The sequence below is a fragment of the Canis lupus genome, chromosome 34 (genome assembly GCF_011100685.1).
Source record: "Canis lupus familiaris isolate Mischka breed German Shepherd chromosome 34, alternate assembly UU_Cfam_GSD_1.0, whole genome shotgun sequence".
Lineage (NCBI taxonomy): Eukaryota > Metazoa > Chordata > Mammalia > Carnivora > Canidae > Canis > Canis lupus.
Genome location: NC_049255.1, coordinates 12,120,873 through 12,261,520, shown reverse-complemented (window position 1 = coordinate 12,261,520; position 140,648 = coordinate 12,120,873). Strand labels below are relative to the sequence as shown.

Here is a 140,648-nt window from a genome sequence, read left to right as displayed (position 1 = left end):
GCAGATATGGCCTGGTGGCACGGATAGGTCCCCACCTGCAGGGCCCCTCTGTTTCAGGCAGACCAAGTAGGGTCTCTGTGGTACCCTTGGGATGATGCTGACCTGTCACTGTGGAATGTCATGGACTGTCAGAGCTTTCTGCAGTGAGTTCCACGGCACCCCGGCAACCATCTGAGGATGGGGGTTGTATTTCCAGCAACGTCTATCTGGAGGCTGGCCCATCCCCCCCGGGTCAGGAGCAAGTGAAGGTCCATCCTGGATTCTAGTCTTCAGTAGCCGATGAGCCCACGTGGGGATCATAGGCACCAGGTTCTGATGAGGCCCAGGTGGTGAGCATGCTGAGGTATGTAGGAGCAGGTATGGCCCAAATGGTATCATAAGCAGCACAGCAATTATGTCCCATGTGAGGATCATAGCAGAGTCCAGCCATTGAGACCCAAGTGGGTGTTGTTGCCAGTATGAACAGGTAAGGCCAATGGGGATCATAGTTCCTCAGGTGCACCAGATGTCCAGATGGTGTGTCAGCCAGTAGGTAGAGGTGAGACCCAATCAGGGATCCAAATCTAAGCTGAGCAGGGAGGGCCCAGGCAGAGATGAAAATCAGAGGAGAAGAGCATGAGGAAAAGGCTGGAGTCATCAAGCCAAGGATGAGCCAGGTTAGTGCAGTCAAGGACGATAGTCACCAGGAACAAGTGAGACCCTGGGGACAGTCCCAGGCATCAGTAGAAGTGAGGTTCCATCTTGGCACCTAGTGATCAGTAGCCAATGAGCCCAGGTGGGGACCAAGGTCACCAGGTCCAGGTGAGGCTCAGGTGGGGACCAAAGTCACCAGGTCAGGCCAGGCCCAGCTTGGGATCATCGCTGATAGAAACAGGTAAGACTGTCAGGCTGCTCCCATTGGGCAGAGGGGCCCTTCCTCTCATGCCCGGGCCATCTCAGAGGGTCCTGATCTCCCTCAGGATTCAGGGGAGAGGAGCCATTCTGCTCCCTCCTTTCCCCATGTCCCTGGTGCTGATCGGTCCCCACCACTGGGCCCCTCTGTTTCAGGCATGCCAAGTATGGTCTCCACAGGACCTTGGGATGATCTGACCCACACTGTGGAAGGTCACAGACAATCAGAGCTTTCTGCAGTGAGTTCCCCGGACACTGCTTCATGCATCTCAGGAGGCGATTTGCATTTGCAGGAATTTGTCTCTGGAGGCTGGCCCATCCCCCTGGGTCAGGATCGTCCCCTGGTGCCCTTTGAGGGCCATGCCTGCCCTGGGCTAGAGCTGAGAGCCTCAGGAGGCAAACCCGGGAAGTGGGTAGGAAGGGAGCTGGACCTGGGGGCCGGCCCATGGGCACTCAGAGGAGTGGCCTCCACTCCTGCTTTGGGAAGGGCATTGTCTGCCTCCAGCATCGGGGTGGGGGATGTCCTGTCCTTCAGCAAGGGCTCCAGAGGTGAGGGTCTTTGGGAAAATGGCCTGCTTTCTATAGGAGGATGGTCTGGACTGGAGCGAATCAGAATGGGGGGTGCTCCTCCCTCACAACCCCAGGCCAGGGCCTCCACAGTCCTGAAGGCTTCTGCAGGGCTGCAGATAGATGCTGGGGACAAAGGAAGGTCAGGGTGGGTGGGTGAGCAGCAGAGGAAGGGGCTGACCAGCATTAGTAGGAAGAGAGAAGAGGAGGATGAGGAGGCCACTCTGAGACAGGAACAAGGGAAGGGGGACAGTCCAGTGGCCTTGGTAGGAGGGGAGGAGGCTGCTGGGTCGTGGGCCCCACAGGAACCTGGGGGCCTCAGGGGAGCCCCAAGGGCTTCTGGGTAAGGAACACGGGGTGTCTGAGGCCAGGTGGAACTGCAGCAGCAAACAAAACACTGCCGTGTGATAAAGTGCTCAGGATGACCCACATGCCCCACCTCCCGGGGTCCCTGGGATGGGGAGGCCACCAGGTCGGGGCCTCAAGGTGTCACTGTGTGAGCTGAACCCCAAGAAGATGTGGAGCTGCCCCATGAAGAGCAGGGTGCAGGGGTGGGGACCATGGGGGGCAGTAAGAGGACCTGGGGGACATGCAGCACGGCCGACACTGGACCAGGACACACATGGACCCAATGAGGGTCGGACAGATCAAAGTGACACCCACCCTCAGTGTTTTTATGTATTTCTGAATGTTGTGCATTTAATTTTCGAGTATATGCACTGCTTGTAAACATACATAGTATGATGAGCCCCCAGCTGCCGTCCCCTGTCCAGCCAGGATCCTGTGCTGACAACAAGGGCACAGCAGCAAGTATGTCACAGCAAACCCCAGACCTAGGGTCGAATTTATCTATAGCTCTTCTGAGTAGCCCTCCACCCTGGCCTCCACACCCTCTGGGAGCCTGGGCTGTGAGGAAGCCATTGGAGCCTGACGCCTAAGCTGGGCGAGCTCAAAGGGGCATCGGGGGTGGACACCCTCCATCGGGCTCTGGCTTGGCAGGAGGTGGGCCACTTCCAGGGCACAAGCCAGATCGTGGCCATTTTGCTGATGTTCTTGACTGAGGAGGATGCCTTCTGTGTGCTGGCCCACCTGGTGACCTAGGGGAGGCATGCCATGCACGTTAGGGGCTGGATGGGCCGCTGGACGGGCCTGGAGCTCAGAAGAGTCTCCCTGCAGGGCTACTCCAGCCATGGGGCAAGCGGGGATCCTCACCCAGCCTGCCTCCCCACTGACAAGGGCACTGCCTCCCCAGGTGGCCCTTGGGTTCCTGGAGCAACGGCCACCTGCAACCACCATTTGCAGACTAGTCTTGCACTCCCGCTGCTCCCTCAGCCCTGTCTTTGGTTGCCTTCTTGCCCCTCAGGCCCCCCTCCAGCCCACAGCAGAAGCAGCCCCGGGGCAGCATCTCCCTGCTCCCCGGTGCCCCTATCCTCACTCCAAAGCCCCAGAGATGGCCAGGCACACCCATTAGTATCTGCGTGGCCTACACTCGAGGCCCCCTGGTGCTGGGGACCCCAGGGCCCTCCCCACGCCAACTACCACACACAGGCAGCTCCAGAGCTCCCTCCAATGGGCAGCTTCCTCCTCAGGAGCTTCCCAACCAGGCCGCCCCTACATGTGGCTCCCGGCTTGAGAGGCATCGAGGAAGGAGAATCAGCCGGTGCTCAGCTGGGACCCACTGCCACACATGTGAATGTGGCCCAATTGGACCTTGAAATTCAGCTGAACTTCCAACTGAAAGTCCCTGCATAAAAAGACCAGGGTTGACCAGGAGAACCCAACTATCTACCCAACGCCAGCACCTACAGTGATAAAGATTGTGGTTTCAAGCCAGGTAGGTGTTAGGATGACACAGCCCAGGTCACATACTTACACAGCAAGAGAGACCCACACACCCCAAAACAAACAAATGTCCGAATCCCCCTCAACGTTGTCAAAGGGCAGATTTATAAATCTCCAAAATATATGTATATACACATAAGGACGTAGTTTTTTTTTAAAGTGTATACTTTGCGGTCCCCTTAGGTTTAGAACCCTTGGCCTGCCAATCTGGATAGGTCAGCCTCTCAGTCTGGTCTGGAGGCAGCCTCTGGATCTGGGGAAGCAGTTTCCAATGACACCTGGGCGGCTCCCAGGTAGCTCCTGTGAAGCCGCACTTGCCAGCCAGGCAGGAACTGGAAAGCAGACCCCTTAGATAGGAGGCCTGTGAAGGACATTGAGCACCAGCTGTCGCCCTCCGTGTGGGGATGGGTGGAACCACGATGGATTGCCTGTGGGCACGAGGGACCAACAGCCTTGAAGAAAAGAACAAAGAGCACCCGGATCATGGACAATTCGGGGCACGTGCGCATCTTACCACGTCCTGGGGCCCCGGAGGCAATGCCCTCTGCAGGCTCATAGGGATTCAGGCCTCCCCGGGAGAGAAGAGTGTGGGCTGCGTCAGAGCCCATCGTGTAGTGGTCAGACAGGCTCCAGCTGCTCCTCCTCACTCTTGACTGTTCTCTGCTGGGCATGTCCGCAGGGACACGAGGTGTCCAAGGAGATCGCGGCTTACGGACCTGGGAGACCTGGGAAGACTCGTCCATTCACCTGCAAAGCATATGAAGAAAATCAGATCCCTCTTCAAATCTCTACTTTTGTATCCTTCTGATAAATACCTAACTGTGAATTTCTGGTCATTGGGTAGTTCTCTTTTTAACCTGAGGAACCTCCATACTGCTTTCCACAGTGGCTGCACCTGTTTGCCTTCCCCACCAGCAGTATAAGAGTCTTCCCCTTTTCTCCCCATCCTCACCAATACCTGTTGTCTCCTGTGTTCTTAATTTTAGGCATTATGACAAGTGTCAGGTGATTTCTCATTGTGGTTTTGAGTTGCATTTCCCTGATGATGGGTGATGTTGAGTGTCTTTCCTTGTGTCTGGCGGCCATCTGGATATTACAGAAAATGTGCATTCATGTCTTCTGCCCATTTTCAATTGGATGATTCATGTTTTGAATGTTGAGATTTATATTTTGGATATTATGTCTTTACTGGATCTGTCGCTTAGAAATATCTCGTCTCATTTTCTAAGTTGCCTTTTAGCTTTGGTTGTTTCCTTCACTGTGCAGAGCTTTTTATCTTGATGAAGTCCCAATAAGTTTATTTTTGGTTTTGTTTCCCTTGTCTCAGAGCATATGTAGAAAAAAGATCCTATGGCCAAGTCAAAGACGTTACTGCCTATCTTTTCTTCTTTTTATGGTTTCAGGTCTCACATTTAGGTCTTCAAGTCCCTTTTGAATTTTTATACATGGTGTAGGAAAGTGTTCCAATTCCATTCTTCTGCATGTGGCTGTCTAGTTTTCGCAACGTTATTTGCTGAAGAGAGTGTCTTTTATTTCTTTATTTTAAAGATTCTCTTTATTTATCATGAGAGACACAGAGAGAGAGAGAGAGAGAGGCAGAGACACAGGCAGAGGGAGAAGCAGGCTCCTTGCGGGTAGCCTGATGCGGGACTCGATCCCAGGTCTCCAGGATCACACCCCAGGCTGCAGAGGGTGCTAAACCACTATGCCACCAGGGCTGCCTGAGACTGTCTTTTAACCATTGGGTATGCTTTCCTGCTTTGTCAAGGATTAATTCAGCCTAGAATTTCGGGTTTGTGTCTGGTTTCGGTATTCCATTCTGTTCTATTGAGCTATGTGTCTTTTTGTTGTGCCCGCACTATCCTCTTTGGATCGCTAGAAATCTGTAATATAACTTGGAGTCTGAAATTGTGGTGCCCACAGCTGGATTTTGTTTTTAATACAGCTTTGTCTATTTTCAATCTTTTGTGGTTCCATACAAATTTTAGGGTTATTTTTTCCAGCTCTGTGAAAAATGTTAGTGCTATGTTGATAGGGATTGCATTGAATGTACAGATAGCTTTGAGAGGTATAATCTTATTTGCAATATTTGTTCTTCCAGTCCTTGGGCATGAAATATTTTTGTATTTTGTATCATCTTCAATTTCTTTCATCAATATTTTATAGTATTTCCAGTACAGGGCATTCACCTCTTTGGTTAGCCTGAATCCTACATATCTTTTTGGTTTTGTTGCAACTTATAAATGGGATTGAGTCCTCAATGTCTCTTTCTGCTGCCTTATTATTGTTGCATAGAAATACAACACATTTCCACATATTAATTTTATATCCTGCAACTATTTCCAATTCATGTTTGATTTGTAGCAATTTTTTATTTGTGATGTCTTTTGGCTTTTCTACATAGAGTATCATGTTCTGCAAATAATGAAAGGTGGACTTCATCCTTCACAATTTGGAACCATTTTATATTTTGTTGTTGTTGTTGTCTGATTACTGAGGCCCAGACTTCCAGTACTATGTAAATAGGAATGGTGAGGGTGGACATCCTTGTCTCATTTCTGAGTGTAGGGGAAAGACTCTCAGTTTTTCTCCCCTGAGCATGATATTAGCTGTGGATCTTTGGTATATGGCTTTATGATGCTGAGGTATGTCCCTTCTATCCCTACCTTGCTGAGATTTTTTTTTTAAGAAAAAATGCTGTATTTTCTCGAATGTTTTATCCACATTTATTGACAGATCAATAGGATAAGGTTCTTATCCTTTATTAATGTAGTGTATCATGTTGATTGATTTATGAATATTGTACCACCCTTGCAACCCAGGAATAAATCCCACTAGAGTGCGGTGAATGATTCTTTTAATATACTTCTGAATATGATTTGCTAGTATTTTACTGAGAATTTTGGCTTCCATGTTTCTTTAGGCGTATTGGTTGCTAAATCTCCTTTTTCAGTGGGTCTTTTTCTGGTTTTGGTATCAAGGTAATGCTGGCCTCATAGAAAGAGTTTGGAAGTTTTCCTTCCATTTCTATGTGTTGGAAACGTTTGAGAAGAATAGGTATTAACTCTTTTTTAAATGTCCAGTAGAGGAGGATCCCTGGGTGGCTCAGTGGTTTAGTGCCTGCCTTTGGCCCAGGGTGCAATCCTGGAGTCCTGGGATCAAGTCCCACGTCGTGCTCCCGGCATGGAGCCTGTTTCTCCCTCTTCCTGTGTCTCTGCCTCTCTCCCTCTCTCTCTCTGTCTGTGTGTCTATCATAAATAAATAAATAATTAATTAATTAAATAAATAAAAATCTTTTAAAAAAATAAATGTCTAGTAGAGTTGCTATGGGCAAACATCCAGTCCTGGACCTCCCTTTAGGGAGGGTTTTTTTGTTAAAGACTTTATTTAGGGATCCCTGGGTGGCGCAGCGGTTTAGCGCCTGCCTTTGGCCCAGGGCGCGATCCTGGAGACCCGGGATCGAATCCCACGTCGGGCTCCCGGTGCATGGAGCCTGCTTCTCCCTCTGCCTATGTCTCTGCCTCTCTCTCTCTCTCTCTCTCTCTGTGACTATCATAAATAAATAAAATTTAAAAAAAATAAAGGCTTTATTTACTTATTCATGAGAGACACACAGAGAGAGGCAGAGACAGAGAGAGAGGCACACTCCATGTGGGGAGCCCGATGTGGGACTCAATCCTAGGTGCCCGGGATCATGACTTGTGCTGAATGCAGACGCTCAACTGCTGAGCCACCCTGGTGTCCTGTTGGGAGGGGGTGATTGCTAATTGAACTTATTGGCTGGTTCTGCGTTTGTTCGCATTTTCTTTGTCTTCCTGTTTTAGTTTTGGTAGTTTGTAGGTTTCTTGAGGTCTGTCCATTTCTTTCAGGTCTCCCAGGTTGTCGGCATAGAATTTTTCATAGTATTCTCTTGTACTTGTTTTATTTTTGTAGCGCTGTATGTGATCTCTCCCCTTTCATTTGTGATTTTATTTATTTGGGTCCTTTCTCTTTTTGATAAGTCTGGGTAGAGGTTGATGAATTTTATTAACTATATTTTAGAACTAGCTCTGAGTTTCATTATTCTACTGTTTTCTTGTTGTTGTTGTTTCTGTATCATTTATTTCTGCTCTAATCTTTATTATTTCCCTTCTTCTGCAGGCTTTACGCTTTGTTTCCTGTTCCTTTTGTAGCTCCTTTAGGTGGAAACTTAGGTTGGGTATTTGATGCTTCTCTTGCGTCTTGAGCGCATTTCTATGTACTTCCCTCCTAGGGCTGCCTTTGCTACATGCCAGAGGTTTGGACAAACATGTTTCCATTTTCATTTCCTTCCCTATATTTTTATAATTTCTTTAATTTCCTGGTTGCCCTATTCATTCTCTAGTAGGGTGTTCTTTAATCTCCACGAATGTGTGGTGTTTCCAAAGTTTTTTCTTGTAGTTGACTTCAAGTTTCAGTGTCATGGTCTGAAAATATACGTGGTTCTTGTGCTTGTTGAAGGCTGATTTGTGGCTCATCATGTAAGCTGTTCTGGAGAATGTCCCATGTGCATTTGAAAGGAATGTGTATTCTGCTGGTGTGGGATGAAATATTCTGAATATGTCCTTCTGGTCCAGAGTGTCAATCAAAGCCATTGTTCCCTGTTGATTTTCTGCTTAGATGATCTGTCCTGTGTTGTGGGCATGAAAATCCCCTGTCATTGTATTAGTATCAGTGAGTTTCTGTATCTTTGTTGTTCATTCGTTTCTATATTTAGCTACACCGGGATTGGGTGCATAAATATTTACCATTGTTTGATTTTCTTGATGGATAGCCTCTAATCATGAAATAATGTCCTTGTTCATCTCTTATTACTCTCTTTGTTTTCAAATCTAGTTTGTCTAAGAATGGCTCTTCCAGCTTTTCTTGATATCCATTAGCATGATAGATGATTGTAAATCCCCTTTCAATATACAGGTGTCTGTAGGTCTAAAGTTAGGCACTATGAGAAATGACAAATACCCACCATTTGCTTCGACGTGGATGGAACTGGAGGGTATTATGCTGAGTGAAATAAGTCAATCGGAGAAGGACAAACAGTATATGTTCTCATTCATTGGGGAATATAAATAATAGTGAAAGGGAATAGAAGGGAAGGGAGAAGAAATGGGTAGGAAATATCAGAAAGGGAGACAGAACATGAAGACTCCTAACTCTGGGAAACGAACTAGGGGTGGTGGAAGGGGAGGAGGGCGGGCGGTGGTTGAATGGGTGATGGGCACTGAGGGGCGCACTTGACGGGATGAGCACTGGGTGTTATTCTCTATGTTGGCAAATTGAACACCAATAAAAAATATGTTATTATTAAGAAGAATAAAAATAAAGTTAGGCACTTGTAGGCAGCATATCGATGGATTTTTAAAATATTTATTTATTCATGGGAGGGGGAGAGAGAGAGAGAGAGAGAGAGAGGCAGAGACATAGGCAGACGGAGAAGCAGGCTCCACACAAGGAGCCCGATGTGGGACTAGGTCCCTGACGCTGGCATCATGCCCTGAACTAAAGGCAGACACTCCATGTTCTGGCCTGTTCTACTTTCTGGCCTGCAAAGTGTGTGTGGGCAGATCTGTTGTCTGGATTTGTCTTCCCTTGTAGGTTAAGGACTGTCACCACCCCCACCGCTTTCAGGATTCTAACCTTGCGTGTGTATTTTGTGAATTTGACTCTGATGTGCCTTGGCGATGGTCCGCTTTTGTTGAATTTAGTGGGAGTTCTCTGTGCTCCTGGTTTCAGTGTCTGGGTCCTTCCTCACATTAGAAAAGTTTATATAATTTGTTCAAATAAAACTTGTGCCCCCTTTTATCTCTCTTCATCTTCTGAGTCTCCTGTGATATGAACGTTATTGTTTTAATAAGTGACTGTGTTCCCTAAGTCTGCCTCTGTGGTCCATTACCTTTCTTTTTTTTAGGGTTTCCGCTTGGAACTGCATCTCAGTTATAGCATTTTTAATGTCGGCCTGACTAGATGTTAGGCCTTTTATCTCTAGAGTAAGGGATTGTGTAGTGTCTTCTAAGCTCTTTTCCAACCCACCTACTATCTTTATCGTCATTGTTTTAAATTCTAGTTCAAACATCTTACTTATATCTGAATTGATTAAGTCCCTGGAAGTGAGTAATACCTCCTCTTCTTTTTGGAGTCAAATTTCGCCATATCACTATGTTTCCCAGAATACGTGGAAAAAAAAAAAGAAAAACAGGAAAAACAACAATAACCACAATCCCCCAAAAAATCTTATATCTTGTGTGTGTTTTAGGCTGCTTCTCAATTATTAATTAATTATTAAGAGAATCTAGATCGCAAAATAATAAAGAAAATTTAAGTACAAAGAAATTAATAAAAATAAATATGTCTTTAACAAATAAAATTAACACTTAATAAAAAAAATTGACCAAAATCAATGAAACATAGTTATACAGAATAAAGTACAAAGGAAGCTAGATCCTACTTTCCCCGTAGAGCTGAAGCCTTGCAGACCTCTGTGATCAGTACTCTTGGTGGGAGCCAGTGGTCTGTGCAGGTCGTCTGGGGGAGGGGCCGTCCCCCTAATTGTCAGGTGCCACTTGCCTTAGTGGGGATGCACCTGCAGGGCTCAGAGGCAGGGCTAGGTGAAAGCGCCTCTGGCCTCCACCAGGCGGCGCTGCTGCTCCCTGAGCTCCCTAAGTGCTGATGGGCGGGAAGAGGGTGGGGGCCCTGGGTTCCCTGGCCCTGGAGCTGAACATCCCACACCCCAGTCTGCAGTGAGCCTTCTCAGAAGAGCCATCGAGCCTTCTTGACTCCACAGTTTGTGTCAGGACCCTGCCTGTGTCCGAGCTTGCATGGCATGCCACCTATAGGTCATCAGCTGGGCCAGCACCCAGAAGGCATCCTCCTCATTTTGGGACACCAGCAGGATGGCCACCATCTGGCTCGTGCCCTGGCAGTGGCCCACCTCCTTCAAGAGCCAGAGACCAACAGAGGGTGTCCACCGCCGATGCCCCCCTGAGCCCTCCCCGCTTGGACATCAGGCTCCCAGGCTCCCTCACAGCCGAGGTTCCCAGAGGGTGCTCCCAGAGGGCGAGGAGAGCAGGGTGGAGGGTCACCCGGATGAGCTATAGATCAATTCAGCCCCAGGTCTGGGGTTTGCTGTGACACACTTGCTACTGAGCCCGTGTGGTTAGGGCAGGACCCTCGCTGGACAGGGGACGGCATTTGGGGGCTCATCATACTGTGTATGTTAACAAGCAATGCAAATTGTCTCAAATTAAATGCATGACATTCAGAAATACATAAAAACACTGAGGCTCAGTGTCAGTTTGACCCATCCGACTCTCATTGGGTCCATGTGTGTCCTGGTCCAGCGGTGGCAGTGCTGGCCAGCCCCCAGATCACTTTCCTGCCCCCCACGGCCCCCACCCCTGCGCCCTGCCCTTCACGGGGCAGCTCCACGTCTTCTTGGGGTTCAGCTCACACAGTGACACCTGAAGGCCCAGTCCTGGTGGCCTCCCCATTCCAGGGACCCCGGGGGGAAAGGGGGACCCCGGGGGGGAAGTTATGTGGGTCATCCCGAGCACTTTACCATGCAACAGTGTTTTGTTTGCTGCCAACAGTGTTTTGTTTCACCTGGCCTCAGACACCCTGTGTAACTTATCCAGGAGCCCCCGGGCCTCCCCTGGGGCCCCCAGTCCCCACTTGCCCAGCAGCCTACCCAACCCCAAAGCAATCCCATAACATGAACATGTTGTTGCAGAAGCTTCTGTTGATATCTAGATCTATCTGTTTGATGTCCCAGGAGGAGACCTGGGTCTCCTCCTTCATTTCCTGTGGGGAGACAGGGGAGAAGGAGCCAGCATCAGGGACACAGATCACTAACTGTCACCAACTGCCATCTTAAGCAGGAGCACTGCTGATCACCATGTGAGCGTGTCCAGCAGAAACCTCCTTCCTTCCCCTGTGAGGCCAGGGACAGCACAGGTGCCCACCATGCCTGTCGGCCTATGTGAGGCTTGTGCTTAGTTGTCATGGATGGGGGGGATCCCTGGGTGGTGCAGCGGTTTGGCGCCTGCCTTTGGCCTAGGGCACGATCCTGGAGACCCAGGATCGAATCCCACATCAGGCTCCCGGTGCATGGAGCCTGCTTCTCCCTCTGCCTATGTCTCTGCCTCTCTCTCTCTCTCTCTCTCTCTATCATAAGTAAATTAAAAAAAAAAAAAAAAAGTTGTCATGGATGGGGAGGGGACACCGGGGGTCAACCCTGTGCAGACAGAGGACATTGGCGTTCAGCCCTGGTGGTGAGAGGACATTGGGGTTCAGCATGGTCTGGGGTCCCTCGGTTCCCTGTGCTCCAGACACCCAGGCTGAGCCCCACTCTCCCCCAGGCCCTACCCGCTAGGGCGTGGAGGATCCTTCCACATGCTGGTGCAGGAGACGCGGCAGCACAAGGTGTGCCAGCTGAGCCCGCCTGCTGAGGGGGCCCAGGTACATGAGCTGCAAGTGCCTGCTGTCCTGACGTCCCTTCCAGGGCCACACTGACCGCCCTGCTGGCCCTCTATACCCCATGAGCACAGGTTCGGGGTGAAGAAGGTTGGAAGCGCCCCCAGAGCCCGGCCAGTCCAGGCTCCCTGGACAGAGGCAGCGCAGATCTCCCAGGGCACTTTGCACAGACCATCGTGAACTGAGGCCACCGGTCCCTGGCTGTCACTCTCTCCCAGCCCCGTCCTAGCCCACGGGGAATGGGCTGAGTCCCAGTAAGTCTGTGAGGGTCCTGACCTGGAATTGGCTTATCTTGGAAGTCACAGAGGCAGGTAAGCTTTGTGTACCTGTGCAGGGGCTGGTAGGGGCTGGGTAGGGCTCCCTCCTCCTTTCTGGGGGTCTGTCCCCACTGCTTGCACAGAGCTCTGGGAGACGCAGAAATGGGCTGGCCATGCATTTTAACTCTCAAGACTTTATTGAACTTTCAACAACAAACAGGGGCTCCGACCTTAGGGTGTGCACCTTCCCTGGCGGAGTGGGACCATCCTGTCCTTTAGGGAAACCCGAAGTCACATGGGGGTGCGGGTGCTACAGTCCCCCAACTTGGAGCCTGGGCAGACTCTGAGTGTGGGCACATTTCCTGAAGTTGGAGCCTGAGAGGCAGTATTGTGGACAGCAGACCTGACCTGTACCTGCAGCTTAGGGGTCCCTGCTCTGGGCCCCTACAGCTTAGGGGTCCCTGTGCTGGTCCCTGCATATCAGCTGGACCCCGGCTTCTGGACCACTGTTTCCAGGGGACTGACTACCAGAGACCCAGCATGTGGAGGAGCCTGCCTCCTAGTGTGGGTGAGGACGTGGCCCAGCGGCCTGCCCCTGCTGCCCCTGCCCTGGGGTGTCCTGAAATTTCCAGTGTTGTCCTAGGTCAGCGACCTGGATCTGTGGGGCCCACCCAGGATGCCACATCCTGCTCTGAGAGGGTCGCTGAGCCTTGGGGCAGAATCCAGAACTGGTCAGGGCCACGGGGGGGCTCAACCCATCAATCTGCATTCTGACCCTGGGAGGGCTTATGTCGAACCTGCCTCCCCAGCACCCTGGGAGAGGCCAGCCCAGGTCCCTCTGGGTCAGGGACTCTTTTCCTGTTGTGGGGGCGCCCTTTATGAAGGTATGTGAGATGAAGCAGGGCATGGTGTCTGCTGGCCAGAGCCTCAGGGCCCACATCCTCCCCAACACGCTCTGCTCCAGAGGCCCAGGTGCATGAAGCTTCCCTGTGGATGCAGAGGTCAAATGGTCCCAGGACTGTGAGGGGCCTTGGGGTGGCAGGTTCAGTGCTTCCCTCGCTCTGGCCTGGCCCTGCCTATCACTCCCCAGCGAGTGGCTTGAGCTCCTGTGGCCCCAGGGAAGGAAGGGTATCTGGATCCCTACAGTGTCATCTCAGTGGGCTGGGTGGACCCCGTGACAGGAGTCCCGGGGGGAATCTATTGTCTGGTTTGCTGTGTGGCCCATGATGTGGCCCAGGCAGGTGCCAAAGGGAAGGGGACCCAATGTTCTGACATCAGGTCCTTGTTCGGGTGCCACCTGCCTGCACTCTCCTGGTTCCCTGGGAGCATGAGGAGGGAGTTCCTTGTGGGCCATCCGGGCCAGTGAGGGGTCCTGGGTTGTGGGCAGCTGGGCAGAAGCACATAACCCACTGATCCTGGACACAGGTGTGCAGCCATGGGCTCTGGGAGCTTCCCTCCTGCAGTAGCTGACCAAGCCACCCTGGGAGCTGAAGGAGAGACATCCCACTCCCTGGAACCTCCTCCAGGGACCTGCTGGACTTCTCCAAATGGGTATGGGCTGTGAGCCTCAGACTTAGGGCCCCAGGTTTGGGCCTGGCTTGTCTGGAGGGTGGGGCTGAGCTCGGCCCTCCCCAGAGTCAGGGGGCAGGATGAGGGAACAAGGGTCCTGGGGTGGCCTTACCTGACTGAGGAAACACTGAAGGAATCACTTGGGGGTGTAAATACCAGTGAACATCTGTTCCTCCTCCTGGCAGATGGGCAGGAGGTGCTCAGGCCCCAGGGTGCGTCCCCGTGGAGCCAGGTGGACACACTCCCCATGGCCCCGCCCAGCCTTGAGGGCGCCCCAGGCCCCCAGGAGGAGGAACTTGACAGGAAACTTGGGGCAGCTCAGAAGGGCTGTGCTGGCACCCCTTGCCCCAGGGCCAAAGGGGCGGAGCCTCTGCGGAGCGTCTACTTACCATGTGCTTCTTAAGCTTGGGGTGAGCTCTGTCTAGAATGCGCTCGTGATGGGCCTAGAACCTCAGCAGTTTGGGGAACCCTGGAATGAAGAACACTGAGATGGCCCCAGACCCCCAAAGATCAGGGTCTCCTCATGCACCAGGTGAACGAGTGGGTCATCCTGGCAGGGGCCTCTTCCCCAAGCCCTGACCCCAGTGTGCCAACAACCTTCTTTTTTTTTTTAATTTATTTTTTATTGGTGTTCAATTTGCCCACAAGCTTCTAAGCCCTGAATGGACCCGGTCTTTCCAGACAGCAGGACTGTCGTTCTGGCTAGGTGTGGCAGGGTCCAAGGACCCTCATACTCACAGAGACCCCGCAGGGTGGGAGCCCAGGGCTGAGGACCAGGTCCCCCTGACCCAGCACCCTTTTCCCTGCAATGGCCAACGAAGGGGAAGGCGGGTCCCCAGCACCGAGGGGCAGCGAGTATTGGCCACGAGGAGGGTGATGGGTGTGCATGGCCATTGCTGGGGTTTTGGAGTCAGGATGCGGGCACCCGGGAGTGGGGAGATGCTGCACAGGGACTGTTCAGCAGAGGCCCCCTGGCTTCCCAGGGCCTGACTGCCCGGCATCCAGATGGCCTCCCCCTGCACCCTGGGCGTCCTCCCTGATGTCCCCTGACTCCAACCCTCTTGCTGTCATATCTGCGACTCTGGCACATTGTACCTCGTGTCAGAGCCCCTGAGCATGACCCACCCCTGACCCATCCAAGCAGCCACTGGGCAGTGAGCAGAGCTGAGGGGGCCTGGAGAAGCCCCATTGGCCCCTATGCAGTCTCCAGCCTCCGTGAGGTTCCTGTGGGTCCCACGACCCAGCAGCCTCCTCCAATCTGACCAAGGCCACTGGGCTGTCCCCCTTCCCTCATTCCCATCCCAGGGTGGCCACCTCCTCCTCCTCTTCCCTCTTCCTGCCCAAGGTAGTCAGCCACTTCCTCTGCTGCTCACCCTCCCTCCCTGAACTTGCTTTGTCCCCAGCATCTATCTGCAGCCCCACAGAAGCCTTCAGAACTGTGGAGGCCCTGGCCTGGGGGTGTGAGTGAAGAGCAATCCCCCTCATTTGCCCCAGACCACACAATCCTCCTATAGAAAGCAGGCCATTATCCCAGAGCCCCTTACCTCTCAAGCTCATGCTGAAGGACAGGACACCCCACATCCCGATGCTGGAGGCAGACACCTGGTCCTCCCCAAAGCAGGAGTGGAGGCCACTCCTCTGAGTGCCCATGGGCCAGCCCGCAGGCCCAAGTCACTTCCTACCCACTTCCCGGGTTTGTCTCCTGAGTCTCTCAGCTCCACCCCAGGGCAGACATGGCCCTCAGAGGGCACAAGGGGACGAGGTCCTGTCCCGGGGGGATGGGCCAGCCTCCAGAGAGGCTTTCCTGCAAAAGCAAACCGCCTCCTGAAATGGATGAAGTGGTGTCCAGGGTACTTACTGCAGAAAGCTCTGACGGCCCTGTGACCTTCCAGAGTGATGAGTCAGCATCATCCCAGGTCCCGTGAACCCCATACTTGGCATGCTGAAACAAGTGCCCCGTGGTGGGAACCGATCAGCGCCAGGGACATGGGGAAAGAAGGGAGAAGAATGGCTCCTCTCCCCTGAATCCTGAGACAGACCAGGACCCTCTGAGACTGGCCGGGCATGAGAGGAAGGGCCCCTCTGCCCAATGGGAGCAGCCTGACAGTCTTACCTGCTCCTACCAGCGATGATCCCAACCTGGGCCTGACCTGACCTGGTGACTCTGGTCCCACCTGAGCCTCACCTGGACCTGGTGACTTGGTCCCCACCTGGGCTCATTGGCTACCGATCACTACGAGCCAAGATGGACCCTCACTTCTACTAATGCCTGGGAATGTCCCCAGGGTCTCACTTGTTCCTGGTGACTATGGTCCTTGTCTGTGTTGATCTGGCTCATCCTTGGCCTCACCAAGGCCCCTCCTGGACCTCACCTGGCTCTGATGCCTCCATCCTTTGACTCGTGCTCTGCTCCTCTGATTTTCATGTCCTGGGCCCTCCCTGCTCAGCTTAGATTCAGATCCATGTTTTTTTTGTTGTTGTTGTTGTTTTTTTTTTTTTTTTTTTTTTTTTCAGATCCATGAATAGGTCTCACCTCTACTTCCTGGCTAACACACTATCTGCAAATCTGGTGCACCAGAGGACAATGATCCCCGCCTGTCCTTACCTGCTTGTCCTGGCAACAACACCCACTTGGGTCTCATTAGCTGGAATCTGCTATGATCCTCACCCGGGACATAATTGTTCTTGCTGCTTATGATATCAAATGGGCCACACCTGTTCCTCCTTACCTGAGTATGCTCACCACCTGGGCCTCATCAGGACCTGGTGACTATGATCCCCTACTGGGCTCATCGGCTACTGAGGACTAGGATCCCGGATCGACCCTCACTTGCTACTGATGCCCGTGTCTGTCCCCAGAGTCTCACTAGTTCTTGGTGACTATGGTCCTTGTCTGGACTGACCTGGCTCATGCTAGGCTCTGATCCATGCCTGGGCCTCACCTGGCTCTATGCCTCCAGCCTTTTCCTCATGCTCTGCTCCTCTCATTTTCATCTCTGCCTGGGCCCTCCTTCTCAGCTTAGATTCAGATCCCTGATTGGGTCCCACCTCTACATGTTGGCTAACAAATCTGGACATCTGGTGCACTTGAGGACTATGATCCTCACCTGGACTTACCTGCTCGTTCTGGTAACAACACCCATTTGGGTGTCACTGGCTGGACGCTGCTCTGATCCTCACCTGGTACATAATTGGTCTTGCTGCTTATCATACCACTTGGGCCATACCCACTCCTACATACTTGGGTATGGTCACCAACTGGGCTTCATCTGGACCAGGTGACTATGATTCCCTCCTGGGCTCATCAGCTACTGATAACTAGGATCCAGGATAGACCCTCATTTGCTCCTGATGCCAGGGTCCATCCCCAGGGTCTCACTTGTTCCTGGTGACTATGGTCCTTGTCTGGGCTGACCTGGCTCATGCTGGCTTTGAGCCCCTCCTGGGCTGCACCTGCTCTTGCAGATGTGGTCCCCTACCTCTAGGGGGTGCTCTAGTGCTATGGTACTTATCTGGGCCTCAGCTGATGGTATTCGGCTATGATATCAGCCCTTTCCAAGGCCAGCAGGGTCTCCAGGTCCTCTTGCCTCGTGCTGTAAAACAAACACATCCAAGGATGACACTGAATGAAAACCTTCAGAAGATTCATGCGTCTGTGTGCTCCCTGTGGGCAGGCCCCAGTCTGTCTGACCGGAGTGTGGAGACAACACTATAGCTCCAAGGGGGACATGCTGGGTTGGAGGATCACTCACAGGAAGTCACTGTCTTTGGCTCGCCCACCTACAGTCCACCTTCCCAGCCACTGTCCCAGGACATGCTGTCATTAGAGGACACAGCTCTCCACATGTTTATCAGGAACACAAGGGGGCCCAGGGGGCTGCAGGGAACTGCTGACTGATGCTTGGGGTAACGTCTCCCAGCCAAGGACTGGAGTCGGCATGGCGTTGGATGGGACTGACAGAGAGTGTTCCTGCCGGCCGGGGGCAGACAGGAGGTTCGGTTTCTCTTATGTTCCACAAGCACAACAACCAAAGGGAAAAAGCAATGAATTGGACATCATCAAAATTAAAAACTTAGAGCAGCAAACTGTGATCAAACTCCCCATCCTGAATACAATGATTTGTGAATAGCCTGAATGGGGCTCTGGGGGAGCACGAGGGCCTCAATAATCCAGTTCATGAAGAGCAAGCCTGCTCAAGGGCCAGGAGGACCCAGAAGCCCTGACCGTCTACCCCGGACCACAGTGTGGGTGGTTGGTCATCACATGTCGGGGTCCATGCACCTAGGACACGCTGGAATGTCATGGCTTGGGTCTGCCCTGTACAGAACAGGGTTTACAAGGGAGCGCGGGTCCAGTTGAGCTACCGGAGGCCTACCACAGCCTCCTTCCCTGGCTGGGGCCGGAGGGAGGCAACCCTTACCCCGTGGAGCTGTGGAAGGGCTACAGGAGCTGCCTCATGGGTATCACATGGGGGTTGGTATGTTTTCACCCAACCCAGGAAGCCAAAGCCCCCACCAGGCCCCACAGGGCCCATTGTGGCAAGGAGCAGGGAGCAGCTCCCACTCACCTATGACCTGCTGCTGTGTGAGCACCTACTCTTTATACACTGGGGTACTGGTGAGAGTCAGATAGTTCGGGCTCTGTGAGCCAGATCAGGAGCACGAGTGCCTCCAACTGCCTGTGGACACAGACTAGTGCCAGGCAACGGTGGAAACCTGGGGCGCCACAGTTCCACCCACAATGGGGCCCCGTGACATCACTGTGGTCGGCAGGGTCCAGTCAGCCCTTAGCCCTTCAGCCTGAAGGCCAAGGGTGTGAGAGGAGTTCCTGTCACCACACTGGATGGGAAGGTATGCAGGCACTGTCTGTCCAACGTCCTTAGTTCCCACCCTCAGGCTCTCCAGGCCACCCACCCTAATCAGTAGACTGGTGTCTCAGCTGTCCTCCCATCTCCAGGGGTTCACAGCATGGATTTTGCACTTAAGCTCCGGGTGGTTCAGTTGGTTAAACGTTGACAAGATATTGGCTCAGGTCAGGATCTCAAGGTTGTGGTGTGGACCCTCACGTGGGGCCTGGGCCCAGGTGTGTGAGAAGTGTACTTGAGAGTCTCCCTTTCCCTCTGCCCCTCTCAATGCAAGCTCTGTCAAATCTTTTAATAATCAATATTGAAGATATTTGAGAAATCTTTATCATCTCTGCAGAGGTGCCTTCATATGTGTAACGGCTGTGCAAATGCCTTTCAGGGATCCACCGTGATTTCTAGCAGAAGCCCCTATTAATAGCTATTGAAGTATAGTCAACATGTAATGTTACACTAGTTTTAGGGCTACAACTTAGTGGCTCCATTCTGTAGATTACTCAGCTCTCCCCACGAGAAGTGTAGTCAGCATCAGTCCTTGTACAAAGTTAGTACAATAGTACTGACTCCATTGCCTAGGCTGTACTTTCTAAATTTCTGTGGTTTATATATTTTAGAACCAGATGTTTATACCTCTTAGTATTCATCTGTTTTGCCCATCTCCAACCTACTTCCTTTCTGGCAAGCAGTCAACGTGATCCACCACATTAACGAGAGAAAGGACAAAAACCCTACGGTCATCTCAATAGTTGCAGAAAAAGCATTTGACAAAGTACAACCTAATCATAGTGGGTTAATGAACAAGGGGTGGTGGAAAGGGAGGTGGGCGGGGGTGGGGGTGACTGGGAGACGGGCACTGAGAGGGGCACTTGATGGGATGAGCACTGGGTGTTATGCTATATGTTGGCAAATTGAACTCCAATTAAAAAATATGTAAAAAAAAAAGGGGGGGGAGGTGGGTGGGGAGATAGGGTAACAGTGATGGGCAGCGAGTGGTCACTTGATGGGATGAGCATTGGGGGTTATACTATGTGTTGGAAAATCTAACTTAAAAACAAATGTAAAAAAATCATAGTGGGTTTTGAGGATATTTCCATCAACAGAATAAAGGCCGTGCAGTTAGGCCCCTAGCTGACATCATACTTATGATGAAGACCTGAAATCGTCTCCCCTAAGAGCAGGAACAAGACAAGGAAGTCCCCTCTTAGCCCTGGCAGTCCTACCATAGGAAAGACACACGGAGAAGAAAAGTCATCCACACCTATAAGGGGAAGTCAAACTTCCCTATTGACAGAAGACATGGTACTAGAATCAGGAAACCCTAGAAGCTCCACCAGAACTGTTAGTCCTAATGAGTGATTTCACTTGGGAGACACAAAATGAACATAGAAAAGTTGGTAGCCTTTCTGTACCAACAATGAACACTCAGAAAGGAAATTAAGAAAAGGACTCCATTCTCAGTTGCAACAAAAAGAACAAAATATTAGATTGAACCAAGGAAGTGAAAGACTTCTACACTGAAACCTGGAAGGATTTGGGAAGACATCCTGGGCTCATGGGTGGGAGCCTTCAACCTGTTAAAATGTCGATAGTACCTGGAGCGACCCTCACTTTCAATAGAATTCCTATCAAAATCATGGTGACAGATTATAGAAATAGGAAAAAGAACCCTAACTTTCGTCTACCCCTGCAAATGACTCAGGACAGCAAAAACAGTACTGAGAAGCAAAACAGAGCTGGATGCAGCACTTTCCTATTTCAAACTATGTCACAGAGCCACAGAATTAAAACAGTGTGGCTCTAGGGCACCTGTCTGGCTCAGTCGGTAAAGCATAGGACTCTCGGTCTCACCTGAGGTATTAATCTCAGGGTCATGATTTCAAGCCCTTATCTGGGCTATGAATGAGGCATGGAGCCTACTTAAAAGCAATCACACCCACAATGGTGTGGTCCTGGCATAAGCTGATAAAGCAGAATAGAGAACCAAGAAGGAAAAGCACTCTGATACGGTCACTCATGTTTGTTTGTTTGTTTGTTTGTTTGTTTTCGGGTTTTATTTTTTTTATTTTTTATTTATTTTTTTAATAAATTTATTTTTCATTGGTGTTCAATTTACCAACATACAGAATAACACCCAGTGCTCATCCCGTCAAGTGCCCCCCTCAGTGCCCGTCACCCATTCACCCCCACCCCCCGCCCTCCTCCCCTTCCACCACCCCTAGTTCGTTTCCCAGAGTTAGGAGTCTTCATGTTCTGTCTCCCTTTCTGATATTTCCCACACATTTCTTCTCCCTTCCCTTATATTCCCTTTCACTATTATTTATATTCCCCAAATGAATGAGAACATACAATGTTTGTCCTTCTCCAATTGACTTACTTCACTCAGCATAATACCTTCCAGTTCCATCCACGTTGAAGCAAATGATGGGTATTTGTTGTTTCTAATGGCTGAGTAATATTCCATTGTATACATAGACCACATCTTCTTTATCCATTCATCTTTCGATGGACACCGAGGCTCCTTCCACAGTTTGGCTATTGTGGACATTGCTGCTAGAAACTTCGGGGTGCAGGTGTCCCAGCGTTTCATTGCATCTGCATTTTTGGGGTAAATCCCCAGCAGTGCAATTGCTGGGTCATAGGGCAGGTCTATTTTTAACCCTTTGAGGAACCTCCACACAGTTTTCCAGAGTGGCTGCACCAGTTCACATTCCCACCAACAGTGTAAGAGGGTTCCCTTTTCTCCTGCATCCTCTCCAACATTTGTGGTTTCCTGCCTTGTTAATTTTCTCCATTCTCACTGGTGTGAGGTGATATCTTATTGTGGTTGTGATTTGTATTTCCCTGATGGCAAGTGATGCAGAGCATTTTCTCATGTGCGTGTTGGCCATGTCTATGTCTTCCTCTGTGAGATTTTTGTTCATGTTTTTTGCCCATTTCATGATTGGATTGTTTGTTTCTTTGCTGTTGAGTTTAATTAGTTCTTTATAGATCTTGGAAACTAGCCCTTTATCTGATACGTCATTTGCAAATATCTTCTCCCATTCTGTAGTTTGTCTTTTAGTTTTGTTATTTCATTGAGTTTTACTCAAATCTTTATTATCTCTCTTCTGCTTGGTATAGGTTTGTAGGTTTTACTTGCTGTTCTTTCTCCAATTCCTTTAGGTGAGAGGTTAGCTATGTGTATTTGAGATTTTTCCCATTTTTTGAGGGAGGCTTGTATTGCGATGTTTTTTCCTCTTATGACCACTTTTGCTGTATCCCAAAGATTTTGAATGATTCTATCTTCATTTTCATTAGTTTCCATGAATCTTTTTAATTTTTCTCTAGTTTCCAGGTTGACTTATTCATCTTTTAGTAGGATGCTCTTTAACCTCCAAGTGTCTCAGTTTCTTCCAAATTTCTTCTTGGGATTGAGTTCTACCTTGAAAGCATTGTGGTCTGAAAATATGCAGGGGACAATCCTAATCTTTTGGCATTGGTTGAGACCTGATTTTTGACCAAGAATGTGGTCTATTCTGGAGAAAGTTCCATGTGCCCTTGTGAAGAATGTGTATTCAGTTGTGTTCAGACGGAAAGTTCTGTATATGTATCTGTGAAATCTACTTGGTCCAGTGTATCATTTAAGGCCCTTGTTTCTTTACTGATGTTCTGTTTAGAATATCTGTCCTTTGCTGAGAGTGCTGTGTTGAAGTCTCCTACTAATAGTGTATTGGATAGCCCCTTTAAGTATGATATAGTGCCTATTTATCTCTTACTACAGTCTTTGGTATAAACTCTAATTTATCTGATATGAGGATTGCTACCCCAGCTTTGTTTTGAGGATCATTTGAATCATAAATGTTTCTCTACCCTTTCATTTTGAGGCTGGAGGCGTCCTTAGGTCTAAAATGAGTCTCTTGTATGGGATGCCTGGGTGGCTCAGTGGTTGAGTGTCTGCCTTCAGCTCAGGGCATGATTCTGGAATCCAGATCAAGTCCCACATCGGGCACCTTGCAGAGAGCCTGCTTCTCCCTCTGCCTGTGTCTCTCATAAATAAATAAATATTTTTTAAATTTAAAAAATAAAATGAATCTCTTGTAGAGAGCATATACGTGGGTTTGCTTTTTCATCTAGTTCAATACCCTGTGTCTTTTGACGGGATCATTTAGCCCATTCACATTCAGAGTAACTATTGAATGATAGGAATTTAGTGTCATCCTATTACCTACTCAGTCCCTGTTCTTATGGATTGTTTTTCTGGGCATCCTCTTTCTTTACAAGGTCCCCCCTTAATATTTCTTGCAGAGCTGGTTTGCTGGCCACATATTCCTTCAGTTTCTACCTATCCTGGAAGCTCTTTATCTCTCCTATTCTGAATGAAAGCCTTGCTGGATAAAGTATTCTTGGCTGCATGTTCTTCTCATTTAGTACCCTGGATATATCATGCCAGCTTTTTCTGGCCTGCCTGGTCTCTGTGGAAAGGTCTGCTGTTAATCTGATATTTCTCCCCAAATAAGTTAAGAATCTTTTGTCTCTTGCTGCTTTAAGGATTTTCTCTTTATCTTTAAAATTTGCAAGTTTTGGGATCCCTGGCTGGCTTAGCGGTTTAGTGCCTGCCTTCAACCCAGTGTGTGATCCCAGAGTCCCGGAATCGAGTCCCATGTCAGGCTCCTTGCATGGGGTCTGCTTCTCACTCTGCCTGTGTCTCTGCATCTCTTTCTGTGTCTCTCATTAATAAGTAAAATCTTAAAAAAAAAAAAAAAGAATTTGCAAATTTCACTATTAAATGTCAAGATGTTGAACAGTTTTTATTGATTTTTGGGGTGTCCTCTCTATCTCTTGGATCTGAATGCCTGTTTCTTTCCCCAGATTAGGGAAGTTCTCACCTATGATCAAATATACTTTGTGGTCCCCTTTCTCACTCAGCCTCTTCTGGAATCCCAATTATATATAAATTCTTCCTCCTAAGGTTCTCATTTATTTCTCTAAGCCTTTCCTCATGGTCTCTTAATTGTTTTTCTCCTTTTTTCTCAGATTTCCTCCTTACCATCAACTTGTCTTCTATGTTACTCACTCTCTCTTCCACCTCATTAACCCTAGCAGTTAGAACATCCAGTTTGGATTGCATCTCATTTAATCTATTTTTAATTTTGTCCTGATTAGATCTCATTCTGTAGTAACGAAGCCTCTAGAGTCCTTTATGTTTTTTTTCAGAGCTGCCAGTAGCTTTATAATTTGCTTCTGAATTGACTTTCTGACATCATATTGAAATCCATATTCTCTAACTCTATGGCAGAAAATTCTGTTTCCAGTTCTTTCTTTGGGGTGAATTCTTCCTTTTAGTCATTTTTTCTGGTGCAGAGTGGCTGTATGACCAGGCTGAGTCAAAAATATCAACCATGACCTAAGTAAAATACACCCTAGATGATTCCAAAGAGGTCAGAGACCAGAAAATTGAGAAGAACAGAACAAAATAAAGCAAAAGGACCACTAAAGTGAAAAACACGTTTTAAAACAGTGTAGTAAAATTAAAAGGCCAAAAACCACAAAGAAGAAGAAAAAAGAAAAAGAAAAAAGAAAAAAGTAAAGAAAAGAGGAAGAAGAAACAGAAAAAAGGAGGGGTCCTGGGGGATGGCGGTGGTGAAGTTGTAGTGGAGAGAGAATGTAGTCTACCTGAGGGATCCTAGAGTGTGATTCTCTTGGTTCAGAATGTATTTTGTTCTGTATGTTAGAAGATGCTCAATCCCAAATTTATATAAACCAGCAATACTTAATAGAAATGCCCATAACTGACCACCAAAACATAAATGAGATAAAAGAGGGGGGCAGAATGGGAAGGAAGAGAGAATATAATATCACAGAATGAACCAGCACAGTATTCCACTTGGTTCTGGGTGTATATTGCTCATGTTTTAGAAGGTATTAACTTCCATCATTGTAAAACAAAACGAGGCAAAAAGAAAAAAAGAAAAAAGAAAACACACACACATATACACACACACACACAAACCCATACCTCATCTATCTACCAAAATTAAATTGAATACTTTGAAGGGAATCCAGAAGTGAAAAATATATCTAAGACATGTAATTGTAGAAATATGAACGTCAAAAAGGAAAAAAATTTTAAATGAAGAGCTGGTAAAATATGGCAGTTAAGGTGGGAAAGGAGAAAAAATATTGGAAATTTTTATCTGATATAAAAATGAGTTGTAATGGAAAAGGGAAGAAAAGGGACCCTCTAGTTCTATATACTATTTTCCCTTGGTCCTGGAGCTTTCCAGCGCTGCTCGTTCAGTAAACTTGCTCTTCTCTTGTTCTCCCAAGTGGTCTTCTGGGGGAGGAGCCTGCTGCCTTGATTCTCAGGTGTGTGTGCCTGGGCAGAGATGTCCTGCCCCCTGCCAAGTGCTGGGCTCAGTGTGTGCTGTCAATCCTGGGAGGCCTTTGTTCCCTAGAGGCCCTGCCTTAGCCAGGCACAAGTGAAACAAGGAGGAAATACAATGGTGGCGGCCAGATTTCAGTTCTGGGGTCCAGCTCCCTGTGAGTAACTAACCATAGGTCCCAGTCCACACTGGCCTAGATGCTCCTGGGGCTGGCGCGGGTGCACTGATCTGCACAGCTTGTGGGGCGCCCAGTGGCAGGAGAGTTCTCGCTGTCCTGTGCCCTCCCCGCTTCCACCTGTCTCAGGGAGAATGCAGGGTTGCTGGCTTTGTCCACTTAGGCACCCTGGGATCCAGGGACATGTGCCAGTGGACCCCGCTCCCGGGGGCCGCCTCTCCTGAAGGGAATGGGGCAGAGCCACCTCCATCCGGAGCAACCTGCCTAACATACTGGCTTCTCCCAAATGCCCCAGAGAGCTGCAGTGTTCTAGCCCTTTATTGAGATAGGACCTCGGTTTGTGGTGAGGTTTCCCTCCGGTCACCCTTTCTCTTACAGTGACACAGGGAATCTTGAGGCTTCACTGACCCTCCTGTGATTCTGCTCAATTTCCCTGCTAAGCATTTTTCCATTCAGGAAAACTCTGGTGAGGATTTTTAATGTTCCAGTTTCTCCCAGCTGGGCTTTCCTGTCCCATAGGCTTTCGCCACTCCACTTTAGCTGGATCCTCCCGGTTTCCCTCCCATACTTTATTTTATTTATTTATTTATTTATTTATTTATTTATTTATTTATTTATTTATTTATTTATTTAATGCCTTCCTACCTTGTTAGAAGTGAAAACTTTTCTCACTATAGCATTCCAGTTGTTCTCTCTTTAAATCTCAGGTCAAATTTGTAGGTGTTCAGGATGTTTTGAACATTATCTAGTTAAGTTTCAGTTATTGTTGTGTTTTTTGGTTTTTGTTTTTCCTTCTTTCTTTTCTGAAGAAAAATAATGACAGAGAAATTCACCTCCATAAAAGAACATGAGGTAATACTCACAGCTAGGAAGTTAATCAAAACAGATATAAGTAAGAAGTCTGAACTAGAATTTAAAACAATGATTATAAATATGGTAGCTGGGCTGGAAGAGAGCACAAAAGAAAACAGAAAATCCCTTTCTGTAGAGATAAAAGAACTAAAATCTAGTCAGGCCAACATTCAAAATACTTCAGCTGAGATGCAGTCCTAAGCAGAAGCCCTACAAACAAGAAAGGTAATGGACCACAGAGGCCAACTTAGGGAACTCAGTCACTTATTAAAACAATAATATTTATATCATAGGAGACTCAGAAGATAGAAAGAAAAAGAGGCACAAGTTTTATTTGAACAAATTATGTAAACTTCTCTAATGTGAGGAAGGACACAGACACTTAAACCAAGAGCACAGAGAACTCCCACTAAATTCAACAAAAGCTGACCATCGCCAAGGCACATCAGAGTCAAATTCACAAAATAGACAAGGAAAGAATCCTGAAAGTACCGGGGGGGAGGGGAAAGGGTTGAGTCCTTAAACTACAAGGGAAGACGAATCAAGTTCACAGCAGATCTGTCCACAAAAACTTGGAAGGCCAGAAAGCAGTGGAAGGAAATATTCAGTATACCGAATGGGAAAAGTATGCAGCCAAAAGTTCTTTATTCAGCAAGCCTGTCATTCAGGATAGAAGGAGAGATAAAGAGTTTCCCAGACAGATAAAAATAATGGGGTTCATAACCACTACACCAGTAAGAAAATTTAAGGGAGATTCTTCTAGTGGGGGAAAAAGAGACCAAAAGCAACAAAGATTGGAAAGGACCAGTGAACATCACCAGAAACACCACTCTACTGGTAACACCAAGGCACTCAATTCATATCTTTCAATAATCGCTCTGAATGTAGATGGACTAAATGCTCCAATCAAAAGCTTTAGGGTATCGGAATAGATTAAAACATGAGATCCATCTATATGCTGCCTATAAAATGCTCACTTTAGACCTATAGACACCAGCAGATTGAAAGTCAGGGGATGGAAAATCATCTATAATGCTAATGGACAGCAAAAGAAATCTGGAGGACCCATACTTCTATCAAACAAGCTACATATGTAACCAAACACTGGGGACACCTGGTGACTCAGTGGTTGAGCATCTGCCTTTGGGTGTGATCCTGAGGTCCTGATAGAGTTTCCACATCAGGAGTCCCCTGCTTCTCTGCTTCTCCCTCTACCTACGTTTCTGCCTCTGCTTCTCTCTGTGTATCTCTCATGAATAAATAAGCAAAATCTTTAAATGGAAGGAAGAAAGAAAGAACAAATACTGTAAGAAGAGATGTAGAAGGGCATTATTTCATAATTAAGAAGACTATCCATCAAGAAGATCAAACAATTGTAAATACTTATGCCCCCAATGTGGGCATAAGTAAATATATAAACCAATTAACAACAAACATACAGAAACTCACTGATACTAACACTGATACTAACACAATTACAGGGGATTTTAACACCCACTTATGGCAATGGACAGATCATCTAAGCAGAAAATCAACAGGGAACAATGGCTTTGATACACTGGACCAGAGGAACTCAACAGATACATTCAGAACATTTCATCCTACACCAGCAGAATACACATTCCTTTCAAATGCACATGGGGCATTCTCCAGAACAGATCACATCATGGGTCACAAATCAGCCCTCAACAGGTACAAGAAGATTGAGATCAAACCAATAACATTTTCACACCACGACACTATGAAACTTGAAGTCAACCGCAAGAAAAAATTTTGGAAAGACCACAAATATGTGGAGATTAAAGAACATCCTACAGCAAAGGCAGTCCTAAGAGAGAGGTAAATAGCAAAACAGGCTTACCTCAAGACACAAGTCTCAAATACACAGCCTAAGTTTACACCTAAAGGAGCTAGAAAAGGAACAATAAAACAAATGTAAATCCTGCAGAAGAAGGGAAATAATAATGATTAGAGCAGAAATAAATGATACAGAAACAACAACAACAAGAAAATAGTGGAATGGAATAATGAAACTAAGAGGTGGTTCTAAAAAATAATTAATAAAATTGATCAACTTCTATCCAGACTTATCAGAAAGAGAAAGGATGCAAATAAATAAAATCACAAAGGAAAGAGGAGAGATCACCTACAATGCTACAAAAACAAAACAAGTATAAGAGAATACTATGAAAAATTATATGCCGACAACCTGGGAGACCTGAAAGAAATGGAGAAACCTCAAGAAACGTACAAACTACCAAAACTGAAACAGGAAGAAATAGAAAATGTGAATGACCCATAACTAGCAAAGACATTGAATCAACAATCAAAATCCTCCCAAAAGGTATACCTGGGTGACTCAGTGGTTGAGCATCTGCCTTTGGCTAGGTTCACGGTCCTGGGGTCCTGGGATTGAGTCCCACATCAGGCTCCCTGAGGGAGCCTGCTTTTCCTTCTGCTTATGTCTCTGCCTGTCTCTGTGCCTCTCATGAATAAATAAATAAAATCTCTAAAAAACACAAAAACAAACAAAAAAAACTCTCCCAACAAATCTAAGTCCAGGGCTGGATGGCTTCCCAAGGCAATTCTCCCAAACATTTGAAGAAGAGTTAGTACCTATTCTACTCAAACTTTTCCAAAAAATGAAATGGAAGGAATACCAAACTAGCTCTATGAGGCCAGTTCTGTGGATCTTCCTTGATGCCAAAACTAGACAAAGATCCCACTAAAAAGGAGAATTACAGACCAATAACCCTAAATGAAACATGGATATGAAAATTCTCAGTAAAATACTAGCAAATCAAATTCAGCAGTACATTAAAATATTATTCACCACAATTAAGTGGGATTTATTCCTGAGCTGCAAGGGTGGTTCAACATTCACAAATCAATCAACATGATACAGCACATTAATAAAACAAAAAAACAGACCATATCATAAAACCATATGATCTGTCAATAGATGTAGAAAAAGCTTTTGACAAAATACAGCAACCTTTCTTTATTAAAAACAAAACAAAACAAAAAAGAAAAACCTCTCAGGAAGGTAGGGATAGAAGGAACATATCTCAGCATCATAAAGGCCATATTCCACAGACCCACAGCTAATGTCATGCTCAATGAGGAAAAATTGAGCGTGTTTCCCATATAATCAGGAACAAGACAAGGATGTCCACTCTCACCATTCCTGTTTAACATAGTACTGAAAGTCTCGGCCTCAGTAATCAGGCAACAAAAAGAAATAAAAGGCATCCAAATTGTCAAGAAAGACAGTGTCAAACTTTCATTATTTGAAAACATGATACTCTATGTAGAAAACCCAGAAGACTCTACCAAAAAATTGCTAGAAGTCAAATATGAATTTGGAAAAGTTGCAGGATATCAAATCAATGTGCAGAAATCTGTTGCATTTCTATACACCAATAACAAAGCACCAGAAAAAGAAATAAAGGAGTTGATCCCATTTGCAATCACATCAAAAACTGGAAGATACCTAGAAATAATCCTAATTATAGAGATAAAAGATCTGTACTCTGAAAACTACAGAACGCTTATGAAAGAATGTGAAGAGGACACAAGGAAATGGAAAAGAATTTAAAAAAAAAAAGAAAGAAATGGAAAAGAATTCCATGCTCATTGATTGGAAAAATAAACATTGTTAAAATATCTATACTATCTAAAACAATCTATACATTTAATAAAATACCTATCAAAATACCACTGGCATTTTTCAAAAAGCTGGAACAAATGATCCTAAAATTTATACAGAACAAAAAAGACCCTAAATAGTCAAAGGAATGTTGAAAAGGAAAACCAAAGCTGGAGGCATAACAATTCTGGACTTCAGGTTATAGTACAAAGGTGTAGTCATCAAGACAGTATGGTACTGGCACAAAAACAGACACATAGATCAATGGTACAGAATAGAGAACCCAGAACTCAACTTAACTCAACAATCAACTAATCTTCAACAGAGCAGAAAACACATGCAATGGAAAAAATAGTCTCTGCAACAAATGATGTTGGGAAAATTGAACAGCCACATGCAGAAAAATGAAACTTGACCAGTCTCTTACACCATACACACAAACAAATTTAAAATGGATGAAAGACCTAAATGTGATACAAGAGGAGAACACAGGCTGAAACCCCTTGACTTTGGCCACAGCAACTTCTTATTAGACATGTCACTAGAGGTATGAGAATCAAATGCAGAAATGAACTATTGGACTTCATCAAGGGAAAAATCTTCTGTATACTTTAGGAAACAATCACCAAAACTAAAAGGCAGCCTATGGAATCTGAGAAGATATTTGCAAATGAGTACCTGATAAAGGGTTAGTATCCAAAATCTATAAAGACCTTATCAAACCTAACACCCCCCAAAAAAACAAATAATCCAGTTAAGAAATGGGAAGAAGACATGAATAGACACTTTTCCAAAGAAGATAACCAGATGGCTAACTGACAAATAAATAGACCCATCATCAGGGAAATACAAATCAAAACCACAATGATATCCCACCTCACACCAGTCAGAATGGCTAAAATTAACAACATAAGAAACACTAGATGTTGGCGAGGATGTGGAGAAGGGGAAGCCCTCTTATACTGTGGGTAGGAATGCAAACTGATGCAGCCACTCTAGAAAACAGTTTGGAGGTTCCTCAAAAAGTCAAAAATAAAGCTACCCTAGGACACAGCAATTGCACAACTAGGTATTTAAAAGGATACAAAAATACAGATTCAAAGGGGTACATGCACCCCAATGCTTATAGCAGGATTATCAACAGTAGCCAAACTATGGGAGAGCCCAAATATCCATTGACTGATGAATGAATAAAGAAGATGCAGTGGTGTATTCAACAGAATATTACTCAGCCATCGAAAAGAATGAAATCTTGCCATTTGCAATGACATGGATGGAGCTAGAAGGTACTATGTAAAGTGAAATACATCAGTCAGAGAAAGACAAATACCATGTGATTTCACTCATATATGGAATTTAAGAAAGGAAACAGATGAACATATGGGTAAGGGGAAAAGAAAGAAAGGAGAGAGGGAAACTAGCCACAAGTGACTTAACAATAGAGAACAAACTGAGGGTTGATGAAGGGAGGTGGGTGAGGGATGGGTGAGATGGGTGACAAGTATTAAGGACACTCTTGTTATGATGAGCACTGGGTGTTGTATTTAAGTGATGAATCACTGAATTCTACTCCAGAAATCAATATTACACTGTATGTTAATTAACAAAATGTTTTTTTTTTTTTAAAGAATCAATTCAGGGAACAGAGGGACTCTTCAAACACAATAATTCTTATTATAGGAGTTCCAGGAGAAGAAGAGAGAGAAAAAGGGGCAGCAAATTTATTTGAAAAATAATAGCTGAAAACTTCCCTAATCTGGAGAAGGAAATGTATATCCAGATCTTGAAGGTACAGAGAACTCTCAACAAACCCAACAAAAATAGACCCAAAGCAAGACATATAGTATTTAATTTGGCAAAATACAGTGATTAAAAAGTTTTTTAAACCAGCAAGACAAAAAAAGAAGTTAGTAACATACAAGAGAAAAGCTGTAAGGCTAGCAGGAGATTTTTCAACAGATATTTGTAACACAAAAGGGAGCAGCATTTTTTTTTTCAAAGTACTGAATGGGAAAAATCTGCAGCCAAGAATATTCTATCTCCAGCAAGGGCATCATTCAGAATAGAAGGAAGATAGAGTTTCCCAGACAAACAAATCTAAAGCAGTTCACGACCACTAAACCAGGTGTAACTCACGTTACACTTAAAAAGATCTGTGGATGGAAAATGAGGGGATGGAGAAACAGTTATTACACAAAAGGATGTCGAAAGAAAGCCAGAGTGAGACACCTGGGGGGCTCAGTCAGTTAAGTGTCTGACTCTTGGTTTTGGCTCTGGTCATGACCTCATGGTTGTGGGATCAAGCCCTGCATCAGGCTCTGTGCTTAACAAGGAGTCTGCTTGAGATCCTCTCTCCTCTCCCTTTGCCCCTCCCACTTCTCTAAAGTAAATCTTAAAAAAAAAAAAGCTGGAATACCAACACTTATATCAGACAGACTAGACCTTAAAACAAAGACTTCACAAGAGATAGAGAAGGACACTATATAATTATTAAGGGTACAATCCAACAAGAAAATCTAACAATTGTAAATAGTTATACCCTCAAAATGGGAGCACACAAATATATAAAAAATAATTAATAACAAATATAACAGAATTCATTAATAATAATACAATAATACTAGGAGATTTTTAAAAGATTTTATTTATCTACTCATGAGAGACACACGGAGGCAGAGGGAGAAGCAGGCTTCCTGCAGGGAGCCTGATGCAGGACTCTACCCCAGGACTCCCAGGATCACGACCTGAGCCATATGTAGATTATCAACCACTGAGCCACCCAGGTGCCCAGCAAGGGACATTAACAGCCCACTTACAGTCAGATCATCTAAACAGAAAATCAAAAAGGAAACAGTGGCTTTGAATGACACACTGGACCAGATGGACATAACAGGTATATTCAGAACATTCCATCCTAAAGCAGCAGAATACATGTTTTCTGCTGGCACATGGACACATGGGACATTCTACAGAATTATTCACATATTAGGTCACAAAACAGGCCTAATCAAATACAAAAGATTGAAGTCGTACCATGCACCTTTTCTGACCACAATACTATGAAACTAGAAGTCAACAGCAAGAAAAAATTTAGGGCCACTAATACATGGAGGTTAAGCAACGTGCGACTAAAAAATGAGTGGTTAACCCAGTAAACAAAGAAGAATAAAAAAATAGATATATATGGAAACAAATGAAACTAAAAACAAAACTGAACCTTTGGGATGCAGCAAAAGTGGTTCTAGGAGAGAAGTACATAGCAGTAGAGGTCTACCTCAGGAAGCAAGAAAATTTTCAAATAAATATCCTAACCATACACCTAAAGGATCTAGAAAAAGAACAACAAAATGGAATCTAAAGCCAGCAGAAGGAAGGAAATATTAAAGACTAGAGCAGAAACAAATTATATAGAAACTAAAAAACAAAAACAAAGCAGTAGAACAAATCAATGAAACAAGGAGCTGGTTCTTTAAAAATTCATAAACCAAGAGAAGCACTGACAATATACAGCATCCAGTCAGGATGAAAATCCTCAACAAAGTAAGTTTAGAGGGAACGTAACTCAACGTAATAAAAGCCTTAGATGAAAAACTCAGAATATCATCCTCAATAGGGAAAAACCAAGAACTTTTCCTCTACAGTCAGGACCAAGACAGGGATGTCTGCACTCACCAGTCTTATTCAAAATAGTCTGGAAGTCCTAGCCACAGCAATCAGACAACAAAAAAGAAATAAAAGGCATCCAAATCAGCTAAGAAGATATCAAACCTTCACTATTTGATGATAACATGATTTTCTGCATAGAAAACCCAAAAAATCTCTGTCAAAAAACTACTAAAACCGATAAACAAATTCAGTAAAATCACAGGACACAAAATCAACTTGCAGAAATCTTTCAATTCCTGTGCAACAATGAGGTAGCAGAAAGAGAAATTGAGGACTCAATCCCATTTATACTAGCACCAAAACCAGTAAGATGTGTAGGATTAAACCTAACCAAAGAGGTGAATGCCCTGTACTGTAAATACTATAAAACGCTGATGAAAGAAATTGAAGATGACACAAAATAGAAAGGCATTTCATGCTCATGGATTGAAAGAATAAATATTGTTAATAAGGTTATACTACGCAAAGCAATCTGTACATTCAATGCAATCCCTATCAACATAGCAATAGCATTTTTCACAGAACTGGAACAAATAACCCTAAAATTTGTATGGAACCACAAAAGATTGAAAATATCAAAGCAGTGTTGAAAAAGAAAATCAAAGCTGGGGGCACCATAATTTCAGACTCCAAGTTATATTACAGATTTCTAGTGATCCAAAGAGTATAGTGTGGGCACAACAAGAAGACACATAGATCAATAGAACAGAATGGAAAACTGAAATAAGATACAAATCTCTAACTCTATGCTCAATTAATCTTCAACAAAGCAGGAAAAAATATTCAATGGTTAAAAGGACAGTCTTTTCAAGAGACTCTCAGCATGAAAGATGCCTGCCATGTCTATTCTCACCCCAGCAGAAGCCTGGAGTTTGATTCTCTGGGGAGGCCTCTGAATGGATGGATGCCAAGCACAGACCCTAACCCAAAACCTAAGTATAGCGCTTATAACGAACCCATTGAGGATACTGGGAATCCCAGATGCCGGGCACATCCCCAGGACCAAGCTTTACACAAACAATAACCCTAAACCTAATCTTAACCCTAATCTTAACCTAGCCTAACACTAGACCTAACCAAAAACCAAACACTAACCCATAAAACCTAAACCTAACCCAAACGCTAACCCTAAGGAGGCAGGGCTCCTGTCAGTGTGGACACGGGCTCACCTCCTCCACGACGGGTCCTGAGGAGGACAGGCTCCTGTCAGTGTGGATGCAGACCCTACATCTTCCAAAGCCTCCAAAGCCAGTGGCGACGAGGTCTTCTGTTAGAAGCGACGTGCATGCCCACCTTGGGCCCGGAGGCTGGGCTGGGGCACCCCCGTGCAGGATGAGGTGCGCTCGATTCAGCGGAGGCACCTGTCCCCTCCCCAGGTCTAGCTGAATCCATTACATTTTGAAAACTCAAACTGAAATGGAGCCCAGTATCCCCCGATATCTCCAGAAAAAGGAACAATTAACATGGAGTTAAACGAAATACAGATGGAGATGCAAACTTTACAACTTATAACAAAATTCATTAAAAATTGTGGATAAATTTAAAATGCAAAACTATCAAAATATCAAAAAGAAAATATAAAGAGAAACCTACATGGCCTTGGGTTGGTTTGGTGAGGAGTTTTAACACACAACACCAAAAGCCGATCCACAAAAGAAATAAAATGGTAACATGAACTTCCTATAATTAAAACTTGCACTTTGTGAAAGACCTTGCTCAGAAAACAAAAAGACAAGCCACACAGTGGGAGACAATACTTGCAAAACACATATCTGATAAAGGATTTGTATTCAAAACATACAGAAAACTCTCCACTCAAAAAAAGGAAATAACGTAATCGATAATGGGTAAATATCAGAATAGATGCCTGGACAAGGAAGATGTACAAATAATAAATAAGCACTCAAAATATGCTGAACACCCACTATTATTTGGAAATTACAAATTTAAACAACAGTGAGATAATGCTGCACTCCTATTAGAAATGCTAAACTACAAAAACAAAAGAATACCAATTGCTGGAAGGTGAGAAATGACAGCAACTGTCCTCCATGCTGGGGGAATGCATGTACTGCCACTTTGGAAGAAAATTTGGCAGGTTTTTGCATAGCTAATTATGTCTCACCTTAGGATCCAACAATAGTGCTTCTGGTATTTAGACAACTGCTTTGGAAAGCTATTTCCAAACAAAAACTCTCATGCTGTTATGCACAGCAGCTCTATATCTAGTGGTTAAATTCTTGTGGAAATCAGGATTATTTCAATAAATAAATCTCTAAGCAAACTGGGGTGCATCCATGTGAAGGAAAAACAATATGCTGCCCCAATTATCCCTCTTTGGTACAAGGATTATTTGGGACTGATTAATTTTAAGGAACAGCAGACACAGGAGAATCTCTGAAAACTGAGCAGAGGTCACCATTTGGTGAGTGAAATGTACACTTATAAAGGAAAGCTCCGTTTCTAAGCGTGTCTCCCTCTCTGTACCAGGAACAGAAGAATGAATCTCAGACACTCTTACCAAAAGAGAAGGCACAGACTTAAATCTACATAATAACCACACCCTCCTTTACTGTGCTTGGCCTGATAATGTCCTTCCTACCACTCCAAATCTTTTGGTCTTTAGCTGAAGATGGCATTTTATTAACCTTCTGTTTTTCTCTTATTTATTCAGCAATACAGAGGAATGAAGCACTGCTCTATATATGGATGAATCTTACATACATTTGGCTAAGTGAAAGCATCCAGACTGAAGAGGTTAAATACTTCATGACCCCATTTACAGGACATTTTAGAAAAGGCAAAACCACAGAGATGATAAAAGGATCAGGAGTTAGGTGTTTGAAGCATTCCACACGATACTTCAGTGCTGGGTACCTACCACTGGGCGTTTGTCAAAAATCCCAAACATTTTCACATTCCAAAGAGTAAATCATAATCTACTCAAGTTATTTAGAATGTGAGAGTGTCACAAGCAGGCTGCCCCAAATGTGCTACTTTGCCATACTGATCTTTTGGAATAAAAGTTACTTAAGAGAGTCTCTGCAATGAGGGCACTTAGACCCTCCTCGGTCCCCCTGCAAGGAGAAAAATCAATTCCCATGTGAAGATCTCTGTATCAGGAGGTAAAAAGAATTCATTATCACCACAAAAGAAAAATTTAGAGCAGAGCAGGCTGCATAAACAATCCTTCTTACTTCTTACTAATTTACCACCCCAGCCCAATTTCTGTTTAGAATTCCTTATAAACTGAAGCCCCAAGATTGTTTTCTTTCTCCTGTGAATTCCTCACAGGTTTATCTTCTCTTTGTCCACAAAATAGAAAAATTGCCTGTCTTGAGTCATTTCTTTGGGTCTCTATTTCACGGCTCCATGGGCACATGATTAGACTTTGGTTTTTCTTCTCCTTTTAATCTATCTCAGGTCTATCTAATTCTTAGTCCAGCTGTAAGAACCCTGGACTGAGGAAAATCTCTTTGTCCACTTCAGTGGAATACAGAGTGACCCATAATCTAACTGGATTTGAAATATTAAAAAAAAAAAACAACTCGCTGTAAGTTGTGTGGCAAAAGATGCTGACCCCAGTAAGTTTGGAAGTCAGTGGAATCTGTAGACTAAAGGAAAAATGTACTGTACATAAACAGTGGATTTTACAAAGTTCTTTCCCATCAGGGTGATAGCTAGCAGTTCTAAAAACACCACATCTGTAATCTAGTAAATTAAATCAATGACAGGTGGTGGGAACCAGATTTCTCACTGCTAGAGGGGGAGTTACAGATCAGCAAAGGGACAGGATCATAATATCCATGAGATGATGGGCCAGGTTAGAGACATCAGTGTACACTCATCTTTAGCTTAATATGGATACAGACAGTCCACATAGAAACCTTTACAATTAGGTGTGTTTACACAGGCTGGAATACATGCATGTATTTCCTTGTATTGTCTGCTGAGCACATTTACCTCCCCTGTAAGACTTTAATACTTTTCTCTAATAAAAGGAACCAGGGCTCTTTGAAGAAATTGCTGACACCAGGACTGAGACAGGAAATATAGAAGCCAGAACAATCTTGAAGTAACAGAAAGTAAGGAAGTTCCAAGAAAAAAACCCACAAAGATGGAATGATATCAAAGGGAAATGGGGGCCAATGGGAAGCAGGAACGAACCAGTAACCAAACACAGTAGAGCTGGAGTCTAACCAACAGCCTAAAGTGACCAACCTGGTGTCCACACTAGTCAAAGTATATGATTAGTTAAAAAGGAAATCACAGGCTCCAAAGTAGAGTCCCTTATGTTATGAGACCCAGGTCAGCAAACCAGGACTTAATACCTAACTTAACTGCAGTTTCACACACACACATACTCCATGTAACCTTATAACCACTCAACCTGGAAAATGCTTCCTCCTCATCCCCTCAGGATGGTGACCGTGCCTAAAACCATGCATCCTTAGCTAATAATATCCTTTTTTTTTTTTTTTAATTCCCTCTCTGCCTTTAAAAATCTTTGCTTCCCAGGGTGCCTGGGTGGCTCAGTCAGTTAAGCATCCTGGTTTTGACTCAGGTCATGGTCTCAAGGTCATGAGATTGAGCTCCACGGTCAGTACAGAGTCTGCTTGAGATTCTGTCTCTCCCTCTTCCTCTGTACCTCCCCGCTCTCACGGGCACGCTCTCTCTCTAAAGATAAACAAATATTTAAAAACCTTCCCTTCCCTGTAGCTCAAAGTAGATCCTTTCTGTTTGCTAGATGGGATACTGTCTGATTCATCAATTGTTCAATGAGGCCAGTGGAATTAGGATCTTTTAAATTAATTCAGTTATTAACAGATTACATAGGTTTTAAAAAATTTTTATTTGTTTATTCATGAGAGTCACAGAGAGGCAGAGGGAGAAGCAGGCTCCCTGTGGGGACCCCATCGCAGGACTCGAACCCAGGACCCCATGGTCATGCCCTGAGCCAAAGGCAGACACTCAACCACTGAGCCACCCAGGTGCCCCATTACATAGGTTTTTTACAAATGGGTTGAAAAGACCTTGCCTAATAGAATTCCAAATAACAGATGTAGATACTCAGCCATCTATCAAGGGGGAGGAGCTAACTCCCTCTCCTACAACGTGAGCTTCACATGGCATGTTGCTGCTCAAGACGACACACTGTTCGCCCATCGGAAAGAGTAAGTCACGGTGGGGACACCTGACTAACACTACCTTAGCCAGGTGATCAGCGTTAACATGGATGGTAACAAGCAGCCTCCAGAGCATTTTCCCTTGGTATCAAGTGATGACAGAGGACTTTACCTCTGTGATCTACTTCTTCAAAATCCACAACCACAGTCTAATAATGATGAGGAAAACACCATAAATCCCAATGCAGACCTCTCTATCAAATACCTGATCAGGTCTCCTAAACACTGACAAGGCCATCAAAACAAGACCAGTCTGAGGGACTATCCCAGCCAGGAAGAGCCTAAAGAGACACCATGACCACATGTCATGTGGTGCCCTACATGTGACACTAGAGCAGTGGGAACCTGAATAAAGTATGGACTTTAGTAAATAATAACATATCCATATTTGTTCATTGATTGTGACAATTCTGTAGAAAAACGGAGTAGAAATTAAAGGTCAAATAAGAGAAATCTATTGCATCAGACTGGAAACCTAGAGGAGATGAGTGGTTTCCTAGTAAAAATACACTTTAACAAAATGGATCCTGAAATAAGGAAAATACAAACAGACCAATTAACCATCCAGGGACCTCCTCCTCCTGCCAGTTCTCCTCTCACTGTTCTGGTTTTCCTCTCCAAGGACAGAGAAAGAACAGGTCCTCTGAGACCTGACCACCAGCCCCCCTACCCATTCTGTCTCCACCTGTGCTCCCCCCACCCCCAGCCACGGCCCACCCAGTGAGGACACCATGCACCAGGAGCCTCAGAGAAAGTTGATCCTGATGTGTGTGCTGGCACGTTCTAGATAGCAAAGGACTAGGCACACTCACAGAAGTAAAGTAAATTAATACTTTTTAAATGGTAAAAATACATTAATACTTGCAAGAGGCAAATTAAGAGTAGTTTTGGACCTGGCAGGTCCAGGGGCTCACATTTTCACAATGTGACCTGGATGTCTCCAACCCTCCATCCTGCTAAGTGCTCTGGGGTGGCCCCATTCACAGGTACAGTCTTTCTCACTGCATCTGGGGCCTCCCACAACTCCAGGCTGACGTTGACTCATCATCCATTCTACTGGGAAGGGTTTCTCTTTTCCTTGGGTTCCATGGAAAGTCATGGCTTTCAGTGTCTTTGGCCTGACTTGGGTCACATTCTCATCCTTGAAGCCATCAGAGCACCCAGAGGATGGAGCCTGGAGTTGGGTGCACTTGGATCATATGCACATCTTTGAGGTGGGTGGTCTGCCCTCTGGAACTGTTTGGATGGGAGGCAGGTGAGATGTGGTTCCCCAAGGCAAGCTGAGGTGCTGGATGTGGACATGAGAACAGATGCCGGGCTGAGAAAGCAACAGATTCCACATCACTGGTGCTTGACTGCACAGCTGTGGAAGCTGAAGTTCAAGGAAGGAAGAAAGGAGTTCCCTCAGGGTCCAGGGCTGCAGCACCCTAGCTAGTGTTCTTGCTGTTCTCCCATGATGGCAAGATGCTCTTCCACTTGCTAAAAAACAACTTTGCTGTGGATGGGAAACTCAAGGCTCCTGCCTCGGGTTTTGGGGTCTTGTGTCTCAGAGACTAAGAGCCACACAGACCTCACTTGTGTCCCTGGGAGGAGGGAGCCCAGGAGTCACACCTGCACTCTTAATTAATCACCAATCACCAAAGAACAAACTGGCTCCTTTCCCAGTCTCTCCTCTCTGCTTCACAAAGAGCAGACACAAAATGCAAGGATGATTAGGAAATCATTGCTGACTAATGTGACAGTCCAGGTCACATTGTGAGAGCGTGAGCCCTTGGGCCTGCCAGCCTCTTGCAAGTGTTAATTTATTTCTACCATTTAAAAAATCTTAATTATATTTTACTTCAGGGAAACAGTGGGAAGCTCAAGGATTGTTCCATGGCACAGAATCCACACTTGGCAGGCCACAGGCCCTGGGTCATCTTGGGGCTCTCTGCAACCATACAACCTCAGCGAGGAGCTGCCTGCTGGGAGACACACTTGCTACCACATCCTGCTTATTTATTTATTTATTTATTTATTTATTTATTTATTTATTTATTTATAATTTAAATTCAATTTGCCAACATATTGTATAACACCCAGTGCTCAGTCCATCAAGTGTCCTCCTCGGTGCCTATCACCCAGTTACCCCATCCCCCCACTGCTTCTTTTTTCTTTTAATAATAAATTTATTTTTTATTGGTGTTCAATTTGTCAACATACAGAGTAACACCCAGTGCTCATCCAGTCAAGTGCCCCCCTCGGTGCCCATCACCCATTCACCCCCACCCCCCGCCCTCCTCCCCTTCCACCACCCTAGTTCGTTTCCCAGAGTTAGGAGTCTTCATGTTCTGTCTCCCTTTCTGATATTTCCTACCCATTTCTTCTCCCTTCTCTTCTATTCCCTTTCACTATTATTTATATACCCCAAGTGAATGAGACCATATAATGTTTGTCCTCTGATTGACTTACTTCACTAAGCATAATACCCTCCAGTTCCATCCACGTTGAAGCAAATGGTGGGTATTTGTCATTTCTAACGGCTGAGTAATATTCCATTGTATACATAGACCACATCTTCTTTATCCATTGATCTTTCGATGGACACCGAGGCTCCTTCCACAGTTTGGCTATTGTGGACATTGCTGCTATAAACATCGGGGTGCAGGTGTCCCTGGCGTTTCATTGCATCTGAATCTCTGGGGTAAATCCCCAACAGTGCAATTGCTGGGTCATAGGGCAGGTCTACTTTTAACTCTTTGAGGAACCTCCACACAGTTTTCCAGAGTGGCTGCACCAGTTCACATTCCCACCAAAAGTGTAAGAGGGTTCCCTTTTCTCCGCATCCTCTCCAACATTTGTGGTTTCCTGCCTTGTTAATTTTCCCCATTCTCACTGCTGTGAGGTGGTATCTCATTGTGGTACTAGCACAAAAACAGACACATAGATCAATGGAACAGAATAGAGAATCCAGAAGTGGACCCTCAACTTTATGGTCAACTAATATTCGATAAAGGAGGAAAGACTATCCATTGGAAGAAAGACAGTCTCTTCAATAAATGGTGCTGGGAAAATTGGACATCCACATGCAGAAGAATGAAACTAGACCACTCTCTTTCACCATACACAAAGATAAACTCAAAATGGATGAAAGATCTAAATGTGAGACAAGATTCCATCAAATTCCTAGAGGAGAACACAGGCAACACCCTTTTTGAACTCGGCCACAGGAACTTCTTGCAAGATACATCCACAAAGGCAAAAGAAACAAAGCAAAAGTGAGCTATTGGGACTTCATCAAGATAAGAAGCTTCTGCACAGCAAAGGATACAGTCAACAAAACTCAAAGACAACCTACAGAATGGGAGAAGATATTTGAAAATGACGTATCAGATAAAGGGCTGGTTTCCAAGATCTATAAAGAACTTATTAAACTCAACAGCAAAGAACAAACAATCCAATCATGAAATGGGCAAAAGACATGAACAGAAATCTCACAGAGGAAGACATAGACATGGCCAACACGCACATGAGAAAATGCTCTGCATCACTTGCCATCAGGGAAATACAAATCAAAACCACAATGAGATACCACCTCACACCAGTGAGAATGGGGGAAATTAACAACAGCAGGAAACAACAAATGTTGGAGAGGATGTGGAGAAAGGGAACCCTCTTAGCACTGTTGGTGGGAATGTGAACTGGTGCAGCCACTCTGGAAAACTGTGTGGAGGTTCCTCAAACAGTTAAAAATAGACCTGCCCTACGACCCAGCAATTGCACTGTTGGGGATTTACCCCAAAGATGCAGATGCAATGAAACGCCGGGACACCTGCACCCCGATGTTTCTAGCAGCAATGTCCACAATAGCCAAACTGTGGAAGGAGCCTCGGTGTCCATCGAAAGATGAATGGATAAAGAAGATGTGGTTTATGTATACAATGGAATATTACTCAGCCATTAGAAATGACAAATACCCACCATTTGCTTCAACGTGGATGGAACTGGAGGGTATTATGCTGAGTGAAGTAAGTCAATCGGAGAAGGACAAACAGTGTATGTTCTCATTCATTTGGGGAATATAAATAATAGTGAAAGGGAATATAAGGGAAGAGAGAAGAAATGTGTGGGAAATATCAGAAAGGGAGACAGAACATAAAGACTTCCTAACTCTGGGAAACGAACTAGGGGTGGTGGAATGGGAGGAGGGCGGGGGGTGGGGGTGAGTGGGTGACGGGCACTGAAGGGGACACTTGACAGGATGAGCACTGGGTGTTATTCTGTATGTTGGTAAATTGAACACCAATAAAAAATTAATTTATTAAAAAAAAAAGGCCTATTAGACACTCGGTGCATTAACCTGAGTGAGGCCAACAGAGGAGCAATGCATTCATCTATATTTTCTTTGATGGTGTGACATGTCACAATAGAAGAGAAACAATAAGAGGAGCCAGAAGGGGGCCCTCCACATGGACCCAGGGAGCTGAGCCTGCAGAGCTGGGACCTGAGCTCTCGCTGTGTTTCTGCCCCATAGGATCCACTCTCTCTGATGCAGAGGCCTCCTGTCCCCTGGTCCTGCTTCTGGAGAAGGCAAAGTCTGCGGTCAGAGATGAGGCCCAGGGAACATGAAGGGTTGTGGCTCCTGTTGGGGCCAGGCGGGAAGGGAAACTCCTCAAGATGGCGGATACGCCAAAATGGCTGAAGTTCCTGTCACCACCTCCACTTGGGATGACAGCTTGAGCAGACCCTTACACCTCTCCTTTGGACTTCCTCAACCGAACCCAATGCCCTTCAAACCCCAGAGGAGGAAGTCACCTTTGACTGGTCGAATTGCAATCCTTCCTATGCATAGTGAGGGTCACTCTGACTGGTTGGATTGCAATCCTTCCTTTGCATATGAGCCAACCAATAGGAAACCGTTCTGCCTTACAACGTTATGTAAACCCCCTACCACCTTGTCTTGGGGCGACTTCCTGGACTCACTCTCTTTCCCCCGTGAGTCGTGGAACCTCGCCCGAGGGTGCCTGCAATAAAATCTGTTCTTGGACCCTCGCTTGCCTTGGCGGTCTCATTTCCGTCTAGTTACTAAAAAAACTTAACAGCTCCTACCCAGTACAGGGCCCAATCTGGGAGGCAGCTACCTGGACCTTGTTTCACCTGGTCAGGTCCCTCTGTCAGAGATGGTGTCCACTGACCTCCTTCCAAGCTGGGCTCAGCAGACCCTGTATATTGGTCACACTTAACTGAGGGAATGCCTGAATGCACGGCAAAGATTCCATTTCTGCCACACCTCCCTCACTGGGGGTGCCTGTAGGAGACAGAGAGTGGGGTGCAGTCCTCCTGGAGCCAGAGCCTCAGTAGGGAAGACAGACGTTGTTGTGACAGCCGCAGAAACAACATGCCCCATCGCACCAGACAAAGGCTGACCGAGGCTGCAGGGAGAGCCTTTGCAAGGGCCCCAGACTGCCTAGAGACGTGGGTGTGGGCGCCTGGCCAAGCGGGTCTCAGCAGGGATCAGCAGAGGAGCAGGAGTGGGTGAGGGCCGGGCAGAAACAGTGGGAAGTATCTGCGGACACAGAGTAGGACTGATCTGTGGCTCTAGGAGTCTTCCCGTATGATTCCTGCCCCCATAGCCCCCTCAAGGCAGCCAAACCTGGCTCAGACCTGACTTAAGGGTAAACAACTTCTATAGGAGGGGAAGACTGGTCATCCACAGTCCCTCCTGCTCTTCAGAGCCCTGACATAGTTCTTGAAGCCCAGACCTGGCTGACCTCTGGTCCCAAGGCCTAGGACTGTGGTTTGTCAGCTCACCCCAGGCTTTCTTTTACCAGGGCTCTGTATCCTCAGGGGAGCACCCCCCCCAACCCCCCAGGGTGCTGCAACACACAGGAGGCCCTGCTCTGAAATAACTCACATTCCAAGGCTGGTTGGATGTTTGCCTCTGTGGGAAGGGAGGGCCTGAGTCTCTTTGTCAGAGTAAAATCCTGAGTACAATGGAAGGAGTGTGAGCTCCCTGGAGGGAGCAAAGGGTTTGCAGGCTTAGAACAGGTGGATTCTCAATCCTCTCATTTTTCATGATTTCTGAACTGAAAACAATATTAATTCATGTGCCCCCATGATTGTCCTGCTGAGATAGGGAGGTAGAGGCCCTTTGTTTCTCAGAAGACCTAGCAAATTAACATAGTAGAAACTTTCTACATGTTAAAGATTTTTATCTTGATGGCATTTATGTAAATATGAAATGCTGATTGAGAAAAAAACATTTCAATATTACAAGCAAAACCTTCAACAGAAGTGGGCTCTTTAGTAAAACTTTACTTGCTTCAAACAGATATTTGCTGGTCATCTTTGTTTTCCTATTTTGTCCTCAATGAGCGAGCAAATGTTTGAGTTATTCTAAAAGCGTACTGCAGGGCAGCCCGGGTGGCTCAGCGGTTTAGTGCCGCCTTCGGCCCAGGGCCTGATCCTGGAGACCCGGGATCAAGTCCCGCTTTGGGCTCCCTCCATGGAGCCTGCTTCTCCCTCTGCCTGCGTCTCTGCCTCTCTCTCTGTGTGTCTCTCATTACTAAATAAATAAAATCTTAAAATAAAATAAAATAAATAAAAGCGTACTGCGGAGGCCCAGGACAGAGGCTTCATGCTCTGGGTTCTGTGGGACTGGTGACAGGGGCTGTCTGGGACACCAGCCCTCTCACCTAACAGCCAGCACCCAGAGTGCCCCGTGACCTGTGATTGGGCTCGGCCAGCCAGCACCTGGAGAATGAGCACAAACTCAAAGCAGATGTCCTGCTTGGGGGGCGGGACACAACGCCAGCAGCTCACAACCATTCGGTCTGATGTTTCCCAACAATGGAAACATTCGCTTGGAAAGTTAGTATTTTCCATTACTATAGTCCTTTACTACAACTTATCAGACTAACGAGCAGTTGAAATAAAATGAAATGAACTAGCCAAATGTTGAATTTAAGCAGTGTCTATGAAATCTAAAATATGAAAAGTTAAAACATTCTATAAACAAGTAAATAAGGGGCAGAATTCATAAACAATCTTGGTCTTAGAGTGTGCTCAAAATATCTCTTTATTTAAGGCTTCTAAATCTTCAAACAACAGAACCTAAATCCTCAAAAAGTAAAGGCAAGGGACGCCTTGGTGGCTCAGTCAGTTAAGTGCCTGCCTTTGGCTCAGGTCATGGTGCCAGGATACTGGGATCCAGCCCAGCATCGGTCTCCCCGCTCCTCAGGAAGCCTGCTTCTCCCTCTCCCTCTGCCTGCTCCTGCTGCTCCCCCTGTCCCGCTCTCTCTGTCAAATAAATAAGTAAAATGTTTAAAAAAAAAAAAAAAAAAAAGGTAAAGGCCTCACTGCAGCTGTGTCCCAGAGCCCACCAAGGCCCTGACCTCAGTGGTGGAGTCTCATGGGCCCATCAGCAGGGGAGCCCCAGCCCACTCACCAGACATTTCCTGTTCCTGACACAGAAAGCTAATGCATGGGTCATCTCCTCGAGGACACCCGAAAACTGCACGGGCAATGTCCCCAGCCCTCGCACTACCCCTTTGCAGTTCCAGAATGCACTATGCTCATCTTCCCTCTGGGCTGCTGTGCCTGCCAGTTCCCTCTATGGGGTGGGCCTGACCACTAACCTCTGGGCAATGAGCCCCTCTCTTCCTTTAGCCTGACATGTCTGCAGCTCTGTCTTCTGTCTGGTTAGGGCCATCTCTGTCACGGGGACGGGAGGCCTCTGAGAGCAAGGCCCTCATCTGTGCATATCCAGCTTAGTGTCCAAAGCACAGCAGGTGCACAGAACAGGGTGCTTCTCTCATCTCTCTGCTGCTTCCCTTAGAGGCAGACCTTATGGCTACCTTGTTGGGGGTTAATGAATGAGCAGCATCCATACCCCCTCCCAAACACATCTCCCTCTACTTGCTGCTGTCTGCATTTCCTTTATCTTGGGAGATAAAGGTTAAAAATTCAAAGCACAGATGGGGCAAGCTGGCCCAGTGCACAGGATGTCTATGTTCAGGAAGGAAGGGAAGGCAGGAGGAAGGCCGGCAGTGTGAGAGAGCCTGCAGGAGAGGGGAGACCACAGGGAAGGAACGAAGGGCTGAGCCAGGGTGAGACTGGCCCGTTGGAGCTGTGCCCAGCACCCTCCCAGAGCCTGGCCCGGCCCCAGTGCACACAGAAGCCCCAGAAAGGGGCCTCAAGCTGGCCCCTGCACAGGATTCCCTTGGGCTCATACATGGAACTCCCATTGCAGAGAATTTCCACCATACCCTGTAGGTGTGCAGTGTTGTGCTGCGAGGGGCTCCCTGAGCCCGGTGCCTGCGTGGATGCAGGCCAGGGTGGGCTGCTACTTTATGGAATTCTCACTGGATACAGGCTCCATCCACCCTGCCTCACCAGAACGCCCACTCAGTGATTTCACATGCAGTTGTTGTCTGTGGCCAGCACATTTCCCAAGATAATCTCCCATTGAAACTTAAACTGAAAGCATGACAGGGGTTACGCACTCACAGGGAGATCTGACCAGACGTTAAACTGTGCATGACATCTCATGCACGATTTTAAACTTTAATGGGCATGTGCTGATAAACAATCCAGGGCATCTGGGATTTACCTAAATGACACTACACCGTTCTGACCAATTTGTAACCTGCTGTACTTTTTATTCAACATGGTCTTTGAAGCTTGTCTGTGCTCATTCATTTTATCTGCTCTGTTCCTTTGATTCAGTGCACAACACACTTCCTGGTCCCCCATTGTTGCACATTTAGGGTGCCTCTGACACTGGTGTAATCTGACACTGCTGTTACAGTGCTGTGGTGAGGGCTTGGTGAACCCCTTGAACATTGCAGGTTTTGCTCTCAGGGCCACCTTCTGGGGATTTGCTGAACGTCAAGTTTCTTTGTCATGTCCACTGACATCACCAACACTCTCAGCAAACACCACACACTGGAGGTTTTTAGCTCTCAATATTTAAAATATTAAATATTTTAGATTGATATTATGTTTTGTCAAAAATATTCTTAACTTTAAGTATTTCTAGGCCTTAACTACTTTAATGACAGGAGAGTTTGTCTACACTTACATTTTCCTACTTCCTGAAAAGAGTGAACATTTTTTTATTGATTGATCATTAGAGTTTAGTCTTTTGAAATGCCGGTTCTTAACCTTTGCCTAATTTCCTATTAGACTTTCTCTGTCTCACTTTTTTTGTTTTTTTTTTTTTTAGATTTTAGGAACTCTTTCTGTGTTCTGGATGCTGATCGCTGGTTGACTACAATAGATTCAAACATCCCCCATTTTGTGGTTTATCTTTTAAATTCATCACCCAGCAATATGAAATTTAAATTTAATTTTAATGTTGTCAAATATATCAATCATTCTATTCATAGTTCATGCTTTGTGCATTGCATTTATCGAATACTCCCCTATTCCAATTTCACCACAATCTGCTCTTTTTTTTTAAGCTTTAAGATTTTGTTTTTCATATTCTATTTTTCTATTTGCAAATTATTTTCGGTGAACATAATAACATAGAATTCACCATTTCAGGCATTTTAAAGTGTACATTCAGTGGTCTTTAGTAAATTTACATGTTATGCAACCATCAACCACTATCTGGCTCCAGAACACTGCCCTTCCCCCCAAAGGAAACTTTGTATCCCTGGAACCGTCACCACCCCCCAGCCCCTCTCCCTAGCAGGCCCCCACCTGCCTCTATGGATTTATCTACTCCAGTATCTCATACATAGAATCACACAGTGTGTGGCCTTTGTGTCTGGCTTCTTTCAGTTAGCAAAGTGTTTTTAACACTCATCCATGTTGTAGCATGAGTCAAAATTTCCTTTCTATGATTGAAGAATATTCCATTGTATGGATACACCATGGTTTCTTTATCATTCACAATGGTTTTTGCAGAAAGAGAAAAATATATCCCAAAATTTCCTATGGAGAAATCTCAAAAGAGTCCAAGTGGCAGATTGTTTGTCTCTGTTGCTGAGTTTTAGGAATTCTTTATATACTCTGGATAGTAATCCCCTATTGAATATATGAATCCCAAATATCTTCTCCCATTCTGTGTGTTGTCTTCACTTTCTTGATAGTGTGTGATTTGATGTACAAAAGTTTCAAAGTTTGATGAAGTCCTAATTTCTGTATTTTTTTCTTATGTAGCTTGTGTTTTTTGGTGTCATATCTAAGATACCACTGCCAACTCCAGGTCATGACGATGTACCCCATTTTCTTCTAAAAACTTCATAGCTGTAGCTCTTATATTCAGATCTTTGATCCATTTGTTAGTTTTTATATGGTGTGAGGTAAGGGTCTAACTTCATTCTTCTGTAAGTGAATGTCCAGTTTCTCAGCATCATTTGTTGAAAACACTGTCCTTTCCCATTGAACTCTTGTCACTCTTGTTGAAAATCATTTAATCATATATGCAAGTGTTTATTTCTGGGCTTTCTATTCTGTTCCATTCTTCCACATGTCTTTATGTCAGGACCATACTACAGTTTTATTGACTGTAGCTTTGCAGGTAATGTGAGTCCTCTAACTTTGTTTTTTTTTTCAAGATTGTTTTGCTGTTAGGGAACACTTGCAATTTCATATGAATTTAAGGATCAGCTTTTCCATTTTTGAAAAAAAGAGGCTGCTGATATTTTTATAGGAATTATGTTGAATCTATATATAGATCACTTTGGGTAGCATTGATATCTTGACATAGTTCCTATCCATGAACAGGCAATGTTCTTTCATTGGTTAAGTCATCTCTAATTTCTTTCAGCAATGTATTGTAGTTTTCAGCATACAAGTCTTTCACTTCCTTGATTAGATTTAGTCCTAAGTAATTCTTTTTTTTTTTTAATTTATTTATGATAGTCACACACACAGAGAGAGAGAGAGAGAGAGAGAGGCAGAGACACAGGCAGAGGGAGAAGCAGGCTCCATGCACCGGGAGCCCGACATGGGATTCGATCCCAGGTCTCCAGGATTGTGCCCTGGGCCAAAGGCAGGCGCCAAACCGCTGCACCACCCAGGGATCCCTAGTCCTAAGTAATTCTTTTAGATGTTATCATAAATGGAATTATTGTCTTAAATGACTCATCGCTGGTGTATAGAAACAGAACTGATTTGTGTGTATTGGTCTTGTACTCTGCAACTTTGCTGAATTCATTAGTTCTAGTAACTTTTTGGTGGATTCATTGGCATGTTCACTATATGTAGGATCGTGTCACTGTGAATAGAGATAGTTTTACATCTTCTTTCCAATGTGAATGTCTTTTATTTCCTTTTGTTGTCTCTAACATCTCTGACTAGAACTTCCAGTGCAGTGTTGAATAGAAGTAACATAAGCATGCACTCTTGTCTTGTTCCTGATCTTTCACCATATTGAATGATGTCAACAGGTTTTCCATGAATAACAGTTTTTCATGTTGAGGAGTTTTCTCTCTATTGTAGTTTTCTGAGAGCTTTTATCATGAAATGGTGTTGGATTTTTTGAAATACCTTTTGATCAAGATAAGCTTTCCCCCATTTTTCTGTGAAAGTGATGATATTTGTGGATTTTCTCATGTGGAGTCACCTTTGCATTCCCTGAATCAATCTCACTTATTTATGGTGGGTAACCCTTCTAATATGCTATTGGATTCTATTGGTTAAAATGCTGTTGAAATTGTCGTGTCTTCGGATATTCATCAGAGATACTGGCCCGTAGTTTTCTTTCTTTTTTTTTTTTTTTAATGTCATTTATTTATTTATTTATTTATTCATGAGAGACACAGACAGAGAGAGGCAGAGACACAGACAGAGAGAGAAGCAGGCTCCATGCAGGGAGCCTGACGTGTGACTCGATCCAGGGACTCCGGGATCACACCCTGGGCCCAAGGCAGGCGCTAAACCGCTGAGCCTGTAGTTTTCTTGTGATATTTTTACCTGACTTTGGGATCAGGGTAATGCTGACCTCATAGAATGAGTTAGAACATATTCCCTCCTCTTCAATTTTTTGTAAGTATTTGAGAAGGAGGCACATCTACCCTTGTAACCTCTAAATATGGGCACATTCCCCAGTTCAATCATGGCAACCTCTTCCCTTTTGTCTGCACATTCAGTCACACATCTCTAAACACCTGTGTGTGGGTATTTCCAGCTCTGTGTTCCCAGCCTGACCTGTGCTCTCAGCCCAAGTTCCGGCACCAGTCAGCCCATCCAACACGTCTAACAAATGTCTCGATGTCAACATGCTCTCCTCCCCAGCCTGCTTCTCCCTGAGTCTCTCCCACTTCAGCACGTGGGGCCAGCCTCCCCACCTGCTGATCAGGCCCCCAAACATTGAATTGCTGTTTTGGTGCTGATTCTCAACTGCAGACACCAGAATCTACTGTAGCTTAGTTAAGCAGTAAGGGATGAACTAGAAGATATTAGGGAGGTTATAGCATCTGTGTGAGGGTCAGGTAAACAGGAACATGCAGGAATGTTGGATAAACACCCAATTGTACTGGAGAATTGTTTTAGGGAACCTCCCCACACACCTGTTTCCTTCTGCTCAGCACCACAGCTGCCAGGGATGAGACCAAACTGCCTCAGATGAACCAAACACCTCCAATGCCAGTCTGCTGGGAGAGTCCCTACTCCCTGTGGTTCCTTCCACATTTTATGTGGTGCATGTATTAGCAAAACCAGGCACATCTCCCCTCAGATGCAAGGGATCTGAGACACATAGTTTCGCAGTTTCCGGCTTTTACATGCGGGAGAGTATGCTAGCGGGGGCCGTGGTCCTCCCCGCTGTTCTTTCCCTGATTCTCCAGGGATCCAGCACAGTGGGTTCTCTCAGCTTTCTCTACTATCACTGTGGACACTTCTCACAATCTCAGTGGCTCCCACCTCAACCCAGCCATCACTCTCAATGAGACTGTGGCAGTTGTTTCCTGATAGGTCTCCCTTCCAGCTGTGGTCTCCACACTGTAGCCAGGGTGACATGTTTGGAATGTAAATCAGATAACCTCATTTCCTTCCCAAACTCTCTCCACAGTGGTTTCTCACAACACTCAGAGTAAAACAAAGCTCATCACCATGACCTATTTATTCCTGCAGCGTTTCCAATCTCAGTTGCTTTGCATCTGCTCTCCTTCACCATGCTCCCAGGTATAAAGCCTTCTCCAAGCACACCAGAACCATTCCCACCCTAGGGCCTTTGCACACATGGAAGTAACAAGCAGATCCCACAGAACAGTCTTCTGTTCCTTGTATAGTCTTCTTTGCCTGAACCATCTGCTTTATTGAGTTCTATTCTCTGTTCATTGGTTTATTGTTTGGCTCCCTCCATTGGAATGTCAGCCCCCCAGGGGCCTGACTGGGCCATGCAGTGACAGGCCAAAAGTCAGTGATTCATGAGTACTTTTGGAATAAATCAAGCCATCTCAATAGTCCAAATTTTGGGGAAAACTTAGAAAACACATTTGACTCTATGGATACACAACAAAGAAGGACCCAGATTCTTAAAAACTGGCTGTTCCTGTGCAGGTACAAGAGGTGTGGCACACCTGCAGGCTCCAAAGTCTCCAATGAGAGTGAGATTCCAGGGCTGCACCCTGACCAGGTATCCAGGACACTGCTGACTCCCTTCTGAGGTCAGCCTCTGGATCCTGGAGGAGCTGATCAGGAACAAAGCTTCCTGCTCTGGAGGCATGCCAACATTTCCAAGTTCTGTCCTGGCAGGTGCTTTGGGACCACGTGGGTTTATAAAGAAGGGCTCCTATTCCTGCAGCAGCATGGGCAGGACTCCTGCAGGGAGAGGAAGTGAGAGGAGGATGAGGCAGGGATGGTGGGGGGGGGGGGGGGGGGCGGGGAGGGCTTCAGGGACTGAAGAACACCCAGGTGCCCAAGCACTGAAACAGGGCTGGAGGTTTCAGGAAGCAGAGTGGATGAGTGAGTCAAGGGATAATCAGAACAACTCAAAGAAGTCAGTGTGATGGTTAAGGGAGGGCAACCCATCCCAGCCTCCTTCAACTTGATTCATTCTGTGACCTGTGGCCAGGAGACTTTGTGCTCCAGAGCTGGTTATTTATCTGTGCACCTCAACTTTATCCCTAAATGAGCACATTTGATCTGCACTGGGTGGTATGGCAAAGTGCCCATATTTCTAGTCAGGACACAGTGCAAGGTGAGAGACCCTTGGGCGGGTCTCTCTGTTAGACATCCCCCGCCCCCCAGCGAGATTCTCCTGGTATCCCATCAGCCAATATGCTCACTTGGACGGGAAGAGAGAGCTAGTCCACTCACGCCAGTGTAAATCAGGTACAAATCTCTTTACACTGGGGAACTCAATATCGGAAGGTCTTCCCGAGCAGAAATCAGGGTCCAGAAATTGGAATCAAAATCAGCTCCCCAGCCACTGGTCTGAGAATGCAATCCCAGGTCCCGAGGCTTCTTCGAGGCTTCCTGAGAACAAAAGTAAAAGCAAACGCCCCACTACCACGCCCCCCCTGCCTCGCGGGGAGGAGCCCAGCGCTCCCGGCCCCCACTACCGCCCAGGTGAGGGCACCTGCGCGCTGGTGCGCCTGCGGGAGGTGAGAGCTGCGCCTCCGCCCCGCAGTCTTCCCAGCTCGTCTGCCCCACAATGAGGGTGGAGGGGGTCTGCCCCGCCGGGAGGGGTCTGCAGGGGGAGGGGGTCCGCCCCGCGGGGAGGAGGTCTGCAGTGGGAGGGGGTCCGCCCCGCGGGGAGGAGGTCTGCAGGGGGAGGGGGTCCGCCCCGCGGGGAGGAGGTCTGCAGGGGGAGGGGGTCCGCCCCGCGGGGAGGAGGTCTGCAGGGGGAGGGGGTCCGCCCCGCGGGGAGGGGGTCTGCAGGGGGAGGGGGTCCGCCCCGCGGGGAGGAGGTCTGCAGGGGAGGGGCTCCCCCGGGGCAGGGGGTCTGAAGGGGGAGGGGTCCGCCCCGCGGGGAGGAGGTCTGCAGGGGGAGGGGCTCCCCCGGGGCGGGGGGTCTGCAGGGGGAGGCGCTCCCCCGGGGCAGGGGATCTGCAGGGGGAGGAGGTCCGCCCGGCGGGGAGGGGTCTGTCCCCCGCAGAGGAGGGGCGCTCTCCGGGGCAGGGGTCCGCCCCGCGGGGGAGGCTCCGGCGGGCGGGCGGGGCGCCGGGAGGGAGGCGCCGGGCAGTGTCCTTCACGGGAACGTTCCCTCCGAGGTGGGACAAAGGCGGCGCCAGCATGGCTCTCAGCGCGGCGCACAAAGGCTCCGGCGGCGGCAAGGTAGGGGCGGCGGGGAGGGCTCCCGAGGGCCGGCGCTGCGGGAGGGGAGTCGCTTAGAGACCAGTTTAGCGCCCCTGGGCCTCAGGCGGAGGAGCCGGGTGAGCCGGCTCTGCGTTCGCGCGGCCGAGGGGTGCAGGGGCGGGTGTGGAGGGAGCGCACCTGTAGGGGGGCTGCTGCGCCCCCGGCTTCCTCACCCGCCGCGGCCGCGGGCACCGGCCCAGGGGGCGCCGCTCACTCGGGCGGCTGGGACGCGAGCGCACGGCCGGGTTGACTTTTACGTCGGAGCTGGGTCGGCGGCGGGGAGGACGGGGCCTGGGGGACAGCAGCGTCCTTTCAGGGCGGGGAGGTGGCTAGACGCGGCTCTGGTCTCCTCGTGGGAAAGGCAGGAGAGTGTTGTCTGTCTCCTCTTCCTCCTGCGAAGCTGGATTACAGAGCTTTGGGTGTAATAACTACGCTCTGCTCCTGTTACCAGCAGCACTTTAACTTCAAGAGTTCAGTTGGTACTTTCAGGTGTCTAATTAAGAATGAAAACCTATAATTAAAAAATTAAGTTAAATGTAGTTGAAACTGTGCATAATGAATAGCTTACGACTCTGCTGCTCACCCTAACCCGAGCTGAGCTCTGGGCAGGGCTGGGAGCCCCTGGAGGAGGTTCTCCGCGTCAGGTGCAGATTTCAGAGTGCTCCTACTGAGGTCTGGCTTCCTGGAACCCGCTTGGGAGGCCCCGGGATCTCTGGGGGCGGAAGGACCTCGAGATGTCACTCTTTGGTCTCCGTGAAAATACACTCAGACTCTGAGATCCTGTACAGCAACAGGTTTCCATCCACGGTGGGATGGTATCTGTGTTGGCTGCGCTGGGCGTCTGACACTGAGGTAATAAACCCACTTCTGATTCTGAGGCAGCACTACATTTTAACCTCACTGTGCTTTAGGGGACAAGTGGGTGGCCAGGTGGGCCCTGAGCTTTCTAGTGGGCGGCTGGCCCTGGGTACCAGCCAACCTGTGATTGTCAGGACAGCCTTCATCATTCTATGCCATTTGTGTGGGCCTGGTCTGAAATGGCCTTTGTGAACCATGGGCCTTTGTGTCTGTGGCAATCCTGGGTGGTCTCCAGTGAATGCTATATTACTTGTGAAGCATCCCAAAAATGCCTGTCTAAGGAAATAAAATCGGCCCTGAATTTGCCCCGAGGCTCTCTGAGGTGTGTATTCACTGGTTGTATCATCCAACCAAACACAGGAAACCCCAGATTCCCAGATCTCAGCGTTTTTGGTGAGAATAATTCAAGCCCAGTTCACATGCCACCACTTCCCTCCTTCCTCAGAACCTGCTGGTTACCCATTTCACAGCCAAGAAGCAGCCCTGAAGCAGTGGTTTGTCTGTCCACGCAGCTGTGCCCTGCAGCAGTGAAGCCCTACTCAGGATCAGTCAGTTCTGGCAGCCTCCTCTCCTCTATCCCTCCATCCGTCTATCCCAGGTGCTCACTGATCCAGCAGATAAGAGTGAGCCCAGGTGGGTCTGACCTAAGGGCCCAACTGACACTCCTGAGAAGGTGGGGGGCAGAGGCGTGGGCGGAGAGGTGGCATATCCTGTCCTGTATGTGTTGATCCTAAGGCACCTTGAGAATCTGCAGTCCTATGATAAGAAGGCATCCTGCCACAGCCATCTACCCTACAAGGGCTGTGGACGGTAGGTGCCCTGTGGCATGAGAAAGAGGCTCTGGACCCTGACGTGGAGCCTGGGGGACAGACCTGGGATCTTGGAAATTTGATGTGCACCCACATCTACCCTCTATTAGCTGTGGCCCTTTGGCTTTATAGTTCAGCCTCTCTGAGCTTCAGTCTGTTCATTTATGGGAATAAGACATGGCCTTCCTACCTCAGAGTACCATATGGGTTCACTTTAAAGACGGATGTGTAGACGCTTCCTGGAAGGTAACCTGGCTCATCATTCAGTGCCCCTAAATTGAAGACTTCTGTACTGAGAGCTAGAATGCCTTGCCAGGTGTTTCTAGGCTCCTCAGTTCACAGCTAGGCAGAAATTCTTAGAGAGCTTTCAGATACTGTCAGACGAGTGTCTGACCTTACAGAATTTTCCCCAACATTGAGAAAATCATACCGTGCAAAAGATACTTTGTGGTAAATTTCTTTTACATGACTTTAAGACATCTTATGTTTCTACGACCTGAAAACAGGGATTAAATCTAATGCCTACAGCAATCTGGGACATGAATTAATTTGAAGTTCTGCACCAGAGTTGTTCAGGTCACTGAGGTAGGAAGTATGTGCACTTCCCCCAAAGAAATACCACCTGTCTGCAGCTCCCCAACCGAGAGACCCCCAACCCTGCTACGCATCATCCTCAGAAAGCTCCCCTGGTCATCCTGCCTGGACCTCCTCTACAACCACACACCCGCAACCCATTTCCTGCTTGGCTTTGCCATGAGAGGGCTTCCATGGGAGAGTCTGAGCCAGTATCACCTCGTGCTTGATCTTTGCCGAATGCCTGTCTTCTCTAGTGCTTATAACTTAGTACATGGCATAACTCGGCAAATACTTGTCACATGATGGTTACCCTCCCCCTCTTTCAAAACTCCTTTTCATTCCCCTGCCCAGCCCTGACCTTCTGTGGGCCTCACAGATGCAGTGCCTGCCCTGTGGGATGCCGGTCTACTGCTTCCCACCTGATCCAAGCTGACATCACTGCCTGTGACTTTCAAGAACAAAAACAACATCCTCAGATGGGAGCAGTTGGATTACAGTTGCATCTGGGAAACCTTGTTCATCTACGTGTGATATAGTTAAAGCAGGTCCAAGACAGTTATAGGGAAAGGCTTGACCAGATCCCGTGTGAGGTAGTGAAGGTGCTGTGTGTGTGTGTGTCTTGGGGTGGGGACAGTGGTGCACAGAGCAGAAGAGATGCCTGAATTAACTTTAAATGAATGGAAAGGACAGGCTGGAGAAGGTTGACCCATCCCTTCACTGCCCAGTTGGGGAATCATAAGGTGCTTTTGCCTGCAGAGTGAAGAATGCGGAGGGACTCTGGGATCTCTTTGGCTCTGTCTCTTGCTAGGATGAGACATAGGCACCATGGCTGAGGGTTCATTGGTTGGGGATGCATGCTCTGCAGCCAGAGTTCCAATCCTGGTTTCCCCACTGAGTGAGTGGGCAGACAAGCCCACAGAATAGGGATGATAATGCTATAATAATGTGCTTAAAACAGTGTCTGGTTAGGGGCGCCTGGGTGGCTCAGTCAGTGAAGCGTCTGCCTTCAACTCAGGTCATGATCCAGGTTCTGGGATCCAGCCCCGAGTCAGGCTCCCCTCTCAGCAAGAAGCCTGCTTGTCCCTCTCCCTCTGTTCCTCCCTCACCCCTCACCCGCACTTGTGCTCGCTCATGCTCTCTCTCTTTCCCTCAAATAAAAAAGTCTTTTAAAAGGAAGCATCTGGGATATAGTAAGTGCTCAATAAATGTTAGCTATTACTTTGTGATTCTATGACAGAGAGGGAGAAAGGTTTTCCTGCAAGTAAGAGATAAAAAGGATTGAGGTTTTTTGTTTTGTTTTGTTGGCTTTTTTCCCCAAATCACTTAAGGAAAAATATCCAGTGAAGTTATCTTCAGGGTATTTTGGCGCCAGGAAGAGGAGTTACAATTATAATTATATACAAATCACTTAAGGAAAAATATCCAGTGAAGTTATCTTCAGGGTATTTTGGCACCAGGAAGAGGAATTACAATTATAATTATATACTGTTTTAACAATATAATTGGGTATTTTTTAAAGAAATTTTTGTAGAAGTGCCAAATCAATAGGCCACGGACTCCACTTGAGTTCAAGGGTTCCATAGCTTTCCTTATGGATTATTCAGAGAGACTAAAGAACACATCATTGGGATTCAGTCAGCCTAGAGCACCGCACTAGGTAACAGAGTGAGCATTTAGTTCTCAAACTGATATTTGTGTGTTCAGAGACTGTGACCTTCAGAGACCCAACCCAGCGATGGGGTCAGAATATAACCTCTCCTGAAACCACATGGGAGAGCTGGGAGGGTAGGGCAAGAGTAGCAAATGAGGGAAACAGATACTAGCACAGTTTCTGAAAAGTTCTGGAACCTTTTTTTTTTTTTTTAAGATTTATTCCTTTTTTTGAGAGAGCGAGAAAGAGCATGAGAGCACAAGCAGAAGTGGAGAATCTCCAGCAGACTACTCGTGGGGCACAGAGCCTGAGGTGGGGCTCAATCCCACAACCTTGAGACCATGACCCAAGCTGAGACCATGACCCAAACCAAAACCAAGAGTCAGATACTTAGACTGAGCCACCCAGGCACCCCTGGAACTAATTTTTTAAATAGTATTTTTAGATGAAATTCACATAGCATAAACAGTTTCTTTTTTTTCTTTTTTTTTTTAAGTTTCTTTTAAAAAAAAAGATTTTATTTATATATTCATGAGAGACACAGAGAGAAGGTAGATAAGAAGCAGACTCCCCGTGGGGAGCCTGATGCAGGACTCGATCCGAGGACCCCAGGATCACGGCCACAGCCGAAGGCAGATGCTCAACCACCGAGCCACCCAGGCACCCCTACAATAAACGGTTTCAAAGCAAACATTTCAGTGGCATTTAATACATTCCCAGTGTTGTGCAGCCACTACCTCTGCCTAGTTCCAAACATCTCTTTTACCCTGAAATAAAGCCCCACATTCATGTAACAGTTCCTCCCCATTCCACCCTCTGCCAGCCCCTGGAACCACTAGTGTGCCCTCTGTCTCAATGGATTTACGGACTCTGAATATTCCACATAAATGGAACCATACTGTGTGTGACTTCCTTGTTGTATTGAAATATATATAACATACACTTTATACATACAAACCAAACATCATCACAACCCCTTCTGTCCTGTGACTCTGAAACTCTGTCACTATTAAACAGTGACTCCTATTCTCCCCCCAACCCCCAGCCCCTAGCTGCCAACATTTTACATTCTGTCCTCATGGTTGTGACTGTGCTAAGGACCTCATATAGTTAGAATTGTGTAGTATTTGTCCTTTTGTGATTGGCTTATTTAACTTAACATAAAGTCCTTAAGACTTTATCCGTGTTGTAGCATATGTCAGAAATTTCTTCCTTTTTAAGGCCGAATATTATTCCATTGTATGGATATAGTACAATTTGTGTTTCCATTTATCTGTTGATGGACATTTATACTGTTTCTGTCTTTTGGCTTTTGCAAATAGTGCTGCTGTGAGCATGTGTTTACAAGTTTTAATGTGTACAATATTTTCATTTCTTTGAGTACATACCTAGGGGAAGAATTTCATGTTCATGTGGTAAATCTATGTTTAACTCTTTGAAAAACCACCAAATTGTTTTGTTCCATCTGTTGGTTGTCCTTTTACTTTCTTGATAGTGTATAGTGCACAAGATTTTTATTTATTTATTTATTTATTTATTTATTTTAAGATTTTTATTTTTAATAAAGTTCAATTTATATATTTTTTCTTTTGTTCATGCTTTTGCTATCATATCTGAGAAACCATTGCCATCTGCAAGATCATGAAGATTTCCCTTTATGTTTTCTTCTAAGAGTTTTATTATATTAGTTCTTTATTATATTATTCAGTTCGTTGATCCAATTTAGTTAATTTTTGTGTATGGTGTGAGACAGGGAGCCAATTTTATTTTTTGTATAGGGATATCCACTTTTTCCAGCACCATTGTTGAAGAAATTATTTTTCTTTATTGAATAGTCTTGGAACCCGAGTTGAAAGCCAATTGACTGTAGTTGTTTAGGTTTATTTCTGGATCTTTAATCCTTTCTTGTTGGTCTGTGTATCTGTCTTTATGACAGAATCACACTGCTTTGACTACTGCAGCTTGGTAGTGGGTTTTGAAATCAGGAACTTTGAGTCCTCCAATTTTGTTCTGTTCATTCAGGATTGTTTTGGCTGTTCAGGGCCCATCGCAATTCCATATGAATTTGAGGATTGTCTTTTCCATTTCTGGAAAAAAAAAGCCATTGCAATTTTGAGAGAGCTTGCATTGAGTTTGTAGATTACTTTAGAATAATATTGACATCTTAATGTTAAGTTTTCCAAACTGTAAACCTAGGATGTTTTTTTCATTTATTTAGGTGTCTGTAATTTCTCCCAGCAGTGTTTTGTAGTTTTCTGTGTTCATCTTTCATTTCCTTTGTTATATGTATCCTAGGTAACACTCACCACTGTTATTCAACATAGTACTTGAAGTTCTAGCCACAGCAGTCAGAGAACATAAAGAAATAAAAGGCATCCAAACTGGTAAGGACTATGTAAAACTCTCATTATTTGCAGAAGACCTGATACTATATATAGTAACCATAAAGACTCCACCAAAAAATGACTACTACTGATAAATGAATTCAGTAAGGTCGCAGGATACAAAATCAATGTATAGAAATGTGTTGCACTTTTATACACTAATAATGAAGCAGCAGAAAGGGTGGCTCAGCGGTTGAGCGTTCTGCCTTCAGCTCAGGTCATGATCCTAGAGTCCTGGGATTGAGTCCTGCATCAGGCTCCCTGCATGGAGCCTGCTTCTCCCTCTGCCTGTCTCTGCTTCTCTCTCTCTCTCTCTCTCTCTCTCTGTGTGTCTCATAAATTAAAAAAAAAAAAATCTTTAAAAAAGGTGAAATTAAGAAAATAATCCCATTTGCAATTGCACCAAAAATAAAATACCTAGGAATTCACTTAATCAAAGAGGTGAAAGACCTGTATTCTGAAAACTATCAAACACTGATGAAAGAAATTGAAGGTGACACAAAGAAATGGAAAGACATCCTTTGCTCATGGATTGGAAGAATAAATATTGTAAAATGTCTATACTACCCAAAGCGATCTACAGATTTAATGCAATCCTTATCAGAATACCAACAGCATTTTTCACAGAATTAGAATAAACAATCCTAAAATTTGAATGGAACCACAAAGAACTGAGTAGCCAAAGCAATGTTGAAAAAAAAAATTCAGGGAAATCATAATTCTAGATTTCAAGTTATATTACAAAGCAGTAGTAACTATGGTACTGGCGTAAAAATGGATACATAGGTCAGTGGAATGGAACAGAAAACCCAGAAATAAGCCCACAATAATATGGTCAATTAATCTTCAACAAAGAAGGAATGAATATCCAATGGGAAAAAGACCATCTCTTCAACAACTGGTGTTGAGAAAACTGGAGAGCAACATGCAAAAGAATGAAACTGGACCACTTTCTTACACCATACACAAAAATAAACTCAGAATGGATGAGAGACCTAGATGTGAGACCTGAAACCATAAAAATTCTAGAAAAGAGCACAGTCTGTAATTTCTCTGTTCTACCATAACAACCTGTTTCTAGATGTGTCTGCTGAGGCAAGGGAAATAAAACCAAAAATAAACTATTGGGACTCCATCAAAATAAGAAGTTTCTGTGTAGCAAAGGAAACAATCCGCAAAACTGAAAGGTAACCTGCAGAATGGGAGAAAATACTTGCAAATGTCATATGCAACAAAGGGCTAGTACTCAAAATACATAAGGAAGTTATACAGCTCAACACCCAAAAAACAAATAATCTGATTACAATGGGCAGAAGACACGAACAGACGTGTCTACAAAGAAGATATCCAGATGGCCAACAGACACGTGAAAAGATGCTCAACATCATTCATCATCAGAGAAATGCAGACCAGAACCACAATGAGATCCCACCTCACACTTGCCAGGAGGGCTGAGATCAATAACATAAGAAACAACAAGTATTGGCAAGGATGTGAGAAAGGGAAGCCTTTATGCATTGATGGTGGGAGTGCAAACTGGTGCAGCTACTCTGAAAAACACTATGGAGGTTCCTCAAAAAACTAAAAATAGAACTACCCTACAATCCAGTAATTGCAATACTGGATATTTACCCACCAAAGTGAGAATGTTAATTCAAAGGGAGACAAGCACCGCTCTGTTTATTGCAGTATCATTTACAATAACCAAACTATGGAAGCAGCCCAAATGTCCATCATTTGAGGAATAGATAAAGTAGAGGTGACATATATATATATATATATATACAATGGAATATTATTCAGCCATAGAAGAAAATGAAATCTTGCCATTTGCAGTGACAAGGAGCCATGGAATGAGCAATGCAGTGGAAGGAGCTAGAGAGAATAACACTAGGCAAAATAAATCAGTTAGAGAAACACAAATACCATGTGATTTCACTCATATATGGAACTTAAGAAACAACAAATGAGCAAAGGGAAAAAAAAAAGAGAGCAAGACAAACCATCAACAAATTGATGGCTGCCAGAGAGGAAGTGGATGGGGAGTGCATGGGGAGATGGAGGAGGTAGAGAATAGGGATTAAAGACTTTTCATTAAAAAAAAAAAAAAAAGACTTTTCATGATGAAAAATAAATAATAAAAAGAATGAATCTTAGGTATTTTATTCCTTCTGGATGCTGTTATATAATAGAATTATTAATTTCCTTTTTGGATTGTTCATTACTAATATATAGAAACACAACTGATTTTGCCTGTTACTCTTGTACCCTGAAGTTTTGCTGAACTCATCTATTAGCCCTAGGTAGCTTTTTCTGGATTTGCTACATATAAGATCATGTCATTGACAAATAGAGATCATTTTACTTCTTTATTTCTAATTTGCATTCCTTTAATTTCTTTTTCTTGACTAACTGCTCTGGCTAGAACTTCTAGGGCAGAATTGTATAGCAGTGGAGAAAGGGGGCAGCCTTGCCTTGATTTTGATCTTAAGGGAAAAGCTTTTAGTCTTTCACCATTAAGTATGAAGTTAGCTGTAGATTTTTATAAGTGCCATTTATCATGTTGAGAAAAGTCTTCTCTATTCCTAGTTTTCTAGATGCTTTGATCATGAAAGGATATTGGATGTTGTCATATGCTTTTTCTGTATTATTTGAGATGATCATGGGCTTTTTCCTTTGCTTTATTAATGTCATGTTTTACACTGATTAACTGTTGCATTCCTGGGATAAATTCCACTTGGTCATGGTGAATAATCCTTTAAATAATGCTGTTAAATTTAGTTTTCTAGTATTTGTTTTGAGGATTTGGAATGAGTTTTATAACTCTGCTTTTATTTATTTTTTTAAAAGATTTATTTATTTATTTATTCATTCATTCATTCATTCATTCATGAGAAACACAGAGAGAGAGAGGCAGAGACACAGGCAGAGGGAGAAGCAGGCTCCATGCAGAGAGTCTGATATGGGACTTGATCCCGGGTCTCCAGGATCAGGCCCTGGGCCGAAGGCAGCACTAAACTGCTGAGCCACCTGGGCTACCCTATAACTCTGCTTTTAAATGTCATTATATTGTACAAGAATGTAACTTTTAAAAATGTAACTTAAGAATCTTAAGACTGTAACTTTTACAATTAGAAATGACCTTTTTAAGAAAAAAGTTTGTATTTAAGGTAAAAATACAAAATTGGTAGGAAATCGGCAGAAATTTAAATCTAATTTTTAAGACTTCAAAATGTAGCTAACTAGCTGACTAGAGAAAAATAGTCAATAGAAGGTCTGTGTGAGGTTAGTTCATATAAAACGTTTCAGTAGTGCCTGACACTAGAACCCATGTGTCAGTGTCCCTCATGTTGTCATTGTAGGATGTATAATTAAGCATACAAAAGGTGCTCTTTTCCCCTCCTGTAATATTATTCCCCCCACCAACCATTACCGTTTTCTTGTCTAACAGCCCCTGCTAGGCTATGAACCCAAGACATTAATCTTCATATCCTTCATGGTGCTTAGCGCACAGTAGGTATTCAGTGAATGCACTTTGGTGTTTAGTGTGTAGAGAACAGTGGATGCCTCTGTGAGCAGCTTCTAATAAGAAAGAGCGCAGACAAGGAGGGAGGAGACAGGAGAAACAAAGGATTGATTCATTAGGACCAATGGCTGGCCATATCACTTATTGTCCAAATTGGAACACTTTGAGGGAGAAAAGAGAGGTAATGCCAGGACCACAGGTGAAAACTCCCATTGTCTGGGAAGCCCCTGATGGGGTCACCAGCCTGACTTAGGTGTCACTGACTCCTGGAGACAGTGGTCTAAACAACAGGGGTAGGTCCCTGCTGTGGATGGAGGATGCTCGTAGACTGGGGGTGGGGGTGGGGTGCTGTAAGTCCCACTGAGTACTTCCAAGCCAGACTGTGCAGACGTGCAGACTACACAGCCCCCAGTGAGCCACTAGCATTGTCGTGTGGAACCCACTGGTGCCTACAGAGCAGGCATGGATACACCCTGTCCTCATGCACTGGCCCCCTGGTGAGGGCTTTGCCAGCTCCAGGCTCCTGTGCACTGAGCCAGGCCACTGCCAACAGTCATGCCTCTTGTCAGTGTATTCCCGGAGCGCACCTCTGCCTCCTTCCCTCTGTCCTGTGTTTGTCCTTTGTGCTCCAAGGTCTCCCTCCATTCTGGATTCCTGAGAGTCAGTAAGCCACCCACTGGACCCATTCTAGGTGTGGTTGGGCTCCAGGCTCCAGCCTCATCCTTAGACCCAAGATCCACAACTGTCCCGTCCAGTGTGCCTTCCTCTGATGCTCTCTTGAGCCCACGTTTGAACCTCAGGGACCTGTTCACGTTGCATACAACCAGCTCAGCCGTGACTTTCTGAGGCAGGGCGACTGTGAAAAGCATGATTTAGCACTCCAAGCACATTTGTCATGAGTTTCTCATTAGAATAACATTTTGTTGTTCTCATGATGTACACAGAGTTTGCATTTTTCCCCAAAATACCTTAAATTGTGCTTAATGAAACTGCCGCGTGCATCTGCCTTCCTGCATTCCAGCACAGCCTCATCAGATGTCCCTTGGAGCCTTCCTAGCCAGAACTTCTGCAAACTTGAAGGCTTCACCCCAGCCTCTTCTGGGAGAGACAAAGGTGCTTCCACCTAGACCCAGCACCTATTCCCAAACAATCTAAAGCAGTGTCGGCCATCAGCCCCTGTCCCGCTCAGTCTAAGATTGTCTAAATCACCAAGTCCTTTAGGAAAAGTACAGGAATCGTTTGTCACTTAAAAGTGTATGTGTGGTTTTCCATTAACACCACATTGGAGCCCTCTCACCTTAATGGCTAAAATGAGATGAAGATCTGGGCACCAGCGAGCTTCAAGCCACCTTCAGCCTGAGAAACACTGACGTCTGAGGGGGACTTTTCTAGCATGTCTGTGCCTCACTCAGGCTGATTCCTGACTCTGGTCACAGCTGAGGCTGAGCCCTCTCACAGGATGCTCCAGAGAGATGTTAGGGTAGCGTCTCTCACCTACTGGTGCAGGTGCACAGCCTATCACTCCCACCTACCCGGTTTGCGCCTCTCCTCTGTTATCTGTGGTGGGATGTATCTGAAAGTATAGAGGACATGTGTCGTCGGTGACACAGGTGGAGGCTGCTGTCAGGTGTACAACTCAGAAAACTAGTTTCAGCCCTCCCTCAAGAATAGTAGTTGTTTCTCTGCTGGACCTGTGTGGTAAAAAGTGGGGGAGGTCAGACAAAGGCTGGCAAAGCGGCTGGACTCAGACAACAGGGAACTCACCGTGCTCTTCTGAATGGCTTGTTTGACTCAATTTCACAGTGAATAACATTAGACAACACAAACCTTAGAGGGAATAGATGAGGTTTCCTCTCTATACGTGAAGAGCCACGCATCTGGTTGAGCAGACACATTTCAAGAGCACTTTTTTTTCCTACCGAAGGATTTTCCAGGTACATTAGGTGGGGAGAAATGCCTATTGTCACTCATTCCCCTAAAGAACTACAAGTAGGAGTTAGGGTTGTGTGCCTGTGCCTCGTGGCTCACTTGTGCTCTGCAGCAGACCGGGGCTCCACGCAGGACCCGGTGGGACAGTTAGGTTTGGTGGCATTAGGACTTGGGCTGGACATTTTCAGGTTGGCACAACCTTTTCTGGTCTTGCCACACTGTGTGTGAGGAGTGAACAACACGCTTTTCCACCTGAAAGCACGTTTCAGCATGAAGAAACCAATCTGCGCTGATTGGTCAACGTCCCTCTTGCACATTGGTTATTAATCACCTTCAGAGAACTAAATTCAGCCAAAATGTCTCAAAAGCCAACATTTCACTGTCAGTTTCTATTAAAAAAATGAGCTTTGAAGTTTTTCTAAGAACTTGTGGAATGGTGTTACCTTTATGGAATAATTGATGAATTACATTTCTGTTTTACAAATGAAGAAACCGGATGTACAGAAATATGGGTGCCCTTGGGCGGTGGTGCCACAGCCAGCGTAGACCCCTGGGTGACATTTACAGAACCCCCCTGACCCTGTTCTCACGTTGGGCCCCGGGACGCAGCTCACCGCCTCTTCGCTGGCCCCTGCACATAGGCCCCTCCAGCCCCTCCTGGGGGCTGTCTCATCCTGCCAGCCCTGCCTCCCTCCTGCCTGACCTCCCTTCTGCTGCTCTGGGAGGGTCTCTTCCCCTCTCTGCTGAGGGCAGGACTGCATCGCAGGGGAGCAGCAGAGTGGAGTCACTCCCTGGCCGCTGCTGGCATGAGGGGCTCCGAGCCAGGGCGAGCCTTGGTGTGCGACCTTGTGTCTGCAGCTGCTTCTGCCCTGGTAACAGCCAAGTGAGCATGTGACCCCCAGCCTGTGCTGTGCTTGAGCTTCCCGGGTACATAACCACCTGACACGTGCTGGCACAAAAGGTGCATTCCAAGACCTCCAAAGCTCCCAAGGGAAGGAGTTCCCTCATTGTATGTGAGGCTATTAAATGCAAAAAAGGATAATGAGAACTTAAAATGATGGCTTTTAGACATTTTTCAAGCACTTGACCATGAGTAGAAGTTAGTAACACTGGCTGCCCCCTCAGCTGCAGGCTGAGATCTTTGCCCACCTCAATGCACATGTAGAATAAAGCTGCACCTGAACAATTAGTGGGAACTTGAGTGTTGAATCCAAAAATGGTGCTGTCACAAAAGCCCTCAGTCCTGTGGCACCTTCATCCAGAAATGTCCCTGTGCTGGAGCCGAGATCCATCCCCAGCACACAGCAAAGGAGAGTGGAGGCTTCCCTTTGTCCACCCACTCATGTCCCTTGGCTTGCAGGACTTCCTTCCTTGAGGTAGGGTCAACAGAGTTTCTTGAAGGGCCAGATGGTACGCCCAGAGGCTTCAAATGACTGTCTGGTCTCAGTCCCATGCTCAGCCCTGCGTTTGTGGCACAGAAGCAGCCACAAGCAGTATGTAGAACAGGGCTGGCCGAGTTCCAATGCGACTTTATTTGTGGGCACCCAAAATGTGAGTGTCATATAATTTCCACAGTCTGAACTTGTATTCTTCTTTCGTTTTTTTTCCAACCACTGGAGTCGTGCTTTGCTGACCCCTGAGTGTTACATAGAGACCAGAAGGTAGACAGAGGAGCTGGGCTGACCCCAGGATGCCCCCACACCTCCAGGTGAAATCCTGGGTGCTCCTACTGGTGCTTAGAGGCTAAAGAGGTAGCTTTTCCTAAGAAAGCCGGGTGGAAGATTCTGAGTGTGTCTGGTAGACAGAGCATCTACCAGAAGACAAAACCTCTTCGGGTTGCCCGGGTGGTGGCTCAGCCCTCAGTCCTCACAGCCACCTGATAGCTCTTGCCCCACGTCGGGCGAGGAATGTGTGGCCCCAAGTAGAGTGAGCGGGGAGCACGGGCTGGCACCCCTGTGTCCCAGGCAGGGACCTGGAGGCCCACCCAGTGGCCCCCACTGATGACTCAAAGGGCAGGGGAGGGAGCTCTGGATTCTTCCTTCAGAACAGCCTTTCAGCAGCCGCACTGTTCAGCCCTGTGTCCCAAGCTCTTACACGGCTTGTCTGGGAAGCTGGGACGAGCGGGAGAACATACAACAAGTTTTTTTTTTTTTTTTCTAATTTGAATTTTTTTTTTAATTTATTTTTTATTGGTGTTCAATTTACTAACATACAGAATAACCCCCAGAGCCCGTCACCCATTCACTCCCACCCCCCGCCCTCCTCCCCTTCTACCACCCCTAGTTCGTTTCCCAGAGTTAGCAGTCTTTACGTTCTGTCTCCCTTTCTGATATTTCCCACACATTTCTTCTCCCTTCCCTTATATTCCCTTTCACTATTATTTATATTCCCCAAATGAATGAGAACATACAATGTTTGTCCTTCTCCAATTGACTTACTTCACTCAGCATAATACCCTCCAGTTCCATCCACGTTGAAGCAAATGGTGGGTATTTGTCATTTCTAATGGCTGAGGAATATTCCATTGTATACATAAACCACATCTTCTTTATCCATTCATCTTTCGATGGACACCGAGGCTCCTTCCACAGTTTGGCTATTGTGGACATTGCTGCTATAAACATCGGGGTGCAGGTGTCCCGGCGTTTCATTGCATCTGTAACTTTGGGGTAAATCCCCAACAGTGCAATTGCTGGGTCGTAGGGCAGGTCTATTTTTAACTCTTTGAGGAACCTCCACACAGTTTTCCAGAGTGGCTGCACCAGGTCACATTCCCACCAACAAGTTTTAAAAAGAACGTGGTGGAGCACAAGCTGCCTGGCAAGTCCTTGCCCCAGTGGATCGGACATCTGAGGGGGAGGAAAGGCAGGAGGTGGCACCACAGCCACAACCCACACAGAGGCTTGGGGGAGGCTGTGCTGGCAGGACCCCTGCACGCTTCTGAGCGCAGAATGACAAACGGGTGCTGTCCGGACACTCCGCAGCAGAGACTTATCTTAAGGGTTTTCACTGGTCGGGACCCCTCGGCCCCCATTGTCCCCGGAACGTGAACACCCCTTTAGAACTTCTGAAGTCAAGTGACCGTGTGTTTTGCGTTGGGTCAGTCGTGTGTACATTCAGAGAAGACATTTTCCAGGCTGTGTTGGAACAGCTGTGTTCTGGGTGTCCCTCTTCGGCCGGGTGTGTGGGTGCAGCACCAAAGCCTGAGCCCTCAAATAGCTACTTTGCTTGGCATTCTCTGGATTTTCATTTCTCCCTGAAAACTGGAGAATGTTGGCACCCAGGCAAAGCAAAGGCTATGGATGATGAAGCTCAGAGCTGAGATGCTTCTGGAACACTCTCAGCCTGGAACATTCCCGGAGATGCAGTGGAGACTGAGATAGGCCGAATGCACCACCCATCCCGGGGCCACCAAGCCGGCAGAGTGGAGATGTTTCTGCTCCATCCCCATCCCTTGGGGCCTGGTGTCCCCAGGAGGCCGCTGAGGACCAGCTCCAGCTCAGGATGCACTACAGCTAAGTCCCTCCAGGTGTGTCACCAGACACTTGTCCAGGAGGGCCCCTGGATAGAGGCGGCCACCCCCACCAAAGTGTGCGCGGGGGCTGCCTGGAGAGGGGCAGGGCCGGTCAGGGTGTGCAGGTTATGCTGCGTAACCAACGACCCCCACGTCTCAGTGGTCAGCACGGTGATGATCTGCTCATGCTACACGCCTACCATGGTCACCACGTCAGTTTTACCCTGTGGTCCAGCCTCATGGAACAGCGACTCTGGGATGGTCCCCAACTTGTGGGAGAGGGAAAGGTACCGTGTTGGAGCACGAGCTGGCTCGCAGAGCCTCTGTCAGAACCCGTACGTATCTGCCACTGTCGCCATCTTGTTGTCACATGGCCGTGCCTGCCGCCAATGGACTGGGACTTGCCATCCCCCAGGGAGGCCGGGATTCCGTGAACGGCAGCCCACCACAGAAGGGTAGCTCTGTTTTATGTCAACTCGGTACTTTGCTGGGATGCAGACAGGTGTTTCCTCTGTCCAGCATCATGAAGAACAAGTGTCCCTCACAGGGATCTTTCCCCATAAACGAAGTGTGGTTTTAGAGCCCAAACGATTTGTGCCAAACATTCCCCATCTGTCTCCTCTAAAGATCCTGCAGACACATTTCGTGATGTAGCACAGCTCCATGAATGCAGCGGGGCAGGCCACCTGACGTACAGGCCAGAAGCAGACTCCAGTTTTGGAGACACAGAATCAGAGGACAGCCAAGTGCTGAGTGAGCGGTTCCAAGCTTCAAAAAAGGCTCACCAGGGTTAGGAAGGCCAAGGAGTGTCTGTAGAAGGGTGAGGTGAGCTGCAGTGGCCCAGGGGTCAGAGCCTGGGGAGCACTGGTCCAGGAGAGAAGCCCCAGCCCTCGGGTGGCAGACAGCTGCCTGGGCTCAGGAAGGGCCCAGAAGTGAGTGGAGAGTCAGCCACATGGAAATGCTGACCCACATGGAGGTATACACAGACCAGGTGTAGACGGGCTAGATGCAGACCGGCTGGCACATCAGCAGAGCAGAGGAGGCGAGGCTTTCTAGACAGGATTTCTTTGATTCAAAGGTGGTTCCTGGGTCTGTGTGCACAGGAAACCAGAGATAGCCATCAGCACCCTTCAGGAAGGAGGGCCCTTATTAACAGGGCCTGAGTGGCTGTAAGCAGGTCGGCTGCTGAGAGCTAGCCTCCTGGGGAGTGTGGGTTTCACACCGGCCCACACAGGGCTGAGAAAGTGGCTATTGATGGAAAGTGGGACAGGGATAGGCCTGACGTGGGCCTCCAGCCCCGGGGCCCCTGTTTGGAGGGGCTGTAGGAACAACTCTGGAGTCCCGCAGGGGGTGCCTGCTGCCACTTGTACCTCCTGACTTAGTTTATGAAAGCTAGCCAGAGGCAACGCCACAGTGGTAGGTTTAAAGGCCACCCTGACTTTCTGGGTAGAAGTGCCTGGGTGAGGGGCACCCCTGTGTCCCCCTCTGCAGAGTCCCGTCCCAGGCTGCAGTATCTGGGGTATCCCCGGGACCTGGTCATGGGGCTTCAGGACAAGATGAGCTCTCAGACCAGATGAGGGGCCTGAGCGACCACCACCCCACCCCAGCCACCCACCCCAGCCTTGCCAAAGGTGGACAGGGAGGATGGTGCTGCCTTAGCACAGCTGCTCAGTCATTTCCTGACCCCACCTGAGACCTCATGCCGAGTATCTTGTGTTCCTGTCCTCTTGCACCTGCCCCACTGTCCTCAGGGTGTAGGGGCCCAAACGTAGAGGGATCACCCACAAGGTTGGGCAGTGGGCCCCTGTATCATTGGGAGTGGCTCCAGGGAAGTTGTCTCTGCAGGGGCTGTGCTGGAGCCTTTGATGTTCTAGCACCTTCTATCCCATGAGGGGGTTGACCACCAGCTCATGACTACGCCGGGAGAGCAGGGTGAGAGTCTCGGAGCCCCATTTGTGCGCTGCCTGCTTGGGGATCTGGCTACCTAGCAGGCTCTCGTCTTGGGGCGCCCTTCTCTAGGAGACAGGAGTGGTACCTGCAGGGTGCCTCTGCAGACGCTCCGGTCTTCCTGATATCCAGGTCCACCCAGCCTGCCGACAGCCCCTCCCACAACTCTGTGGCTCTGCCTTCAACCCTCTTTAGGGATGTTGTACTTGAGTGAAAGTGTAAGCCTCCATGATCAGTCTTTGCCAGGCCAGCCTTGGCCCAGTGCCTCCAGCCTGCTGGGCCCTGGACGGGGCGCCCCTGCTGTGTCCTTGCCCTGTTCATCAGCTGGCCTTGTCCTTCAGCTCAGCACCAGGTGAGAAGAAATCACCCTTGTTTTGACATTTAGCATGTGACCTGTCCCCTGGGAGGAAGAAGCAGGCCGTTTGCAGCTGATGCACAGTTTAGAACCAAACATCCAAGCATTTTTCTGACGTCCCTGAGACTGGCCCCCCCAGGATGGGCACCGAAAGGCCTGTGAACCCCTAGCCTCTGTCTTCTCATCTGCAGTACATGTGAGGCCTGGAGGGCTGCAGGGAGAGCCCGTGCGCTGCGGCTGGGTCATCTCCTGTGGGCTGGGTGCCAGGAGGGACATGCTTACTCATGGGGGTTGCTGGCAGTGTGAGAGACAAGGGTCTAGACTTTAAAATTCCCCCAACACTCATAAAGTTTTACCTAAAGTTAATTGGAAAAATAAATCCTTTGAAGAGTAGAGCCCTGAAGTGTTTCTCCAGACGTAAACATTTTCCGTTGTTAAAATGCAAAGGCAGTCCTGCGATCGGCCCAGTAACAACACACTGATTCACAGTGCAGCAAAATGGTGATTAAGTGCTTTGTACGGGTTCTGCGTGCTCAGTCCGCTATTGTACGTCGGCAAAGAATTGCACTTTAAGCCACAGTAAGACTCAGGATCAAGTAAACAGGCGAAGGTCCTGGTTTTGAAGTCCGCCCAAATCTGTGTGTGTTCCTCTGGTCGAAGTGGGAATCCGGTCGTGAGCGAAGAAACCAGTCCTTTACCGTCAACAACGTGATGGCACTTGCCTTGTCTGCTTTCTTCCCTCCTACTTCTGCACACCCGATGGCGTGCCAGATTCGGTGAACGGGTCAGTTGCGCCCTACAGAGAACAGGCCCAGGCGGAATTGGCCAGAGGTGCCTACGCAGACATTCTCCCCGACCCTGTGGCTACTCCCTTCTCTTCCTGGGCAACCAAAGGCCCAGGAACTGTTTTAAGGATTTGCCCCTAATTTTCTCATGACTCACCACCAATCTACCCCCAACACACACCTTCAGATGCCGTCACACACTGGCATTAACATATTTTCCCTCACAGGCACTTACCCTCACACACACTTTCTCTCTCCCAGTTTCCCTCCAACACACTTTCCCCTCTCATACGCTTTCCCTCACACACTTCCTCACTCACACACACACTTTCCCTCACACGCATTTTCTCACTCACTTACCCTTTCCCTCACACACACATTTTCCTTCACACACATTCTCTCTCTACACACTTTCCTTCACACATACTTTCTCACTCACACACTTTCCCTCTCACACACTTTCCCTGACACTTTCCCACAAACACACACTTTCTCTCACACACACTTTCCCTCTGACACACTTTCTCACTCACACACATTTTCCCTCACACACATTTTCTCACACTTTCCCTCATACACACATTTTCCTTTGTACACATTTTTCTCTCACACACACTTTTCCTCACACACACTTTCTCACACACACTTTCCCTGATGCACATTTTTCCTCTCACACTTTCACACACATTCTCACACACTTTCACACATAATTTTCCTCAACACATTTTCTTTCTCACACTTTCCTCATGCACACTTTCCCTCTCACACTTTCTCTCACACACACTGTCACTCACACACACTTTCCCTCACACACACCTTTTCCCTGACACCCACTTTCTCTCCCATACACTTTCCCTCACACACATTCTCTCTCACACACACTTTCCCTCACACAGACTTTTCTTTACACACACTTTCTCTCTTACACACACCCAGCTCTGTAAACACTTTTTCCTTCATTCACACACTCAGCTCTAACACATACACACTTATCCCAGCAAACATTAACAAAGAAAATATTACACATTTTCTTAAACATTAAGGATGTTAAACATTCAGGATGATTGAACTTTACCCTTTTTAGTATATGTGCTGCCGAAGCGAGCACTGAACTTTACCCTTTAAGAGACTGAGATAATTTTCTCTTTTTAAGCATTTCTTGTGGAAATCTTCCTAAAATATACTATATTCTTACCTGTTTTCTTAAGCTGAATTGAATGTATCAGGTGATTTGGTTTCATGGTAATGTGATCATTTTGCCCCTCTGCTCTCAGGATCATGTATATCTGCCTCCTCCCTCTTATAATTTGTGTCTCTTGAAAGAACTAAATTGTTAGAGTTTTGTGAAGGTGGGAATGGCTGGCCTGTACTGTGCACATGCCACCATGCTGATGAGCCTGGGATGGCCCTCAGGCTGCGCCACCCTAGTCATGCGGTCTGTTTATTTGTCAGACCCTCTCTTCCCATGACCAAGAATGGGCACCATGTGCACAATGATCGGGGAGCTCGTGAGGCTGTGACCCTGAATGCAGCAGCACATGCTCTGCTGTTCCGGCTCACAAAGTGCACAGAGAGGCAGGTGACAGCCAGGAAGGGGCTGTGCTGACAGTTACTTCGGGCACATTAGCATAGGCTAGAGAAATGTTTCCTCTGGCTTGCCCGAGGCTTCCTCAACTTGACCCGGGAAGTGGCCTCTGGGCACACAGACAGCTTCCCTTGGGCAGCTTTTGCCTGGACCAGGACCTGGGCGGGGATGGTGCCCAGAGAGTGAGAGCTGGTGGAGGAGTGCCCCCAGGCCATGTGTTGGAGCCTCACTCAGTCACGGTAGGAATCACTGGGCAGAGAAGGGGCCAGGGAAGCTGTGGGATCCCAGAGATCTCAGCAAGTATTGCCCATCTCTTCCTCAAACGGGGCAGTTTTCAGAAAGTGAACGGGTGAGGTGGAGGACTGGGAGACCCACTGAGGGGCTGCTGATGACAGCTGGACATGAGAACGAGGGCCCACCTACGAGTCTGGAGGAGGAGGCCGGTCTGGACTTGGGTATCCGCACGGCAGGAGTCCCTCTCTTCCTGGGAGGATCCACAGTTTGCCTTTCACTTCCTCCGACATAGGTCATTAAGGACCTGCCCTTCCACTTCGCCAGTTTCTTTTATCACAGTTAAGTGTTTGCTTCAGATCTCTGTGAGGAACATCCTATTTGGGGCATGGTTCTTGCTCCTGGCTCAAGACCACCTCCATCCTTCCCATGGGTTGGATGGTCACCGGTGGCTAAGGTGTGACTTGAGTTTTTAGACATCCGACCATCTTGGCATTTTCTGGACAAAATGAGTAGTTAGACAATTCCTAATGAGTGAATGGCCCTGTCTGGTGGGGAAAGCCAAGCATGTGCAGGGAGCGGAGCAGACAGAGACAGACACAGGGAAGCCTGTGTGGGTGCCTCAGCCACCCCAGTGCCCCGCTGTGCTGCACAGTGGTGGAAGCTTCCAAAGGTGAGCTCACTGCAGCGCACACCTCCCTGGTTGCTGTGCATCCTGGCCCCTCAGCGGGACAGATGGTCTGAGTCCTTACCCACTTCAGATCCAGGGAATTCGATGTTTTGTTTTCAATTTCTTTAGGAAATTATCTGTATCGTGAGCTGTTCAGAGGAATCTCGGATGGAACCATTGTCCCTTTAAAAATCGGTTTCAAAATAAATAAATAAATACATACATACATACATACATACATACATACATACATAAATAAAAATCGGTTTCACAATTTTAACCACTTTGACTTTTAACTCTTACTTGTAGCCTTGCTTTTTTTTTTTTTTTTTCCAAATAAATGAACCCTGTGGTATTTCCTCAGGAAATGTTACATCTAAAAATAGCATTAAACATCTTTTGAACTAAAAGCATTCTATCTTTACATAAAATTCCATTGCATTGAAACATAAGGAGGAAATCAGGTATCAAGGATACTGTTTTCAGAATGACCGAATGGGTACAATTCTGTTTTTTTGATAAAGGGTGCCCTATTGGTTGTTGTTTAAATATTTTAAGAATTATCAGTACAATTAAAATGTATTTACTATGGGTGAAGTTTTCTGAGTATTAAATTACATGTGGACCAGCTCTGTCCTCGGCACAGGAGCCTCCCTCTTTCCCTGCAGACCCAGGAGTGCCCAGGGTGCGAGGACCAGGGGAGGAGAAGGCCCTGAGAACCTACACATGCTCTACAAATAATCCTAAATACAGCATTTCAGGTGCACATTTCAGAATTCGATGGGGTCGAACTTGAGCGTGTTTTGTGTGACAGCAGCAAGAACCTCACTTAAAAAGTATTATTTGGGGGATCGCTGAGTGGCTCAGAGGTTTAGTGCCCACCTTCGGCCCAGGGCGTGATCCTGGAGTCCCGGGATCGAGTCCCACATCGGGGTCCTTGCATGGAGCCTGCTTCTCCCTCTGCCTGTGTCTCTGCTTCTCTTTCTCTCTGTGTCTCTCATGAATAAATAAATAAAATCTTTTTTTAAAAAAGTATTATTTGGAGTGCCCCTCATGGGCACAGGGGTCTGCCCTACCTGATGCAGCAGGGGCACTTCCTCGGTATGCCTCTGCTGTGTGACAATGTGAAGGCCCAGGAGATGGCTCCGAGGGGAGTCCCCCACTGTGCTGAGGACTTGCCTGTACCTTCCTATGCCACAAAGACAACTCACATGCCCAGACATAAGGCAGAGCCCGAAAAGCCGACTGTTAGTCAAAGTGTCCTCAGTGCCTGTCTTCCTCGTGTCTTAAACCACCTGGTCCTCTCTTGCATTTCAGGATCTGGAATCCCTTGACACCTGTATCCAGAACACACTGTCTGCCCTTTATCCACCTTTTGAGGCCACGTCAGCCACGGTGCTCTGGCAGCTGTTCAGCGTGGCCGAGAGACTCCACGGTGGGGACGGGCTGCGCTGCCTCACTGACTTCCTCATCCCAGCCAAGAGGGCCCTACAGCACCTGCAGCAGGAAGCCTGTGTGAGTACCTGCCCTGCAGGACCCAGACCTGTATGGGACCCTCCTCTCAGGGGACAGAGCCTGTGGGATGCTTTTTCTTGCAGGAGGAAACCTGTGAGACCCTCCCCTGCAGGTAATGCCTTCCTGTGTTGACTGTAGAGAAGAAATAGGCAGGGTTTTACTGGGTCCCTGGAGAATATTGAAGCTGAGCACATGGAATACCCTCATTGGGGATGGAGACGAAGGGGAACATGACATTAAACCAGTAATTAAAGCAGACATAATTCAAGTGAGCACTTGTTTTCTCTCTGAAAAGAAGCTGTGAGATTATCCTCAGCTATTTCATCAAGTTTAATCACATGAATGGAGAGATCTAGTCCACTCCACTTTTGGGGTCCATAAGCATACCAACTTAGCAGTTTTCCTCTGGCTTCTGGCTCCTCTGCCCTAGTCCTAAGTGACGGGCGAAATAAGGTTCTGTGTTCCAGAAACAGGCTTCTCAGGCCTCCCAGGTGTGCAACCCATAACATCCAGAGGTATCCATCCTGGTTCCCCAGTAAACTTCAGCAGAGTCTTTAAACCTAGCCTAATAGATTTCTCAGGTGTTTAGTTTATTTCTGGGGATTTTTTTTTCCTGAGTGGTATTCCATTATATGGAATATACCACAGTTTGTTTACTCGTTCATGGGTTGATAGATACTTAGGTTGCTTCTAGTTTTAGAATATCATATATAAAATTGCTGTGAACATTTGCAGGCAAGAATGTGTGAGGGCTTGCTTTCTTGGGTAAAGAGCTAGAAGACCTAGAACTGTGATTGCTGGGCCACTTCCAAATTCTTCCGTGAGCGGCCGCACCATTGTGCATTCCCATCAGCTGCTTTGGAGAGCTCCAGTGGCTTGGCATCCTCACCAAAACCTCCTATTCTCAGCCTATTTCATTCTAGCCATTCAAGAACAGGTGCGTGGTGTCACATGCAATGTCATGGCATTAGTGCGCACCGCCCTAATAACTATAGATGTTAAGTGTCTTTTCCTGGACTTATTTGCCTTCCATGTGCCCTCTTTGTGATGTGTCAATTCTAACCTTTTATCCATTCTTAAAAGTTGGATTGTCGTCTTCTCTTTTTTTTTCATTAAAGTAACTCTATTTTTTAACTGTCCAGTCAGGTAATTCCAAATATATACAGTTACAAAAGCAGATTTTCGTCTGTAAGGACCAGGACTAGAGTAAGACAAGGCAAGTAAGGCACACGGCATAAAATTTAGAGGATGCACCCACTGACACATTTCTGCAATGTCTTCTTCTTGAGTTCTAAGAGTTCTTTATATATTTTGGATACAGGTTCTTTATTACATATATGGTTTGCAAATATTTTCTCCCAATCTGTGGCTTACCTTTTCATTTCAGTAATATTGGTTTAGGAAGAGTCAAAGTGTTTAATTTTGATGAACTTTCCCTATTTTTTTATTTTGTTTTCTGTGTCCTAAGGACTGTACTTTTAGGCCTAAGATCCATTTTGAGTTAATTGTTGTATATGGTGTGAGGTAAGCATCAAATTTGTTTGTCTTTGCATATGTCTATCCACCTGTTCCAGCACCATTTGTTGAAAACACCTTCTTTTCTCCACTGATTCACTCTGGCAACTTTGTTGAAAATGAATTGTCAGTACAACTGGGAATTTGTTCCTAGACTCTGTTCTGTTCCATTGATCTCTCTTTCCTCCAGTACCATGGTTCTGATTAGTGAACTTTCATAGTGAGTCCTGAAGTCAGCCGGTATAAGGCCTCCAACTTTCTTCTTTTTCAAAATTGTTTAGCTATTCTAATGTCTTTGCATATCTACATATCTACATAAAATTGAGAATCAGTTTATTTATACAAAGCATCTTAAGAGTTTTGATTAAAATTGCTTTAAAGTCATAGATCAATTTGAAAGAAAAATGTCTTGGGATATTTTTATTATAGGTTATTTTCAAGGAAATCTTAAAACTAATGACAGCCAAGTCATAGGTATGTTGCAGTGAGCTGCTGGAAAGATTCATGGCTCAATCTTAAAAAGTAAGCTCTTGAGCTGCACACCAGAGTGTGCAGTGCCAGCAGCTGCCTTAGCACACTGGGCACCCCACCAGCACCACCCTGCAGATGAGCACTGCCTTATAGTGCTCGTGGGAGCTTCTGGCATTGCAGTAAATGCACTGAGAAGACAATCTATGGAACTTAATCTTAACCATTTCCAAAGTGCTATGCCTCATATTACTTGTTCCAAAAAAGAGCTATGAAATGGATGGACATGAGTATCACTGTGTATCAAAGGAAATATTTGAAATCCTCATGTAAGGTCACAGGATGCTCGATATGATGAGTACACAGCCACATGTGTGACACCTGTATGGATGCTGTTCAAACAGTCCTTAAAGAAGGGAAGATATGTCTCATGGACTCTGAGCCTTAGGGTGTTCAAGTAGCTTGAAGCCACCAACTGAAGCCCCATGTCATATTTATAAAGCCATCCAATATGATTGTATGAAGCATTCTGAGAAGAATGCCAAGATCATCACAGGCTACTTGGTGGACCTGAAGTTCAACGATGAAGATCTACAAGATGGAAGATTGAGCTCAAAATATGGAGACAGGGGTAGCCCTGGTGGCTTAGCGGTTTAGCACTGCCTTCAGCCGGGGTGGGATCCTGGAGACCTGGGATCGAGTCCCATGTCAGGCTCCCTGCGTGGAGCCTGCCTTCTCCCTCTGCCTGTGTCTTTGCCTCTCTCTTCTCTCTCTCTCTCTGTTTCTGTCTCTGTCTCTGTCTCTCTCTCTCTCTCTATGTCTCTCATGAATAAATAAATAAAATCTTTAAAAAAATATGGAGACAGTTTGGCTAATTTTTTGATCATGTGATTGTGAATGACAGCTTGCAAGGTACATGTGCCCAGCTGTGTACAGTCAGCACGCTCAGGAGGAGCCTCAGTGGGTACTGGGACATGGGCTTCCTTGGGTATTGAGTCTTCAGGAGGCCTCCTGCTTACTGCTAGAGCTTTCATACATTCATCTGTTACAGAATTCTGCAACAACAGCAGCAATCCAGAACAGTAGTATTTGCCCTATTATACCATGTGCAACTTTAAAAGTGGTGCAGTTTATTAACTAATCTTATTTGAAAAAATATTTGCTTCATACATATGTAGTTACCTCCTTGGCTTTCAGGGAAAAATGTTTTCCTTTACCTCATATTACCAATGGTAAGAATACAATGTGAAGCCACTGAGTATGAGAACCTAACATAGATTTTGTATGGTCTTTGTACAATTCAGATAAAAGAGCTTCCCTAAATAAAATAAGTAGCATTTAATTTAAAAAGTAAGACCTACATGAACTCAGGGTCATGGGATCAAGCCCCTTTCAGGAGTCTGCTTCTCCCTCTCCCCTCTCACTGCTTGTGCTTATGCTCTCTCTCTAAATAAATCAATCTCTAAAAAAAATAAAGGATGAAAATAAATGAGTTTTTAAAGAAAAAATAAAAAGTAAGACCTATATTAATCAGTGCCTTTTATTATTCCATTGATATTGAAGTAGGGCTTTAAAAAAAAAACTACCACTGGACTACTTTGATTTATTAAATTCTTTGCATGTTTTATAGCTAGAATGACCATGGTAGAGAAATGACCAAGGGTATCCTAGGATTGATTCTTTGTATGAAGTAGTCTACAGAGAGGATATTTTCCTTTATGATTATGTACCTTTTGCACATTTAAAGGGTGTTGGTTGATAAGAAACTGAGATAAACCACAGCACAGGGAACAAAAATGCCTGTCCCCATTCTTTTTTTTTCCAAAGATTTTATTTATTTATTCATAAGAGACACAGAGAGAGGCAGAGACACAGGCAGAGGGAGAAGTAGGCTCCATGTGGGGAGGCTGATGTGGGACTTGATCCCCAGACTCCAAGATCACGCCCTGAGCCAAAGGCAGATGTTCAACTGCTGAGCCACTCAGGGGCTCCCTGCCTGTCTCCATTCAAAGGTGTGTTTTGAAAAACTATTTTGACCTAATGTTTTGTCTTCTTTCTTCTGTTAAGTTTCTTTCTCCTTTCATTTTAATCATAAGTTGTCCCCCTTTCCTACTTACAGAATTGCTTTATTTTCTGAAAAATCTATATGAATGATACTACTCTTTAATATCAATGCATATTTATAAGTACATAATTTAATAAGTACAAAGTGAAATTTAGGGATATCCTTATTATCTCATTTATATTGCTTTTTTACTGTTTAATAAAGAAAATAAAATTTGATCATCCTTATCACATAGGGGAAAATGAACTCATCTCAACAACTATGAATATAAACATATTTTCATTGATATAAATCAAGGCAGTTTTTATTTATTTACCTGCTGTTGTCAAAGCATGTGGCTTGAAGAACATCACTAATCATCATGTTAACCTAAGATTTCAACAACCACCATTCTTCCATCTCTTTGTAGATACAAGAAATGCTTAGAGTCACTCATCAGCTTATTTGTAATTTTCTTTCATCACAAGTTTGGTTCAAAAACTGTCTGGAGAGGTTAAAAGTAATCAGAAAGATATAGAAATAGAGTGTTTGCATGATGGGAGAAGCAGGGGCAGGAGATTACAATAAAGAAAATAAAATCAAATGGAAGCCGGAAGAGGGGGAACAAACAAAGGCATGAGAAGTAAAAAGCACAGCATATATAATAACAGGAGGAAAGCAAAGTTAACTGGTAGCCCAGCAAAATTTTAACCAAAGATAACTGGTATAGCTATATTCAGAACAAGCTAAATATAGCAAAAGGGAAAATGCATCCTCAAGGCTAAGGTGGATCATTGAGTAATAATGCTGGTAACAACTAGGACTACATAACAATCTGTAAACACCTAACAACATAACCTGAAATGTTTGGAACACAATCTGAGGGAATTACAAGGGGTAAACGTAATCATAGTGGGAGATCTCACCTCTTCCAGAGCAAACAGATAAGCAGACCACACATTACATGTCTGAATTCCTGATTTTTCTCTTCTACCCAGGGGCATGCATAGAATACTGAAGCCACTAATCTTAGAATACACATCCTTCCCAAGCACACATGGAATATTTTCCAAATTTTGATAAAATTCTGATCAAATTTTATCATTAGAGTGTATACATTTATTTCAAGAGTGTATACAACTTAGAAAATATTAGAGAACATACAATGTTCTTTAGTGTACTTGTACATTTACCAGAATTGACCATTAGTCATAAGGTGGCAATAAATACAGAGAATTGACATATAAAGACTGCAATACAATAAATACAAATCAATAACAACAACACCACCCTTACATTTGGAAAATTGTATGTGTACTCCTAAATAGACAAAGGGTCAGAGAATAACAAAGGAAATTGGCCAATGAACAGGTCAGCCCTATTTCTGGCTAGGGTGTAAAGTGTGTGAGAGAAGCCTGGCCAAATAACCAGAAAACCCCACATAAATGAAAACAATTATATTTTCCTTTAAGGCCGTCCAACAGCTGTGGGTACACAAAGATCTAGGAACTAAATTATGAGGAGACAATGACTTCTTAAGTGAGTGAGGACACCTGGGGTCAGTTGCCGAGGCCACAGGGAGGGCGGACAGAAAAGCAACCTGACGGGGAAGGACCATCTGTGCTCAGATGAGAAGTCGAAAGAAGAAACCTCAGGGCTGGTCTTACATTTAGGTCCTTAATCCATTTTGAGGTTTTTTTTATGTGTATGGTGAACAAAAGTGATCCAGTTTTCTATTCTGTTCCATTGAACAGAATATGTGTCTGTTTTTGTGCCAGTCCCATGCTGTTTTGATTATTACAACTTTGTAATATCACCTGAAATCTGGAATTACATTACCTGCAGTTTTGTTTTTCTTTTTCAAGATTGCTTTGATATTCAGGGTCTTTCGTGATTCCATACAAATTTTAGGGTTGTTTGTTCTAGTTCTGTGAAAAATGCTGAGGGTATTTTGATAGGGATTGCATTGACTGTGTAGATTGCTTTGGGTAGTATGCACATTTTACAATATATGTTCTTCCAAACCATGAACATAGAATATCATTCCATTTCTTTGTGTCCTTTAATCAGTATTTTATAGTTTTCAGAGTATAGGTCTTTAATCTCTTTGGTTAAGTCTATTCCTAGATATTTTATTATTTTTGGTTCAATTGTAAATGGGGTTGTTTTCTTAATTTCACTTTCTGCTACTTCATTATTAATGCATATAAATGCAACAGATTTCTGTACATTGATTTCATATCCTGCAACTTACTGAATTTATTTATCACTTCTAGTTGTTTTGGTGGAGTCTTTAGGGTTTTCTATATATAGTGTCATATTGTCTGCAAATAGTGGAAGTTTTACTACTTCCTCATGGATTTGAATGCCTTTTATTAGTTTTTGTAGTCTGACTACCGTGGCTAGGATGTCCAGTACTATGTTGAATAAAAGTGGTGAGAGTGGGCATCCCTATCGTGTTCCTGACCGTAGGGGTAAAGCTCTCAATTTGTCACCATTGATGTTAGCTGTGGGGTTTTTATATATGGTCTTTATTATGTTGAGCTATGTTCCCTCTAAACCTACTTTGTTAATAGTTTTTTTTTTATCATAAAGATGTTTTTCTTTGTCAAATATCTTCTCAGCATCTACTGAAATGATCATATGGTTCTTTTTTTAAATATTTTATTTTATTTTTTTAAAAGATTTTTATTTATTTATTTGTGAGAGAGAGAGGGAGAGAGGCAGAGACACAGGCGGAGGGAGAAGCAGGCTCCATGCAGGGAGCCCGACGTGGGACTTGATCCCGGGTCTCCAGGACCATGCCCTTGGCTGAAGGCGGCACTAAACCGCTGAGCCACCCGGGCTGCCCTGATCATATGGTTCTTATCCTTTATCTTACTGATATGATATATCATATTGATTTATTTGCAAATATTGAACCACCCTTACAACCCAGGAATAGATCCCACTAGATCATGGTGAAAGATTTTTTTTTAATGGATTGTCGTATTCAGTTTGCTAGTATTTTGTTGAGGATTTTTGCATCTATGTTCATCAAAGATACTGGTCTGTCGTTCTCTTTTTTGTTGTTGTGCCTTTATCTGGTTTTGGAATCAGGGTAATACAAGCCTCATAGAATGAATTTGGAAATTTTCTCTCTTCTAATTTTGGGACTAATTGGAGAAGAGTAGATATTAACTCTTCTTTAAACATTTGGTAGAATTTGCCTGTGAAGTTATCTGATCCCAACCCTAAATGTGAGACCTGAAACCATAAAAATCCTAGAAGACAGCTCAGGCAGTAATCTCTCTGACATCATCTATAGCAACATTTTTCTAGATATGTCTCCTGAGGCAAGAGAAATAAAGGCAAAAATAAACTATTGAAATCACATCAAAATAAAAAGCATCTGCACAGCAAAGGAAACAATAAACAAAACTAAAAGACAACCTACTGAATGGGAGAAGATATTTAGAAATTACATATCCAACAAACGTTTAATATTCAATATAAATATATAGAACTTATATAACTCAACACCCCCAAAACTCAAATAATCCAATTAAAAATGGCAGAATTCATAAACAGACATTTCTCAGAAGAAGACATCCAGATGGCCAACAGACACATGAGAAGATACTCAGCATCAGTCATCATCAAGGAAATGCAAATCAAAACCACAATGAAGATATCACCTCACACCTGTCAGAATGGCTAAAATCAACAAAACAAAGACATGTGTTGGCAAGGATGTGGAAAAAGGAGAACTCTTTGCACTGTGGTGAGAATGCAGACTGGCAGAGCCACTGTGGAAAACAGTATAGAGGTTCCTCAAAAACTTAAAAATGGAACTACTCTATGTTCTAGTAATCACACTACCCAGTGTTTATCAAAAAAATATGAAAACATTAATTCAGAGGCATAGTGCTCCCCTATATTTCTTGCAGCATTATTTACAATAGCCAAACTATGGAAGTAGCCCAAGTGTCTGTTGATAGATGAATGGATAAAGAAGATGTGGGATACACACACACACACACACACACACACACACACACACACATACACACTGGAATATTACTCAACCATTAAAAGAATGAAATCTTGCCATTTGCAATAACCTAGATGGAGCTAGAGAGTATTATGCTAAGCAAAGTAAGTCAGAGAAAGACAAATACCATATGATCTCACACATATGTGGAATTTAAGAAGCAAAACAAATGAGCAAAGGAAAAAAAAAGACCCATCTAGAAACCGATTCTTAACTAGAGAACATACTGATGGTCACCAGAGGGGAGGTGGGTTGGAGATGGGTGAGATAGGTGATGGGGATGAATGAAGGCAGTTGTGATGAGCACTGGGTGTTGTATATACTAAATTGTACACCTGAAAATAATATTATACTGTATGTTAACTGGAATTAAAATAAAATTTTAAAAAATATGACAACAAAAGCATAAAACGTGGAAGGGAGTAAGTTGAATTATACTACTATAAGTTCTCACATTGTGTTTAAGTGACAAAATGTCACTTGAATAGTAGACCATGATGAGTTAGAGATGTATGTTGTGATCTTGACAGCATCTACTGAACACAACACAAGGATGTGTAGCTAAATAATCAGTAGAGGAGATAAATGAGATCTAAATAATCAGTAGAGGAGATAAATGAGATCCAAAACACAGAAGAGGGAATAAAAGAAAGAGCAAAACACAGAAGAGGGAATAAAAGAAAAAGTGACTATCCTCTAGTGTCATAAATGGGCAATAGGCAAACAGATTTCATGCAAAGATGACAGATTTAATCTATCCATATTTGTAATTATGGTAAAGGTAGTTAAGTGAAATAAAAATTCCAACTAAAAGGCAGATATTGTCAGACTGGGAAAGCGGCAAGACCCCCTAACTGCTGGTTATAAGGAATACCCTTTATTTTTTTTAATAATAAATTTATTTTTTATTGGTGTTCAATTTGCCAACATACAGAATAACACCCAGTGCTCATCCCGTCAAGTGCCCCCCGCCAGCGCCCACCACCCACTCACCCCCACCCCCCGCCCTCCTCCCCTTCCACCACCCCTAGTTCGTTTCTCAGAGTTAGGAGTCTTTATGTTCTGTCCCCCTTTCTGATATTTCCTACCCATTTCTTCTCCCTTCCCTTCTATTCCCTTAGACATGCAAAAGGTGAAAGGAAAAGAACAAGATATTCCAGTACATATGAGGAAGTTTGGTGGTGATCTTACTGCCAGGTGAGGCAGACCTCCGACCATGAGAGCCACCAGACACGCATGGGGACAGACAGGGTAATAAAAGGCTCCATGTGGGGATCCCTGGGTGGCGCAGCGGTTTGGCGCCTGCCTTTGGCCCAGGGCGCGATCCTGGAGACCCGGGATCGAATCCCACGTCGGGCTCCCGGTGCATGGAGCCTGCTTCTCCCTCTGCCTGTGTCTCTGCCTTTCTCTCTTTCTCTCTCTGTGACTATCATAAATTTAAAAAAAAAAAAAAAAAAAAAAAAAAAAAAGGCTCCATGTGTCAACAGGTCATAACAGAACTTCCAAGTACATTAAGCCAAACAAATGACACTAAATGGAGATTTTCAGGCTCTTCTGTCAGCAATTGATAAACCAATTAGTAAAAAATTTCACTAAGGATACGAAAGATCTGAACAACACCTGACCTATTTGACGTTTACAGAACATTACATCCAACAAATGCAGAATACACATCCTTTCCAAGTGCACACAAAATGCTGTTCAAGGTGAACAATATGCTGTGTAGGTCATTTAAAATAAAGTTTTAAAATTTCAAAAAGCAGAAGTATAGTAATTTTTTTTCTAGCCACAACATTATCATCAGAATACCAACAACTAACTAGGAACTCCTAAAATATTTGGAAATTCAGTAACACATTCCTGAAGAACCTGGGACTAAACAGTAATGAAAACACAACAAGTAGAGGGATCCCTGGGTGGCGCAGCGGTTTGGCGCCTGCCTTTGGCCCGGGGCGCGATCCTGGAGACTCGGGATCGAATCCCACGTCGGGCTCCCGGTGCATGGAGCCTGCTTCTCCCTCTGCCTGTGTCTCTGCCTCTCTCTCTCTCTCTGTGTGACTATCATGAATAAATGAATAAAATCTTAAAAAAAAAAAAAAAAAGAAAACACAACAAGTAGAAATGTTTACACACAGCTGAAGCAATCCTTAATGTATAATACAGTTTAAAGTGATACATAGCTTTGGGGAGGAAAGTCTAGCGTTAATTATCTAAATTTCCACCTTAAGTTAGGAAAAGAACTAATTAAATCCAGTTTTACTGAAACCTAAATGGATTAGTTATGCGTGCAGAAATAAAAGAGGGCAGCTTCCTCTGTAAAAAGAAGAATCCTTGGGGGGTGGGGGTGAGTGGGTGACGGGCACTGAGGGGGACACTTGACGGGATGAGCACTGGGTGTTATTCTGTATGTTGGTAAATTGAACACCAATAAAAATTATTTCATTAAAAAAAAAAAGAAGAATGCTCAACAGAGACTCACTAATGTCACTTATGAAAAAGTGCTGTCCTGTTAGATATGAGCAAGACAAATGATAGACTGGGATAGTTGAGGGAAAATCCACAAGAATCCTACATGCATATTCTTTCCCTCCTGTCTTGATGTTCTTGCTCCCCTGCAGAACTGCTGGGAGACACATTGGCATGGCTGTGGCCAAGCCAGGGGAGAAAGGCCAACCCCTGGGTCAACGAAGACGTACTCATCTGAGCCCTGTGAAGACACCAACACACACACACCTAATCAGGGAGCTGAATGTCAAGAACTATCCTCTAGTGTCATAAAGGGGCAACAAGGCAGAGCAGCAGAAGGAAGCAAACCTCCAAGGGGTCCCTTCCCCACCAAGGTACTAGCACAGAAGTGTACATTTTTGTATTTAAAGCAAAGATAAAGTGGTTTGGGTGTGTATGGTCATTCTTTCATAGTGATGACCTGCTTTAACACCCAGAGCTGGAGGGACCTTAGAACAGTGCAGTCAGCACGGGAAATCGCAGGGAGAGGGGGTGGGTCTCAGAAATGTGGAGAGCAGCCACCCCGCATTCTTCAGCCACTCAGTCTATGAGTTAGGGTTGAACACAGAGTGGAGGGGACCAACTTCTCAGGCTTGAGCAGAGAAAGCCGTCACAAGAAGCAAATCGAAAGACCGATGGCAGAAACATCTAGAAAATCTGTGCTTCAGAAGCATCAGAAGCAGAATTAAAAGCCAAACAAAAGCTGTTTCTTAGGATCATGTTTGCAGAGAACTCACAGACATAAGTAAAACACTAAGTCCAATATAAACATTGGCACAGCCTTGAAGAGAAAATGTGCAGAAGAGGCACCACTATCCCTAGAAGACTGGGAAAGGCTGGGCTTTTGGTGGTCAGAGAGGCGCAAAGTAAGTGACAAGACACAAGCTTTTATTCATTAACGAACAGGAAAGTGTAAAGATTAATACCCAGAGCAGGGAGATAATGAGGCTGACACGTCTCCTATTTGTGGAAATTGGGATGACCTCTTGGGAAAGCAGTGGTTTACTATGAATGGAGACTCTTTATAGCGTCATGCGGTTTTAATCAGAAATCTTAAACCACAGCATATGACCTAAAATACAGGACCAGAGATGCCTGGCTGGCTCAGTCAATAGAGCATGGGGCTCCTGATCTCAGGTCATGAGTTCAAACCCCCATCTTGGTTGGGTGTGGAGTCTACTTATAAATAAAAAAATAACATGATTAATTAATTAAAGTAAAATACAGAGCTAGAATTATTCCTAAGAGTATGTATTGCAATAATATGTATAACAGTAAAAAATGGAAATAAATATTAGGGCAATGGTTAAATTAGTAATGTATAAATATGATAGATTATTATATGCAGATTAAAATTGTTTTAAGAGGGGGATCCCTGGGTGGCTCAGCAGTTTAGCACTTGCCTTCGGCCCAGGGCACGATCCTGGAGTCCCGGAATCAAGTCCCGCGTCGGGCTCCTGCATGGAGCCTGCTTCTCTCTCCTCCTGTGTCTCTGCCTCTCTCTCTCTCTCTGTCTATCATGAATAAATAAATAAATCTTTTAAAAATTGTTTTAAGAGAAGTATTTTAAAAATACTGAGGAAATTATTATGAGATAATATTAGGCCAAAAAGTGGTATAAGTTTGTCTCATACCAGTTGCTTGACAGGCACTTTTAAAACCATCACAAGAAGACATACAGTGATGTTAGTGTGCTTGTGCTATGGTAGGCCTGGGAGTATGGAAAAGGAGTGACTCTGCTTTTCCTACATTAACTCTAAAAATATCCCCTACTTACTAAAATCAGAAATGAAACCTTAAAAACTGAGAGGGAAAAGAAAATGGATGGTCCAGTCTATGGCGGCTTTCACAGTGCTAGGGTTCCTGAGGTTCAATGCCTAACCTCAGCTGAAATAAATATTAACAAGGCCTAGGTGCTGGGGTGCACATAACAGCCAAACTGCATACAGAACTGGGGCTGAGGGTACCCTGAAGACCATCAAGTGGCCTGACCACTGCACATTCACCATTCAGGAAGCTGGTTGATCTGCAAATACGTTCAGCTGTCCCTGGTGCCTGGCGGTAGGTTGCTGGGTGGACACCCTGGGGTCAGCCCCAGGACCAGGGGTGTAGGACCTTGACAGTGAACAGTGAGGTGGGGTTCCATGGACACATGGTGGGGATGTGCATGGCAGCCGGCTGCAGGTTTTGTTGCCTAACAAGGATGGACAGGTATTTACATGGCCTTGTGCAGGGTGTCAGAGCCCAAAGACGGAGAGAAGGGCCCCCATGGTGACAGTGGTCCAAGAAGAGCAGACACGGAAGCTTATCCCTCTGTGCCTAGTCAGGCCCAGGAAGGCTGTCTGTCCCCTTGCCCAGGACAAGTGGACAAGTTCTCCCTCTGACTTTTCCAAAGGACCATAAAATTTTGTCTTGTTTTCAGTTTTCCAAGTAGGGGAGTGAAGCTGAGCTTTTCGGAGTATTACAATACTGCTGTGATACATCTATTATGATTGAAAGCCTGCTGCTGATCTTGAGAAATTCAGGTTCCTGGACTGCTGTGTGGAAGCCCACGTAAGGAAGGGCACTGCACTTGTTTCTGGCAGCTCAACTGCAGCTCCTAAACAGTGAAGCCCGCCAACCTCTTCTTGAATAAACAAAACTTTGGCTCTGTCACTTCTTCCTTGAAACACTATAAATGTCTTGAGCACACTATTTAGGGAAGATGTTGAAATGAGATAAAGAATTACTCCTTGCAGGGGCGACCAAGTGGCTCAGTCAGTTAAATGTGTGACATTTCAGCTCAGGTCATGATCTCAGGGTCATGAGATAGAGCTCCTGCGTCAGCTCCACACTCAGCGTGGAAACTGCTGGAGATTCTCTCTCTCTCTCTCTCTCTCCACCCCCCCTCCTGCTCATGCATGTACACTCTATAAATAAATAAATAAATAAATAAATAAATAAATAAATAAATATCTTTAAAAAAATATAGGGTACCTAGGTGGCTCGGTTGGTTAAGCTTTGGTTTCAGCTCAGGTTGTGATCTCAAGGTCAGAAGGTCAGTCTGTGCTCAGCGGAGTCTGCTTGTCCTTGTACCTCCCTGTGTGTACTCACACTCTCATGAACAAAATCTTTTAAAAATTTCACAGTAGCTTCCAAAGGAATAAAATATCTAGGTATAAATTTAAACAAAGAAGTGAACGGCTTGCATACTGAAAACTACAAAACATTGCTGAAAGAAAGAAAAGAAGAACTAAGACCTGGAAAGACACTTGTGTTCATGGACTGGAAGATGTAATACTGTTAAGAAGGCAGTACTATCTAAAGTGATCTGAAGATTCAATGCAATCTCTATCAAAATCACAGCAATGTTTTTTGCAGAAAGAAAAACCTATCCTAAAATTCCTATGGAATCTCAAGAGAGTCCAAGTAGCCAAAAGAATCTTGAAGAACAAAGTTGGAAGACTCACATTTCCTGATTTCAAAACTCATTACAAAGCTATAGTAATGAAAACATTGTGGCACTGCCATAGGATAAACATATAGGCCAATGAAATGGAATAGAGAGCCCAGAAATAAACCCTTACATATATGGCCAAATGATGTCTGACAGGAGTGCCAAGACCATTCAGTGGGTATGGATCATCATTTCAACAAATGGTGGTGGAAAACTCCACATGCAAAGGAATGAGGTTGGATCTTACCTCACACCATACACAAAAATTCACTCAAAATGGATCAAAGACCTATGAGAAAGCACTAAAACTATAAAACTCTTAGAAGAAAACATAAGAAAAGCTTCATGACATTGGATTTGGCAGTGATTTCTTAGAAATGACTCAAAAGCACAGGCAGCAAAAATAACAAGAGTAAGTTGGATTTCATCAGAATTTAAAACTATGTTCTTAAAAGGCACCATCAACAGGTAAAAAGAACCCTCTGTCAATGGACAGAGATTCTGCTCAGACCTGGTCGGGGGTGGGATGGGGGGAACTAGAGGAGAGCTGTGGTCATCGGGTCTTTGAAAGGGAAATGGCACGAAGAGGGTGAGCCCCGGGATGAATGAAAGTAGACGATGGGACAGTGCATGCTGGGTGGATTAATCAAGGCTCTTTGGGCTGTAAGATGAATTTGCCTTGTGTCACTGGGAAGCCTAGAGGAGAAGAGCTTCAGACCCACCCCCAATAGGGGCTCAAACGTGTCCCTGGGGCTCTGTGTCTCCCCCTTGCTCTACTTGGCTCCACTGTGCAGACAGGCTGGGTGAAGGTGCAAATCCTCCCAATACATAAAGCCAGTGGAGAGAGGATTTCCTGTCTTCAACATCTTTATACAAGCCCAGGAAAGACCCTGATTGGGTGCCTCCATCCATTCAATCTGCTACAACAAAAACACCATACATTGGGTAGCTTATAAACATAGGAAGTTATTTCTCATTCTCCTGGAACCTGAGGAGTCCAGGGTCAAGGTGTCAGCAGGTTTTTTGTCCAGGACCAGCATCCTGGTTCAGAGATGACCAGCTGCTTTTGTTGTTATGGGCAAATTTCACATAATATGCATTTCCCTAATGATTGGTGAAGTTGAACATCTTTTCATTTGCTTACTGGCCATTTGTATATCTGTGAGGAAGGCCATGGAAAAGATACAATGACCCATTGACCTGTGAGCTGGATCCAGGCTCTTGGAAGCTCCTCACCCCTGTCCCCCATCCTTGGACATGGGTTCTGCTTGCCCTTCCCACTCCCAAGGACACAGCCTTGGGACACGGTATTGAAACTGCTGAATGGTATATGTGACTGAGCCTAGTTGAGGCCTTCAGGTAAACTTTCACAATTTCCAACTCAGATGTATGAAAACATTAAGTATTTTCTAGACCTTAGCTCTGAAGGAAACTAACATAAAATCTATGTGAAAGGCAACCTTCTGTAAGACCTCAAACTCTTAAGTTTCAAGGCAAGAAAATATACCACAAAAAAGTCAAGAAATTCAACTTGTATAAAATTTAAGCTTCCATAGAAAGGAAAGGAACATAACTAAGCTATACAGCAAGGAAACGAGGTCACATATAAGCAGCTGGTGGAAACAAAACACAGACAAACATTTGCTAATGGTGATCAAAAAAAAAAAAAAAGATTGTCAGATTTTTTAAAGACCTCACAGCCCTAAGAAGGCAGAAACAAGGCCACCATTCATAAAAAGAATAAAAATAGAGAAATTGTACAGAAAAGAGACAAATGTCAAAAAGGGGGTTGGCTTGGCTATCACAGAAGCGTGACATAGAACAACACTCTTCCACAGTTTATGTGTTAGCTTAGAAAAACATTCCCCTAGTGTAAAGCTTCTGGCTACTGAATCCTGGCCGAACTGTCACAGCGATGCATCGCTGCTGACATGCCCTCTGAGGCAGATCAGTCGTATTGCCAGGAATCAGGAAAGACAGTCTATGACCTTTTATCCTTAACCCTAATCCCTGAATGTTTCCTTAAACAATAATTTAAAGGAGAAATTTACTGTGTGTGATAGAAACAGACAGAAGCACTATAGATTCTGACCACAGGGGACAGGCAGGTCACCCCCGGACAGCAGCCAGGAGAGAGGAATAGGAAAGTGCCGACCCAACACCCAAGCTGTGTGGACATCGTTACTGCGGGTTCGAGAAGTTGCATCTTGCAGGGCTCAGGGAAGGAAAAGCCCCCAATCTACAAATGTATCAGAAGGAGGTTCTTTCTTTTTTCATTTCCTCTGTCATTATAATAACATTTGTGCCATAAGTCATTGCTGGAGTGGGGAGAAGCAATGTGTGTGGTAACTGAAGCGCGACGGTAGGACGTGGTTCCGTATGAGGACCTGCAGCTGGGGCTTCGGAGGTGTCGGGGGCCCAGCACTTGTTCCCCAAACTGCTAGATACTCTGGAGCCTGTGGCCGACACTGCCTGTGTGGTAGCTGTCCTGTGGTCTAACCCAGGTTCTTCTCAAAGATGCGGGGGCAGCTCACCCACATGATCACAGCCGAGTTACAAACTTCAAATAAGCAGAAGGACCCCATGACATTGGGTGGGAGCCTGCAGCCGGCATCGTGCGTGTGCTGGCGGGTCCCAGCGTCCCCTTGGGGGACGGCCTGTGGGCACCTGGTGAAGCCGGAAGTGCCATGGAGCTTCGACTGAGGGCTGGCGTGCAAGTGCAAGGTGGGACAGCCCCCGGGAGACGTGCCGCCCGAGCTGGGACTGTCTGGGCAGCCCCCGCGTGGCTTCCTCCGCCCTGTCCCGTCGCTAGCGCCCAGCACCCCGCACTTTCCCCAAGGAGCTGCCGCAGACATCTAACCCTCTTCCCTCCCTCTCTCGTCCCAGGCCAGGTACACAGGCCTCATCTTCGTGCACGAAGGCTGGCCGCTATGCGTCCACGAGAAGGTGGTGGTACAGCTGGCGTCCCTGCGCGGAGTCAGGCTCAGGCCCGGCGACTTCTACCTGCAGGTCACGTCGGTGGGGAAGCAGTCGGCCAGACTGGTTTTAAAATGTCTCTCCCAGCTTGGACGTGGCTCAGAAGAGGTCGCTGTCCCTGAGGCCATGTACAGCTGCGTCTTCACAGGGCAGTTCCTGGAATGGCTGAACGGGGAGCGGAACAGCGTCCCCTTGCAGAACTGCTTACTGACCTCAGGCTCTGCCGTCTTCCGCACCCCGTGGAGCAGTGTCACAGACCCCGTCTTTGTACCCACATTCACAACGGTCCTGCCCCACTGCCCCTATCCCAGGCCTGAGCAGTCATCGCTCAGAAGAGCCTCCAAAGCTCTGACTCCGGCAGCAGCTGTGGCCAACAACCGTCCCCGGGAGACCACCCCTCCCAGCCACACCCCGCCCCTGTCCCACTGCCGCAGGCATCCAGGGGGTGGCCAGCCCAGTCACCAACCTGCCCCAGGCGGCACTGGCTGGGGAAGCCCTAGGAGCACGTTTAGGAGCTCTGACGGAGGCCATGTCAGGGTGGGGCCCTCAGAGCCGGTCCCATGGGAAGGACCAAGAGGGATCCTGGACCCCACAAACAAAAGGGACGGCCCCCAGGCCCTCACTGTCTGTGAGGACACGGGCAGCCCAAGCTCCAGAAGGCAGTTGCCCAGGGACCCGGCCAGCACGGAGGTCAGACGTGGGTTCAGGAAGTCCTACATGGAGGCCCTGCGGAACCCCATGCCCCTGGGCTCCAGTTCTGAAGAGTCCCTTGGGGATGAGGCCTGCAGCACCCAGACCACGGGGTCCAGGGTAGTGTCCGGCCCAGCCCAGAAGGCAACGCCCAGTCCCTGGGGAGACTCCGTGGAGCTCCCAAGTCAGGAAAGACGTTCAGGAACCACAAGAAGCACCCTTCCCAGGAGGTCTCGGTCCTGGGACAGGTCCGTCAGGAGCTCACGAGGTGCCACTCGGCAGGCCTCCCGCCACTCAGTCAGCGCCAGGCTGGGAGGTCTCCTAGGAGGACGAGTTGAGGGCACCAGCAGTGCAGGCTCCAGCTGTCCGCCTTGCAGCACAGCCGAGAGTCCAGGTAACGCCCACCCCTGCCCCTTCCTGCCTCTTCCCCATCCTTCCCCTCAGTCTGTCTTCCTCGCTGCACTGTACCTTTCATCTGGTCGGTTGACCCAGGAGAAGCCTGTGTCCACATCCACATGGACAGGGCAGCTTGTCCCCTCCTGCTGACCATCCACAGCTGTGGAAATAATGTTCACATGTGCTCTATTCTTGCGGCTGCCACAACCAAGTACTGCAGATGGGGTGGGTTAGGACATTTACCTGTTGGTTCTGGGCTGGAAGTATGATAGCAAGGCATTGGCAGGGCTGTGCTCCCTTCAGAGGCCCTAGGGGAGGGTCCTTCCAATTGCAGGGCTCTCCCCACCCGCATCCAAACATCTTCTCCCCATATCTCTCTGTACCTCAACCCTTCCCCTCCTTTCTCTTACAAGGACAGCAGTCTTTGAATTCAGGGCCCATCACACACAGTTCATCATTCACATCTGCAAAGGCCCTTCCGAGTAAGGCGATGCTCACAGGTTCTGGGAGGAGACACATCCTTTTGGGGTCAGCACTCACAGCCCATGTAGTAGTCATACTCCTTTCCTGTGTATAAGTTAGATGCTATGTTCATGATCAATGACACTGGCTCCTGAGTCACACACCTCAAAGGCCTACAGAACGTGCTCAGCTGTCCCCGAACTATGAGATTCTCCCTATGTTGCTCTCAATGGACAACATGACTTGCAAGGAGAGTTTGCAGGGCATCAAGAATGAAAAGGAAGGAATGACAACCTACTCCTTAGGTCCAATATTCTCCTTGTTTGAATAAAGAAATGTTCTGTGATGAAGAAAAGCAGTGACTTTGGAGGAAGTAAAGAACAGGAGCCTTCGGAAGGAAGGGTTACCCCAGGCATCTGGGTGCAGAGAACAAGCCGTGGCTTCTTTGCAGAGGCACACCTGGCCCACCCACCGGCCCACTGATGGACTCGCTCACACTCCTGGATGGGCCTGCTGCTTGCAAAATGAGGGTGTCTGCTCCTGTCTGAAATTCTAATGGGATTTATACAGCATGGTGCACACGTGGATAGTCCTGCATAAAGTTTCCCGATAAAATTATTGGCTTAAGGTCAGCACTTTGTTAAGAACACTGTACTGGCCCCTGTAATTCAGTTAAAATTAAAACAAAGCAATAACTCCCTGAACATTGTTTCCAGGACCTAAACTTTCCTGTTTGTATTGGGCAGAAAACACGGTCCCATGCACCCTGGATAATGCAGTGAAAACTCATGTCTGCAGCTCGTCTTGGCGAGGAGATGGCCTGTGTCTTCCAGCAAAACTCACTCTGAAGTGTAACCAAGTCCATGTCTCTCCGCAGAGAAATGCCAGCTGCACAGATGCCGTCTGTGCACACTTGGGTGGTGGCAGCACGGGACACAGACATTTGACCACAACCAGGACACCTGGAGGCAGTGGGTTTCGTTCATATAAACCAGGTTTGGCAGCTCTGTGCATGTCGATCTCACCATCAGAGACTCAGTGTTCTCCATTAGTCGTTCCATCGGGGCCCCGGTGGACTTTGCTGCCTCAGCTCCAGAGACTATACGTGAGTTAGCACTGTGGGCTGGTGCGGAGAAAAGTCTCGTCAACCCTCTCTGAAGTTGGGAGTTCCCTTCCTGAGAGTGCTCTTCCCTGTTCCCTCCTGCTGACTGTCCAGAGCCGTGGAAGAAGGAGGATCCTGTGGAGAAGAGGGTCGTGCTTACACCCACAAGAAGTTGGATGGGGCCCCAGAGGTCTGAGCAGAAGGGCCTCAATGACTGTTCACCCAGTGAGTGGCCAGTGGCTTGGTGATACTGGCATTCCCCTCTATCCTTGCTGCCTGGACACACACAGGCTCCTGGAGTGCAGTTTGTGCTGTGGCCCTAGGCCTCATGTCTTCATCAACACAGGAAAATGCCTCAGCTGGGATCCTGCTGAAACCTAAGTAGAAAAGTAACAATTAGTGTACTTGCTCTTCCACAGCACAGACATTGTTTCTCTGTTCCAGCTGCTGCTCCTCTGGTCCAGCTTCTCCTCATCTGTTCCAGCTATTCCTCCTGTTCCAGCTGCTGCTTCTGTTACATCTGGTTCTCTGTTCCAGCTACTCCTCGATATGCTTCTCTGTTCCAGCTTCTCTTCCTCTGTTTCAGCTACTCCTCCTCTGTTCCAGATACTCCTCCTCTGTTCTAGCTACTCCCCCTCTGTTCCATCTGCTGCTCCTCTGTTCTAGCTACTCTTCCTGTTCCAGCTGTTAGCAGCTTCTCTGTTCCAGCTGCTGCTTTTCTGTTCTACCTTGTTTTCCTCTGTTCCCATTTGCTCCAGGTCCTGAGACTTTGCTTTGTCTCTTATTTAAATATAAAATCAACCTAATTTCAAAACAGTAAATATAGCACTTCAGTTTATGTCAAGATATCATATTCAGTCAACCAGTAGCAACAGACCAACTGTTTCTTGATTAGCCGCGTGAGCGTACTGCTTTTATTCCTGGCCATTTTAATACTGTAGCCCCCAGGACTTTGGGCCTCTCCTTTCATTGCTCCACAGTCTGCAAGCTGAATTTAGGAAAAGCTTACATGAATGACCTCAACTAGGAAGACGTCTAATAAGAATAGTGCACATGCACAGGTTATCTGCTCCCCCATCCATGTGAAAAAGCTTGGGGTCAGGGTAGAATTAACACATTAGAATATGTGGGAACCCAAAGATTTTACCAATGATGGTGATACATTCTAGAAAATATGGGAACATACATGAAAAATTCACTCTCAAGGATAGCGTACAGTTGTAACCAATCAGCTAGTGGTGGGACAGACAAAAGATGGTCCAGCACACAGTGGGATGAGACCCAGGGGAGGAAGGACTCTCTGACCCAGGAAACGTCAGGGATGAACCTCAAAAGCAGTTGTGCTGTGTGAAAGTGGTTAGACACAGGAGACCCCATAATGACCCCATAATGTCTACTTGTATGAATGGTCCAGGACAGAAAGTACATGGGTGGTTGCCAGGGGTAGGAGTACGGATTCACAGTAAACGGGCATGAGATATCTTTCTGGAAGGATGGAAATGTTCTAAAACTGACCTATGGTGATGGTTGCAGCACTTGGTAAAGTTGCTAAAAGCCTCTTAATTATACACTTAAAATGAGTTTTATTATGCATAAAATATACCTAATAAAGTTGGGCTTTTTAAATTATTTTTTAAAGTAGGCTTCCACAAAGTGTGGAGCCCAGCTTAGGGCTTGAACTCATGACCTTGAGATCAAGACCTGAACTAAGATCAAGAGTCAGATGCTTAGCTGACTGAGCCAGCCGGGTGCCTCAAACTTTCATACAAATATATAAAGAGTGCTGTGGGCTTCTCCAGTCCAGCTAGAATGAGAAAGCTGTTAACAGAGTTATAAGACATTAGCCCTGAAAGAAGTTTGGGAAGAGGCCAAGGGACAGGAAACCTAAGCCCAGATTGGTTTAGGGTGCCCCTCAGGGTCTTAGGTTCCAACTAGCTCTGGCCAAGATCATCCCTTCCCTCCCTGGGGTGACACAGGGGAGCATGGTCCCCCCCTTTGTGGGGTGATCCAGGAGAGCCCGGTCCCTCCTCCCTGGGGTGACGCAGGAGGGGGAGGCACCCCAGCTACGATGCCGCCTGCCGTCAGGGTGCTCCCACCCCTTGTGGAAATATTTTTGTGACACTCTTTGGGAAATCTGTGTGAGAGAATAAATTAGGATGACGTTATTCAGTATAAAAGTCTCATCCCCGAAGTGTGTTTAAGTAGTGAGCACTCTTGCTGCAACTGTAATGTTCCAATTTTATGTTTATTCATGCCCTACTGCTCAGGAACACACCTGTCCTGTAAGGTGTGCCACGCTGCTGTTCGCCACCAGAAATGAGACAAGTTTTCATGGGACCCCATATTTTGACACGATATTCTGCTTGTGTTTATGGCAAGCTGAGTAGCTGCCTTCAAACCAGAGAAACCCTTCATCTTTGACCAGGGGTCTTTCTGTCATCCAGCTAGGGTTGACGCAGACAGCAGCACCTTCCTCAAGCGTGATCCCAGCCAGGTTTCAGATGTGCTTGTGGATCCTGTGTGCCGCGAAGGAGGAGGACAGCTGCCTAGTACAGGAGCCGTGCCCAGCCAGGTTCCCAGGCAGCTGCTGGAAGTCAGCCAGGATCTCCTGCAGTCCGGGGTCATCACTCTCCCAGGTGAGCATGGCTGTGTTACTCAGTGCAGGTACAGCAAAACACCAGGCACTGGACACCTCCAGGGTGTCAGCAGACATGTATCTGGGCAGACATGTATCTGTGTTCTGGAAGCTGTTATCCCAGACCAAGGCACCTGCACAGTCGGGTTTCCTTGGGGGCCCCTTCCTCGTTCATAGTTGAAACATCTTTACTGTGTCCTCACATGGTGGAAGGAGCAAGGGAGCTCTCTGGGGTCTTTTTTGCAAGAGGCATGAGTCCCATCCGTGGGGCTCCACTCCTGTAACGTAAGTGCCACCCAAAGGCCCACCTGCTAGTATCATCCCACTGGGACTTAAGCTTCAACATAAGGATTCAGGGGGAACATGAACCTTCAGCCCAGAGCAGTGCCCATCGCCCTTTTATGTGAGCATAGCTGTCGCCTGCTTAGGTGAGTGGCAGGCCCTCCTCTCTTGGGAAATCTCACATCTCAGCCATTTGCAGACCTGAGCTCAGTGTCTCAAGCTTGAAGCCAGGTATGTCCTCATTAAGGCTGCCCTCTCACAATGCCCTCTTTCTTCAGGGACGCGAGATCACCAGGGGAGAGCAGTGGTGCAAGTCTGCACGAGGGGCCCGCTCTGGTCCAGCGCACACCCCTCCAGCGTCGAGCTGACCCGCCTGTTGCAATACCTCCACGGCATCCCCAGGTGGGATGGAGCCAGGCCCCCACCTTTCAGAGCTTTGGGGGTAACCCTGCACAAGCTTGTGTCCTCATGCAAGGGTCTCTGTGGAGCCTTGGGGGCCCCCTGGGACAGGGGCACCAGGCTCCCACCTGCCCCTCAGGCTTCTGCTAGCTGGCCCCACGTCCCACCTCGCTACTCTTCTCCAGGTCCCCCACGAATTCCTCTCCTGTCACCCTGACCTCTCCCCTGAATCAGAGCTCTGACATACAGTCTAGCCCGAGTGTTGTGTTGCTCTGCATGGGTCAGTACTTGCTCCAAGCATTATATGTGCACATGTCTTATACGCCACCTCTTTCTGGATAAAGACCTAGCAGATATAAACAGAAAATTTAGAATAAATGGGTCAAGAAATCTTACAAATGAGTACTATGGTACCCAGAATCAGCAAAGACTGATTCATGCTAAGTGAGAGCCTCACGCTCAGCTAGGCAATGCCGTGTGGCAGGAGGAAAGCATGCCAGCTCCTCAAGAGAGACTTGTCCTCCCTGGCATGGAATTCTAGGGAGCCATACCACTTGGATCCTGCATGATGACAATGGGTGACTTTCTCTGGAGCATGGCTTCAGATCTCTTCATGGACCAAGGACAGGGACAGGACAGTGGGAGTTAAGGATGGTTATAGTGTGTTATTTCATAACTACTTGATCCCATCAGATCCAAGCTTGCTTTAGTCAGCCCTTATGGCCACCAGAACAAGAGTCCCTGAGGTGCTGGGTGGAGGCAGCCATAGGGGAGGGAGTGTTGCCCAGCTGGCGAGCTCAGTTCCAACATCAGACAGCCCGGCTGGAAATCCCAGCTGTGCTCCTACTGGCCGGGTAGATGGTGCACCTCCATAGGCCTGTTTCCTCCCCATTGACCTGGGATGGTAGCTGCTGTCTCAAGGCTGTGTCAGAGAGATTAGAAATAATCTGTGTAAAGTACGTGGACTGAAGCCCAGAGCATCATCTTCATGATACACCCCATGATGTGATCTGACTCCTTGACAGTGACAGGATGCGCATCGTGTGATGCGAGCCCGCGGGGGAACACAGTCCATGATGCCCATCACGTGACCTCAGGCTCGTTGTGGCGCATGAACTTTCTGCTGGAGTTTCTTCTGAAGTAGCAGAGGTAGATTCAGTGTGGGAACAACCCCTTTCCTAGAGGGAGGCTCCCAGTTATCTGAGGGCAGTGGTTTTACTGCCTTTGGTTGAGCCTGGGATTTCAAACTTATCTCCCAGCACAGATTTCAAAATAAAAAGAAATATTCTGAAGAAAATACAGATTCATCCTCGCATTAGCTTATACTTTATAAGCCTTAGGAAACACCAAAACGCTAAGATATTGGCTTTTTCTTTCTTTTATGGGAGCCTCCATAATTAACTCAGGGTGATAATGGAGAGCAATCCTGGTGGATGAGGACGATAGCCTACTCAGCCTGGTTTAGCCATCAGGCTGAATGCTGTTTTTCCATTCCGCAGCAGAACACCAACTGTAGGGGTTAGGGTACCCACGGGGCGGGGGAGGGGGGGAGGCAGGGCCATGATTTGACTCTGGATATGTAGCCCTCTGCCTTTTCCACAGAAAATTCAGACAGCCCCACTCCCCTCCCAGGGGAGGGGTCTTCACTAGCTCAGGAGGCTCCAGGGGGAAGCCTTTGGTGAGAACATCCCTAAAGCATTAGAGCAACTCATGGTGGAACCTCCTGATTTGGCTGATTATTTCCCCACAAGCATCGTAATTTTGTTAGTCTCCTGATTGACTGTTGCCCCTTAAGGACCTGAAATCCACCCCTACCTTGTGGGGTGTGCCACATGCCTTCAGCTGTGACAATGACATGCCCCAGGTGCCAGCATTCAGTACCAGGAATAGTGTCCAGCAGTGCCTGGTCGTTTTCTGAAGCTGTCTTACAGGGAGCCACGTGTTCCTTATAAATGGACTTCCATCAACTCTCAGACACACAGTCTTAAAATCAGAATGGATCTTGGCTGTCATCCACCCAGTCTCCTCTGTAATCCACCACATACACAGGAGAACAGGCTGTGGTTCCTCCCCTCAAAGGGACACACCTGTGAACACCAATTGTTGCATCTCCTGGCATTGGACAAACCCACAGTGCCGGGAGGGAGCCGCAGCCTTGGCCAGGGGTAGGGACTCCCAGATGTGCTCCGTGTCCTTGAGGACGGTGAGTGTTTGCAGGCAAGAAGGGAAGGACATTGTGAGCAGAAGGAAGAGCACATACAAAGGCGCAGAGCAGCCAGTCACTTTCTGAGTCAGGCGGCAGGTGTGAGGACTCCATGTGTACAGCGGGTGCCCGGGGCCTGAAGGCTACGCTGACTTCAGATGGAGAAGTCTGTGTGGTGCAGGAGGAATGCCATGTGAGGCTTTTGCAGAAATGCAGGCCCAGGGTGTCTGGGGCAGGTCTGCACAGGGCCAGGGGCCCCAGGGGAGCCCAACTAGGTGAGCCAGCCAGCTCCACCCACCACCAGAAGCAGGCAGAGAGAAGCAAGTTCGGTCTGGGTGGCCTGGGGGCATTACTTCCCATCTTCTCCTGTCTAATCCTGTTCTAGTGTGAACTCTGAGTCAGTGGATCCACCTCAGCCAGCCTAGGTGGAGGGTCCAGCAGGCCTCTGAGCCTGGGAAGCAGCTGTTTACTCTTCAGCCATCCCCTGCAGCAAAGCTGCCAAGTGGATGAGATTGGTGGAGGAGAACATGTGGGTCTTGAGCCCCAGGCGTTATTTCCCATGCTGCACAAGCCAGTGTGGCAATGAGACCTAGTCCTACCTCTGAGGCCAGAAGCAGACCTTGAGACACAAATTCAGGGCCACGGCAGAGGAGATTGGGGTGAGGAGACATCAGGAGCGGGAGTGTTAGGAGAGATGCAGGACCTTCCGAGAAAGTGGAGTGTTGAGCCCAGCTCCTGAAGCACCACCCGGGACCACTCCCAGAGATGTGGACTCTGGCGCTTCAAGCCACGTGTGTCGCAAAGCGGCTTCCGTGGCAGAGGAGGTCTGGGCACAGAGCTGGCCAGCTGATGGAGGAAGTAAGATTTTCCCAGCCTCACCCTTCCTGCGTCCGGCTTTGACACCAGGACACCACTCCACCTTCAGTACGCTAGCTTCTCCAAGACACACACCCCTCAGAAGCATTCCTTAGCAGTCACACCCAAAACTGAACTCACCCAACTGTGAAGCACACTTGCCCTGGGGCCAGGATATGGCTTTGACGCGACACGTGGTTCTACCTGCTTTGTGTGCACGGGCGGTCAGCATGCCGGTGTAAGGCCAGCACGCACAATGTGGCTGAGGTAGAGTGGTAGTTAACCCCAGGAGGTTGGGTCAGATACATCACCTGGCCCTAGCCTGTTATTCTGTCCTACTTAGGACTAAAGCTTACAGTCACGATCATAGGAAGGGACAGAGCTTTCCAGCTTCCGAGGATGCTCAGCTGTCCTGCTGTAGCTCCAGAAGTGTAGCTGAGCCAGATGATGGGTCCGGAGCTTGGGTCTCGAGAAGAGCCAACCGCGTTGTGTTCTCGTGTGCTCTGAGTCGAATTCCACATCAGATACAGCCCCAGCAAGCAGACTAGCACAAGGAGGCTCCGGGACCTCTGCCCAGTGACAGGGCCGTGGGTGAGAGAAAGCAGCCCCGGCCAGCGCAGACAGGCAGCCAGCTCTGCTTGCCTGGAGAGGCCGTCAGGCAGGACTGACCCACACAATGAGCCCAGCAGCCCTGTCTGCACCCAGTAGGCAGCTTGATTCCTCAGGAAGCAAAAGGTTGATGTGTGTCAGAAACTTGTAGACCCAAGGCCATCTGGGTGAGGATGTCTCACCAGAGATGAAAGAGATTGTGCCTGCAGTGTTTAACGCTGTGTGTCTCTCCCCAGGAAGGAGGTGCGGGAGCTGGGGCTGGTCATCCTGGTGGATGCTCGCAAGGGTCCGGCTACTCCTGCACTCTCCCAGGCTCTGGCAGTGCTGCAGGTGAGTCAGGGTGACTCCTATCACTGGGGCGCCAAGCATTCAGTTGGGGCCACGAGGGGCTCCCTCATGGGCCAGGAGCAGCTGAGGGCAGCCATGCCTGCACTTGCCCCCAGCAGGAATCTCAGGATGAGGTGAGGGTCCCAAGTGTGGACATGGAAAGTAGCAGAAGAGCCCTGCTCCTGCACCCCTCAACAATGTTCTCCCCCACAGTCAGCCACAGTGGCCTGGAAGGAGCTTCCTGCCCATCTCCTAGGTCACTACTGCAGACCTTCAAGGCAGGGCCAGCCAGGACCAGCCCATGTGGGCATGACTCCTGCCCCCCCAACAGCAGTCCCCATCTAGTGTCTGACCGAATCAGAGTGCAGGGTACACAGAGCACGTTCTCAGAACAGAGGCGTGCATGGTATGGAGAGGACGGCCCCGTACCTCTGGGCCAAGGTCAAGGGAGGTTGTTTGACAGGTGTGCGGTCACCCCAGGAAGACCTGATGGATTCTGGGTCATGAGTAACATCAAAAGGGAAATGGAGAGTCCTTGGAACAGGAGAAACGCCGCATCAGGATGTTCCAGGGACCCAGGGCCAGAGGGAGGCTGGAGAACACTGAGGCCTCCTCAGACGTGTGTCTGTGGGGGCCCGCATGTGCCAAGGGCTGTGATGGAGTCTGGGGTCCCACCTTGTCCCTCTGTTTGGTCTCTGCTGAAGGCACCAGGCACCATCACTCTTCTACCCAGATTCCTAGTTGAGGGATGCCAAATGGAAGTTCTTTGAAGGGAGGACTCAGAGGTGGAGGCTGGGGCACGTGGGGCTGCACTCAGTAACTGGACAGTAGAGTGTGAGGAAAGGACAGCGGAGCCCCCAGCAGGCCGGCTCTGCAAGGGGTGGCGGGGCTTGGGGAGGCCGAGGCAGCCAAGGTCAAGGAGCCTGGGGAGGGAGGGTGAGGCTCCTGTCAGGGGCATCAGGGCTGTAGAGGGCTCTCAGCAGAACTTGCTGGGACAAACAGGCCCTCAGCTGAAGGGATCCCAGTGCAGCAAGTTAGTGCCTCCAACAGGGACAGGCAGGTCTGACAGCCACAACTTGGTTTCCATGAAGCACTTCGGACACACACATGTCCCTTATTACATTTCCCCTGCTCTCGGCCACCAGCCGTTGAGCTCACAGGTCGGCAGCCAGGATGTCATCCAGTTCAATGCTCATATTCAGCTTCAGTTTTCAAATTCCTTTGAGATTCTGGTTTTTCTTAAGCATGTGCAGTTTTATCAACCAGCAAAGCCTGAGAAGTTGCTGGAAGTCTCCTGGGAAAGGAGGGGGATGGCTGTTTCTCAAACAGATTTGGAAGGAATTCTGTTCAAAGGAGGAACTGCAGGACGTCCTCTGAGTTCTGAGAATTTTCAGAAAGAAGATGTTCACTCTGAGGCCTGCTTGGAATGTGCACGTGGACAGGAGGATAAGGTGTGTCGGTGTTTCACACGCATGTTCCTCAGGAGCCAAGGTTTAACCTGCTCACCGCACACCAGTCAGCACAGCGCTGGAAACTGCAACTCAGGAGAACGTAGCACCTTCCTCAAGCGTGACAAAATTTAGAAACTCTATATTTAAAAGGGCAAATTTTATTATATGTAAATTATAACCAATAAACTTGATTACATTAAAATTTACAAGGGAAAATAATTTTCATTTAGAGCAAAGACAATTACATTTTATGCATTCTAGGTATTTGGGGAAAAAAGCAGAGCAGAAGTAGCACCTCAAAATTAGACAGTTCTATTAAGTCAATGAAGTTAAAAATTACAAAGCTAATCGGTATTTCTTTCTTATTTCAGAATACATCTCCTCCCATAATTCATAGTATTGTGCTGTTGGTGAATAAAGAATCAGCATTTAGGCCTGACAAGGATGGAACAATTGAGGTAATGGTGTTAGACCCTCAGCATTAGATATGATACTGAGTGATGCATAAAATTAAATATTAAGATACATATATAAGATAAAACATATAGAAAATTCTATGTGAACTCTGGCTGCATCCATATAAGATCCTGAAAACCCATCACCAAATCCTTAAATTTTTGCAGAAGCCCTATAGAGCATAATATCAGAAAACTTTTAAAAATCTGATTTTTCTTCTCCAGCTCGTTTGTTTTCTCTCTTCTTGCTTCTGTTTTATCTAAAAACTCTTTATTTTGCCTTAATTCTTTTTTTTTAAAATTTTTTATTGGTGTTCAATTTACTAACATACAGAATAACCCCCAGTGCCCGTCACCCATTCACTCCCACCCCCCGCCCTCCTCCCCTTCTACCACCCCTAGTTCGTTTCCCAGAGTTAGCAGTCTTTACGTTCTGTCTCCCTTTCTGATATTTCCCACACATTTCTTCTCCCTTCCCTTATATTCCCTTTCACTATTATTTATATTCCCCAAATGAATGAGAACATATAATGTTTGTCCTTCTCCGACTGACTTACTTCACTCAGCATAATACCCTCCAGTTCCATCCACGTTGAAGGAAATGGTGGGTATTTGTCATTTCTAATAGCTGAGTAATATTCCATTGTATACATAAACCACATCTTCTTTATCCATTCATCTTTCGATGGACACCGAGGCTCCTTCCACAGTTTGGCTATCATGGCCATTGCTGCTATAAACATCGGGGTGCAGGTGTCCCGGCGTTTCACCTGCATCTGTATCTTTGGGGTAAATCCCCAATAGTGCAATTGCTGGGTCGTAGGGCAGGTCTATTTTTAACTGTTTGAGGAACCTCCACACAGTTTTCCAGAGTGGCTGCACCAGTTCACATTCCCACCAACAGTGTAAGAGGGTTCCTCTTTCTCCGCATCCTCTCCAACATTTGTTGTTTCCTGCCTTGTTAATTTGCCCCATTCTCACCGGTGTGAGGTGGTATCTCACTGTGGTTTTGATTTGTATTTCCCTGATGGCAAGTGATGCAGAGCATTTTCTCATATGCATGTTGGCCATGTCTATGTCTTCCTTTGTGAGATTTCTCTTCATGTCTTAATTCTTGAAGGATATTTTGCTAGATACAGATTTCTGCCTTACAGTAGATTTTTGTTTGTTTGCCCGACACTTTAAAGGTGTTCTCTTGTCTTCTGGCTTCCATAGCTTCTAATGAAAAGTTGTTTTGTAATTTAAATAATTGTTCATCTGTGGAAAATATCATTTTCCTTTGGTTACTTCCAAGATTTTCTCTTCTTTTCAGCAAATTGTCTATAATGTGACTAGGCATGGCTTTCGACATCTTTATCCTCTTAGGTTGGGCTAAGCTTGAATTTTTACATTTACGTCTACCAGCAAATTCAGGAAATTTTCATTCGTCATTTTTTGAAATTTTTTTTCTGCCTCATTCTCTCTTCTCATTCTACAATTACAATTATACACACTGATATTGCTCCATAGGTCTTTTTTTTTTTGTTTTTCACTCTTTGTTGCATTTTTATTTTTTGCAATTTCAAGAAGTGACAGTCTAGAAGTTTTCTTTCTCTTTCTTTTCAAAAACAACTTTACTGACACATAATTCATATCCTATACAATTCATTTATCAAGCCAAATCAATGATTTTTAGTGTATGTGTGGAATTGTGCAACTGTCCCCACAGTCTAATTTTACTTATTTTTTTTTAAATTTCTGTTTAAATTCTAGTTAGTTAACATACAGTGCAATATTGGTTTCAGGAGTAGAATTTAGTGATTCATCACTTACACACAACACCCAGTGCTCATCATAACAAGTGCCCTCCTTCATGCCCTCCTTCATGCCCATCCCCCATCTGGCCGCTCCCCCACCTACCTGCCTCCATCAACCCTCAGTGTGTTCTCTGTTGTTAAGAGTCTCTTATGGGGACAACTGGGTGGCTCAGTGGTTGAGCGTGTGCCTTTGGTTCAGAGTGTGGTCCCAGGGTTCTGGGATCAAGTCCTGAATCGGGCTCTCTGCATGGAGCCTGCTTCTCCCTCTGCCTATGTCTCTGCCTTCTCTCTGTCTCTCTCATGAATAAATAAATTTTAAAAAACCTTTTAAAAAAAAAAGAGCCTCGGGATGCCTGGGTGGCTCAGCAGTTTAGCGCCTGCCTTCTGCCCAGGGTGTGATCCTGGGGTCCTGGGATCGAGTCCCACATCAGGCTCCCTGCATGGAGCCTGCTTCTCACTCTGCCTATGTCTCTGCCTTTCTCTCTCTCTCTCTGTGTCTCTCATGAATAAATAAATACAATCTTTAAAAAATAATAAAAAATAAAAAAATTTTAAAAAGAGCCTCTTCTGGTTTGGCTCTCTCTTCTCTCTTTTTCCCTCTTCTATGTTCATCTGTTTTGTTTCTTAAATTCCACATATAAGTGAAATCATGTGGTATTTGTCTTTCTCTGACTGATTTATTTTGCTGAGCATAATCCTCTTTAGCCCCATCGACATAATTGCAAATGACAAGGTTTTGTCCTGATGGCTAAGTAGTATTCTATTGTGCACATAGACCACATCTTCCTAATCCATTCATCAGTTCTTGGATATTTGGGCTCTCTCCATAGTTTGGCTACTGTAGATAATGCTGCTATAAACACCAGGGTGTAGGCATCCCTTTGAATTAGTATTTTTTTATCCTTCGGGTAAATACCCAATTGTGCAATTACTGGGTCATAGGGTAGCTCTATTTTTAACTTTTTGAGGAACCTCCATAGTATTTTCCAGAGTAGCTGCTCCAGCTTGCATTCCCACCCACAGTACACGAGGGCTCCCCTTTCTCATATCCTCACCAACACTTGTTTTTTCTTGTGTTACTGATCTTAGCCCTTCTAGCAGGTGTGAGGTGGGATCTCATTGTGGTTCTGGTCTGCATTTCCCTGATGATGAATGACGCTGAGCATCTTTTGTTCACGTGTCTGTTGGCCACCTGGATATCTTCTTTGTAGATATGTCTGTTCATGTCTTCTGCCCATTGTAATCAGATTATTTGTTTTTAGGGCATTGAGCTGTATAACTTCTTTATGTATTTTGAGTACTAGCCCTTTGTTGCATATGACATTTGCAAGTATCTTCTCCCATTCTGCAGGTTACCTTTCAGTTTTGCTGATTGTTTCCTTTGCTGCACAGAAACTTCTTATTTTGATGGAGTCCCAATAGTTTATTTTTGGTTTTATTTCCCTTGCCTCAGCAAACACATCTAGAAACAGGTTGTTATGGTAGATGTCAGAGAAATTATAGCCTGTGCTCTTTTCTAGAATTTTTATGGTTTCAGGTCTCACATCTAGGTCTCTCATCCATTCTGAGTTTATTTTTGTGTATGGTGTAAGAAAGTGGTCCAGTTTCATTCTTTTGCATGTTGCTGTCCAGTTTTCCCAACACCAGTTGTTGAAGAGATGGTCTTTTTTCCATTGGATATTCTCTCCCACTTTGTTGAAGATTAGTTGAACTGATAGTTGAGGGTCCATTTCTGGGTTCTCTATTCTGGGTTCTCTATTCGTGTGTCCATTTTTGTGCCGATACCTATTTTGATCACTACAGCTTTGTAATATAATTTTTTAAAAATTTATTTATTTATTTATTTATTTATTTATTTATTTATTTATGATAGTCACACAGAGAGAGAGAGAGAGGCAGAGACATAGGCAGAGGGAGAAGCAGGCTCCATGCACCAGGAGCCCGACGTGGGATTCGATCCCGGGTCTCCAGGATCACGCCCTGGGCCAAAGGCAGGCGCCAAACCGCTGTGCCACCCAGGGATCCCGCTTTGTAATATAATTGAAGTCCAGAATTATGATGCCTCTACCTTTGCTTTTCTTTTTCAAGGTTGCTTTGGCCATTTGGGGTCTTTTGTGGTTCCATACAAATTTTACCATTGTTTGTTACAGCTCTGTGAAGAATACTTATGGTATTTTGATAGGAATGCATTAAATCTGTAGATAGCTTTGGGCAGTATAGATGTTTTAAGGGTATTTGTTCTTCCAATCCATGAGCATGGAATGTCTTTCTATTTCTTTGGGTCCTCTTCAATTTTTTTCACCAGTGTTTTATAGTTTTCAGAGTATAGGTCTTTCACCTCTTTGGTTAAGTTTCTTTCTTTTTTAAAAAAAGATTATTTATTTATTCTTGAGAGGCACAGAGAGAGAGAGAGAGAAAGAAAGAGAGAGAGAGGCAGAGACACAGGCAGAGGGAGAAGCAGGCTCCACGCAGGGAGCCTGATGTGGGACTCCATTCTGGGTCTCTGGGATCATGCCCTGGACTGAAGGTGGTGCTAAATCACTGAGCCACCTGGGCTGCTCCCCGGTTAGGTTTATTTCTAAGTGTCTTATTATTTTCCTTAATTTTTCTTCTGCTGCTTCGTTATTGGTGTATAGAAATGCAACAGGATTTCCGTACATTGATTTTGTATGCTGTGACTTTACTGAGTTTCTGTATCAGTTCTAGCAGTTTTTTGGTGGAGTCTTTTGGGTTTTCTATATAGAGTATCATGTTGTTTGCAAATAGTGAGAGTTTGACTCCTTGCTTGCTGATTTAGATGCTTTTTATTACTTTTTGTTGTCTGACTGCTGTGGCTAGGACTTCCAGTGCTATGTTAAACAACAGTGGTGAGACTGGACATCCCGATCCTGACTGTAGAGGAAAAGAGCTATTTTTCCCCATTGAGGATGATGTTTGCTGTGGATTTTTCATAAATGGCCTTTATTATGTTGAGGTATGTTTTCTCTAAACCCACTTTGTTGAGGGCTTTATTATAAATGGATGTTACTTCATCAAATGCTTTTTCTGTGTCTATTGAAAGGATCACATGGTTCTTATTCTTTCTCTCATTGATGTGGTATCCCATGCTGATTGGTTTGCAAATATTGAGCCACCCTTTATACTGAATAAATAAATCCCACTTGATCATGGTAAATGATTTTTTAATGTATTGTTGGATTCAGTTTGCTAACATTTTGTTGAGAATTTTTGCATTCATGTTCATCAGGAATTTTGGCCTATAGTTCTCTTTCTTAGTGATGTCTTTGATTTTGGTAATACTGGCCTTATAAGATGGATTTGGAAGTTTTCCTTCCTTTTTCATTTTTCAAAATAGTTTGAAAATAATAGGTATTAACTCTTCTTGAAGTGTTTGGTAGAATTTGCCTGTGTAGCCATTTGGTCCTGAAATTTTGTTTGTTGGGAGATTTTTGTTACTGATTAAATTTCTTTGCTTGTTATGAGTCTGTTCAAATTTTCTGTTTCTTCCTGTTTCAGTTTTGATAGGTTTGATAGGTTTTTAGGAATTTATCCATTTCTTCCAGGTTGTTAATTTGTTGGCATATAGTTTTTCATAATATTCTCTTATAATTGTTTGTATTTCTATGAGGTTGTTATTATTTATCCTCTCTCATTTGTGCTTTTATTTTTGAGTTCTTTCTCTTGCTCTCTCTTTTCTTTTTTTTCTTTTTTTTGTGATAAGTCTGGCTAGGGATTTATCAATTTAATTGATTTTCTTGAAGAATCAGCTCCTGATTTCATTGACCTGTTTTACTGTTTGGTTTATTTCTATATCATTTATTTTTGCTCTAATATTATTTATTATTTCCCTTCTCTGCTGACTTCAGGCTTTAGTTGTCATTCCTTTTCTAGCTCCTTCAGGTGTAAGGTTAGATTGTGCATTTGAGATTTTTCTTGCTTCTTGAGGAAGACCCTGCATTGCTATGTACTTCATCCTTAGAAGTGCTTTGGCTGCATCCCAAAGGTTTTGGACCATCATGTTTTCATTCTCACTTGTTTCCATGTATGTTTTATTTCTTCTTTGATTTCCTGGTTTACTCATTCATTCTTTAGTAGCATGTTGTTTAACCTCCATGTATTTGTGGTCTTTCCAGATTTTTTCTTATGATTGACTTCAAGTTTCATAGTGCTGTGGTCTGAGAAAAACACATAATATGATCTTGATCTTTTTGTACCAGTTGATTCCTGATTTGTGACCCAGTATGTGATCTGTTCTGGAGAACGTTCCATGCACACTCTAGAAGAATGTGTATTCTGTTGCATTAGGATGGAATGTTCCTAATATATCCGTCAAGTCCATCTGGCTCAGTGTATCATTCAAAGCTCCTGTTTCCTTGTTGATCTTCTGCTGAGATGATCTGCCCATTGCTGTAGGTGGTTGGTAAAGTCCCCTACTGTTACTGGATTATTATCAATGAGTTCCTTTGTGTTTATTGTTAATTGTTGTACGTATTTGGGTGCTCCTAAGTTGGGAGTATAAATATTTACAATTGTAAATTGTAAATACAATATTTACAAGTATTCAACAATTCTTGTAAATTGTCCCCTTTATTATGATAGTACCCTTCTTCATCTCTTGTTACAGTTTTTGGTTTCAAATCTAGTTTTATATAAGTATGGCTCCTCTGGCTTTCTTTTGACATCCATCAGGTAAATGGTTCTCTCCCCCTCACTTTCAGTCTGCAGGTGTCTTTAGGTCTAAAATGAGTCTCTTGTGGGCAACATATAGATGGGTCTTGTTTTGTTGTTGTTGTTGTTGTTGTTTATCCATTCTAATACCCTACATCTTTTGATTGGAGCATTTAGTCCATTTACATTCAGAGTGATTATTGATAGATATGAATTTAGTGCCACTGTATTACTTATAAAATCATTGTTTCTGGAGATTTTTCTCTTTCCCTTCTAGTTTTTGGTCCTTTCCACTCAAAGAATCCCCTTTAATATTTCTTGCAGGGCTGGCTTAGTAGTCATTAGTTCCTTTAGTTTTTGTTTGTCTGGGAAACACTTTATCTCTCTTTCTGTTCTGAATGACAGCCTTGGTATATAGAGTCTTCTTGGCTGCAGATTTTTCCCCTTAAGCCTGTTGAATATATCATGCCACTTTCCTCTGGCCTGCCAGGTTTCTTTGGAGACATCTGATGCTAACCTGATTTGTCTTCCCTTATAGGTTAGAGATTTCTTTTTTCTTGTTGCTTTCAGGATTTTTTCTTTTTCTTATGTCTTTAAGTTGCAAATTTTACTACAATATCTCTTGGTGTTGGCCAGTTTTTGTTGATTTTGATGGGAGTTTTTGTACCTTCTGGATTTGGATGACTATTTCCTTCTCCAGATAAGGGAAATTTTCACTTATAATTTGTTCAGATAAACATTCTGCCCCCTTTTCCCTCCCTTCCTCTGGACTCCTATTATATGAATGTTATTATACTTTATGGAGTCCCTGACTTCCCTAAGTCCACATTTGTGATCCAGTATCTTTCTTTCCCTCTTCTTTTCAGCTTCATTATTTTCCATAGTTTTATCTTCTGTGTCATTTATTCATTCCTCTGTTCTTCCATTCTTGTGGTCATTACATTTGGTTGGTTTTGCATCTAAGTTATATAATTTTTTATTTTAGCTGGAGTCATTTTTAGGTCTTTATCTTTGCAGTCAGGATTTGTCTGCTATATTCTATGCTTTTCAAGCCCAGCTAGCATCCTTATGATTGTTGTTTTAAATTCTGGTTCAGGCATATTACTTGTATCTATTTGGATTAGTTCCCTAGTGGTGACCTCTTCTCATTCTCTCTTAGGGATGAATTCCTCCATCTTGGCATTTTATCTAGGTCTCTGACTTTTGTGAGCTAGGAAAGCCTGTGCCTAATCCTATTTCCACTAGAGCTGAAGCTTTGCAGCAGTCTATGATCAGTAGACCTAGTGCATGCAAAGGATTTGTGCTGGTCTTCTGGGGGAGGGGCCCGCTACTGCTCTGGCTCTCAATCACACTTGCTGTAGTTAAGAAGGCACCTGCAGAGCGCAGGGTGGGGCAGGGCTTAGTGTAAGCAGCTCAAGCCTTCATTATGTGTGCTGTGCAGCTTGCTGAAGTCTGTCCTTACTGATAGGAGAGGTGAAAAACAGTGTTGGCCTCCTTTCTTCCCCAGAGAGGAGAGTTCACATCCCTTGCTGTTCAGGAAGCCCTCTCAGAAGAGCAAACAATCCCCCTCCTGTGTCCCAGTCTTCCATCAGATCCCTGCTTTCACCCTGTCTGTATCAGAGCTGTCTGCCCACTCAGCAGTATGCTTCTCCTGTGTTTTATCTTAGATGTGCGGCTGTGCTTCAAAACCCTAAATTTTAGGGAGCTGGCACAGTGCAGACCCAAGCTGGTACTCTGTAGGAGGGTCTCATCACGGTGTGCCTGGTGTCTTTGGTCCTAGAAAAGCAATTGCACAACTGTGCAGGAGCTTGGATTTTATGGTGAAGTGTAGCAAAGAGCCGGCATCCAAGTTAGCTGCCCTCAGCAGGTGCTTCTGCTCTGTACTAATGACCGGGGCAGCTTTATGGCACCCACGGGCTTTTCTGTCCCTGGAGAGGTAAAGCACTCCCAACAAGCGGAACTATCTCTCCCAGCGCGACCCAGGAGCTCCTCAGAGCATGCTGTCTGCTCCTGGGCCTCTGCCTCTCTTCTCCACAGGAGCACCACTGTGTCCACCAGGCTTGACCCTGGCAAGTGCAGACTGCTACAACTTCAGACTCTCAGCGCTGCTGCTTATAAAAATATGCCCCTTTCATTTTCCCAGTCAGCACTTTTGGGCAAGTGTTTTTCTTATGCAATTCCCTGTGTGCTGCTTTCTCTCTCCCTGTCTCTGTCCTCTCTCCGTGATCAGGGCTCCCTTTCCTCTGCAGTGCTTACAGTTCTTTTCTCTCCCAAATCACATGTCTCTTTACCTCCTACCTTTCACAATGGCCTCTTCTGTCCCTCAAGTGATGCAGTCTGTTCTCTCAGGCCTCAGATCCATATCCTGGGAGCTCAGAATGATGTATAATGATCTAGCTGTGTTGGAGCGATGAGGCAAGCATTGGGTCATCCTACTACTCCGCCATCTTATCTCCTCCTCCTCAAGCGATCTTGCCCCAAAGGTCTTTAAGACTTATTTTTTTTTCTACTTTTTTCTCTCTCATCTAGCTTCAATGTCACTAACTCCATGCTTTATTCATCTCCATTCAGCTATTATGCCCATCTATTGACATTTTTTAGTTCAGTTATTGTGTTTTTCAGCTGTGAAATTTCCAGTGGTTTTAAAAACATATTTTCTCTGTCTCTGCTAAGATTTCCTATTCTCTCAGTAATTACAGGCATTTTTCCTTTACATCACTGAGCATAGTTATGACCACAGCTTTAAAGTCCTTATCTAATAATTCCAACATACAAGTCTTTTCTGGGTTGGCTTCTGTTGGTTGTCATTTCCCTTGAAAATGAGCCACATTTTCCTGATTCTTCATGTGTCAAGTAATTTTGAATTATATTCCAGACATATGAATGTTCTGCTGAATATTATTGAATATGCTAACTCTGGATTCTACTATAAACCTCCACAAAGGACTGTTTTGAAATGCATTTGACTTGGTTGGACTCAAACTGAAAAATGTCCCCCATGTAGGTCCAGTTCAGTTCTTTTTGCCTTTAGCTACCTAGTGTATTCCCTGCTGCATACATGGTTCAGGGTCAGCCAGAGTCCTGGGCACAGTTTACACAGTATGGGAGCTCCCGATCCCTGGCTTTCTCCCTTGTGGTATTCGACATCCACATTCCTCCCCAGCATTCTTTCCTGGCTCTTCAGGCCACAAAAATGCCTGTTTGCTATCAGAGCCTCAGCCAATCCAGTCTCACCATGTTTGCATCCTGCCTTCAGGCCAGAGCCCTGCAGATGGGGAGCTCACCCCCTGCTGATGCCTCATCCATGTTTCAATTGCTCTCCTCAAGAAATATGGTTTAGTTTGCCCTCCAGAGCTTTCACTTGGTTGTTGTTATACTTCCCCTTGGGTTGTCTGGGAAGGGCCAACTCTGTATCTCAGAATAGCACATCCCTGTTTCATTTGTTTCCTCCCCTTCCTCCCCTATCATCTTGTCATCTCTTCCTTTTCAATTTTTCCTTTTTTTTTTCTTAATTGGTACCTCTCTGTTCTTCCTCTTTGCTGCCTTTTCCTTTCATTTCTCCCCACCTTCATCCCTGTTCCCAAACACATTCAGCCCATTAATGCCACCAGCAAGGCAGTGCCACTGGACCTAAACCTGCCTCTCAACCCTCTCAGTGGTAGCTCTCCCAGGAGTGAACCATCACAGTGGTCTTTCTGATGGATGCATCTGTGGACGTAACCAGTGAATGCTTCTCCTTGGCAGTGTGAGGTGGTGGGCTCCCTGAAGGCCTTGCACAAGCTTGTCGACAGCTCACAGCTGACCGCAGACCTCGATGGCTCTTTTCCCTATAGCCATAGTGACTGGATCTGCTTCCGTAGGGTAAGGTATAACTCACAGCCACTGCACCTACCAGTCTCCTGGGACTTCTCCTTATGCAGATGTTTTTACTCACACCTGAACAGGCATCCCTACCCTGAGTGTCGTGCCCATCACAACTGCCATTCACAGGACTGCTGGAGAGCCACTGTGTGGCAGGCTTGGGAGTACCGCTAAAGTCCAGTTCTGGGCTGGGAGGGTGCTGCTCTCTGGCGCTCCTGTGGACACTAACGGTGTATCTGTCGTCTCATACCTCTCCCACCATGATAGAAGCTGGAGTCCTTCACCACAGATTGCGAGGATGCCATTGTATTCCTACAAAATTCAGTCCACTCCCTGAATATTCACAGAACTCTAAGCACAGCACAGGTAGGTTCTCATGTATTTTACTTTATTTCACAGGTAGGTAGATGGGAAGAGGTTTATCCAAATCCATCATCCATAGCAGAGATTTTCAAACCCATTTTGATTGAAATCCCTTTCAATTAGCAAAGGACTTCCAAAAGACCACTTCCTCCCCCTGTGACCAAAAAAGAAAAAAAACTTCCACCATGCCCAGAAGAGAAACAACACCACTGCAACCAATACATGTGTTGGTGTGCCACCAATGCCTGAGTAATTACTGTTGGGACACAGAGGTAGACTGGCTGGAGGAAAATCAGCAGCCTAGAGAGGCCTCAGAGACACCTCGGCGGAGTTTGCAGGGTGTGTGGGCAAGATCCTATACGTCCCTGTCCAAATGCCAAGCTCTCCTCCTGCTGCCAAGTTCCACATTTCCCCTCTTTTTCCTGTCCTTAGTTTCACCATCCCTTGGGCGAGAGCATCCGGGGCAGCATTACTTTCCTGCTTGGGCAGGTGTCAAGTGTTGGTTGAACCCTGCTTTCAGCTTGATTGATGAGCACAAGAATATAGGTCCACTCCCCATGGAAGAGAGGGTTCTATGTATGCTTCTCCCACCCCATGCAGGAGGTCACAGACTTAATCAACAAGCATAAGGCAATGATGAAGTGTGTGCTGGAAGATGCACTACTGGTTGCCCTCCGGCTAGAAGGTGGCACCATGCTGGCACGGCTGAAGAGGGAGCAGCTTGGCAGCAGCCAAGACTACCAGTGAGTGTCGTGCTAGGGCAGCCCATCCCCGGGGAAGATGTCCAATTCTGTCACATGCAACAGCTCCCAGGGGTCCAAACCTCCATTCTTTCCCATGGGCACACATTGGACCAAAGTCTATCTATGTTTTTATCCTCCAAAAAATGTAGTAGATTCCTTGGAATGCTCAAGTGGAAGGCAAACCCACCATAATGGATTCAGTAGAGGTCCTGACTGAATGCTTCTCTGTCTAATTCTGTCCTGGGGAGCCCTGTCCACCCACCACTTTTTCCTACCACCTCTGAGGCATGCACCCGTGGTTCCCAGGCATGTTCCTGTTCCTGCTCTGGCTGTGGACCTCCTTGGAGCATCCCCTTTTGTGTTAGATGTAAGGATGTAAAGAGTGCAGTTTTCCCTTTTTAACTAGGTTGTCACCAACAGCATATTCCTCGGGTGATTGCCATGAACAACTAGTGGTCAGGACTTGGTTTTCTGACACTTTCTCTTCCAGGGATGCCATCAAGGTCGCCTCCAGGTTGTACAACCAAGTGGACGAAGAGGTCCATGGGCTGGTCCTCACCTCCAACAGATGTCTGCAGGAGCTGGAGAGGCTACGGGAAATAAGGATGCTCCAGGAGGGACGAGGCCAGGTAAGTACTCCAGTCTGAGAAACCAAAAGAGAAAAACATTTTGCTCCTGGGCAGCCCTGGTGGCTCAGCGGTTTAGCACCGCCTACAGCCTACAGCGTGATCCTGGAGACCCAGGATCAAGTCCCACATCGCACTCCTTGCGTGGAGCCTGTTTCTCCCTCTGCCTGTGTCTCTGCCTGTCTCTCTGTGTGTGTCTCTCATGAATAAATAAAATCTTAAAAAAAAAAAAACTCTGCTCCTGAAATAACTAATGTTAACATGCAGTATATTATAAACCAGACTTTTCTCCATATACATATGCATATAGAAGCTTTCAAAAGTTTCCACATATTTTTATTTAAACCCTATGCTTTTATCAACCACTATTTCCATATAAGAGAATGTGAAGCAGGAGTGCATGCATGGCCAGCAGTCAGTGTAGGGCAAGGTCTAGAGGGGCTGGAGGCCTTCTCTGGAGGCCCGTGTGTCCCTTTGGGGCTGTCAGGGCAGGGGGATGGCCACTGTCAGGGCATCCTCAGGTTGGGTCCCCAGGATGGCCGGCATGCATGGTGGTGTGTGCAAGCCTCACCTTCCATGTTTATCTAGCTCTGGCCCAAGTCCTGGGCTCTCCTATTTCTCACTCTTGTGCACATCACTGCACCTGTCGTTCACACTTTGTGATTATTTACTTAGGATAGGTTCATAGGGACAGGGATGGTGGGGTTAGGGCTGCAATTTCTGAGGTTTTTACACATTTGCCAGGTGGCCTGGCAAGCAGCCTGCCCAGTTTAGATTCTCAGCAGCAGCCTGGAGAGCATCTCTTCCTACTGACATGAAAATAAGTACTTCTTCATCTGTCTGTGGGTTATTTGTATTTATTCTCTAAGAAATGGCTATTCCACACACTGGCAGGCTTGCACAGCTCGAATTTTCACTGTTATGCATGTAACTCACCTCTGGTCACATGGTGAACATCTTCCCTGGTTTGTGATTGTCCTTCAGCTTTGCCTAGGATTGAAATTTCTACCTTAAGGTCACAGAACGATTGATGCATTCCACCCTAAAACTTTTATGGTTTGAATTTTTCCATTTATATCTTCAAACCAACCAGAATTTCTTTTTGTGAGGCTAGAGGTGGGACTTCAGCCCTGAGGGGTCTCTGCTCCGTTGACCATTTCCTGCTCTTCTATCCAGAGGTTCTCAGGTCATGTTTGTAAAAACCCAGATTTGACATTTTTCTCTATTACTCTGTCTACGAAGCGTGTGTGCTCTGATGTCTCTCCTCTGCCTGTGCATCGGGTCACAGTAGAGTTCAGTGGCCGTAGATCCATCACCTCTTCTGTGGTCCCTAACAACCCCTGGCGTTGCTGTCCAAGGAGAAAATGCATAAAAATGAAGTCCTAACCCGGGACGTGTTCACTGTGAATGAACGATGTTGCTACGGGAAGCTGTGGGGTGGGCAGGGCTGCCATTGCCCCCCTCCACACCCCAGCTCTCCCAGACAGCCCCAGAGTGTCCTTGTGCCACCACCTAAAGAGTATCTCTGGGATATATTTTGCATAGCAACAAGTTGCAAGATGGAAAGTTCTGGATCCATATTTCAATTATCTTATTTCCATTTCCTGCAAACAGCCTGCCCAGTTACACCCTTGAGCCATGAAGACCTGTTGATTCCCATCCACAGACTGAAAGGGGCCCATAGGTAGAAACAGCGGTTACAAACTGAGAGGCAATGATGCTGTGCAGCCACTGATGATACATCCGAGTGCGCGGCTGGTTTGCATCAGGATGGGTGCACAGCCGTGCGAACCAGCTCCTGAGTGTGTCTGATGCTCCCTTCCCCCATGACCATGGAACCTTCACACATTTAAAAATACAAAATTCTTCTCCTGAATAGATCAAATTATGATTTGAAAGAGGAGAGGAATTCCTGGCCTCTTGGAGCTGCTCTGCCTGAAGAACAGGCAGCGGCGGCGCGGGTTCTAGACCTTCCAAAGCCAGCTGATGGAGTGTCCACACCAGAAGACACACATAGAAACAGAGTGAGCACCAGGCTGATGCTGGTAGTTTCTTCATGGGCTACAGCAGAGGAAGCGATCTGGGACTTCAGACAGTGCCTGAGCACCGGGCTAAGTGGATGCAGGGAGCACTGGCCTGAGGGGCCCATCTGTCTGACATCCGCCGTGGAATCACCTCCAAGGGATCTGCATGTGCTATGGACATGGAGGGCATGCTGTCCCTGCAGGCCAGAGTGAGCTGCACCCTGGGACAAGTGGCCAGCACCCCACCCCCGACAGCATGCCCTGGGATCTCAGCCACTGTATGAGGAACTTATTGTTCCAAAGGGACAAGCAAAATGAACACGTGAACTTTTCTGTGCTTCTCAGCTCAGCTGTAAAAGTATACTTCTTGCCAGAGACCCTAGAACAGTTGCTGCAGCACAGCACATGCCATGCAAACTCACCAGTACCCTGGAACTGCCTGGCTGTCACGCTGCTGGGGCCAGAATCCCCAGGAGCACAGCTCTTCCTGATGGGATCTAAGGCATCAGGGAAGGCCTGGGCAGGGCTAGGGACTCTGTCCCCGTCATGGCCTTCTACACCAGGCAGAGGTGTGGAATGACCGATTTCATAGTCTGTGTAGCCCTGGCATCCGACATCCCTGGAACAACTCCTCCTGCTATTCTTAGGTGCTGTAGAGGATTCAGACCCCATTGGGCTCAGATGCAAACTCATCTTGCCTGCCCTTGGGGCGAGTCTGGCTAGCAACTCCCTTGGTGGGCGGAAAGGTCTTCCTGTTGCTCTGGCCATCTGGTTACCACGGTCCTGGATTTGGGGCACCTGCAGAGCAAAAGGAGCATGAACTAGGATTACCTGAGTCGCTCATTAGCTGCATGAGATTGGGTGGGATTGGCAAGGCCATGGGGGCCATGACAGTCTTCCATTGTCCTGACCAGCATCCCCCTTTGCCATGCAGGTGGACAGGTGGATGCTGCAGTGTGGTGAGTGCCTGGGACACCTGGGCCCGCAGCCCGTCGCTGAGTATCTGAATTGCTGGCACCAGGAGGCCACAGAGCTGACTACACAGAGCTTCCCTGGGGCAAGCATGGCAGTGGCAGGCCTGGGCAGCCCGCAGGCCCTACATCGGTGGCACCCCTTATGGCTGCAGAGCCAGCACACCCAACTCTGCTTCCAAGAGGCCCTGTCTGGGGCTACCCCAGATCCTGGCACCCCGCCTCTGGGCCGCAGACCCCTGAAGCATGAGCTGGGCCAGGAGGCTGAGAGGAGGCCCCATGAGCCATCCTGGACGCCCTCCACTGACCTGGAGTGTCCCGCTGGGGAGCAGGCCCCGCTGCTGCCTGGCCTCCCTGGCCAAGCCTCTCTGCGCAGGCAGGAGGATGAGCACCTGGCCCCAGGTGTGCATTCCCCACACGACAGCCCCACTTGCTCCCCTGAGCCCATCCAGACACCTGCCTCCCACCCCAGGAAACATTCTCTGAAGAAAACTATGAGAAAAACACAAAGCTTTGAGATTCCACAGCTTGACAGTGGCCTCAGAGACTCCCACTGGCCAGGCCACACTGGGGTCTTCATCAGGGGCCTGGAGGTGACCAGCACCGTGGCCTCCGAGAAGAAACCCCCATCAAGGCCACATGCTGAGAGCCCCCTGGTCACTCGGAACCAGAGTCTGTCCTCTCCCTCCAGGACCCACCCTTCCAAGGAGGACGGGAACAAGCAAGCAGGAAGGTGAGGCGGACACCCCTCCAGCCTGTGGGTGTAGTGGTCAGTGCAATGCACAAACATCCCTCCAGGTCCACTGTGTCCTGTCCGGGTAGCACACTTGCATTTGATTTTAGATAAGATGTTATTTACCTCCCTGTGTTCAGAATAGTCATTGAAAACTACTTCCTTTTTTCATGGCTCACCCGCTCTGACAGTTACACAACCAGCTCACATCATTTGAGACCAATTTATAGAAAATCACACCTGAAGTATGAAGACTTTACCTTAAAAATTACTTTTTAGGAAAAGTCTTTCAGCATGGAGGTGAGAAGTACGTGTGTTTGCCCATTGCCCAAATGGAGATGTCCGTGAATCTGTTTAATCTTTAAGAAGATTTGTATTAAAAAATATATCTTTTATTGACCATAGGATGGAAACGTGGGCAGGAAGTGCACCCAGGCCTGATGACAGGTAGCGACACACCTGGTGCTACAGCCTGCCGCTTGCACTGCTAGCCTGTCAGTGTATGGGGTGGATGAAGTGGGGCATCTTCCTCGTGTCCTTTGCTTGTTTGCTTGATGGACATGCTTCCTCCTCAGGCAGAGAACATCTCTGAACTGAGTTGGCCACCAAATACTGTCCTTTATGTTTCAGGTTCCCGTGTACTCTATTTGGGGTGAAACTTGAGGTGGAACAGGAGGGTTTCGTTTGGGATCACCTGAGAGGTTTTTCCGGAGGTTAGAACCACCCTCCGGCTCCCCTGAGCACATCTTGAAAGTTCCAGAGGCACAGAGCGCAGGAATAGGGGCCCTCCAGTTGCCAAGAGCCCCCAGGCACCCACAGCGGACATCCTCAGTCTGGGGGGAGCAAGTTTGGGAAGCCATCCCCCTCTCACCTGTCACAGGCCCTGGGCCCACAGCACAGCGCACAAGGCATATCCTCCCGCACCAGCGCCCGTAGGACAAAGCGTTAAACTAACCCACTCTCGTGAAAACCCAGGCCTTGTGCCAGTTGCCCAGAGGGACTTCCTGTCACTAGGCCAGTAGTCAGTTCCCACCATTATGTCCTGATGTGTCAGTTTCCAAGTCATTTGTTCCAAATCCTCAGACCACACTAGTGTTGTTTCTGAATATTTAATGGTGCCTGTTTTCAGCAAATATGGACAGGAACTGTGCTGTGGGGCTGGGGCTGGGGCCTCAGGTGTCTTAGGGGCAGTGCCATGAGGGTCAGGGCTCCTGACTAGCCAGAAGGTATTTGGGAGGTGTGGGGAGTGTGGGACGGGAAGGGACAGGCTCTCCAGCTACAGATGGACACACCCAGCAGCCATTCTGACTGCAGGTGTATCTCCTATCATCGGTTGCTTTTAACGGCTTTCCAGTTTAAAAGAAAGCAAGCAAATCCACGTAGTAGAAAAAAAAAAAAAGACTATAAAGTTTCATGAGTATCTGGGAATTGAGTAATCGGGGAAAGCCGCTGGCAGCCGGGAAGAAACTCTCTGGTGCCTCTGAAGGGCCTCATGAAACAGGGACGCATCCCCAGCTTGGACACAGCATGGACGGGAGCTCAGGGAGCCCTCTGTCCACCTCCCACTGCCCACCTCGGCCCCATCCCAGGCCCCGAGGCTCTGTGCTTCCCCTCTGGCCTCTGGGTCCCCTGTCTCCACCACACAGAGCTGAATTTTCAGAAGTCCCTTCTGGTAGGTTAGCAGTGCATGGGAACCTGGCTCCCGGGGTCTTGGAGCTCCCACCACAGTCCTCTTTGCAGTGTTCAAATCCTCCTCCTGCCAGAACCGTCCTGGCAGAGGACTCCAGGTTGAAGTTAGGGGCCCTGGCAGTCTCTCCTGTCCATCTTCTAGAAGGATCTTTTATCCTAAAAGGCTGTGACCAACAGTATAGAGGCACTTCATGCGAGCAGCTTCTAATATGCACCTCCTGTATCTCCCATCTTACTTGTTTCCATCAAAGGTGCAGTGTCAGGTGACAGAGCACACGTGACAGGATTCATTGCTGCCCCGTATGATCGATCATGTTTATTCCTCTGGGCTTGCACAGCATTTTGTTTCTATGTGAAGCAGGAGGGACGCTGACCTAGGGTCTCCCGAGGCCTGGAGTGAGGCCGAGGCCTGCACCAGCCTGAGTGTCCACCGCCTCTGTCTTCCAGCAGCCGACTGCAGCACATCATGGCTGAGATGGTGTCCACGGAGAGAGAGTATGTTCGGTCCTTAGGGTATGTCATTGACCATTACTTTCCAGAAATGGAAAGAACGGACCTGCCCCAGGACCTCCGAGGGAAGCACAGCATCGTTTTTGGGAACCTGGAGAACCTCTATGATTTCCACCGCCAGCACTTCCTGGCGGAGCTGGAGCGCTGCCAGCACTGCCCCTTGGCGGCAGGCCGCGGGTTCCTGAGACACGTGAGTCCCTCCCTCCCAGGCACCGGGTCCACACGGCAGGCGCCCCTGTGGGAGGCGAAGGCGACATCAGCCCAGGGTGCCTTCTGAGAGGCTGGGTCTGGCAACGCCCACGTTTCGGGTGATTTGGATCCGTGCAGACCCAGCAATAAACAGACCCCAAAATAGACAAGAAGGCTGTGGCTCTGATCACATCGAGTGTTTTTGCTTGGTGCCACCTGAAGGCACCCTTGGCCCCCAGAGCCGCACGACGCTGGAGGCCTTGCCTGCATCGTCACCCACACACCCCTCTGCTCACCTCTCAAGGCTGTTGGCCCGAAGCAGTTCACGTCCTGTACACGGGAGCCCACCTGGTCCCATCCTCAGTCCTCCCGCTGCAGCCGGCCAGCTCCCTCCCAGGCGGGGCCCGGGCCAGCCCGCCATCTGAGCAAGCCAGGTCAGGCTTTCTGCGGAGGCTCCCGGACTGTGCACGTGCCCCACACGAGGGCTGCTCTCCCCGTGAGAGTCTTCCCAACTGTGTATATGAATATCTCCCTGTCTGGATCGTTAATGAAACTCTGAATTCAGTTTGAAAACAAATGCTTTCACCTAGCAGTCCCCTACGCAGTGATCCAGGCAGTGGGGACGCAGTGGCACCTGTGCCATGGGCAGGTGAGACGCGGCCTCCGCATTCCTAATGTAGACACCCACAACGGAAACGCCCGAGGGTGAAAGCAACTCCATGGTGCATCTTTTCAACTGTTTCTAAGAAGGTGCTTTTAGCCAGAAGATGAACTCTGTGTTGCTTTATGTTGACAACAACGGCAAGAATTTCAAATGTCAACATAGCTTTGGTTCTGGGCTCCCCGTGCCCCCTCCCAGGCCCGCCTCTGCCCTCTCCCCCACGCCCTGTAACGCCCAATTCTAGATCTCTGGCATCAATGTGCTGGTAAGCCCCCGTGATCCCAGGGCAGCGCTGAGCCTCCTTGTCTCCTGCCCGTGGGAGGCACAGCACACAGAGGGTGGGGGCAGAGGCAGAGACTGGACCTGGCCCCCCTCAGGTGCCCGGTGTCCTCCCTTCTTGCAGGAGGAACAGTTCGGCATGTACGCGCTCTACAGCAAGAACAAGCCCCAGTCGGATGCCCTACTCTGCAGCCATGGCAACGCCTTCTTCAAGGTCACCCCCCCACCCCACGAGCCGCGCTGTCCCCCACCTGGCCCCGGCTGACCCTCTCGCCCCGGCCCTTGCAGGACAAGCAGCGGCAGCTGGGTGACAAGATGGACCTGGCCTCCTACCTGCTGAAGCCGGTGCAGCGCATGGGCAAGTACGCACTGCTGCTGCAGGACCTGGTCAGGGAGGCTGGCCGCTGCCCCGTCCCAGAGCAGGAGCTGAGCGAGCTTCGGGCCGCCCAGGGTGTGGTCCGCTTCCAGCTGCGCCACGGCAACGACCTGCTGGCCATGGACGCTGTCCGAGGCTGTGACGTGAGTGCCCCGAGGCCCTGACGGGCTGTCCTGAGTTGAGGGAGGGTGTGGCCTGGGGCCAGAGTACATGAGCTTCCCTCTGGGGAAGTCCCCAGAAGCTTGAGACCTCTCTGGGGCCAGCGGGTCAGGGGAGCAGAGAGGGGCTTCATGTCCGGGCAGCCTGCGGGGCATTATAGGAGGCAGGCCCTCAGTGGCTAACCATCCACCTTGGGGCTACTTGGCTGTCAGGCTTGGAGCAGAGCAACACTGGGAGCCTGGGCCCGGCATCCACACGGCCCACATGGTGGCAGGATGGGACCAGCTTAGAAGAGGAGTCCTGTCCCCAGCAGAACGCCTGGTATCTGACAGCGGAGGGACAGTCACAGGGTTCCCAGGGAAAATGAAAATGTTCATGCCCTGCTAAAAACTGCATCAAGAGTCTCAAACCGCAATCTGAGCGTGGGCCCTTCTGGCCGCCACCCTGCATGCATTGTCCTCCCACTGAGCAGCCCTGGGTGCCTTGCAAGGTGAAATGGCCTGTGTGCGCACAGCCATGGATGTGCCAATGCCCTGCCCTGCCCTTTGACCCCACCTGGGCTTGAAGGTGGGACCTCTGGCGTCAGCTGGAAAAGGCAGATCTGAGGCTGTGGCCAGCAGCAGAGATGGAGTCCGGCATGGAGTATAGTTGTCCATGGAGAGCCATGGAGGACTCGGGGTACCCCGGCATAGTCACTCCAGAAGCCCCCATTCAGCAGACTTAGCCGAGTCATTTGGGATTGGACCAGCCATGCTCAGGAAGCCCCCAGGACAGGGCTATCCATGGGCTAGAAGGTTACAGGAGGGACTTAGCAGTGGTGTCCACAGTTTGGGATACACTCCACGCGGTCCCACTAGCCATCAGCCCAAACTGCAGCTTGGGGGGTACTTCTGGGGGTAGGGGTGGCTCAGGTACAGAATTCGTAACCTGACTCCCACATACGCTATATTGGGTATTTTTATGCAGAAACAGGTGAGAGTTTAGCACCATGTCCACAAGGGTACTTCTGCTGCGAGCTCCATGCAGACCAGAGGAGCCCTGCCTGGCCCCAAGGGTTTTCCCCATACATCTGAGCAATTCTCAGGCACCAGCCGGGTGTCCTGTAATTCAACTCAACCCTGACGCCATCTGCATGGATGTGGGGTGAGATCCCACAGGTGACGGGTTCCATCCTACAAGACTGCCCCACCCCCCACAGCACCCATTGGTCACAACGATCAGAACCCAGAGAGACCGTTCACTATGACATCACCAGTTTATTGTGAGGGGCATAAGTCAGGAACAGCCAGACAGAAGAGGCTCAGGGCCAGGTATGTGGACAAAAGAGGCACGGGCCGCCACACGTGCTCACCCACCCAGCCACCCTCCAGCCCCGTCCTTTGGGGTCTAGGAGGAAGCATCATCGAGTGAGCACTGACCATGGGTGATGATTCTACCTCCAGTCCCTCTCTCCCCAAGGATTGGGGCGGGATCAGGTCCCTGAGGGAGGCTTGCTCCATCTGCAGGTGAATCTGAAGGAGCAGGGGCAGTTGAGATGCCAGGATGAGTTTATCGTTTGCTGTGGAAGGAAAAAGTATCTGAGGCATGTGTTCCTCTTCGAAGACCTCATCCTGTTTAGCAAGACCAGAAAGGTGGACGGGGGTTATGACACCTACACGTACAAACAGTCCTTCAAGGTAACATGCCCGCCTCACACCTGACGCCCCTGGGTGGGAGCGGTGAAATAGGACATATGGGGCTGTGTCTGAAATCAGGAAGTCACACGGACACACTGGTCCTTTATGGTGCTGCAGGCTGGTTCAGCAGCTGGGAAACTTCTCAGTCGGTAACTTAATTTCCGATTGTGGTGAAGGTGAACCTGGGCCAGTCTCCAAGGGTGGCCCTCACCCCACAGGGTTCTGAGCTCCTAGACCTCCCGCAGGGAGCCTATAACCCTTACCTGCAGAGGAGCACATCAGAGGCGGTCCTGTGGCCCCGTCCAGCACAGCCACCGCGGGCCACTAGAGAGCCTTCCAGTCCAGCCTCCCTTTCTCTCCAGTGGGGAGACTGCGGCTCCAGGAGGGAGTCAGTGCACATGGGCGGGAATCTGGTTTGTCCTGGGGGCCCCCGTCCAGCCTCAGCCCCCCATTTGGTATTTGGGTGAAGAGCCTCTAGCACTGAGGTGCTGGGGTCAGATGGTGGCCAGAGAATGGTCAGTTCCTCAAGTGAGGATCAGAAGTTGCTGACACTGCTGCCACTTGCGGCTTTTGGTATAGACGGCTGAGATTGGGATGACAGAGAACATCGGAGACAGCGGCTTGAGGTTTGAGATCTGGTTCCGCAGACGGCGGAAGTCCCAGGACACCTATGTTCTCCAGGCCAGCTCTGCAGAGGTCAAGATGGCCTGGACCCACGTGATAGGGCAGATCCTGTGGCGGCAGGCTCTGCGGAACAGAGGTGGGCAGAAGAGGGCCACCCAGGGCCAGCCCCTACTACTCCCCCAGTTCTGAGTCCCATGTCCCCCTTTTTGTTGTCGACTCCTTGAGCTCCCTGAGAGGCCAGACCAGGTGTAGGTGCCAGAATGAGAGCCCCAGCATCTCTGGGTCCCAGCGATACTTGGGGAGGGTGCTGGGCCAGGCCCTGACGTGCTCCTGGTCTGGATGGAGGGTGCTGGGTACACAGCATTGTCGGGAGAGTATTAAAGCCAAGCAGTTCCTTGGAAAGTTGCCCTATGTTATTCTGTTTTAGAACTCAGAATGCAAGAAATGGTGTCAATGGGGATTGGCAACAAGCCGTTCGTGGACATCCAGCCCAGTGACGCGGCCGTTAATGACCGGGCCATCAAGGCAGCAGGTAACATGGCCTCAGCCCTCTCTCTCACCCTGTCCCACTGACTGGGGCCCTGGTGTTGACTGTGGGCCCGAGAGCCAGCACAGTGGCTGGACGGGTGGTGGCCACATCATGCCCAAACTGACCTCAGCGGGGACTTGGTTGGGTTCTCAGATGGCTGCTTCATTATCAAATCTGGGCGGCACGTGTGGAGCAAAAGCCAGATCAGCCTGCTTTCTGTCCCCTTCCAGAGTTGTGGACCCGAGCCCCTGTGGCTGTACCCCCCTGTGACCGTGCCACCCCCTTTAAGAGGCCACACTCCACCATCTCAGACAGCAGCACCTCCTCCTCCAGCAGCCAGTCCTCCTCTGTCCTGGGACCACTGAGCCCGCACACGTCTGCCAGCCCAGCCCTGCTGAGCACTGCCTCCTGCCCCTGGCCCCACAACATGCGCACCTGCTTGGAGGAGGAGGAGGAGCTGGAGCTGGAGACGGGGAGCCCACCTTCCATACGTGAGTGCACCCAGGCTCCAGAGCGGCAGGTGCTGCAGCCTCCAGCCACTCTGGGGGGGGGGGGGTGGGGGGAGGGGTCAGCGGTGCACCTATGCAATTAACTCACTTGCCTTTATAGACTTCCAAAAGTCTTTAAACACATTATAGTTTTTCTTTAATCAAAAAAACATCAAAAATTTTCACTTTCACCTAAAACATCACAGGAAACAGATTTAAAACAACCAAGCAAACAAAACCTAGATGAAACAAAATATAAATAGACAAAAGCATATGACATGAGATTTTAAGACCTAGGACATCTGCCACCACCAGTAGTGACCTGAGACGGGACTGTGATGTGAGCCCCATGGTCGTTCCCATCTCTGCCTGGAGGGCACCCGGGAGCCACGTGGGGAGCCTGCAGACCCCCAGAGGAGGGCAGCCCGGGGGAGCCCCGTGTAGCAAGAAGTCTCCAAGGCCTGGGTCCAGCAGAAGGCTGGTCAGCACCGCACCTGAGGGGACTGCCCAGGCTGGAGCCTCTGGAGGACTAAAGAGTACCCCACACACCTGCTCCCAGCAGCACACGGGCAGCAGCTCCAGGGCAGTGGCAGGTCCTCCGAGGGCATGCTCAGGACACCATGTTGGACTGAACACCCCTGCTGACCTGCACCAGGTCATGAATGCAGGGCATGTACAGGTGATCTAACTGCATCCGAGAGCAAAGGTTAAGGAGATTTATAGGATTACACACATGTTTGGCAGCCAATGGGGTAGATTTGCACTGTCTGATGCAAGGAAGTAGGAAGCGGAACATGACAAGGGCAAACAGGCGAAACCAGCTGGAACCGATGGGGTTGTTAGAATTGGCCTTCACACCATCATTCTGTGTCCTTCTGGCCTTCACACCATCATTCTGTGTCCCTGACATCTAGAACGTTACATCACAGCAGGGAAGGTGGGACGGACTAAACTTAGCACCATAACAGGCTGTAATCATTAAGGTGAGCACCTCCCTGGATAGAGTTAACAGCGCGACTTAACAGAAGAAAAGCTTAGTGGAGACGTATCAACACGACACAGAATCACCAAGTCAAGGAAGAAGATCAGTGAGCTGTGGATGACTTGGAGTGGCTTAACAAACACATAACAGAGTCCCCAAAATGGAGAGATGGCAAAACTTTGAAGGAACTATGGCTTAATATTTCCCTGACTTGGTGACAGGTGTCAGCCTACAGGCCCAGAGGAGACCCATGAGCCCCAAGCACGCAGGCTGGAGACACAGTGACAGACAGAACATCTGGGAAGTGGCCAGCGAGAGCCAGCTGTCTGGCGCGCGAGGAGGGTGGCGGCAGCATCTTTGTCACCACACATAGCTCGCGGGGGGCACGGTTTGCTGCTCTGAACAGAGAAACCTTCAAACGAGTTCAACGTGACAAGGATGTCTTTCAGAAACAGTGACACAAGGACATTTTCGTGCAAAGGCTGAAACAGCTCAACCAGCAGACCTGAAAGGTCAAAGGACGTTGTGCAGGGAGGAGGACGGTGACCCTGGGGGGAATAGGAGGCGGCGCGCAAGGCTCGGCCGCTTACCTATCTGTCAGGGGCAGTGGCCCTGGGGACAAGCACGGCATATGTGAGAACAGCATCGACGTGCTAAGGCGGACGGCGTGTGCACCTGGAAGGTATCCAGCCATGGCGGCCTCTGCCTGGCTCCAGGCCTCTGTGGCGTGGAGCGATACTGCGGGGCTGCGCCAGTGGGACATACACATCCTGGACGTAGGAAGACAGTGGGGAACAGAGGACTAACAGGGGAGTCGGTAGAGGCGAAGGCCAAGCAGACCTGTGGCCGCCGGGAGCAGGAATGCAGCATGAGCAGCCTCCTGTGAGTGACACGCGGGCTGTGGGCTGTGTCCCTGCCGCTTGGCCAACCACACACGGAGGGGCCAGCACTCAGCCCCACATGCAGGGGCCGAGGTGCTGGTGGGACCCGCAGGGGTTGGTTATCTCAGCTCCTGCAGTGGAGGATCATGGAAGTCTGCTTTCCCACATCCCACGGTACCCCACATAGTAACCCCACAGTACCCCCATGGTACCCCACACAGTACCCACACAGTACCCTCACACAATACCCCAGAGTGCACCCCACAGTACCCCACGGTACCCCACATAGTAACCCCACAGTACCCCCATGGTACCCCACACAGTACTCCCCAAAGTACCCACACAGTACCTCCCATAGTACCCCGTGGTATCCCCCACAATACCCCCACGGTAGCCCCCACAGTACCCCACAAAGTACCCTGCAGTACCCCCCACAGTACCCGTCACCCCACAGTAACACCACCCAGGTGAGGACCCTCCTCAGAGTGATGCTGCCTGGGACATGTGTCCCCCCAAGCCTCCAGTGTACCTGTGCCCCAGCGACAGCGTCTTTGAGGGCACCGGCTGACCACAGTCGTGTCTCTGCCCAGGTGGAGGCGTTGCCCTGAATCCTGGGTGTGGGCCAGGTGTGCAGGGGGCTGCGCACCTGCTCAGAATGGCAGCAGCCACCTGGGTCAGGCTTGTGTCCTGGACGGGCCCACGGGGAGCACAGCTGGGCACTCCACACTGCCATCCCAGAGCCGTGGCACCTCCCCGGCGGTGTCCTCCCCAGCCCCTGCAGGGCTGGCATGTCCCACAGGGAAGCCTGAGTCTGGAGGTGGGGCTCTCTTTCCCCCGAGGAGCCCCACTAGCCGTGATGGTCGGGGCCAGGGGTTGTGCTCAGCCACTGTGGCTCCTGCACAGACAGTGCTGTGATCCCCGTCCCGAAGCCGGGGTGGAGCCCCCAGAAGCCACTCAGGCAGGAGGTGGTGCGTGCATGGCAGGGCCATGGCCACAGCTTCACATGCGGTGACAGTGGACAGGTTCCCGCAGCCCTTTGGGGCGGAGACCTGGTCCCGTCCTGCTCTGAGGTTCCTTTAAGCCACATGGTCTTTCCTGGGCCTGGTGTTCTGTTTTCACCTCTGAGCCGCCTGGTAGAGGGGAGAGGCCACTGAGCACCTCCCTTGTCGGATGATTTCACAGGAGCAGGGTCGGTGGACACTTGCTCACATGGTGTCTGCACTCCAGCCCCGGTCTGCCTGCCCTGACCCGGCCTCACAAACATCCTGTCATCAGTCTGCTGGTGATGTCTGTTGACACATCAGAGGGCCCTGAGTGCTGAGGGCAGCCAGCCCTGACCCCGCTTCTCTTTGCAGTGACTGAGTACATGTTACCGGGGGACAGTGGCCTCGGGCTCCCTGGGCCATTGCGTGAAGAGGGCCACCCGAGCGCCTCCTCTGCCATCCCAGGAGGGGCTCCCAGCTGCAGCGGCACAGCCAGGACTCCATGACTGTGAGTCCCCCCTCCTGAGACCCCCGTGTCCAGGGCCCACGGCCAGCATGGGGGCCAGCCTGCCACTGAGGGCACAGATGAGCCCGGACACACCCTGAGGGGAGGCATGGGGGAGACCAGGGAGAGGGAGCCACCAGTGTCTTTCACAGAGATCTTCTGGACGACTGATGACAAGTGACATGGGCTCTGATCCGTGACGTCCTCTCCTTCTGCCAGACAAAGGCTTCTGGGCAGTGGTTTGACCATCGAGCAAAACACTCCCCAGGAGAGGGGGTGTCCTGGCTCCCCCTGAAGTGATGGGAGGGTTCACTCATCCTTGGTCACCCTAAGGTGCTGGGTGCCACAACCAGCCAGACTCCCTGGCCAGGTCTCCACCCTGTGCCAGATGCTCCAAGCACAGTACATGGCTGGATGTTAACGGCCCCCCAGGAGGGGCGCCCTGGCCAGCAAGGCTGCACCCCCAGGCCAACTTCCCCAGGACCCTGTGCCTATGCCCCCTTGAAACCACATACCCAAGAGGGTGGTATGGTTACTTGTGAGAGCTCGGGTATCCCTCCAAGAGGAGGGGGCCCTCAGCCTCTGTGGGAGCCGGTGGAGATCAGCTCTGCCTGCCCCAGACTCCCTCTGTCGGGAGGGCACCCCCGTGTCGGGACTGTCCTGAGAACAGAGGCTTCCCCGCCTCCCACTTGTAGGCCAGGCCTGGAGCCCCTGCAGAGGCTGCGCCAAGCTCACATGCCCTTGTGTTCTCATGTTCTGGGATCAGAACAGCAAACACAGGACTCACACATTGTGGGACCAGAACCCTCTTACTCTAAGACGCATCACAATGCCAGCCAAGGTGGCCCCCCGGCAGGCTCTGTCTGGGCCCAGAGCCAGGGGCACCACCCAGGAGGGACCCAGCCTCGCAGGGGACACCCTCTTGTCTGTTTCCCTGACCTTGTCCGTCCAGGCAACTACTTCTGTAACAGGATGTGTGTCTGTGAGTCTGAGAGCACCCTAGGGGTGCAAGGGCTCCGCAGCACCTCCCAGACACAGACTCGATGCCACGCACAGCCTGGGCACCTGGTGGGAGGGAGGGAGAGGGCCGCGGCGTCTGAGTCAGGATGTCCTTCCTTTCCCAGCCGTGACTTATATGGAAGAGAATGAGCCCCTCCAGGACAATCCCGTCACAGGGAGCACAGGAGCCTCCACTGTGGCCTGAGGCTGTCCTGCTGGGGGCTCCTGGTGCACCCCCACCTCAGCCACTGGCCATGGGGTCAGCACGGCCCGGGCCCCGCCTGCCTTTGTGCATCCCCCCTGCATAGCCCTCCACCCAGTCTGGGGGCTCAGGTGGCCCTGCCACTCTGACTGCTGCACCAAGGTTGGGGTGGGAGCTGGCGATACCTCAGTTCCCGTGGGGAGGTCCGGGCGGGCTTGGATGGTCTCAGGGCCCAACAAGCCCTCTGGGACCGGGGTTTCCCCAGTCTTCCAGGCAACACAGGCCCATGGGCAATGGTCCCCTGGAGCAGCCCCACTGAGTGGACACCAGGCACAGGGACACCTCTGAGTATATTTGGAATCTCGGTTTTCTTTCGTTTTTAATAAGGTAGTGACCTGTGGCCAGGGACCCAGGTTGGGGTGAGGGCACAGCAGCTGGGCCTGAGGTCTGGGGTGTGTCCGGGGCCCCAAGAGGACCACCCCACACCAGATGGAGGAGCCTGGGTGGATGCCAGGCCTTGAATGAGCTTCATGCTGCGAGGTGTCCTCAGAGCGGCAGCCACGTGGGGCAGGGGCTGGGGTCACCTGGGTGCTCACCATGGTGACCTTGCCATTTCCAGCTACTATAGGATGTTTTCTTCATTTTTTCAATGCTGATTCGATCCAAACTTGAGGAACATAAATAAATGAGACGTGTTTCTCTCACTTTGTTCTGTTGTATCCGGGTACGTCAGTGACATGCTTCACCCAGGGAGCCTGGCTCCTGTGACTTTGAGGGAACATGGCCCTGGGCAGCAGACCAGCCTTCATCTGGGGTCTCCCCGGTCCAGAGCCAGGGCCACCCCTGCCCTGGGCATGAGCAGCACTTTTCGGGGGCCTGGTGCCCCTGAGCCACACGCTGGGACAGCTCTGCTTGCATAGCTGAGCACCACAAGGACAAGCTGGCCACTGCCAGACGCCTCCACGGCCAGAGCCAAACAAGCACCCATGACCAAAATAGCCGTCAGATGACCAGAGAGCCTGCTCACTAGCTTCTGCCCAAAGGCAAGCTGCTCGCAGCAGCTGCAGCTAAAAATAAGCAAGAAGGGCATCCATCTTCGGGAGGATCTCAAGGGGAGAGCTCCGTCTTGCTTTTGGGCCGCTGCGTGCGGGCACGATGAGGTCGCTGCGCTCTATTTCTGCTGAGGCCCTGGTGTCTCACCCCCAGGTGGCCCAGCAGAGCCTGGACAGTGTCGCCCACAACCTCTACCCACTCCTGTTCAAAGCCAGCTACTTGCTGGAGCAGGCGGCGGTGATCCGAGCCCTGATGGAGCGCTGGCCCCTGGAGGAGTTCCGGCTGAGCGTGCTGCTCGGGCCGCACTCCGAACCACCGGTGGACCTGCGGGACCGCACCTGCAGGCCCTGCCTGGAGGCTTGCGTGCAGGGCCTCGCAGACCACGTGCTCCGGGCTGCGGGCCCGTGGCGGCTGCGCGTGGCTGACCTCACGGGTGTCCGAGATGTGCAGGTGCAGCAGTGCCCCTGCGGGAGGGCTCTGGGTAGGTGGGGCCGCACCGAGCTGCTGGCCAGGACCTGCTGCCAGCTGCAGGCGGCGTCCCTCGTGGTCCGGCCCCCCGTGCGGGTCCTCACTGATCTCTTTGTCACAGAGGGCAATTTCGAGCTGGTGCTGCGTGCCCTGGGGCCTGGCCCTGCCCCGCTGCGCGTGCACTGCCTTTCTTTCCGAGCAGACAGTCTGGGCCCCAGCCAGCTAATGCAGGTGCTGCGTCTGGCAGGGCCAGGTGAACTGCATAGGCTAGAGGTCGTGCACAACGTGCGGCTGCATGCTGGCCATGTGCAGCAGCTGCTGGCCCAGGTGGGCTTCCCACGGCTGGCCTCACTCACGCTGCCTGCCAAGGCTTTCGACGCACCCCCGAGCAGCACCCTGAGCCCTGACCACGAGGACCGCCTCCTTACCTCCATCGCCTGGGAGCTCAGCCAGATGAGCCAGCTCAACGAGCTGAGTGTGGCCTTCTCCACGCTGACAGGAAAGATTCCGAAACTGCTTGGGTGAGTCTGGGGTGACAACACAGAGGGCAGGCCAAGTGAGTGGGGTCTCTGCTCACAGCTCCTCGTGCAGGGCTGGTGATGGGGATGGGGGCCTGGGGTGGGGGTGGCAGGCCCAAGATGCATGAGGGACCATGGGATGGGACCTGGCTGCTGACAAGTCAGGACGTTCCAGGCTCCCTCTGCCTTTACCCCAGAAGGCCTGGACAGGGTAGAGTGATTGTGCTCCTCTCCTGTCTGATAACAAGTTACCCCAACAATGGGCAATATGGTGACAAAACCTTCAAGAACCAGCTCCACTGGGTCCACTGGGCTGTGGTCTCCTCCGAAGGCTTGGTGGGCTGGAAGGGTGGGGTCGTCCATGTCCACGTTCAGATGTGGCTGTTCAGGGTCTACCTCTGCACTGTGGCTCCTGGGAGTCCTCAGGACAGGGCGGCTGATCCGAGAATCAGAGAACACCAGGCGGGAGCTGCATATGCAGCTCACCGCTTCTGCAGACCGTGTTGGCTTGGAGCTGGTCAGTGGGTCCCCTGTGGGAGCACGGGAGGGCCGGGGGTCAGGGAAGGCCGACTCCCTGGGGTGGCATAGAGTTGCATAGAGTGGCAGGCTGGCGAGAGGCGCTGACATGGACGGGTCAAGGGTCAGCAGAGAGAAGGTTGGGGTCAGACGGCAGGGCAGTGTGGGGAGGTGGAGCATCACAGCCCCTGGAGGTTGTGAGCAGGAGGATGGCATGGTCACCTCCTTATTCACGAGGGCCACTCTGGCCCGCAACACAGACCCGGAAGGAGGGGCTGGGGAAGGACAGTGTGGTGGGCAGACAGCCAGCTCTCAGCACGCAGCGGCACAGGTGTGGGGCCCCCCACAGGCTCTCCTGCAGCGAGTGCTCAGCCTGGTGGCATCAGACCCAAACCAAATATCCCCAGGGTGGGGTACATTGAGAAAGTGTGTTTTTCACAAGCTCCTTGAGACCTGCTGCTCAGAGCAGGGTCTCCCCATAGCTGTGCATCTGCTGATGCTGGCCTCAGCACGTGGGAGGGGCTGCAGGTACCAGGCTGTAGGAAAGCTGGGCTGGATGGCTGCATGGCCCTTCCCCTCCTTGCTCCACAGTACACAACTGAGCAACCCTCATTCTAATTGATGCTTTACTTATGGACACTAAAAATTGAGTTTTGTATTATTCCCACATGTCACAGAGTATCATTCTTCTTGTGATTTGTTCCATTGTTTAAAGATGTAAAAACCATTTTACAGTCTGGTTGAGTAAGACCAGGACGCAGTGGACTCTGCCTTTGGGCCGTCTGCTGACTCCTGAGCTAGAATTCATCTTAATTCCTCCCAGAGGTCCTCCTGGGACTGCCCCTCACCTGTGCTGTTTCTTGCCCTGCCCTAGCCCCCTACGGACACCACTGAGGACCCTGGACCTGGCCAACTGCTCCCTGAACCATGAAGATATGGCCTTCTTGGCAGACTGCACCCATGCCGCGCACCTGGAGGTCCTCGACCTCAGTGGGCACAGCCTGTTCAGCCTGTTCCCCTCCACCTTCTTCCGGCTGCTGGGCCGGGCCGCCCAGACGCTGAGGGTCCTCACCGTGGAGGAATGCGACATCGAAGACAGCCACGTGAACATGCTGATCCTGGCCCTGAGCCCCTGCCATGAGCTGTGCGAGCTCCGCTTCCTGGGGAACCCCCTGTCAGCCCGGGCCCTGAGGCGCCTCTTCGTGGCTCTCTGCGAGCTGCCCAAACTGCGGCGTGCAGAGTTCCCAGTGCCCAAGGACTGCTACCCTGAGGGTACTGCCTACCCCCAGGACGACCTGGCCATGTCCAAGTTCGACCAGCAGAAATATGACGCGATTGCCGAGGACCTCCGTGCAGTGCTGCTTCGGGCTGGTCGGGGCGACATCCAGGTGTGCACGCCCCTCTTTGGAAGTTTCGACCCAGATATCCAAGAAACAAGCAACGAACTTGGAGCTTTCCTGCTGCGAGCTTTCAAAGCTGCTCTAGAGAACTTCTCCAGAGCACTGGAACAAATGGAGTAGGCCCTTGAGCAGACTGGGGGGGTGGGGGGGTGCGACTTGCAGCTCGGCTGTGCCACAGCCTGGACAGCCCGCATGGGCAGTCTTGGCCACCTGCTCCCCGCTATCACCCGTTAAAGCATCTCTTGCTGAAGCTCCTATGAGGCATCGGCCAAGCCCAGGTGAGAGGAAACCCTGGTTCCAGCAGAGGCCACTCCAGGCGCCTCCGCGCAGTAGAGCGGGGCTGGGCGGGTTGGGAGCAAGGATGGGGAGCTCAGACGTCTGGCCAGGGTGGAGAGGACATGAACAACCTGTCACACAACACAGGCCCTGTGCCACATCTGGGTTGTCCACAGGGCTGACTTGGGTTTGCCTATTCATGAGCTCCTGCCCGGCATGGAACAGGGGGTGTTAATGGCTTGAGCCCAAGGACCAGGATGCAGAGTGGCTTCCTGGGCTTCTGCCACTGTGGAAAGCCCTGCCTGGGACAACCCCATCACCGCTCCGGTTTCCTACCTCTCTTTGGACGCTGACGCCAGAGGAGCCTCTGCTTAGGCCGGGGCAGCTCCTCTGTGCCGCTGAGTCTGGGTGCAAACGTGCTTAACGACGTTTGCCCTTGGTTTCTTCCAAGAGCTGATTCCAGCAGAGGCTGAGTGTGGATGATTATGTACGAATACATAGCAGTGTGCCTTCCTCAGACCTGGCTTTAATTTCGGTGCAGTTAGGCATTTTAAAAAATATCTACATGTATGAAAATGAACTAAGTTATCAAGATAGAGGCTAGCCTTCGATGGGCCTGACCTCAAACTAGAACCCCAAGTGCTCAATGTGGGCTTAACTCATTCTGTGGGAGGGGCTGCCCTCCACCCAGCTCTGGGGCCCTCCCTGCCCCCCGGAGTCCTCACCGAGGTATCCATGCCCCCCTCAGGTATGTCTCCACCCTTCATGCCCCCCAGGTATGTCTGCACCCCCCCAGACCCCTTCAGGTATGTCTATACCCCCCATGCTCCACCCACTCAGGTCTGTCCATGCGTTTCTCCCCACGACCTAGTGGGGCTGCGTTGGGTGTCCACCCCCAAAGTGACCGCTGTGTCAGGACTCTGCTTCCTGGGGAAGGCAATAATGTTCCTCCTGGGTCTTTCAGGAAAGAGGGACACCCAGAAAGTGGGCAGGAGGGAAAAAGTGACATGTGACCATCCTGCCCCTCAGATTTGCTCTCTGAGCCACTTCTCCCACTGCCCTGCCCACACTCTGCCATCCCGCAGACCCATCCTGCTGCCAAAGTCTCCGAACCCTATCTCAGGCATGGAAGTTTCCCTTGCAAGAAGCTCTGGAAAGAGAGTAGAGTAGGTACAGGGCAAAATTTTGTGATGATCTGATTCTAACTCTAAAGAGTGGAGTGATTTCAGCTGTTTGTGGCCCACGGGAGAGGACTCCGGAGTGCACGCGGCTGAGCCGGGCACCTGCGGTCACTGGGGCAGGAGGTGGGCGCGCAGGTGTCTGCGGGTCATGAATGTTCCCAACAGCCCCACCCCTGGGAATGGCCCCCCATAAAAGCCAAGGAGGCTGTGGAGGCACATTTGGAGCAATTCTGCAGCCTCTGGAGTGGCCCCAGCAGAACCCATGCCTCCCTGTGCCAACCTGCTGCCTATCATTTCCCCGATCCTGTGGATCTGCTGGGCCCCAACCCTGAAGGACTGTTTCCGGCCATGATGGGTTTTGGCTGTGCCCACACAGCCTGGGATTCAGAGGTTCTGACAATGCCTGCCAGCCCCAGGGATCTGCCAGGACCCAGGCACATCCTGTGCTTTCATGCTGCGAAGGCCTGGGTCTGACACAAACCACAGGGACCGGGACACTCACACGTAGGCAGAGATGGGCAGATAGCAGGTGCCGACAGGGTGGAAAGTCACCACAGGCAGCTCCGGGCCTAGCAGCCCCCTGTCCCACTGGTCTCCCCAGAGCCCTGACAGCTGAATGGAATGGGGCAGGGTGCGGACCCCGACAGACACTGGGCAACCACCTTCCAAAACACCAAGGGCATGGGCTCTGTGTCCCCCAAGTCCTGTGTGGTGGATTAATCATCACACCTCCTCCGGGAAGCCAGCACTCCTTCCTGCTGCCCATCCTGGCAAAGGGGTAGAACAGATTCAGGGGCTTATTACACAGCTTTATGTCCCAGACTAGGGGGACCCTCTGTGCCACGGATGTGGCCTGAAGTCCTGGAGACGGGGGCCTGTGGCTCTTATGGTCACGGGATGCTCTCCTTTTCTTTGTCGTTACGTAGATTGAGCAGCACCCTGAGGAGCTGTCGCCCACTGGACCACAGGCTCCCAATTCTCTATTGCTGGGGCCCCTGGGCAGCTCCCTATGGGTGGAGATGCTGCAGCTCTCACCTGGGTCTCGATGCTCATCACAGTGATTCCACCCACCTGCTGCTGCCCGTCCTGAATCCCATCAGCCTGGGGCCCAAAACCGGGGCATCACCTATGACACTCAGCCCTGGCTGTGGGCAGAGCCCCTTTCATGTGGGGGCAGCAGCATCTGCCCTCATGTGATAAATGCCTTCGACAACCCCGTCCAGGCATCCATGAGCTTCTGCGCCTCAGGTCCAGGCAGCCTGGCTCTCCTCTCCACTGACGACAGACCACCCGCAAGGAGCCAGTGTCCCGCCAGGACATCACACACAGGGACACCCCCTCAGAACCACGCCCCACGAGGCCCAGGTCCTGGCAGCATGCAGTGTTGCAGCCACTGGCTGTGGTGCAGTGAAGGCGTGCGGGGGGGGGGGGGGGGGGGGGGCTCGAAACTCGCCACTTCCCTGCGGTCTGTCTGCACCGACGGGACCTTGACTTGCCAGAAGGTCCGCAGAGGCAGATTTCCGCAAGAGCTGCCCCAATGGCAGCCAGTGCTTGGCTCTCGAAGCCTCATTTTCTTTTTCAAGATTTCCTGCAGGGTTGACAAAAGCCACACACCTGATTTCCCCGCACCCTCTCCATCTGAATGTCACAGCAGCGTAGATGCCACTGGTTCCCAAACTGCCACACAGGGGAATGGAACAGGTAAGACGCAAGCTCAGAAGAGCCAGGAGGAGGAAGGTTAACGCAGATGTGCACACGTGAGGCAGAGACCCCTGCCCCAGGCTCCTGACACTTGTTGGCCATTTCTGGGTCCTCTCTGAGGAGGGAACCTGAGGAGCCACGAGGCCCCAAGTAAACCCCCCTCGTCGCTGTGTCGGGCAGCTCGAATCCATCTCTGTTGCTGCGGCCAGAGTCCCACTGCAGAGAAACGGAGCAGCTGAGCCTGTCGCTGCTGGAAGAGAGCAGCAGCTTGCGTCTGGCTCCTAGGGCTCGGGCGGCACCCAGGAGGTGCGGGGCCATCTCTGTGGCCTCCCTGGCTCCAGCTTTCTGCCTGCAGGGCCCAGCATGGCGTCTGAGCTGGGTGGGGTCCCCTATGGTCCATCACAAGACCCCCGAGCGAGCACATGAACCTTCCCCAGTTCCCTGAGTCCTGACTGCAGACTGGCTCTCAGGAGGTGAGATGGAGACAGCGGACGCAGTGAGACAGCCTTTCCCTCCCTCTCCTTTCAGTGGATTGTGAACACTTCAGCACACCTTTGAACAATCCACACAGAAATACTGTTCTAGTTTAATTAGACATGACTTTTCTTTTCATTCTTTTTTTTAGAGGTTTTATTTATTTGACAGAGAGAGAAAGAGAGAGGACGCAAGGGAGGGAAGGGAGAAGCAGACGCCCTGCTGAGCAGGGAGCCCGACACAGGACTCGATCCCAGGACCCGAGATCATGACCTGAGCCCCCCAGGGGCCCATAACTTCCCTTCTCAGACACACACAGGTTCTTTGGTGAAGTCCCTTCCCATCACAATGCCCCATCATCGGTGTGATGTTTGCAGGGTTACTTTGTCATCGTGAAATGTTGGTCCATATGCGCATGATACACACACACACACACACACACACACACAAGAAAATACACGACAGTTCCTTATCTGCATTTGTGAAGTTTTACGAGGGGGAGAAAGCATATTTAACAAATAAACTGGGATTCGTTTACAGAATCACTGCCTGCTTATTTTATTTGTGGAACATCCTAGTCAATTCCCATGCCTTCCAACTTTATTCCAAGTAAAACACCCTGAAACAGGTACTTTCACAGTAAGTACACTTAGAAAGCAGAGGCTGAACCCCTCAAAGCCCTTCCTGCATAAGTCACCACAACCCCACCCATAGTGTCCCCAAATCCATGAAAACCACAGGCCAGGAGATGCCCTGTCCTCCTGACT

General features: G+C 47.9%; 3 protein-coding genes and 2 long non-coding RNA genes across 13 annotated transcripts; 2 read left to right on the top strand and 3 right to left on the bottom strand.

The window, feature by feature from the left end:
• Positions 1 to 3,392: 3,392 nt before the first annotated feature.
• On the bottom strand, positions 3,393 to 18,314 carry LOC119867481. 4 transcript variants are annotated; one of them, XR_005383730.1, is made up of 5 exons: positions 18,182 to 18,314; positions 15,472 to 17,206; positions 14,003 to 14,082; positions 3,815 to 4,047; positions 3,393 to 3,728 (listed from the first exon to the last, which is right to left on the bottom strand). It is a non-coding gene; the product is annotated as an uncharacterized LOC119867481 (long non-coding RNA). The 4 variants fall into 4 exon arrangements; XR_005383732.1 differs by lacking the exons at positions 3,393 to 3,728; positions 3,815 to 4,047 and adding exons at positions 12,235 to 13,531; positions 13,726 to 13,791; XR_005383731.1 differs by lacking the exons at positions 3,393 to 3,728; positions 3,815 to 4,047 and adding an exon at positions 12,235 to 13,791.
• Positions 18,315 to 53,481: 35,167 nt separating this feature from the next.
• On the top strand, positions 53,482 to 124,011 carry PLEKHG4B (pleckstrin homology and RhoGEF domain containing G4B). The gene is made up of 13 exons (XM_038583393.1): positions 53,482 to 53,578; positions 75,737 to 75,934; positions 92,822 to 93,995; positions 98,006 to 98,197; positions 98,757 to 98,880; positions 102,781 to 102,874; positions 104,694 to 104,780; positions 114,986 to 115,102; positions 115,370 to 115,468; positions 116,066 to 116,208; positions 116,699 to 116,837; positions 119,793 to 120,562; positions 122,699 to 124,011. Exons 1-13 carry the CDS (start codon positions 53,537 to 53,539, stop codon positions 123,036 to 123,038), a joined length of 3,519 nt encoding a protein of 1,172 aa, XP_038439321.1. The 5' UTR covers positions 53,482 to 53,536; the 3' UTR covers positions 123,039 to 124,011.
• Positions 115,998 to 125,629, bottom strand: LOC119867479. Of its 4 annotated transcripts, none has more exons than XR_005383728.1 (4): positions 124,224 to 125,628; positions 119,281 to 119,656; positions 117,771 to 118,183; positions 115,998 to 116,851 (listed from the first exon to the last, which is right to left on the bottom strand). XR_005383728.1 is itself a non-coding variant. In XM_038583396.1 (4 exons), exons 1-4 carry the CDS (start codon positions 124,578 to 124,580, stop codon positions 116,799 to 116,801), a joined length of 840 nt encoding a protein of 279 aa, XP_038439324.1. In that variant the 5' UTR covers positions 124,581 to 125,628; the 3' UTR covers positions 115,998 to 116,798. The 4 variants fall into 4 exon arrangements, 2 of the variants coding, with proteins under 2 accessions (XP_038439324.1, XP_038439325.1); XM_038583396.1 differs by having other exon boundaries at positions 117,771 to 117,824; XR_005383727.1 differs by having other exon boundaries at positions 117,771 to 119,656; positions 124,224 to 125,629.
• Positions 125,630 to 127,812: 2,183 nt separating this feature from the next.
• LRRC14B (leucine rich repeat containing 14B) lies at positions 127,813 to 140,423 on the top strand. 3 transcript variants are annotated; one of them, XM_038583395.1, is made up of 4 exons: positions 127,813 to 129,606; positions 130,961 to 131,096; positions 133,501 to 134,336; positions 135,724 to 140,423. In XM_038583395.1, the coding sequence occupies exons 2-4, from the start codon at positions 131,091 to 131,093 to the stop codon at positions 136,367 to 136,369; spliced, it is 1,488 nt and encodes a 495-aa protein (XP_038439323.1). In that variant the 5' UTR covers positions 127,813 to 129,606; positions 130,961 to 131,090; the 3' UTR covers positions 136,370 to 140,423. The 3 variants fall into 3 exon arrangements, 2 of the variants coding, with proteins under 2 accessions (XP_038439323.1, XP_038439322.1); XR_005383726.1 differs by lacking the exons at positions 127,813 to 129,606; positions 130,961 to 131,096 and having other exon boundaries at positions 133,028 to 134,336; positions 135,724 to 136,527; positions 136,702 to 140,423; XM_038583394.1 differs by lacking the exons at positions 127,813 to 129,606; positions 130,961 to 131,096 and having other exon boundaries at positions 133,028 to 134,336.
• On the bottom strand, positions 130,017 to 136,356 carry LOC119867480. Its single transcript, XR_005383729.1, has 3 exons — positions 134,615 to 136,356; positions 134,244 to 134,342; positions 130,017 to 132,961 (listed from the first exon to the last, which is right to left on the bottom strand). It is a non-coding gene; the product is annotated as an uncharacterized LOC119867480 (long non-coding RNA).
• Positions 140,424 to 140,648: the final 225 nt, after the last annotated feature.

Coding starts and splice junctions, on each gene's coding strand:
- PLEKHG4B (XM_038583393.1), top strand. CDS start 53,537: ATGGCTCTCAGCGCGGCGCACAAAGGCTCCGGCGGCGGCAAG. Junction 75,935..92,821: donor ACCTGCAGCAGGAAGCCTGT/GTGAGTACCTGC, acceptor CTCTCGTCCCAG/GCCAGGTACACAGGCCTCAT. Junction 104,781..114,985: donor ACAAGGATGGAACAATTGAG/GTAATGGTGTTA, acceptor TCTCCTTGGCAG/TGTGAGGTGGTGGGCTCCCT.
- LOC119867479 (XM_038583396.1), bottom strand. CDS start 124,580: ATGCCCCGCAGGCTGCCCGGACATGAAGCCCCTCTCTGCTCCCCTGAC. Junction 117,825..119,280: donor CAGGCAGTTCCAGGGTACTG/GTGAGTTTGCAT, acceptor TTTCAATCCTAG/GCAAAGCTGAAGGACAATCA. Junction 116,852..117,770: donor TGTTCACCATGTGACCAGAG/GTGAGTTACATG, acceptor TTGGTTTCTCAG/ACTGGAGTACTTACCTGGCC.
- LRRC14B (XM_038583394.1), top strand. CDS start 133,450: ATGAGGTCGCTGCGCTCTATTTCTGCTGAGGCCCTGGTGTCTCACCCC. Junction 134,337..135,723: donor AAGATTCCGAAACTGCTTGG/GTGAGTCTGGGG, acceptor GCCCTGCCCTAG/CCCCCTACGGACACCACTGA.